Below are 144179 nucleotides of genomic sequence, written 5' to 3'. Positions count from 1 at the left end.
CTGAATACTTTCCGAAGGCACTGTATTTCTCAATATTAGGAAGACGTTCCACATTTTTGGTATACATGGTGTATATTTAATATGTTCTCACCTAGTGATTTTTTGTTTTCATTTCCACATGGAATTTTCCGTTGAAATAAATCTATCAGGCCCTAAATTATGGATTTCACAGGACTGGGCAGGGGTGCAGCCATGGGTGGGCTTTGGAAGGCATAGGCCCAGCCACTTGGCAGCCAACCCACTAGGGAGCCAGGCCCAGCCAATCAGAATGATTTTCTTCCCCACAAAAAGGGCTTTATTACATATATAAATACTCCTCAGCATGCCAATTGCACGCACCCTCAAAACTTGAGACATCTGTGGTATTGTGTTGTGTGACAAAACTGCACATTTTAAAGTGGACTCTTATTGTCCCCAACACAAGGTACACCTGTGTAATGATCATACTGTTGTGTCCCCAACACAAGGTACACCTGTGTAATGATCATACTGTTGAATCAGCTTCTTGATATGCCCTATCTTGGCAAAGGAGAAATGCTCAATTACAGAGATGTAAACAAATTTGTGCACACAATTTGAGAGAAATAATATTTTTGTGCATATGGAACATTTCTGGGATTTTATATTTTAGCTCATGAATCATGGGACCAACACTTGCCATGTTGTGTTTATATTTTTGTTCAGTGTAGATTGATGTAACAACCTGTTGGTCAGGTTAAGTCAATGTATTTAAGTTGAAGTTTTACCCTACTTTCAATGTTTACAACGCTGGTTGAAATTAGATGAAAACACTACTTGTTGATTACTTTTCTCAAATCAAATGTATTTTCCATGTTGATTCCATGTCACAATTAAGACAAATTAAGCTGAAACAATGTTGATTCAACCAGTGTGTGCCCAGTGGGTTGCTTGTCCTTCCTAGCCACTGTATGACTGATCAAAATGTGACTTGCAGAATCAATCTAAGGTTGAACTATCCTCCAACAGACACCCTTGCAGAATCAATCTAAGGTTGAACTATCCTCCAACAGACACCCTTGCAGAAAGAGGGAGAGTGACAAAGAGTTGCAGACAGACATGGAATTCTGTGTTATTAAAAAAAAAATTGAACTAAGCAAGTCAGTTAAGAACAAATTCTTATTTGCAATGACGGCCTACACTGGCCAAACCTGGACGACGCTGGGCCAATTGTGCGCCGCCCTATGGGACTCCCAATCACAGCCGGTTGTGATACAGCTTGGATTTGCACCAGGGTGTCTGCAGTGACGCCTCAAGCACTGAGATGCAGTGCCTTAGACCGCTGCGCCACTCGGGAGCTATGCTAATATGTTCTCACCTAGTGACAAAACAAACTGCACGCACCAGAGCTCAGACAACTCAGTACATGGCTTAGGGGTAACTTCTAGTTATCTTCCCTATCTTTACATGATGTCAGAAAATCTTAATTAATTTATTAAATACCTTCAGGGGTTCCGTTTCAACTCTCACCATTGCACCTCACTCACAGATCTGGTGTCACAAAACAAAGAGGTTTTCTGGACATACTGGAAATTCAGGCATGCAAAATAAACTATGGCTCGGAGCCAGAAAATGATCTTAAAAGGAATACATTCTCTGCAAACATAGTTACTCTTGTCACTTGATATCTCACATGGAAGGAATCTGTACATTTTCTAATCCTAATGTCTGGAAATTTTGCCAACGTGTTGATATCCATTTCTATGCATGACTCATCAGTTAACCTCATCAGAAGTTAAGTACTTCAGAGATCACTGTTTACTGAATTCTATGTTTCTGTGACTATGCAAGCAGCACTGGTGAAACTTGCCATTGGAGGTGAAGCAACATCTTCACGCAAGCCCATGGTAACATGTCTCCACCTTGAGGTAGATGGTGCTAATTGCTTATGGGAGTCAATGGTTCATTTCCATTTACCCAGTGGTGATCCAGTAAAACAACCGGACTGAGCGTTTCCGTTGCTGTGCCATCCCAGCCAAGGTTTACCTGCTTAACAGTTAATTGTCTACATCTGCTGTTTATTGAGTTTTAATATTCAAATGTAGGTTGTAATTCAGCATGTTGTTGCCCCTCGTACAATGTTCTGTTGAAAAACTGTTTTAAAAAACTCTTTCCACAAGACACATATTCTGTTCAAATATTTATTTATACATTTTCAATGTACAAAATAACCTAAATATAATCCTCTTTCAGAATAACAGCAATAGTAAAGCATTCAACAAATGTATACTCTTAAAAACAATATTGAACAAAATAAATGTTTAACCAATTGAAAAAATGTATTCAACTACCATTCTGTACAATGTACACTGAGTGTACAAAACATTAAGGACACCTTCCAAATATTGAGTTGCTTAAAAATCGTTCTTTAACCTGTCTCCTCCCCTTCATCTACACCGATTGAAGTGGATTTAACAAGTGACATCAATAAGGGATCATAGCTTTCACTTGGATTCATCTGGTCAGTTTATGTCATGGAAAGAGCAGGTGTCCTTAATGTTTTGTCCACTCAGTGTATGTATAAATAATATTGCATTTTCTAAATATATATACATATTTTTTTTGTTTTTAATCCAGTTCTATTTAAGTGGTACAATAAGAAAGCACCCCTTTCAATGAAACCCATCTTCACAGTAAAAGAGTATCTGTTTTAAGGCTGAAACAGTGAAACAAAAGCAGCTTCCATAGTGCATATTTTATGATAAATCTTGAATGAGTTTGAACTTTTTTTAAACTTTTTTTTGTAATGCATAAAATGAAACAGATTGGTGTTGCTACAGTAACAGAGGACCACAAAGACGCTTTTTCATCAGTGTACCAGGTCCTGGGCTGAAGACAATGAAGAAATTGAACAAAACCAACAGCAGAGGAAACCGTTAGACCTGGTTGTATCAAGGCCACATTTGGGTGGAGTTAGATAATGGAGGAACTGCATTCTCTGTGGTAACACAGACACACACACACATGCACACACACGAGCGGTGGTTAGTGCCCTTTCACATTTGAGAGGACAGTCTTTTTCTTATGAGCATGGCCTTATTTCTATTTCAGCGTATTGGATGACTGTCATTTCATATTCCATTCATCCAGCTCAATGTAACATCGATAGGTTTAGGCTTCTACAAGATACTAGAATTTGCCCTATACCCACCTTGAGCCACTGGGCACAAACTGGTTGAATTAACATTGTCTCAGTGTAATTAGTCAATGTATATGTTACGTGGAAAATACATTGGATTTGAAAAAAGTAATCAACTTTTGTTTTGAGGGTGAAATTTCAACCACAGGATTATGTCATCATGGTAACCAATTTTCAACATAGACAACCCTTCTTTAAAATACAGTAAATTGAATTTGTACCTTTTTGAAACAACGTCAGATCTTCAACGTAATGTCCAATATCAGGGAAAAAACATGTCTGGGCAGCACCTCCTATTGGAGAGTTGATCTACAACTATTCATTTGGTCTCCAATACATGGTTTTAACCAAACCCAGCTTAGTTTTTATATTACCTACTACCAATGCGCTATTGTGAGTGATTATTCAGAGACCTCTCAATAACTAAATATATTCACTGTTGCTATCAAAGTAGTTCCAAAGGGTAGGTTTAACAGAGCAAATTAAATGTAACCACACATTATAAGTCCCATATCATCAATTATACTATTTAGGCCTATATAGCATTTGCAAAGTCAGCAACAGCTATTGTTTTAATTCAACCCAGGGTTCAAACCAAAAATGTACAATATACAGTATATGGGCCTAGGGTTTCAAGCTTTGGTTGATTTCAAATGTAATCTTCACGTTAGTCATTAATATGTTGGATTCACGTCTCCGTCTCAACCCAAAATCTAAGTTAAAGAATAGAACTAAATCAAATCAAACTTTATTTAAATTGCATTTAACGAATAGAACTAAACCAAATCAAACTTGATTTAAATTGCATTTAAAGTTTGATTAGATTTAGTCATATTCTTTAACTTCGATTTTTGTTGTTGTTATACTTAAAAAATAAAACTTTCCCACCCCTTTTCGTGGTATCCAATTGGTAGTAGTTACTGTCTTGTCTCATTGCTGCAACTCCCGTATGGACTCGGTGGAGGCAAAGGTCGAGAGCCATGCGTCCTCCGAAACACAACACAACCCAACCAAGCCACACTGCTTCTTGACACAATGCACATCCGACCTGGTCAGCGTGCACTGTGCCTGGCCCGCCACAGGAGTCGCTAGTGCGCGATGAGACAAGGATATCCCTACCAACCAAACCCTCCCTAACCTGGACGACGCTAGGCCAATTGTGCGTCGCCCCATGAGCCTCCTGGTCGCGGCAGAGCCTGTGCTCAAACCCAGAATCTCTGGTGGCACAGATGCAATGCAGTGCTAGACCACTGCGCCACCCGGGAGGCCTAACTTCGATTTTTGATGGAGATCTTCTGCTTGGATAGTTCCATCTGTGCCATTGACTTAGTCTGGCTTTAATTGCAGTTTGCTACAAATTAATAATTGATATTTGTATTTTTTTATATTTTTACTTTTATGAAACTACCTGAGTAGGAAGGTCCTCCCCTTCCTGCTCTGAGGAGCCTCCACTGACACTCTTTGTCTCCGTCTCTCTGTGTCTCTCTCTCAAACACACACACAGCTACGCCTGCCCCAGGCAGCCCGTTGTGGTCTAACCGCTCGACACAGACAGGCAGGTGGTGGTGGAGCTCAGGCGGCGGCTCTTCTTGGGGGCATTGGGTGCAGGCGGGGGGCTGACAGTGAGACTCCTGATCTTATTGAAACTGTTCCTCAGGCTGCTGTGCCTGATGCTCCCAGTGCTGCTGGTCTCCTTGGACACAAAGGTGTCAGGGTGACAGAGGCCTGCCCTGAGGCAGCAGCAGCACAACAGGCCTGCGATGGCCTTCCTCAGCTCTGTGCTGCCCAGGGTGTAGATGACCGGGTTCAGGGCCGAGTTGATCACGGCCAGGGCGATGACCCAGTCGGCGCTGAAGAGCGGTGCGCACTGCCTCGACACACAGAAGAAGTCCACCAGCAGCAGGATGAACAGAGGCCCCCAGCAAATGATGAACACACCCACGATGGAGATGACTGTCTTTAGCAGCCCCAGGGAGCGCTTGCGGCTGCGCTGGGAGCCCACCTTGGAGCTGCTGCGCACGTGGCAGTAGATGGCGCCATAGAGCACACCGATGGCCAGCAGGATGAGGGAGAAGATGAGCAGGGAGAAGAGGATGTAGCTCTTGGAGTAGAGCGGCAGCAGGGTGGAGCAGCTCTCCAGGCTGCACACGCAGTTCCAGCCCAGCAGGGGGAGGAAGCCGATGGCGAAGGCCACGATCCAGCACAGCGCCACTAGGCCGTAGATACGATACGTCTTCCTGGCCGACTTCTGGTGCAGCGGCTTCATCATGGTGGTGTAGCGCTCCACAGCAATCAGCAGCAGGCTGAAGATGGAGGCGGCGAGGGCCACGAACAGTACCCCTTCCCTGAACAGCCACAGAGCCGGGCTCAGCCTGAATGTCCGGCTGCCCGACATCCCGATGTTGACCACGTAGGCCGCCCCGGCCAGCAGGTCGCTCAGGGTGATGTTGGCGATGCACACGTAGACCCAGCGGCGGCTGTGGAGGATCCGGGAGAGCACGGCCACTAGGACCAGCAGGTTCTCCAGGATGATGAGGACACTGATGAAGAGGGAGAGGGCCGCTGCCAAGCTCAGGCCACCCTGGCGGGGCACGCGATGCTGCAGGCGCCCTGTGTGGTTGTAGTGCTCCAGGATCACATCAATGTTAATAGCGCTGCTGTTGGTGGTGTTGCTGGCCCAGAGGTACAGATGAGAGCAGGAGGTTGAGGAGCTCAGGGAGGACAGGGCATCCATGGCTGGGTTGTGAAGGGCTTGGCAAGTCAGAAAATGGCTGGGTCGGGCTGGACAAGGCAGGACTTGGGTGAGTGTAGAACTCCTGATGTGGGCTTAGACTCAGGCTAAAACAGTCTCTCCACTGGAGCTCTGCGGTCTCACAACCCACCTAGCAAACACAGGAAGATGTTTGATATGAAAAGATGTCTGATATGCGATAATAAGTTCTAAGATGTTTGTAGTGCATGAACTGCAGGTAATGAAAATAATGTGTTTTTTGGTCAAATTGCATTGCTTATAAATGTATTGTGAAAAGCTGAAAGAAATCCCCCAAAATACAACAAATGTTTAGACAGTGAGATAAGACATTTTGTCAGTTGACTGACATGGATTCTCATCATAAAACTGCATTCCTCCACTAGCAGGCATTAGGGACATTTGTGGTGCTATTTAAACCACCATGTGGTTAGTTGAGAGGAGCAGCCAGCTGTTACCAGGAAGGGGATTTAAATCTGCACGTGAAGTCAACATCTTTGAAAGTTTGAAAACAACTATTTCCAAATCCCTGTTAGTAGTAACGACTGAAAAACATCATCCCATTCTCCCAAAATTGCAAAGTATGAACTGTTTTCCCCTCTGGAGTGAAATAAAAAGTACCTTATTACATTTATAACTTCTGTTCATTTTTAGATTTTATAATACAATTTCCCTTTACATTTCTAAATGTTCTTTTAGGAATAATTAGTGTTACAATTTGTTGCATGGGAGCAAAAGCTTGTACATGACCGCAAATGCTTTGCATATTTACTGCTACAGTTAAATGTGACTATACACCTGGCTCTCCATCCCAATCATTATCTAATTGTATAATTTCATATGAATAGGCTAACACATCACGACAAATGTTGTATCCTTTTGATTTTAACACAATAAACACTTGAAGAACAAATGTTACTTACTGGCGCAGAGATGCTGTTGGTGGTGATGCGGTGTGTGGACAGCCATCCCCTGTGTGGGCTGGTAGTGCAGATGTGTTCTACTCTATAGAAGCAATGAGGAAGGAAGCCCTACACTCAGAAGGTTACTCACATGGCACCACACCCAAAGCGACCAACACACACATGAGAAGCAAGAGGTTATTGACACTGATGGGGTGTTTCATCACTGGCCAAAAGAAAACACACCAATTGTGAAATGCTTCAGAACGTGATTATTCATAGATGGATGCCACCCAATCAACGTGTTAATTGCTAAATAGATATAGCCTAATCCACACTTGCATAAGGTTACCACAATTTTGTTTTTTAAATATATACATTCTATATATTTCCCCCCCTGTAATTTTCCACATGTCAAGGTCAGACTTAATCTCACTGATGTAAACACTTTTCCCATCCACTACTTGCGCCCTACTTTTGACCGCTGCAATATTTTAATCCTATTGCTCAAGTTGCCCCATGATGATTACGGGAAGAGACTTTCATAATGTTTTCATGGTACATGTATGTCGAAGTGGTTGAACCATGATGTTTTCTAGGATGTGTTGCAAGATACTTTTTCTACTAGGAGGGCATCAGGCCAGTATTTACAGTTGAAGTCGTAAATTTACATACACTTAGGTTGGAGTCATTAAAACTTGTTTTTCAACCACTCCACAAATGTCTTGTTAACACACTATAGTTTTGGCAAGTCGGTTAGAACATCTACTTTGTGCATAACACAAGTAATTTTTCCAACAATTGTTTACAGACAGATTATTTCACTTATAACTCACTGTATCACAATTCCAGTGGGTCAGAAGTTTACAGAAAATTATGTCATGGCTTTAGAAGCTTCTGATAGGCTAATTGACATCATTTGAGTCACTTGGAGGTGTACCTGTGGATGTATTTCAAGGCCTACCTTCAAACTCAGTGCCTCTTTGCTTAACATCATGGGGAAATCAAAAGAAATCAGCCAAGACCTCAGAAAAAAAATTGTAGACCTCCACAAGTCTGGTTCATCCTTGGGAGCAATTTCCAAACACCTGAAGGTACTATGTTCATCTGTACAAACAATAGTAGGCAAGTATAAACACCACTGGACCACGCAGCCGTCATACCGCTCAGGAAGGAAACGCATTCTGTCTCAGAGATGAACGTACTTTGGTGCAAAAAGTGCAAATCAATCCCAGAACAACAGCAAAGGACCTTGTGAAGATGCTGGAGGAAATGGGTTCAAAAGTATCTATATCCACAGTAAAACGAGTCCTATATCGACATAACCTGAAAGGCCGCTCAGCAAGGAAGAAGCCACTACTCCAAAACCGCCATAAAAAAGCCAGACTATGGTTTGCAACTGCACATGGGGACAAAGATCGTACTTTTTGGAGAAATGTCCTCTGGTCTGATGAAACAAAAATAGAACTGTTTGGCCATAATGACCATCGTTATGTTTGGAGGAAAAAGGGGGAAGCTTGCAAGCCGAAGAACACCATCCCAACCGTGAAGCACGGGGGTGGCAGCATCATGTTGTGGGGGTGCTTTGCTGCAGGAGGGACTGGTGTACTTCACAAAATAGATGGCATCATGAGGATGGAAAATGATGTGGATATATTGAAGCAACATCTCAAGACATCAGACAGGAAGTTAAAGCTTGGTCGCAAATGGGTCTTCCAAATGGACAATGACCCCAAGCATAAGTTGTGACATAATGGCTTAAGGACAACAAAGTCAAGGTATTGGAGTATTGGAGTGGCCATCACAAAACCCTGACCTCAATCCTATAGAAAATTTGTGGGCAGAACTGAAAAAGCGTGTGCGAGCAAGGAGGCCTACAAACCTGACTCAGTTACACCAGCTCTGTCAGGAGGAATGGGCCAAAATTCACCCAACTTATTGTGGGAAGCTTGTGGAAGGCTACCCGAAACGTTTGACCCAAGTTGAACAATTTAAAGGCAATGCTACCAAATACTAACTGAGTGTATGTAAACTTCTGACCCACTGGGAATGTGATGAAAGAAATAAAAGCTGAAGTAAATCATTCTCTCTACTATTATTCTGACATTTCACATTCTTAAAATAAAGTGGTGATCCTAACTGACCTAAGACAGGAGATTTTTACTTGGATTAAATGTCAGGAATTGTGAAACTGAGTTTAAATGCATTGGCTAAGGTGTATGTAAACTTCCGACTTCAACTGTATTTTTGGATTCCCATAAGCCGACTCCAATGGCAATATCTAGTCTTACTGGGGTCCGACACATAACGAAAAAGACAACACAGACAAAAGAATTGACAATTTACATTAATTTAAAAACATGAACATGTAGTGTGTGTGTGTGTATCTATCAGTTACACATACATGTCAGTACATAAACACAACAAATAGGTCACATGGGGTAGAGGTGTTGCTTTATTTGTTTTTTTAAACCAGGTTTGCTGTTCACTTGCACTATGTAAGATGGAAGGGAGTTCCATGCACTCATGGCTCTGTATAATACTGTACGTTTCCTTTTTGTTCTGAACCTGGGGACTGTGAAAATACCCCTGGTGGCATTTCTGGTGGGGTAAGTGTGTGTCAGTGCTGTGTGTATGTTAACTATTAAAAAACATGAGCTGGCGCACACCCAGAGAAAATTATTTTATGTAGAGGTGCTGACTAATGGCGAATAAACTATAAGCTATAAAAATAGTCACGCACTCTATATATAAACTCCCAGTAATTTATTGGGTAAATTACCAATGTTTCGGCATCACTGTGCCTTCTTCTGGGTCTGAATGTTGACTATGCAAACAATTTGGAATTTCCAACACATTGTTTCTTATAAAAACAAGAAGTGATGCAGTCAGTCTTTCCTCAACTCTTAGCCAAGAGAGACTGGCATGCATAGTACTGATATCAGCCCTCTGATTACAATGAAGAGCAAAACGTGCCGCTCTGTTTTGGGCCGGCTGCAGCTTAACTAGGTCCTTCTTTGCAACACTTGACCATATGACTGGACAGTAATCAATTTAAGATAAAACTAGAGCCTGCAGGACTAGAGCCTGCAGACCTCTCAGCAAAAAAGAATAATGACATGAAGAAAACAGGAACCTTCTGATCAGATCTGTAAAGGGACCCTCCCTTTGGTTTCTCTACTACAGAGGTACAGCTATGGTTTCACACATCACTTCACCCAGCCGTGCCAGACCATACTCCTGCCATAAAGACCTACTTGGTCTACCCAGTGGGCCCCAACCACTTACCATAAGTGGCTAAAGACATCACACACTCAGTAGTCAAAAATATCACTACTGATAAAAAAGAAACACCATCCCATTTGCTGGCTCTACATTCCAGCATTTTGGATTTGAGATCAGATGTTTTGTATGAGGCGACAGTACAGAATGTCACCTTTTATTTGAGGATATTTTCATACATATCTGTTTTACCATTTAGAAATGAAAGAACTTTATATATCTAGTCCCCCCCCCCCCCATTTGAAGGTGTCATAAGTATTTAGTGTATTAAAGTAGTAAAAAGTTTAGTATTTGGTCCCATATTCCTAGCACTCTCCAAACTTGTTGGATGCATTTTCTGTTTCTTTTGGTTGTTTTTCAGATTATTTTGTGTCCAATAGGAACTAAATGGTGAATAATGTAGTGTAATATTGAGGTCACTATTATTGTAAATAAGAATAGGTTTCTGAACACTTCTACATTATTGTGGATGCTACCATGATTACAGATAGTCCTGAATTAATTAATGTTGGGGTGAGAGCTTTGTGAAACCCAGCACACAAAGATGATCAATCTGAAAATCTGCTCAATCTAGTGATGCTACAAAAAATTAAATAGAAAATAACCGCATCCTTAGGTGTCAACAACACACCCAGAACTGTTGAAAAGACAGTCTCTGAAAATACCACTAAAACCACAATGTGGTTAGCTTACAAGGAAACTGTAACTATGAAATTGTTTACCTTCTTTCCCCAACATTCTATTTTACCTTTAAAGCTAGAGTCCTTAATTGAAACAAGTGGTCTCACTGCCTCTGTTTTGGTACAAAGCTGAGGGATGGGCCTGGAGAAATATGGCCATTCTTAAGGTCATAGACCATCCATGATATCAGAATTATAGTTTTAAAAATGTTTTGAGGCTATACAGTGTTTGTTTACATTGTTTACAAACATTGGAGCTTATATTTTGGGTTCTGATGGGGTATGACAGTTGAACTAAGCTCATGAGGCATTTATAAGTTATATTCTTCAAAAATCAATGGGTACATAGTATTAATTTAAAATAAAATGGATGTAGCAACTCTAATAATTATATTTTTAGGTTGTGAAACATATACAGTATGGGCAGTATGCCAAATAGAGTCGACAAGTTGCCCTTAAACCACAGATACAGCAGGATATGGTTATATTTTTGGAGGTAGGGTAATCTGATGCTGGATATTTTGTTAAGACCAAATTCTACCTCAATTGAGCATTTATGTGACAGATGCATTTCGGTTGATGACCTACTAAGGACATTCAAGGTCAATGCTTCATTCAGTTACCAATGATATAGTTTTAGTTGCACTGAAGCTACTGGTCTTCCTCAATAAATAAATCACATAACAGTTTACACCTACTGTAGGTCAATTACTGTTGATATATGGGGCAAGTAGTATTATCCCACAGACTTCTATAAAGATCTAACCCGATACTAATTGTTGTCTGGGAAGAGCTGCATCAACACCTGTTGGTCATTTAATAAAATTGCATCTACTACTCCAGACACAAAGTTGTAAGTGTGCGATCTTCTTTCTTCTTCTCTAGTATAATGGTGTTCACACAAATGTAATGTCCATTTCGCCACCTACTGTACGGGTAGTAAACTGTTGGGGGGATGATGTCATAGAAAGAAAAAATATACATTTTAAAATAACATCCCACTCCTTCAGTCACAGTCCATTCCAAATCAAATCTCTACAAAGGCACAGGGGCCTGGGAAGCGGGAACTTCTTAATTCACTATTACCTGCAATGCTTCGGCTGTTAATTCCTGCAGGACCCAAAAACCTTTCAGCCGCACCTACAATTATGTCCAGTTTCTTAGACTTCTTGTTTGGGCAGTACAATGAATCACCTGCAAAATAATTGCCACAAAAACCACCTTCTTCACAATCACTAGCTATGCTTGCATTAAGTTGTCCAGTGATTTTTTTTTGTCGACATTTAGAATTTTGCATAGAAAATAGATGCAACAATTGCCTGCTAGGGTGCGTTTCCATTTAACTATCTTGTGTTGGTAAAAACAGCTGGGTGTAATGACATCAGACCCAGGGCTGTATCCCAGCCATTATAACCTTGGCTGCTGTAGGGTCATTCACCTCAATCGATCTACAAACACATAGCCTATTAGCTATACAATTGTAATGTTGTACCCCTGAAAAGGGGAAATATGATAAATAATTCACACTGACATGTAGCATCAGTGATGAAACAAAAATGTATGACATTTTTTAACTGTATTGTTTCCATGTTAATGTAGACCTATAGGGAAGATAGGCCATGTGGAGATGTTCATATTGAAACATTTCCAACTTGTTTGTTAAGATTAGCAAAGATTTTCTCAGAGGACCCCACCTGGGGTCCGACCCCAAGTTTGGGAACCACTGTACTAACCTCTGCTTGCTTCCTCTCGCTCTGTCTCTGCTTCCTCCTGCATGCATTGAAGCCTGCCTCAGCCTCACCACTGAGCGTCACATCACGTCTGTGTCAGTAGCTTACTCTCTGTAAAGCAAAGTTATGAAAATTTAGTAGCATATTTTTGCTTCTGCTGAGGTAGGCTCCGTTTAACGTTAGCTTCCTACTTCATCCTTCAAATGAGGAAAAAATACCAATGTCCGGACCTTGGTGTCCTCATATGTAGTTACCGCTTCTTCTTCGTCTTATTAATCAGCTCGCCTCGCACTCGCTGTCAACGCGTGCAGGCAGCCTCCATTCCGCACACACAGCATGATGGCACCAGCTGTTCCGGACGACTGTGTGATCACGCTCTCCGTAGCCGATGTGAGCAAGACCTTTAAACAGGTAAATATTCACAAGGCCGCGGGGCCAGAAGGATTACTATGATGTGTCCTCAGTGCAGGCGCGGACCAACTGGCAAGTGTCTTCACTGACATTTTCAATCTCTCACTGACCAAGACAGTAAATACCTACATGTTTCAAGCAGACCACCATAGTCCCTGTGCCCAAGGAAGCAAAGGTAACCTGCCTAAATGACTACCGTCAGTCGCGATGAAGTGCTTTGAAAGGCTGGTCATGGCTCACATCAACACCATCATCCTGGAAACCCTAGACCCACTCCAATTCGCATACCGCCCCAACAGATCCATAGATGATGCAATCTCAATTTCACTCCAAACTGCCCTTTCCCACGTGCTGTTCATTGACTACAGCTTAGCGTTCAACATCATAGTGCCCACAAAGCTCATCACTATGCTAAGGACCCTGGAACTAAGCACCTCCCTCTTCAACTGGATCCTGGTCTTCCTGATGGGCTGCCCCCAGGTGGTGAGGGTAGGCAACAACACATCTGCCACCCTGATCCTCAACATGGGAGCCCTCAGGGGTGCGTGCTTAGTCCCCTCCTGTACTCCCTGTTCACCCACGACTGCGTGGCCAAGCACGACTCCAAATCAAATCAAATTTTATTTTTCCTGTGATCCGAATACAACAGTTGCAGACCTTACAGTAAAATGCTTACTTACAAGCCCTTAACCAATAATGCAGTTTTAAGAAAAAAAGTGTTGAGAAAGTATTTACTAAAATAAACTGAAGTTAAAAAAATAAAATAAAAAAATCTATATTAAAAATAAGAAAAATAACAAAAAATTAAGGAGCAACAATAAAATAACAGAAGCAATGCCATATACAGGGGGTACCAGTACAGTGTCAATTACCCCCTGTATATCGCCTCATTATCGTTATTTTATTGTGTTTTTAAACTTTAGTATATTTAGTAAATATTTTCTTAACTCTATTTCTTAAAACTGCATTGTTGGTTTAAGGGCATGTCATTTCACAGTAAGGTCTACTACACCTGTTTTATTCGGCGCATGTGACAAATAACATTGTTTTGAACACACACATGGCCCAAACTGGGGAGAGGATGAATGAACAAGGAAGTTGAGCAATTTAAGATGTATGTGTAAATATTGTGACAAATGTGATTTTATAGCCTAGAATATAATGACCAAAAAATCGAAAGACACCCATTTTCAAATAAATAATCATCCCGAAGCGAAGGTGTATGTCTGGGGGGTAATTTATGTATTGTTTTGGTTCGGGTTAATATAAATATTGCTCCCGTTGATCAAAGATCAGAACTCTTATATTTTTTTGATGTGTTTGTGTTCTAATCGCGCTGCCTCTGCGAACGAGTAGAATCATGAACAGTGCTTTGTTCGCCAGCGTCCCCAGATTTACCTCCCGGTTTGTATTTTTTGCGTCACATTCATTATTTCAAAGTCTGACTCTCGTTGCACAGGCGGAGAGCCTGGCGTGAAAGGAACTTCCCTAGGTTCCAGTCGAGATGTCGGACAAAAGGCCATTTTAAAACCGTCCCGTGACTCCTGCGGTGTCTACCGACATCCCCCAAACAAAAACCGACCCTCGGAGAATGAATGCACAACTGGTAAATAAATAGTCACTTCTCAACACGTCAGTTCGTTGGCTAGCTGCCAGCAGTGATTTCTATTGCAGTGATGTTGAAGGGCTCTGGCTAGAATTGCTGTTAGCCAGCTCGAAGGATGAAGTAAAAAGCAAACGTTAAACGAAGCCTACTTCAGCAGGAGCAAAACTACCCTACTAAGTTCTCATAACTGCTTTACATAGAGTAGTGTACTGAGACAGATGAGATGTGGTGAGGCTGGCTGCAATGCATGCAGAGGAGACTGAGAGAGGTTAGTAGGATACAGTGGTTCCCAAACTAGTGGTCTGGCCCGTTGTGGGATCCTCTGAGAAAATCTTTACTAATTTTATCAAAAAATGTTTCAAAATGAACATCTCCACATGGCCTATCTTCCCTATAGGCATACATTAACATGCAACCAATACAATACATTAACATGCAACCTATATAAAATTGTGCAAACATTGCTTTATTTGAGGCTATATGTGTATGTAGCCTACCCTACTGTGTGAGAAGCTGCATGGAAGAATTCCAATGTCTATAGAAATGGCAGACATTTTTTTTTTCTCCTTTCATTGTCAGCAAAAATGTTGGCCTTATGCCTATATGACTGGAGACATTAGCAGAATATTTTTAATACGACAAAAAATACAGAGTAGCCTGGCACTGACGGGTAGAAGCCTCTCCGCAATAGGCCATTCCTCTTCTCGTGAAATCCTAGGAAAAGCTATAGGCTACAAAAGTTACAGTACATTTTGATATATTTTTTATACAATGCCTATTGGGGAAAGGATCAGGCTTGCTCTGCCTAATTGCAAAATGTAAAACAGGCCTACAGCATAGGGGCATGTAGGGGAAAGTTGAGGAGAGAAAGCGCATTGGTGTGATCACTTGGCAGGTTATGATAACATTGTTGCACTGATGCGTTGCAAATAGTTGCACAGGACAGACAGAGATGAGCTCAATGGAAAAAGACCCAAAGTAATTGACAACCATTCGAAAAATGGAAATCACTTGCAAACCACTTGAGCAATGAGGCAATGACATGCTGTAAAAGATATGCAGGCTAAACAGCGTTTGTTGTTGAATTACTACATTTAAATACAAGTTACTATTCTTTTTCATTAGGCCTACATATCTTGTACATTGAAGTAGTACTTGCAGTTGTCACTGACAGTGAACACACCCTGAAAGCACTGAATGGTCTGAACCAGTGTGCGTTAGAGATCTTATGAATGGTTTTGTTACCACATTAATAGGCAGCGTGCAGTAGGATGCGTTGATCAGTTGAGTGACAGGTGTAGGACTAGAATGATAAACGATCAACTTTCCTCTGTGGATGCTTTTTATAGTTATGTAGCCTATAGTTGATCATTATAGTTATTGGCTTGGTGGATGGCCCTTAACTCTGACACAACTAACGTTATTATCACAACATAACTAGCCTACTAGTAGGTCTAGCTCACATTAATGAATTCAAATCCATCACTTCCATTGTTTGGCTGTGGCCATAGCAACGTTTGAAAATTAGGTGGATACTAAACAAGTTAAATGTATTTCACACACATTGCTACATGTAGCTTTCTTGGACACTGGGAGTTTGCGAAGCGTAGGTTGGGAGTTTTGACCTGGTTACATGTACATTAAACACAGTTTTTTGGCATGTTTTGTTATTCTGTATAACAAAAAATGTATGACGAAGTTGGCTCTTTTACACTGGGGTTCAATGGGAATGAATGTTTGTTTTCCACAATTTCTGAGCGGGGTCGAGGGGAATTCCTTATTATTATGTGAATTGCGACTCAGTATATAGAGTACAACAGTATGAGTCATAATACCCATAAAACCTAAAGGTCAAACAAGGAAATGTTTCCAACTGTTTTTCCACCATTCAATTTTCCCATAAGGGATTTTAGAGATGCTTAAAAAAAGGGCTGTGTTTTGTAAATCTATCTAGGACAAGGGGATTTTTATCAATATACTGAACAAAAATATAAACGCAACATGCAACAATTCAAAAGATTTTGCTGAGTAAAGAAATCAGTCAGTTGAAATAAATAAATTAGGCCCTAATCTATGCATTCCACATGACTGGGCAGGGGCGCAGCCATGGGTGGGAGGTTATAGGCCCACACACTTGGGAGCCAGGCCCACACACTGGGGACAGAAATACTCTTCAGTTTCCACAGCTGTCTGGGTGAATGGTCTTAGACGATCCCGCATGTGAAGAAGCCGGAAGTGGAGGTCCTGGGCTGGCGTGTTTACACGTGGTCTACGGTTGTAAGGCCAGTTGGACATACTGCCAAATTCTCTAAAATGACATTGGAGGTGGATAATGGTAGAGAAATTAACATTTAATTCTCTGGCAACAGCTCTGGTGGACATTCCTGCAGTCAGCATGCCAATGGCACGCTCCCTCAAAACTTGAGACATCTGTATCATTGTGTTGTGTGACAAAATTTTAGAGTGGCCTTTTATTGTCAGTATATATTCGCCTGTGCCAAAAAAATGAAATGCTAATTAACTGCTAATGTGGCTATCATAAAGAACTACAAATGCCATAATGATCTGGACAAGACTGACAAATCAGGGCAATGGTAAGAATGAACTATCTAATGTTTGCTAAATGTAGTAATGAATAAATTGGCAACATTTAAATGGACAATTCTGTGAGCTTTAAATTGACACAACACCAGTTAGCAAAGGTGAGAGAGATTTACATGGTTATCAAAACGTCACGCCAGGGTAAGCCTTATTAAGTAGGGAGGCACCGATATGACATTTTTGGCCAATACCGATATCTGATATTTTCCTTGCCAAAAGAAATTATACCGATATTTAAATTTTTTGCAGCATTTTAAGCATTCTAGTATAGTTAAATAGTTGAAACACACTGACCAAAAGTTATTTTGTTGGCATTTACATATGTCACTATTACTAGTAAAACATAATCAAAACCAATTTCTTTCACTTACTTGCTGTGCTGTTTCGTTGTTCATTTGTTCAGTCTCAACCAGGATTTCATCATATATGTCAAGCAGTGAAGTTTCAGCTGTCTTTTCGTGGCTTCTCTTCCTCTGTGCGCACTGTCAGTGTGTCCGTTTCCATCTTGTCCAGCTGTGTTTGTAACATTTCACTTAAACCCTGTTTCTTGTCTGCATCGAAGTAGCAGTCCTTGTACCTAGCATCGAGCATGGTGGTGACACAGTAAAAGAGGCTCAGAGAGAATGCTCCCGAATCACTTGTTCACAGCCTCTAGTAGAGTACTTTTCCAAGTTAAGCCGACGGTCTGTGTTGGTATTTTTGTTGAGCAGGCGTTTCAATGCCATGACAGAAGGTATCACGTCTGCTGCAGACACAGTTGAGCTTATTTCTCGAGTCAGTTGTTCGAATGGAGCTAGGAAGGAGTGTTCATGTTTCAAACATCTCAAATGCCATTGAAATGGCAGCAGCGGTATGAGAACCAGCACATTCTTGAGCATGCAATACAGCTTTCCTCAGTACGAAATCCTCATGGACCCACTGTGCTGTCAGACTCATAATGTTCATGTGGCTGACATCGCTGGTCCAAATGTCAGTCGTGAAGCTAATAGCAGTGACGCCCATAGCAAGTAGCTCATGGATGTGAGTTTCAACAATACTGTATAACAACACTTGAAAAATAGCACCTACTTGGTGTAATATTCATATGTGTAAACATACTGAATTGTAATTGGATGCATTTTACCGCCATATCATACTGTGCTATGATTGGTTAAGACCACCCAAATGGTTAGGTGATGGTCAGTTTGATCCTGGTTGGCGATACGTGAACATGCCAGTTATAGCTAGCTAATAAAGAGCTACGTTGAGAAATATCCTGTAGTACTGCATTTTATTATTTTGTACAAAGTGTGCAAAACAAGACATGGTGTCAGAGTAAAAGGTCTTAAAAGATGGATTTTTCTGGAGTTCCTTCACCTCGAATGGACTGGGAGTCTACAAACTTACCTGATGCATGGCGTAAGTTCAAACAGCATGTGGAGCTGATGTTCACGGGTCCTCTGAAGGACAAAGGAGAAGAGGAAAAGTGCAGCTACCTGCTCCTCTGGATCGGTGAAAAAGGGAGAGATATTTACAACACATGGACACTTACCGAGGCTGAATCAAAGGTACTGAAAACATACTACGATCGTTTTGAAGCATATGTTGTGCCGAAGACCAATACGATATTCGCTAGGTACAAATTCCATGAGAAAGTACAGGGAGCTAGCGAGTCTTTTGAACAGTTTGTGACAGAACTGCGTCTGCTTGTGAAAGACTTTGATTATGCAAACAAGGATGAGATGGTCAGGGACCGTATTGTATTTGGAATACACTCACCGCGAGTGAGAGAGAAACTTTTGAATGTTGGGTAGCACAGGCTCAGATGAAAACCATTTTGCGCGGCAGCACGAGCCCATCACGTGAACAAGCAGTGCTAACTGAACTGACTGGTTATGGTGGTGAACAGCTCCCAGTAAAAGGCACTTTCAAATGCAAATACAAGGAAAGTGACATGATGTTGGACTTTTATGTTGTTGACACTAGAGCACCTGTAGTGCTAGGTCTTAAAGCATGTTTAGACATGGACCTCATCAAGCTAGTTTTATCAGTGACAGCACCAGTAGAGACAGACAATGTACTGGAGGAGTTTGCTGGTGTTTTTACAGGAATAGGATTATTCCCAGGAGAATGTACCATTCACCTTGACCCAGACGCAACCCCTGTGGTCTACCCACCGAGAAAGATTCCGCTTGCTCTCCGTGCCCGTCTGCTCCATGCTCTCCAACTCTTTCTTCAATCTGACATAGTCACCAAGGTTACAGAACCGACTGACTGGGTAAACGCCTTAGTGGTGGTGGAGAAACCACGCACAGGCAAGCTCAGAGTATGTCTCGACCCAAGAGACTTGAACAAGGCTATCAAACGCCCCCATTATCCTTTACCGACGCTAGATGGCATCACACACAAGCTAGCGGGAGCACACTACTTCAGTGTCATGGACGCTAGATCAGGCTACTGGGCTATCAAGCGCACAGAAGAGTCATCTAAGCTCACAACATTCAACACACCGTTTGGACGCTACAGGTTCCGTCGCCTGCCTTTTGGGATTATCTCAGCCCAAGACAAGTTTCAGCGAAAGATCGACGAAGTATACGAAGGCCTCGACGGAGTTGTGGCAATTGTGGACGACATCCTTGTCTATGATCGAACCAAAGAGGAGCATGACCGAAACCTCCGCGCGATGCTGCAAAGGTCCCGCGAGAGAGGAGTCCGGCTCAACCCCGAGAAGAGCACAGTCGGCGCTACAGAGGTCAGCTACTTCAGACATCTTCTTACAGCGACTGGAATCAAGCCAGATCCACAGAAGATCTTAGCCATAAAAGAAATGGAGCCACCAAAGAACCGTGCAGAGCTGGAAACAGTGCTTGGCAAGGTCAACTACTTAGCCAAGTTCGCACCCAGCCTCTCCAATGCTAATGCACCCCTGCGTCAACTGCTAAAGCAGTCCAGTGAGTTTCTCTGGGACAAGCAACACGACATTGCTTTCCAGAATGTGAAAGACTTGATCACGAGAGAACCAGGACCAATCCTTGCCTACTACGACCCCGACAAAGAGCTCAGACTCCAAGTGGACGCGTCGAAGTATGGACTAGGTGCAGTGCTACTGCAAGAAGGAAAGCCCATCGGCTATGCTTCCAAATCTCTCACAGACTGTGAAATCAACTACGCTCAAATTGAAAAGGAGCTCTACGCCATTCTGTTCGGATGTAAACGTTTCCATCAGTACATATATGGACGACAAGTCATTGTGGAATCCGACCACAAGCCCCTGGAGTCAATTATGAGGAAACCACTAGCCGCAGCCCCGCCAAGGCTACAGAGAATGATCCTTCAACTACAAAAATACGACTTCACAATCACTCACCGTCCAGGCAAAGACATCCCTGTCGCAGACACACTCTCCAGGAAGTTTCTTACCTATAAGGACAGCAGCCTCAGTGAAGGCATGGACATGCAAGTGCACACTGTGTACAGCAACTTACCAGTTAGTGACACAAAACTGAAGGAGATCCAAGCAGAAACAGAAAAGGACTCACAACTCGCACAGCTGAGGAAAGTCATACAGGATGGATGGCCTGAGGAGAGGAGAAAATGCCCTCAGAGCGTCTCAGAATTATGGAACCATCGTGATGAACTATCACAGATCAACAGAATAATTTTCAAAGGAGAGAAAATCATTATTCCTACCCGTCTCAGAGAAGAGATTTTGACAAAGATCCATGCTGGACACATGGGCATGGAAAAGTGCAAACAGAGAGCACGGGACATTTTGTTTTGGCCCAGAATGTGCAAACAAATAGAGGACATTGTTGGTAAATGCGCCATATGTTTTGAACGACGCCCCTCAAACACCAAAGAGCCAATGTTACCTCACTGTATCCCAGACCGACCCTAGCAGGTCGTGGCAACCGATCTGTTTACCTGGAACAACGAGGACTACATCGTAACAGTGGACTACTACAGCAGATACTTCGAACTCGACAAGCTTCACAGCACCACATCTGCAGCTGTGATACACAAGCTGAAAGCAGCCTTTGCCAGGCATGGCATTGTAGAGACTTTAATATCTGACAATGGGCCCTGTTACAAATCAAATGAGTTTGAATCCTTCACAAAAGCATGGGAGTTCACACATGTCACCACAAGCCCGCATTACCCTCAAAGTAATGGCCTTGCTGAAAAATCTGTGCAGATTGCTAAATCACTCATGGATAAAGCAAAAGCAGACAAGAGAGACCCCTACCTCAGTCTCCTTGAATACCGCAACACTCCAGTTGACAACTTCAAATCATCAGCCCAGCTGTTGATGAGCCGCAGACTTCGCTCAATCCTTCCCAGCACCAACCAGCAGCTGCAACCTGAGGTCGTCAGCTACAAGGAAATGCATGAAAAACGTGCACAGAGACAACAACAACAAAAGCGATACTACGACAGGTCAGCTAGACCACTGCCACCACTGATCGACGGAGAGTCAGTTAGAATCCAAGAGCATGGCCTCTGGAAGCCAGCAGTCGTCATCCAGCCAGCTGACACTGAACGTTCATATCACATCCGCACCGCAGAAGGAGCGGTGTACCGCCGCAATCGTCGTCACCTACTGAACACAAAAGAGCAACACACTGATGAGATGAACTGTTCCCCTGAAAGAGAACGTGATGGACTAAACACACACACAGCACAACATACACCATACTTACCTGCAACACCACAAGAACTGTTGGCTGACACAGAAGCATGCTCAGCATCATATCGCACAAGGTCAGGAAGAGAGGTCAAGCCCAGAGCTGTCCTAGACCTGTGAAATGTCAAAGGGTGTAGGCGGATCGCTGCCCTAAAAGAGTTCCAGACTGTAAACTTGTTATTGAAAGTTCACTTGAAATGCTTTGGTATTGTATTTGTTTGAAATGTTAAGATGTTATTTCTACAGTGAAAGCTGAGTTGCTGAGAATCCCTTGTTTGAAAAGTAACAGTATGTTGGATTATTGTTTCAGAGTCTATGTTGATTCAGTTGGTATAGTATGCAATATAAATGGTTACTTACCTTGAGTTCAAACTACAGAGCATGTATTCAAATGAAACGCTTAGAATATGTAAACATTTTTATTTTGTTTTAAAAGGGGGATGTAATATTCATATGTGTAAACATACTCAATTGTAATAGGATGCATTTTACCGCCATATCATACTGTGCTATGATTGGTTAAGACCACCCAAATGGTTAGGTGATGGTCAGTTTGATCCTGGTTGGCGATACGTTAACATGCCAGTTATAGCTAGCTAATAAAGAGCTACGTTGAGAAATATCCTGTAGTACTGCATTTTATTATTTTGTACAAAGCGTGCAAAACAAGACACTTGGTAGTGTGTACCGGTGCCTGACCAGTCGGCGAAAGCCGCCAACATCCACGACAGAGAACGATAGATTGTCAAGGGCAATGAATTCCATTATCTTGGCGTTAATGGATTTCGCCTTTGAGTTGTCTCGCTGAAATTTTCTTACTCTTTCAAATGACTGCTCGACTTGTTGACTGCTCGATCCACACAGCAGACATTGTGGGCTAGGTTAGGAATGCTGTTGAATGTGTAGCGCTATATTTTTTGTGGCGTCACCACGTCATCTACCTACGTTATATATGTATGCACGTCAGCTTTGACATCGGTTTTGCACATCGGCGTTGAACTATACATCGGGCCGATGCTGATGTTGGCATTTTTAGCCAATATCGGAGAATTCTTACTAATATATTGTGCATTCCTAATTTTCAGTGTTTCTAAAATTCCCAATGGGAAAAATTAATGATGGAAAAACGATTGGAACCATTTCCCTGTTTGACCGCTATGTTTTCTGGGTATTGAGGTTACAGGGTTAAGGGTTAGGTTTAAAATCACATTTTAAGAGAAATTGTAGAAATCGGCGGGGTACGACCAACACCACCGAAGTGAAACACCAGCGTAATAGTTGCATCCATTTGATTTTATCTCTACCAGACAAATAAAAGACAAATCAAACTAAGCCGGTTTCCACTTTCGTCTGTGATGTTACAACTGTACTCAAAGTGCATCACTCATCTAATATCTGTAGAGGGCGCTGAGCAATTTCATTTTTGGTGAAACAGTGCTTTGTATGGAATATCGCTTGCAGCTTTTTCTCAACTTTTCCCACCGCGCGTTGCCCGCTAGAGAGAACCGTTCTCCTAGCAGCAGGATATTATGATGAAAGCACAATCGGGAATGATCTTTTCTAAATAAGAGTCCCCATGCAAAGACATGCTAAACTGAGAATATCTAGAATATCTTTTTTTTTGCACTTTAGTGCAACACTACTGTTTTTCACAGCATTGCAACCAGTGGTGTAAACACACTCCAAAAAACTACTTAAGTAGTACTTTAAAGTATCTGTACTTTACTATTTATATTTTTGACAACTTATACTTTGACTTCATTACATTTCTTAAGAAAGCCATGTAATTTTTACTCAATATATTTTCCCTGACACCCAAAAAATCTTGTTACATTTTGAAGGACAGGAAAAGAGTCCAATTCACGCGCTTATCAAGAGAACATCCCTGGTGTTCCCTACTCACTCTGATCTATCGGACTCTAAACAGTCATGCTTCTTTTGTAAATGATGTCTAAGTGTTGGAGTGTGCCCCTGGCTATCCGGAAAAAATAAAATAAAACATGGTGCCGTCTAGTTTGCTTAATATAAGGAATTTTAAATTATTTAGACTCTTACTTTTGATACTTGAGAATATTTTTGCAATTATATTTAATTCTGATACTTAAGTATATTTAAAAATATATATTTTAGACTTTTACGCAAGTAGTGTTTTACTGGGTGACCACTTACTTGACTCATTTTCTATTGAGTTATCTTTACTTTTTTCTCAAGTATGATAATTAGGTACTTCTTCCACCTCTGATTGCAACTACTTTTGAAAAAATAAATTAAGAACTTGATGTATTTTATCCCAGCATTTCTTGTCGAAGTTTATATGAATGCTGAAATTGAAAGAAATAGACTTTGAATAAAATAAAAATATATGTTATTGGAATGACTTTATGGAAGGAAGGGGTGGAGAACGAAGTGCTGCTGAATATGTACAAAACAGGTCTCCCTCAAAACGACACATATTTGGTTAGTATGGACCCTACTGAGAATTTCCCACCCCACTTTAGCTGAGACGAGTAGATTTTGTTTTCTCTCTATAAGCCAAGTATCCCATGTAAAGTCTATTACAGTGTATTCCATTGGAGGCAATGGATGGGGTGGAGTGAAAAGCCAGCAGCAGGCCGTGTGACACAGTCCCCCTAAAAAACAAACCATATTTTGTTAGTAGAGACCCTAATGAGTATTTTTCCACTCCCCTTTAGCTAAGACAAATAGAAAAGTTCTCTCTACAGCCCATTTTTCTCAAAATACCAGCGTCAACATTGTATTTTTTCATTATTGGTCTTTAAAAAAAATGTCAACCTTATTTTGGATTTGTTTTCATAAATTACTTATTGCCATTTCTTGATGGCACAATAAAAGTGGCTGTTGATTCAAAAAATATATATATATTTGTAATCAACTAATGATATGGCAATGTGTTGAAATGCGGGCTTTTATCCAGATTTTTTTTTTTATTGCCATAACTAAAGTGACGTTATCATTTGTGCTGCTGGCAGAATAGTACTTTGCTAGAAAAAGGAAGTAGAGTAGCTGGCTAGCAGTTATTAGTCAGCTCGTGAAGCCAGCCAGTAGGTTTGAAAAGGATGTACAATTTAACGTATTTTACTACAAGACAGGTTTTAATATTCGGGTAAGATAGCAAACAGGTACACCACCTTGTAGATACATAACTTTGCGGGTTGCTTATGTTTTTTTCTGTTAGCTAATTTAATTGCGTAATTTTACTGCTTGATTCTGAACGACAACGTCCTTAGCTAACAGGCTAACGTTAGCTGAAGGTATTTGGTTAGCCAGTCTTGATTTAATCAAAAAGGGAACTACAAAAGTAGCTTTTTAAATTATCCGTCAGTTGTATGCGGGAAATACAATAAGGAAAGGAGTCATCTTAGACAATGAGAAAAACAACTGAACAAGGTAAGATAATGTATGTTTATCTAGCTTGTTCTGAACGTAAGTTTGTCAATGAACAAATCAATTAAACAAGGGAAGCAGACCCTAGAAAGAATTGTTGTGCCGTATCCAAATCATTTGGTGTAGGAGTTTTAGTGAACAAAGTGTCGCTATAGTAATCATTAGTGATAAGACATTTCACTGCAGCTCATTGATGTCTATAATTCAAGTTACCTTATTGTCTACTTCCTCTTTTTGATTCTCATTCCAATGTCCAAAAAAAGCAGCCAGACAAGTTGGTAGTGAACTTAACAAAACCCATTTGCCTCTATGAATTGTGACGAGTGCTCTTGCTCATTGTATGTATGTATGTATGTGTGTGTAAGCTCAGACAAGTGTAGCTGACATACGTTTTATGGCACAGATGACACATCTTGGAGCAAAAAAGAGTGGGGTAGCCAAGCTTCAAAGTTAGAGGACTCTCCTCTGTAATTCAGTCCCACGTCCTTTCACCTCCACCCAACCACATGCTGCCAAAATCCTCCACAGCACTGTAGCTACATTACTAATGTATGACCTGTGGAAAAACTTAATCACAAACAGAAAAAGACCAAATAGGAACAAGGTCGTTCCATGTCATTTCAGCAAGCCACGACACCCATCATCTCCGGTTACAGAAACAAATTCAGAACAGTTAGAAGCAGATAAGATAAGCATTCCGGTAACATTATTTTGTTGAAATGTAATTATATCTTTGAGAAATTAAGGTAATTGATTGCAACCATATTGGCCATTTAAAATTTTTATGATTCATATAATTTCGAATGAATATAGTACCTAACACATGATTTGGACCAAACTTTTTTTCTAATGAGTAAGACTTGAGGAATCCAAAGAAATGGTCAAAAGCCAACCACGGTGCCACAAATTTCTTTGCATTGTGGCCCAAATCCAATGAATGGGAGTAAAAAAAAAAAAAAACCACCTGGAACAGCACCATTTAGTGGTCAGAACCTGGTAATATAAGGATGTAAGCGGTGACATAAACCCAACAACTTCAATGACTAATTTCTCTGGACAGGGGGAGAAAAAACCCCTCACCAAATTCACTGAAAATACATTATGTAGGATGAAGAAACAATGCTCAGAGCCCCAGCTCCATACTACTTGTCAAACATAGAGAACTGATACTATATACTTGTTGGGGTGGGATGTGGGTGTCTTGACCATTTCTTTGGATTCCTCATGTCTAACTCATTGTTAGAAAACGTTTACTCCAATTTGGATTTTAGGTTATATTTTTAATATAATAATCCTATACATTTTAAATGGCCAGCTTGTGTGCAATCAATTAGCTGAATTTTGCAGTGATCAAATTCAATTCAACAAAATAATGTTCCTGGAATACTAATCTCATCTGTTTCTAACAGAAGCGATTTCAGAACAATCTGAGATGGGGAGTGCCAATCGTCTTTCTTGTCCTTTTTAAGGTGCAAGGTCCCAACAGTGAAATTAGGTGTAAGTTTAGCTGCAGTCTGTCATTATTGAACTTGCTATTTGGTGTTATTCCAGTGGCGGTGTGTAATGAGCAAGTCATTTCCTCCTGATGAAATAATGTGTTTACACTTCCCTCTCTAAGCTGCTCTGTTTGCCATGTGTCTGCATTTAGTGGCCCTTACAGCTTCAACTTCTTTGAAAGATTTCTGTGCTGAACAAGATACAGCGACCATTTCGGCCCCTAACTCCGATTGGTTTCCTGTTCCCCAATCAGGTTTACTAATCTAATAAATAGAGACTTTGTTTCATAGCTAACTCAAATGCCTTGGAATGTTAAAGATATGAAAGACAGGGTTTCATTTGAATCATTTTCTTCTGGATGCACTGCAGAAAGCACAAAGGCTTTTTGTTGTCTTAAGGGCCATATGGCCCCTGGCTCATACCCCATTGCCCTACTGTTGTCAGGCTACTGGTGTTGGAAAAGTGGGAGGGTTAAAGCTCAGGGTGATGTTCCATTTTTAGGAGTCGGGAGTTCTAATTGGCCTAAACAGCCTGGCAGATGCAATTGAGTGGAACTGTGGGTGGAAAGATGATCAACGTAATTTCTCTATCAGCCAGATACGTCTTGATATTCACTCCACATTTACAACATTTTGATAAAGGAATGCTTTGATACCATAATTTTACAAGCAGAAGTCTATTCTCTCTGGTAGTAGGCTAATGTGATAGAAAATATTTGCTCCGTATCTCAGTACATAGGCTAACTTAACAGAAATCCACACTTGTGTTGATTTCATCCACAATCCTATTTCCTATTTGCACAGGCAACATTGCTTTTGTATAAGCAACTAAGCAGATGGAAAGCTCTTTTCAGAGAAGTCTCATCAGTTTGATAAATTCACCAAAACTAAGCCATTGAGGTCTAGCACTCTTATACAGGAACTGTTGTTGTTCCCTGTTCTATGTCTTATCAAGCACACAGCATGTTATACAACTGCATTTTTAATTATAGGTTATTTCCTAGGCCCTACATTTCTTAGTCTCATACTATAGCCTTAATGAATGATGCTACTGTACAATGAGTGTACAAAACATTAAGAACACCTGCTCTTGTCATGAGCCTGACCAGGTGAAAGCTATGATCCCTTATTGATGTCACTTGTTAAATCCACTTCAATTAAGGGAAGGCGACAGGTTAAAGAATAATTTAATCCTTGAGACAATTGAGACATGGATTGTGTATGTGTGCCATTCAGAGGGTGAATGGACAAGACAAAAGATTTAAGTGCCTTTGAACAGGGTATGGTAGTGGGTGCTAGGGACAGCGGTTTGTGTCAAGAACTGCAACACTGCAGTGTTTTTCATGCTCAACAGTTTCCTGTGTGTATCAAGAATGGTCCACCACCCAAAGAACATCCAGTCAACTTGGCACAACTGTGGGAAGCATTGAAGTCAACATGGGCCAGCATCCATGTGGAACTTTTTTGACACACTGTAGTCCATGGCCCGACGAATTGAGGCTGTTCCGAGGGGGAGGGGCACGCAACTCAATATTAGAATGGCGTTCCTAATGTTTGGTGTACTCGGTGTATGTCGGAGGCTTGAGTGTAAGCCATTGACTGTATGGTGTAGCCCTATTGTGTTTTTAATTGTGCGGAAATGTGTTTCTTATTTTTAGATGATGACTCTCAGAAGTGGTTAAGCAAAGGGATGTATATGGGTGGGTGTGTTTAGTGAAGAGATGAAAGCTGTCTGTGAACCATATCTAGCGATCTTATCCCCCAAGCCCATTCCTGACTGTGTCGTTCTGAGTTTCTCGAATAACTTGGAAAGTCACCCTCATTTTCCCACGTAGGCCCCAAGCAATGATGACTCATGGATACTTTGCGAAATTAGGTCAGAGAAAGTATACTGAACAAAAATATAAACACAACATGGAAAGTGTTGGTTTCATGAGCTGAAATAAAAGATCCCAGAAATTTTCCATGCGCACAGAAAGCTTATTTCTCTCAGATTTTGTGAACAAATTTGTTTAAATCCCTGTTAGTGAATATTTCTCCTTTGCCAAGATAATCCAGCCACCTGACAGGTGTGGCATATCAAGAAGCTGATTAAACAGCATGATCATTACACAGGTGCACATTGTGCTGGGTACAGTAAAAGGCCACTCTAAAATGTGCAGTTTTGTCACACAACACAATGCCACAGATGTCCCAAGTTGAGGGAGTGTGCAATTGGCATGCTGGCTGCAGGAATGTCCATCAGAGCTGTTACCAGCGTATTCAATCGTAATTTCTTTACCATAAGCCGCCTCCAACGGCATTTTAGAGAATTTGGCAGTACGTCCAACAGGCCTCGATCATTAGGCCCTAATCTATGGATTTCACATGACTAGGCAGGGGCACAGCCATGGGTGGGCCTGGGAGGGCACAGGCCCACCCACAAGGGAGACGGGGCCCACCCATGGCTGCACCCCTGCCCAGTCATGTGAAATCCATAGACTAGGGCATAATGAATTTATTTCAATATACCGATTTCCTTTTGAACTGTAACACAGTAAAATTGCTGCCTGTTGCATTTTATATTTTTGCTTAGTATATAATTAAGTAGGCCTATGCATGATACATTCACTTTTTGTATGTGACTTTATAGATAGGAAACCATTCTGGTTTAATAGGTATCCATGTTTGGACTTGGAGTGTGGAGCAGGATGTGTAGCCCAGTGCTTCCAGGGTCAGATTTTTCTTTTTTATCCTCCAAATGGTAAAGAATAGGGTTTGGGAATCTGATCCTAGATCTGTCGTTCTCTTGTTAGAAACACTAATGAGTCCCCCAGCTCCCCCGGTCTGTTTATATGCTGCCTGGTCTACCTGTGGAAGTAGTCAAAGGGTGGCAGTGAATTGTTTTCATTGGTCACATTTGTTTTTTCGTTTACAATTTGCTTTTTATTATCAAGATTTATTTAAACAGCAATGGGTATGCAAACCAGGTATCAAAAAGTTTGTTCCGAAGTCATATTTAAATCTTTGCGATGGACAATTCAGTCATGAACTGTTTGAATTAAAATTTTCGAAAGGCTTTCCCAAAAAACCTTCCATTACATTGTGCAGTACAAAACACTGCTAGTCAAACACAGGTCTCTTGTAGGGTGCACAATTTAATTAATGGGAAACTCCACCCTCCACATTGGGGGGAGTGTTCCCAGACCGCAAAAGTGTTTTCTGATGTTGTGGACTTAGAATATATATATATATTTTTTTACATCAGCAAAAAAAGAAACAGCCCTTTTTCAGGACCCTGTCTTTCAAAGATCATTCGTAAAAATCCAAATAACTTCACAGATCTTCATTGTAAAGGGTTTAAATACTGTTTCCCATGCTTGTTCAATGAACCATGAACAATTAATGAACATGCACCTGTGGAATGGTCGTTAAGACAAACAGCTTACAGATGGTATGCAATTAAGGTCACAGTTATGAAAACTTAGGACACTAAAGAGGCCTTTCTACTGACTCTGGAAAACACCAAAAGAAAGATGCCCAGGGTCCCTGCTCATCTGCGTGAACTTGCCTTAGGCATGCTGCAAGGAGGCATGAGGACTGCAGATGTGGCCAGGGCAATAAATTGCAATGTCCGTACTGTGAGACGCCTAAGACAGCGCTACATGATGGACAGCTGATTGTCCTCGCAGTGGCAGACCACGTGTAACAACACTTGCACAGGATTGGTACATCCGAACATCACACCTGCGGGACAGGTACAGGATGGCAACAACTGCCCGAGTTACACCAGGAACGCACAATCCCTCCATCAGTGCTCAGCCTGCCCGCAATAGGCTGAGAGAGGCTGGACTGAGGGTTTGTAGGCTTGTTGTAAGGCAGGTCCTCACCAGACATCACCGGCAACAACGTCGCCTATGGGCACAAACCCACCGTCGCTGGACCAGACAAGACTGGCAAAAAGTGCTCTTCACTGACGAGTCGCGGTTTTGTCTCACCAGGGGTGATGGTCGGATTCGTGTTTATCGTCGAAGGAATGAGTGTTACACCGAGGCCTGTACTCTGGAGCGGGATCGATTTGGAGGTGGAGGGTCCGTCATGGTCTGTGGTGGTGTCACAGCATCATCGGACTGTGCTTGTTGTCATTGCAGGCAGGCAATCTCAACACTGTGTGTTACAGGGAAGACATCCTCCTCCCTCGTGGTACCCTTCCTGCAGGCTCATCCTGACATGACCCTCCAGCATGACAATGCCATACTGCTTGTTCTGTGTGTGATTTCCTGCGAGACAGGAATGTCAGTGTTCTGCCATGCCCAGCGACGAGCCCATTGAGCACGTCTGGGACCTGTTGGATTGGAGAGGGAGGTCTCGGGCCATTTCCCCCCCCCCCCATTTGACATTTGTTTTTGCTGAGTTACATATTGCTATACAAATTTTTTTTTTTTTGAGTGAACCTGAATAAACTCGGAAACCTGGAACAATAACTGGCATGGGCCTTCAGATCCTCCGTTCTACAGCTGCACCATTGAGAACATCTTGACTGGCTGCATTACCGCTTGGCATCCGACCGCAAGGCGCTACAGAGGGTGGTGTGTACGGCCCAGTACATCACTGGGGCCGAGCTCCCTGCCATCCTTTGCCTGGCTAGCTCAACCGGTAGAGCAGGAGACTCTTAATCTCAGGGTCGTGGGTTCGTGCTCCACGTTGGGCGCTCTGTTTGGGGCTCCCGAGTGGCGGAGTCATCTAAGGCACTGCATCTGTGCTGTAGCCGTCACTACAGACCCTGGTTCGATTCCAGGCTGTATCAGAACCGGACGGGATTAGGAGTCCCATAGGGCGACACACATTTGGCCCAGGGTCATCCGGGTTAGGGTTTGGCTGGGGTAGGCCGTCAATGTTAATAAGAATTTGTTCTTAACTCACTTGGCTAGTTAAAAAATAAAAAAAAGTGTATGTATATATTTCACACACACAGGCGGTGTCAGAGGAAGGACCTAAAAATTGTCCTACTCCAGCCACCGAAGTCATAGACTGTTCTCTCTGCTACCGCACCGCAAGCATAACTGATGCTCCAAGTCTGGAACCAACAGGACCCTGAACAGCTTCTACACCCAAGCCATAATACTGCTAAATAGTTAACCAAATAGCTAGCTGGACGATCTGCATTGCCCCCCCCCCCCCCCCCCTTTGGACTAACTCTTCTGATTCGGCACATACGCTGATGCTACTGCTTATTATCTATCCTGTAGCTTAGTCACTTTACCCCTACCCATATGTACAGTGCCTTCAGAAAGTATTCATACCTGTGGACTTATTCCACATTTTGTTGTTAGTCTGAATTCAAAATGGATTTTGTCACCCATCTACACACAATAACCCACAATGAAAAAGTGAACACATGTTTTTATGTTTGCAAATTTATTAACAATGAAATAGAGAAATATCTCATTCACTATACTTTGTAGAAGCGTTTAAATGATGCTTTCCCGGGCCAGTATTCTTTTCATTCGGGCCAGTAGCTTTCAGTTGGCACTGGCAAATTTACCTGGATGTCAAGCCCTGCATGCTAATTTAAAAGATGGCTAGTCATTATTAGCCTGGTTCTGTATAGAATGCAGGTACATTTATGGGACACAGGTCATTATCGTTGCACAGTGTCAAAAGATCGGTACGACCAGATCAAGAGCTGGTGCAATCAACTGGAAAAAGTTTGTTTGGATCCCTGACTTGGAGAGGAGCTGCTGCCTTGAAATGACAGTTCTGTAATAAATAGGCTAGGCCAAGTTGTGACTTTACTTTGAAATGACATCTAATGGAACTGTTAAGTCACTAGACAAATGAGAATGAATTAGCCTTAAGTTACTATGTGATAACATTGCTGAGGACATTTCTTGGCATGAAGGTCGTGGACACGTAGAGGCCTGTCTTTGTGTTTTTCAGGGAGGCTGTTTTCTTCCTGTCTCCTGTTGAAGAATACTGGGATGGGCATGGAGGAGTGATCCTTTGTTAGTGTAGTTTACCTTTAGGCTTTCATAGTTAAGAACAAATTATTATTTACAAACTTGCCTAGTTTAAATAAAGGTTAAATAAAAACCTTTTATCAGTTCCCTCACCAAGTAACTCATTCACTGTCCATAGGCTAGTGTTCAAAAAATGTGACAACAAGTTGTCATTATGTAGGCATATTACAGTAATGCACTCCTTTAAGAACATCTGTCCCAATTTTCATTAATTCCAAGTACAGTATAGGAGTTTGTACCAGCATATTTAAACACTAAGCCATTGGTTCTTATAAGCTCAGCAGGGTGCCCTGAACTGGTAATTTCTGAAAAGCTTGTCCAATGTAGGCTAGAATATGGAGTGGTCCTTGCAGGTGTTGGGGCCCAGGTCCTCTGTGTGTCTGTCCGTGAGTGGCTGAGGTTTTGGTCAAAGCAGGCCTCTAATCCAGAGGAGCCCTGCCTGCAGTATATTGACAGGAATGCTCCTGGGTGTGTCGTTTTGTGGGGAGAAGGAAGAAAAGGAGCTTTGAATTCTGCAGTGAGCAGCAAACCAAGCTATGTGGTGCGGATTTGGCGACGACGTGTGTTTTTGGTACTTTTTAAACGTATGGAAAACGCTTAAGCTGGAGACAGAACTTGGACGGCACTCCACAATCCTGCTGGCAACTCTGATCTCTCAATGTGGGCAATCTGAATTTATTGCGAGTTTATAAATAGCGGCAATTGCAGTGTATAAGTGAAAAAGCCAGACTGTCAATTTGAAGGCATATATTTGTTTGGGGCTGTTGTGCTGAGCCTTTATTCAGGCCACCACAGCCATCATAAAATAACATACACATAATGAAGTTAAACATAATGACGTCATGATGATGAATGATCAAAGACTAAACTATGTGTTTAGCTGGAGTTTTAGTGTAGCTTAATGTTCATCCACAAAATGCAACAATTTTCTAGCACAGTGACGTGTGAAGTGTGTGAGTCATGGACAGATGACTGCATTTAAAAGCCACTTGTCGCATCATGCACGTCAAACGAGCTATCCCAGAAGATGGCGTAGGCTTAGACAACGTCTTAATATGCATTTTAAAGACCACATCACAGGTTTAGGGGCATCCCCTGTAGACATTTTCCTTGGTTGTCTTGCCCAGACAGGGAGGGAGGTACCCAAACAGGTACTGGTAGTGTTTTTAAATATTTTATTCCTGTAGACTAGGCCATTCCACATTATAAATAATATGCTGTAAAATTAGTATCCCAGGTCAAGTAGAGACTATTGGACCATGGCTCTACACCCACCCGCTACCGGTTCGGTCCCTGAGCTTAGCTCTCTCAGGAAGAGCGTTGTCTGGCCGTGTGTGTGGTGTGGACAGGATGACTAGTTGTTTGCCCTGGTGAGAAGTAATGCATTCCCCCTCCATCCTTTGTGGTCAGGGAGCCAGGCCCAGAGACATGACAGGCATTCCCCTGCACCAGACCCAGTCCTAGCATCCACCTTAAACCTGGCTTCTCCAGAATCCCAATGATCAGTCAAGGCCACCCTGTTTTCTCCCTTTCCTCTGACTAGCAGTACAGGTCCTGGGTGCGCTTTGGTTTCCTATTTTAGAACATTAGCCTGATACTGACGTTTCATAAACTTTAGAATTGCTGTAATATGTCCATGGCTGACTTAATTGAATTGGTTGCGATGTGAAAAGTTACGTCTATATGAAGTGACGTGAATTCCCCCGCTGCTCCTCATGTTGATGATGATGATGATGAATATCAGTGGCCCGTTCCAGTGCCACAGTTCCAAGGTTCCTCTGTAGACCAAGGCCCAGTAAATAAACCCTTATAAATAAACACTGCGTACTTGAGAGAACACTGTGAGAGAAAATAACACGAGACTGAAGAGACCCGTTCATAATGGAGCTCCCACCCACCATTTTGACTTGACGATTAACGACAGAGGATGGGCGCAAAGGAGGGAAATCTTTGAAAAAATAAATAAATCAGCCAGGCGAGGCAATAATAGTGACGAACGATTCCCATTGAATGTGCCAGCTAGTCCAGCAACGGACTGAACTGAACTCGGTATATGTTCCAGGCTGCAGCTCGAGCTGGCTGCGGAGTGAGGGATGCCTTAACGATTATGGTGAGTGATGGGTGGGAAAGAACAGAAGACCTTGATTCAGTGTTTAGTATTGCCCGGGTTCACCTGGTTGCGTTTGCTTGTGGTCTATTTTTACTTTTTTCCAGGTCTGTCTGTTCACGGCTGAATGTCTCCAAATTTACGTTTGAGTGGAAGGATTCTATATCTTGCTGAATGTTAATATAACAGACATTCTAGGGTCATTTGGGGTGGCCGGTAGCCTAGTGTTTAGGTTGCAAGATCGAATCCTCGAGCTGACAAGGTAAAAATCTGTTCTGCCCATGAGCAAGGCAGTTAACCCACTGTTCTTAGGCCGTCATTAAAACTAAGAATTTCTTCTTAACTGACTTGCCGAGTTAAATAAAGGGTCCATATGGAAGTGGCACTGTCAGCAGGCCTAGACCACATTTTATGGTTCGGGGCAACATTGTGGTTTTGAGATTCTAGTTCAGCAAAATGTGATCAAGTTCGTCCTTTGAACTGACTTACCAAAACAATGTGCCTGAAGCGTTTAGATCATAGTTTGTCACTTTACTGACCATCTGTGGATTTTCAAGGTGAGAAAGGAGTTATCCTTCCTAAAATGGTTGTAGTCACACCTTTTTAGTGCAGGAACCCGACAGGGCACCCAAACATCACCAGGGGTACGCCACAGTGAAGACTGCTCCACTGCCTTATAGGAGGAGATTACACAAGCCCTCCTTGGTAACAGACAAGCTCCTTAAATCAACATGCGGTTTTATGGCAATCCCGGTTGAACACATGTTTTAGTCTGACGGGGTGTGGTCAGGGTTTAGTACTTGACCTTAAGCTCCTGTCTCCAGAGCATTGTCTACTAGGAGTAGGAGGGAGGTAGCATGGGAGGGCTTAGCTAGGGGGGAGGGAAAAGTTAGTGGCTATTCTGGTGCCACAATGGAGTCATGTGTTTTTTAGAGCAGTGGCCCACATGAGTGCTCCCGTACAATATCCCCTCTGTCTGCCTCCTTGCCACAACTTCCCATTCACCTCTTGATTTCTGCCACTTGACGCTCACAGCTGCTCCCTCCACGCCTCCCCTTCCTTCTTGCCCACGTCTTGAGACCCGACCCCCGTCTCTGTGCTCAGGCTTATTCAGGAGGGATGCAACATTACAGAATGTACAGACATGTTTCGATGGGATGTAGATTAACAGTTGTCAGCTCTAGAGGCCTCTAAACTGTAAATAGTCCACTCTATGGTTTATTTATCCAAAATCCTGCTCCCCACTGACCTAACCCCCACCAGGTCTGAGCAGTTTAAGGGCAAAAGCAGGATATCCTGAGCCATGGAATGCTCTGGATTTCCTTATTGTAAAGGTAACGTTTCATGTGACCGCATTGAGTTGAGTTTCGGCTCATCCGCCTGACTGAAGGCACATTTCCCCTTTAACGCCGCCATCCCCATCCATTCAAGCTGCCTTCTGGTTAAAAGAATCTTCTGCTGGGAACTCCTCTATTCTCATGCATGCAGGTCCTCTGGATTGAACGTTTGCATGTGATTAAACCTCATGTTGGTCTGCTGCAGGCCATGGCTTGTGGTTTATAGACTTGTTAGCTGACAACGTCCCAAACGATGGGGCAGAAGTCTGGTGTGTTATGATTCTGGACGGTCAGGTAACTGGCAACAATGACAAGAAGTTTCCATGTTGTGAATCATAGGTGGCTTGTTTCAGCTCATTGCATCTTGTTATTGATACCTTGTTTTGACTCCTGACACATCTATACTAATATGGCAAAAATCCACTGCTAACCAACTAAATGTAATGTCTCAAATATATCACTACAGTTACTTGTCACATGCATTATAAACAACAGGTGTAGACTAACAGTGAAATGCTTAATTATGGGTAGGGCTGTTACGGTGACCACAAACGAGTCATGACGGCAGTCAAATTCCACTTGACCGTTTTGTCTTCGTAATTGGGCTTCTCCAAGAGCTGATGCTGCTGATGGTCATTAGTAGCCTACCAAACTTGCTAACTGCCTGGTACTCAGCACTCTATACATTTTTTTTTTTTTTTACTTAACCTTTATTTAACTAGGCAAGTCAGTTAACTTCTTACTGGCAGGTAGGACGGTAGCGTCCTATCTCGACAACTTCCGGTGTAATTGCAGAGTGCGAAATTCAAATTATAGAAATATTTAACATTCATGAAAATACAAGTGTCATACATCAAAATAAAGCTTAACTTCTTGTTAATCCAGCCGCTGTGTCAGATTTCAAAAAGGCTTTACGGCGAAAGCACACCATGCGGTTATCTGAGGACAGCGCCCCGCATTCAAAAGCATGAAAAACATTTTTCAACCAGGCAGGTGTGCCCTGAAAGTCAGAAATGGCGATATAATAAATGCCTTACCTTTGAAGATCTTCTGTTGGCACTCCAAAAAATCACAAATGGTCCTTTTGTTCGATAATGTCCTTCTTTATATCCCCAAAAACTCAGTTTAGCTGGCGTGCTTCATTCAATAATCCACCGGTTTCCCTCCTTCAAAATGCATACAAAATGAATCCCAAACGTTACCAATGACAAGTCAAACAATGTTTATAATCAAACCTCAGGTACCCTAATACGTAAATAAACAATAACATTTAAGGCAGAGTATCGTTATTGTCTTTACCGGAGATTAACAACAAAGGTCTGTATCATACCTTGTCAGCTCGGGGATTCGATCTAGGAACCTTTCGGTTACTGGCCAAACACGCTAACCACTAGCATACATGCCGCTACCTGCCGCTTTATTGTCCCGCTAATCAAAACAAATTGTATTTGTCAACTGCGCCGAATACAAGGTGTAAGGTGTAGACCTTACAGTGAAATGCTTACTTACAAGCCCTTAACCAACAATGCAGTTAAGAAGAAAAAAAGAAAGAAAAGAAAAGTGAGGTAAGAATAACAAATAATTAAAGAGCAGCAGTAAATAACAATAGCGGGGCTATATACAGCGGTTAACGGTACAGAGTCAATGTGCGGGGGCACCGGTGTCGAGGTAATATGTACATGTAGGTAGACATGTACAATCACTCTGACATTAATGCAAATGTTATCGAATATCTAATCAAACACTTCGCGAGCTCATGTTGCACAACATTTCTATAGGCTAACAACAAAGCAGAGCTCATTACTTGCATGTGACTTTTTCCAACATTTGTATCATAACTAAAGTTACATAAATAACTCTAAGCATATAGGAGGACCTGTGTCTTTGTTAACCACTCAACACAGAATACCCGCATGTGCGCACTCCCTCATTGTTGGAGAAAATATACTTTATTTAATTCAGCTATGTTCAATTGTATTCATCATATTATAAAATAATGCCAAGCAAATGTTGTCTATGAACTTGTGTAGCCCACAGCTAATTGGCATACTCAGAGTATGCTATTCTGTTCTTCTGAAATGGACTACATTTTCTTCATACCATGCTTCTTTAGACTTGTCTAAAATAAATAATGGGTTTATTGTGATGGTGTAGGCTATATTACATGGGTTTGAGATGTTTTAAAATGTAGATGTTCCAAAGGTCTACATCAGTGGCTTGTAGGCTATGCGTGGAAGCCAGGAAATGCTGAATGTCTATAATTCCCAACAATGCAGATAATTTAAAACGCAAGGAATAAATGCACAATGAGTAACAATAACTTGACTATATACACAGGGTACCAGTACCGAGTTGATGTGCAAGGGTACGAGGTAATTGAGCTAGATATGTACATGTATAATAAACAGTAACGGCGGCTTATGCGATGAGTCAAAAGAGTTTGTGCAAAAAGGATCCATGCAGATAGTCCGGGTAGCTTTTGGTTAACTATTTAACCAACAATTTAGCGGTCTTATGGCTTGGGGGTTAGAAGCTGTTCAGGGTCCTGTTGGTTCCAGATTTGGTGCATCGGTACCACTTGTTGTGCTGTAGCAGAGAGAAGTCTGACTTGGGTGGCTGTATTCTTTTTAGACCATTTTTAGGGCCTTCCTCTGACACCTCCTGGTATAGAAGTCCTGGATGGCATGGAACTTGGCCATACGCTCTACAGTGCCTTGCGGTCGGATGCCAAGCAGTTGCCATCCCAAGTAGTGGTGCAGCTGTCAAACTTTTTTGGAAGATCTGAGGGCCAATGCCAAATCTTTCCAGCTTCCTGAGGGGGAAGCGGTATGGTCGTGCCCTCTTCACGACTGTGTTGGTGTTTGGACCATTTTAAGTCTTTAGTTATTTGGACACAGGAAGTTGAAGCTCTTGATCTGCTCCACTACAGCCCTGTGGATGGGGGTGTGGTCGGCCCTTCATTTCCTGTAGTGCACGATCAGCTCCTTTTTGTCTTGCTGACGTTGAGGGAATTGTCCTGGCATCACAGTACCAGGTCTCTGATCTCCTTGTAGGCTGTCTCGTCGTTGAGGATTAGGAGTACCACCGTCGTGTCGTCGGCAAACTTGGTGTTGGAGTCGTGTGTGGCTACGTAGTCGTGGGTGAACAATGAGTACAGGAGGTGACTAAGCACCCACCCCTGGGGGGGGGGCCCCCGTGTTCAGGGTCAGCGTGGCGGATATGTTGCCTAACCTCAGCACCTGGGGGCGGCCAGTCAGGAAGTCCAGGATTCAGTTGCCGAGGGAGGTGTTTAATCACAGGGTCCTTGGTTTCAGTGATGAGTTTGGAGGGCACTATGGTGTTGAACGCTGAGCTGTAGTCAATGAACAGCGTTCCCGCATAGGTGTTCCTTTTTGTCCAGGTGGGAAAGGGTAGTGTGAGTGCAATAGAGGTTGCGTCATCTGTTGGGGCGGTATGCGAATTGGAGTGGGTCCAGGGTGTAGGGCTGGGTGGTATACCGTATTTGACTATATACCAGTATTGATGCGCGGACCAGTTAGGGTTTTTACTTTACCTTCTATAATGGTATTTGAATTTTTGGTTTGTTAAATGTGATATGACGTTCATTTTTATAGTTTGCACCTCTACTTGTCATCCCTCTCTGCTCTTTCTCTCTCCATGCCGCTTTCCACACAGACCTAGCCCCGTCCACTGTCACTCAAGAAGCACATTTGTTGCTTGACCACGAGACACTTCTGTTCAGTCTGCATGGTCAATGCAGCACATGCAACAATGTTGATGATGACAATGTTTCCACTTTGCCGCTTAATATAAATCCACAAGCGTTCTATATAGGGATGTTAACCGTTCAGCTGCTGAAAATCATGACCGGTCAAAATGCATTTATCGGTCTATTGCTTAATTGAGTGGAATTCAATTGGCACAGCATACAGAGCCTAGTTTGAGGAGCGGAATATCGTATCTCCTCTGACAGCAAGAGTAGCTCCTCACTTGAGTGAAATGTGCTTTTGTAAGCCCAGTCTTTGCGCAACAAATAACATGTGATTGCATTTAGAATTGTTTACTTTGATGGCCATGATTTTAAAAGGAGCTATTTTCATTTCTCAACTCGTAATTAAAGCACGCCTCCCATTTGCCGTTAGATTGCATAGGCTATAGTCAGCCTGCCTACTATTATCAGCGCGTCACCCCCCACTGCAATGTGAGCTTGAGGCAGGAATTGTCTGAACGCTTTACTTCAAATGAGGCATGTCTTACCTTGTTTCGAAGTAGCCTTGCGAAAATCCATCCATAGAAACGTTGAGGCAATTATTTGATAGACTTCCTGATGCCATTAACCAGCATTACTCTCCTGTTCTATTGGGTTTCATATCAACTTTCTTTCATTTTCCAGCAGCCGAAGGCACAATACTAGTCATATTAGCAACCTCTTCTAGTTATAGATTCCCCTCTAAATTTCTAAAGGAGATGTTCATCATTGTCACAACTGCTCGCATTTTGAAAATTATGTTTTATTAGCTGCTTCATTACATGAGTTGCATGTTCCATAATAGGCTATATCCTTTTGACTGTAAGAAGATAGGCTTATTGTTGCATACTTTCATTAAGCTATTCATGAAAAATGTTTGGTCCTTGTATGCATGCGTAGTATCAGAGAGGAAGAGGCGACGCGTGAGCTTTCACTCTTGCCAAAACAAGCCCATTGTGTTTCTATGTTGCCTGCCTTGGGATGACTACCATTGTTAGGGCAGAGAAATTAGCATCTCGTCATTATATACAGATCTCTGATAGGAATTTCTGTTGGTCACGCCATTTTACTGTTCGGAATTTTTGAACCGTTTGTTAACCGGTTAATGATGGTCAGTTAGTCGGCAGCAAAATTTACAAATTTTCATCTCCTAGTTCTATCATTTTATCTTTGTGCTTCTTGCATCTGCATCTTACATTAGCAAGTTTTAGTTAAATCATACTAATCCTAGTAGCTGGCTAGCTAGCTAATAAATGTACTGAATCAGAGCAAACATAGCTAGCTACATAGCCCGATACCAGTGATGGTGTAGGCCAAAATCAGCATGTTTGTGCAACAGTATCTTCTAAATCAAAGAGGAACAGGTGAAGCATGAATATTTTGGCTACATGAAAAAAAAACATTTAATGTAGCCAAAGATTATAGGGTCCCCTAGGAAACACTGACCAACATCTTTGTTCCTACCCTGTCACAACTCCTCCCTGGCATTTTCATTTGTTGTCATGTCAAACAACACTGTATTCAAAGTGCCCACTATTTATATTCTCACTATAGAATGAGAATAGACATTCTGTTTCCATGATTCCAAGTGTTTTGATCTAAATCGCAATTGCAACATTTGGTTAAAAATAAGGGTCACACACTACTCATAAAGCAAATGTAGAACTTTTATTATAAGAAAATATAAAATACCGTGAAATGATATTTTGGCCATATCGTCTGCCTTATCAGGGTGTCTGGGATGAGTGCTATGGGGGCGGTAGTCATTTAGACAGGTTACCTTGGTGTTGTCGGGCACAGGGACAATGGTGGTTTGCTTGAAAATGTAGGCATTACAGACTGGGTGAAGTGGCTGTGAGCATAAAAGTGATAATTTGAACACGGGTAGATTTAGTTGTGAATGATACAGACCTTAATTGCTTAGAAATCCAAATATATATATATATATATATTAGGCTGCATGATGCTAAGATTTGAGAAATTTGCATATCAACATCAACTGTTCAAAGGAGACTACGTGAATCAGGCCTTCATGGTCAAATTGCTACTAATGGTCACCAATAATCTGTCCAAATTTTTGGTTCCAACCGACGTGTCTTTGTGAGATACAGAGTAGGTGAACAGATCTCCACATGTGTGGTTCCCACCATGAAGCATGGAGGTGGGGGTGCTTTGCTGGTGACTCTGTCAGTAATTTATTTAGAATTTAAGGCACACTTAACCAGCATGGCTACCACTGTATTCTGCAGCGATACACCATCCCATTTGGTTTGCGCTTAGTCCCACTATCATTTGTTTTTCAAAAACAGGCTGTGCAGGACTATTTGACCTCAACCCAATTGAGATGGTTTGGGATGAGTTGGAACACAGAGTGAAGGAAAAGCAGCCAAAAGTGCTCAGCACATGTAGGAACTCCTTCAAGGCTGTTAAAAAGCATCCCAGGTGAAGCTGGTTGAGAGAATGCCAAGAGTATGCAAAGCTGTCAAGGCAAAGGGTGGCCACTTTGAAGAATATAAAATATGTTTTGATTTGTGTATCACTTTTTGTGGTTACTACAAGATATATCATATTTCATATTTTTGCTGTCTTCACTATTATTCTACAATGTAGAAAATAGTAAAAAATAAAGAAAAACCCTTGAATGAGTAGGTGTGTTCAAACTTTTGACTGGTACTGTATGTCAAATCTGTTTCACTTTAGAAAGGCCCAATATCAAATGGGCATGCGAAAAAAGACACCATCTCTCGAATAGCGAATGGTCACTGCGCACTTTCCCTTCTGTCTGTTTTTCAATGATGCCTGGTAGGCTACTTCGGTTTAATTGTGGATATGTGCTTAATATGAGCAGCTGAGGAAATAAATATAAGAACACTTATTTCACTAAACGTATCAACCACTGAGTGCTCGACAGGTGATATTCCGCCCAAACTCTGTATTTGATGAGCTCTCCAACCCTGTTCCTGCAATTGCCCAGTGTTTTTAATGTAGGAAACTAAGTGAAATCTGTTCGGGAACATCGATAGTAACATGTACCAAAGCATGTCCAGAGTGCATAAAAGAAGGTTGCCAAATTTTACTGCAGTCATGACTTGTGACTGCCGGTATGGCGGTAATACGGTCACCGCAACAGCCCTGTGCCTGGAACTACTACCGTACCCTGTTCAAAAGCACTTCAATCTTTTGTCTTGCCTATTCACCCTCTGAATGGCACACATACACAATCCATGTCTCAAGGCTTAAATCATTTTTTAACCTTTCTCCTCCCCTTCATCTACACAGATTTTAAAGTGGATTTGACATCAATAAGAGATCATAGCTTTCAAATGGTCAGTATGTCATAGAATAAGCAATGTTCTTAATGTTTTGTATACTCATTGTGTAGTTCTGACTTCAATAGGTTTCATTTGGAGGCTTGACAGATCATTTATAACCGATATTCCCACTCAAGTGAACTTTCTCTGTGGTACCATTTTGAAAGTTGAAATTTATATTTTATTCTCGTTTGGCTGATAGAAGTAGTAAAAACATGACACCCACTCTGTTCAAGAGTGTGTTGTCTCAACTGAAGGCGGGCACCACACACCCTTAGATTATGTAAAATAGGGTCTAAACTAGAGGTCGACCGATTATGATTTTTCAACGCCGATACCGATTATTGGAGGACCAAAAAAAGCCGATACCGATTAATCGGGCTGATTTTTATTTATTTGTAATAATAACAACTACAACAATACTGAATGAACACTTATTTTAATATAATACATCAAAATTAATTTAACCTTAAATAAATAATGAAACATGTTCAATTTGGTTTAAATAATGCAAAAACAAAGTGTTGGAGAAGAAAGTAAAAGTGCAATATGTGCCATGTAAGAAAGCTAACGTTTAAGTTCCTTGCTCAGAACATGAGAACATATGAAAGCTGGTGATTCCTTTTAACATGAGTCTTCAATATTCCCAGATAAGAAGTTTTAGGTTGTAGTTATTATAGGACTATTTCTCTCTCTACGATTTGTATTTCATATACCTTTGACTATTGGATGTTCTTATAGGCACTTTAGTATTGCCAGTATAACAGTATAGCTTCCATCCCTCTCCTCGCCGCTACCTGGGCTCGAACCAGGAACACATCGACAACAGCCACCCTCGAAGCAGCGTTACCCATGCAGAGCAAGGGGAACAACTACAAGTCTGAGCGAGTGACGTTTGAAACGCTATTAGCGCGCACCCCGCCAACTAGCTAGCCATTTCACATCGGTTACACCAGCCTAATCTCGGGAGTAGATAGGCTTGAAGCACAGCGAAGAGCTTCTGGCAAAACGCAGGAAAGTGCTGTTTGAATGAATGCTTACGAGCCTGCTGCTGCCTACCACCACTCAGTCAGACTGCTCTATCAAATCATAGACTTAATTATAACATAATAACAGACAGAAATACGAGCCGTAGGTCATTAATATGGTCGAATCCGGAAACTATCATCTCGAAAACAAGACGTTTATTCTTTCGGTGAAATGCGGAACCGTTCCGTATTTTATCTAACGGGTGGCATCCATCAGTCTAAATATTCCTGTTACATTGCACAACCTTCAATGTTATGTCATAATTACGTAAAATTCTGGCAAATTAGTTCGCAATGAGCCAGGCGGCCCAAACTGTTGCATATACCCTGACTCTGCGTGCAATGAACGTAAGAGAAGTGACACAATTTCACCTGGTTAATATTGCCTGCTAACCTGGAATTCTTTTAGCTAAATATGCATGTTTAAAAATATATACTTCTGTGTATTGATTTTAAGAAAGGCATTGATGTTTATGGTTAGGTACACGTTGGAGCAACGACAGTCCTTTTTCGCGAATGCGCACTGCATCGATTATATGCAACGCAGGACACGCTAGATAAACTAGTAATATCATAAACCATGTGTAGTTATAACTAGTGATTATGATTGATTGATTGTTTTTTATAAGATAAGTTTAATGCTAGCTAGCAACTTACCTTGGCTTTTTACTGCATTTGCGTAACAGGCGGGCTCCTCGTGAGGCAGGTGGTTAGAGCGTTGGACTAGTTAACCGTAAGGTTGCAAGATTGAATCCCTGAGCTGACAAGGTAAAAATCTGTAGTTCTGCCCCTGAACAAGGCAGTTAACCCAGGCCATCATTTGAAAATAAGAATGTGTTCTTAACTGACTTGCCAAGTTAAATAAAAGTGTAAAAAAAAAAAAAAAAAAAATCAGCGTCCAAAATAACCGATTTCCGATTTGTTATGAAAACTTAATCTGCCCTAATTAATCGGCCGACCTCTAGTCTAAACGTCAACATATGCGAATATGAAAACAATCGGGGTTTACGAGTTTGTAGATAATTGACGTTAAAGGTAAATAAAATATAAATGGTTTTAAAGTACACTGAACAAAAATATAAATGCAACATGTAAAGTGTTGGTTTCATGTGCTGAATTTTTTTATATGTACAAAAAGCTGACTTCTCTCACATTGTGCACAAATTTGTTAACATCCCTTATAGTGAGCATTTCGCCTTTACCAAGGTAATTAATCCACCTGACAGGTGTGACATATCAAGAAGCTGATTAAACAGCATGATCATTACACAGGTGCATCTTGTGCTGGGGACAATAAAAGGCTATTCTAAAATGTGCAGTTTTGTCACACCACAATGCCACAGATGTCCCATCTGACAAGGTAAAAATCTGTCGTTCTGCCACTGAACAAGGCAGTTAACCCAATGTTCCTAGGCCGTCATTGTAAATAAGAATTTGCTCTCAACTGACTTGCCTAGTTAAATAAAGCTTCAATAAAAACATACACTGGGTAGGTGCAGTGAAATGTTGTGTTTTACAGGGTCCGCCATAGTAGTACGGCGCCCCTGGAGGGAATTATGGTGAAGTGCCCTTGAGCATCACCAGATTTTTAATTTTGTCGGCTCGGGTATTCAAACCAGCGACCTTTCGGTTACTGGCCCAACACTCTAACTGGCTACCTACCGCCCCTAGCCTATTTCAAACGGAGAAAAGGTTGGTTTAACCTTTCTAGGATGAGTGTGCCGCTAGCGGCACTCCCCCCCCCCCCCCCCCCCCACTGAAAAACCAGTGCCGCGAAATTCAAAAAAAATATTTTTTTAAAATATTTAACTTTCACACATTAAAGTCCAATACAGCTAATGAAAGACACAGATCTTGTGAATCCAGTCAACATGTCCGATTTTTAAAATGTTTTACAGGGAAGACACAATATGTAAAGATGTACATCTATTACCTAAAAACACATTAGCATAATCCACCATCTTTTATTTGTCCACCAACACCAGTAGCCATCACCAATTCGGCTAAACTAAGATATTTATAGCCCCTAACCAACAAAAAAACTCATTAGATGACAGTCTGATAACATATTTATGGTATGGGATAGGTTTTGTTAGAAAAAAGTGCATATTTCAGGTAGATGGCATAGGTTACAATTGCACCCACCGTCACAAATGGAATAGAAAAACTACTTAGAGCAACGTGTTTACCTACTTACTAATCATCAAACATTTCGTAAAAATACACAGCATACACGAATCGAAAGACACAGATCCTGTGAATACAGACAATATTTCAGATTTTCTAAGTGTCTTACAGCGAAAACACAATAAATCGTTATATTAGCATAGCACATACCACATAGCAGCCCAGCATTGATTCTAGCCAAAGTGAGCGATAAAAGTCAACATCGCCAAAAGATATTAATTTTTTCACTAACCTTCTCAGAATTCTTCCGATGACACTCCTGTAACATCACATTACAACATGCATATACAGTTTGATCGCAAATGTTTATATTTAGCCACCAAAATCATGGTTATACAATGTGAAATTTAGCTCAGCTGGTCAGAAAATTTCCTTGCGCCACTTAGACAGTGATCTACTCTTATACATAAATACTCATAAACGTGACTAAAAAATATAGGGTGGACAGGGATTGATAGACAATTTAATTCTTAATACAATTGCGTTATTACATTTTTTAATTTATCCTTACTTTTCAATACAGTTTGCGCCAAGCGAAGCTACGTCAAAAAACATGGCGTCCTAAGCCACTAAAATGTTTCGACAGAAACACGATTTATCATAATAAAAATGTCCTACCTTGAGCTGTTCTTCCATCAGTATCTTGGGCAAAGGATCCTTTCTTGGGAGAAATCGTCTTTTGGTGGAAAGCTGTCCTCTTGCCATGTGGAAATGCCAACGGCGTTCGGGATGAACTGAAAAGCGTGCCCAACTATTCACATCGTTGCAAAAATAAATGTCCCAAAATCGCACTAAACGGATATAAATTGCTATAAAACGCTTTAAATTAACTACCTTATGATGTTTTTAACTCCCATAACGAGTAGAAACATGACCCGAGTAATATTACCCCCTTCACTAATGCTTGGAAAAGGTGCGGGCCGGTGTCCTCTAGGCGCATGACGCAGCTCCAAAAGAATGACTAGCTTCAGGGTTTTTTCATTTGTAGGGCCTGTGAACGCGCAATCGACCCCATTGGAATCGTCATCACGTAAAGGCATCCAGGGGAAGACGTAAGAAGTGTCCGTATAGTCATAGCAAAATCAGTGCCCTTTTAACTGACTTCAGAACAGTGGCCAACATTTCTGAAATCTGAATCCATGTCAGGGAAATTGCTGTAGAATGGGCTCTGTTCCACTTAGAGACAAAATTTCAACTCCTATAGAAACTATAGACTGTTTTCTATCCAATAATAATAATAATATGCATATTGTACGATCAAGGATTTTGTGGGAAGCCGTTTAAAAAAAGTACCCAATTAGCATAAATAGCCTAAACAGCGCCCTCATCCCCAACAGGTTAAAGCCAAGAAAAGGAGACCGACCATGTTGTATTCCTTCCTGGTGTGTGGACACGCTGTGGCCTGGCCTAGCACTCACAGCTCTTCTCCTGGCACTGACACCCTTTGCAGGGGAAACTAAGTAACTTGGAATCTGGACTGTGTTACTGGAGCAGTGCCACATGTGAGGCTGTGGGTGGGTGGGGGGGCAGAGCTCGGGAGCTCTTGCCAGGCCTGTCAGATTACCGACCCGCTGTGTAAATTACACAAAGGGGTTTTATTGAGCCCAGCTAAAATTGGTGTTGAAATCCCTTAGTAACAGAGGGAGAGGTTCGATGTACAGTCTCATCCCGGGGTCATGATCCAGTTATATATTTTGCAAACATACTCCCTGCTGCTGCATGCATGCCAAACAGCCCTCTGCGTGTCCCATGAAGACCTTGTATGAACACAGTGTTAGGTCTATGCCTGCCTTCAAGGGATGTGAGATGGTGACGGCAGCCGGCTATTTGTTTATCTATTGATCACTTGTGCATGTTTCTGCAGTACCTAATCAATACAGTGCAGTCTGCGGACCATACCCACTGTCATCCCGTCGTTAGTACTCTTCCATTTGGTTCTGATGGGCTATTCCAGAGGAGAATAGCCCATCAGATGTCTGGCTGGCTCATGGTTAGTCTTTCCCTTGCCTGTCAGCTTACTTTTATATGAAAAATTTTACCAAATGTTTATTTTACATTTGAGTAATTTAGCAGACGCTCTTATCCAGAGCGACTTACAATTAGTGCATTTATCTTAAGATTGATGTGGTTGTCTCACCCAGCTGTCTTGGCGAGTACATTTTCCTTCGATAAAATGGCAATGTCAGTGCTAGTGGAGGTGGCAGAATGGGGTGTAGGGTTTGAGAATTTACAAATCAAATGCAGTTGGGGATCCCTGTATTCGCCTATTTACTTTTCCCTGAAGAAAGAAGCAAATTATTTTTGAACTCGTGTTTTGTTCATGGCTGGCCAGGTTTAGGGAACCAAGTGGTGTTGGTGGGGAGGAGGGGGCTGCCTGCATCGCTCTCTTCTGCTGGCCCTTGAGTTTCTCTCTGCCCTGGCCGTCTGCTAGCAGAGTTAAATCTCTGAGGTGTTCCTTAAACAAAGGCAGTGTTTCTGTTTCAGCCACATGCTTCAGCGGGAGGCTCTCTTTCATTCAGACGGACTCTGGTTGCATCTGCACTCTATAAAAGGGACTCTGGCTGATTTTTCCACTGCAGGTCCTTCTTTTTCTGCCTGGGGGACAATCTCTTGTCCCCGGGCCAACTCTACTGCTCATCCCAATCAGGCTAGCTGCTGATTGCCTCAATGGCCCTTGTCTCCTCTTCCCCCAAAAGAGAATTAGGTGGTCTGCAGGAAGATATACTTTTCCTCTGAGACTTATAGTTGCCTCTTAGCTAATCCTGCGTCACACTAATGGGAAGCCTAGCATAACCCTTACATTCATCATAGCATGGGAAGCCTTTACAGCATTTATCCAGCCCCTCCCGCTTGCCTCGTTCAAAGGGATTGTCTCCTAGCTCATGTCCTAGGAGACCAGGCCACTCAGAATCCACTTCCTGTGGGTTGACCCCCATAGAGCTATAATGTTGTGTGGGGGTTAATGGCCAAACGCCTTCATTGGTCTGTCTCAGTAATGGCTCATTTACTTCCTGCCAGTCACCCAGTGGTTGCTCAGCTCTGACTGGCTGCTCTGTGTTTGCAGAAGCCTGACAGCCGTCCACAGTTCACTGACTAATGCAGCGAAATACTCGTAATCTTAAGGCTGTCAGCTCGGTCATACACCCTGAAAACAACTGTTCATAAAAGCTATAGCTAGACCCATTCATTGTGGAATGGGGTGGGATCCTCAACTGTATGGCATTTCAGGCTTCGCTCCCCCACTTTGGGTGGGGTTTATAGCTTTAAATGGCGTGGAGGAGTGAGTAACATGGCACAGTTGGCATTCCAGGCTAGGCAGTCAGGGAAACGCTGCGACTTGAGCGATTTGCCTATCTCTAAGTGCCAAGTGGGATCAGTTATGTTGATAAAATCTGTGTATGCGACGTGTAGTGTTTACAGATTTCTGTGCCTTGCCCCATATTGAAGCTGGCACTGCTAATTTGTTTCACCAGTGTTTCCAGAAACACACTCCTAATTTCCATCACAAAAGGTTTGTTTGGCTCTCATACGTTATGTGCTTCCAGTAAAACAGTTATAATTTGTGTGCATGCATTTTATGTCTGTCTTGGTGACGTCATTAAGGTTCAGTAAAACTGAACTCGAGGGCTATTCGCCTACTCTAAGTTTTGAGAATGGAGCTCATTGAAATATTGGTCACATCACAAGTGATATTTGTTACGGTCCTTGGAGGCATAGGATTGAAAAGCCACAGCAAAATGCCCAGTGATGGAAATATGTGGTCTTACACAAACTGGCCTAGTTTACATTGCTCTGAGGTTGCTTTAACAAGAACTTTCATTGAAATCTTGAGACAGTCATGATCATTGTTTAAATGGTTAGGAAATGCTGTCTTTACTCATTACCTTTCGTAAGGGTAATCTGATTTAGGCTAGACCTAGGTTAAGCGTACCTATGGAGACACTTAATTTTTAGATTCATTCTTTAAAACCATCTTTTCCCTTTAATGTAGTTCTATCCATATGTTTTTATTCTAAGCCAATCAAATATTTTTATTAAGTTATTGACAGTTGTGTAAATTCCAACTAGTGGACAATTTCAAAGCTGCAAAGAAACTTTGGGTGTGGAGGCGACCCTTATAAACACATTTCCCAAATATTTTTTTGTACCTACTCCGTATAGCTTTTTGAGGTAGTTTCGGTTAGATTATTAACAAATACTCAGGGATTTCGGTTTCTGTTTTTATTACATTTTTTACATTAAATGTGCTGCATTATGCAGGTTGAATGCTGTGCCATGATGGTGACTGCACATTACTGCTTATTACTTATTAACCATTTATTCACTTGAATAAAATAATTACGTTTTGTGTTGCTTTTGTTTTCGGCCTATTTGATGACTTTATTATTTCAATCCAAGTCATATCTCTTTAGAGCTGCTGCCTATGCTGTCTGACATAAGTATTTTAGTAGTTCTTCAAAGTAAAAAAGGCATACTTTTATGACTGCTGATTTACCAACTATCAATCTTATTTTCAGGTAGATACCTCATGAAGCAACAGCTCTCTATACCTCTTGATCTTCTCTCCATTTCAGACCTGACAAATAGAGATGATGACTTGGAATGAAATAATTGTCATCAAATAAGCCTAAAACAAATGTAAACTGTGTGTACTACCGTTCAAAAGTTTGGGTCACTTAAAAATGTCCTTGTTTATGAAAGAAAATCACCTTTTTTTTTGTCCATTAAAGTAACATAAAATTGATCAGAAATACATTGTAAACATTTGATGTTGTAAATTACTTTTGTAGCTGAAAACGCCTCATTAAAAAAAAAAAGACACCAAGTCCTCAACTGGCAGGTTCATTAAATAGTACCTGCAAAACACCGGTCTCAACGTCAACAGTGAAGAGGCGACTCCGGGATGCTGGCCTTCTAGGCATAGTTCCTCTGTCCAGTGTCTGTTCTTTTGCCCATCTTAATCTTTTCTTTTTGTGAATCAGCTTTCAGATAAGTCATTGAAAGTTATGGTCTTTGTGCATGCTCCCCCCCCTGTTTTTTAAATACATTTGATTGGATGAGTGCTACTTTCATGATGAATAGTAATGATCAGTTTATTTAATAACTTTAGGTGAGATTAATATGTAATTTTACATAACTATCCTTTTGTACATTTTTAACATTTGAAAAATAATTTAAATGGATCATTTTAAGAGGTGGGCTAATTTGGAACACCCAAGGGCTTAAAAGGTACATTCGGTAGCCTACCCATTAAGCACAGTCTGGACTTTTCACATATTTTATTAAATATTTCTACGTCTTATTAAAACATTTAAGTACATTCATAACTTCACATTAGAGAGAATGCAATATTAATCAAATTTTCTTACAGAAATTAGGGCAGTATATGATCGAAATGTCTAAACTTAGATATTGGGCTCAATAGGTACTTACCACAGGAGGTTGGTAGCACCTTAATTGGGCAGGACAGGCTCGTGGTAGTGGCTGGAGCGGAGTAGGTGGAATGGTATCAAATACATGGTTTCCATGTGTTTGCCATTTGCTCCGTTCCAGCCATTATGCGCCGTCCTCCCCTCTGCAGCCTCCACTGACACTTACCCTATTCCCATTGTGATAATTCAGAGGTGATAGGGGTACCCTCCTCACCAATTAGCTACTTCTAAGGAGCTTGTTTGTTTTAATCCCTCTTCTGCTCACAGTAAGCAGTTTAGCCTCCACCACACAGACAATCCATCGAACCATTATCTTTATCTCTGGCATTCTGGGCATCCTCCAAGCTTCCAGGAGGTTCTGCGTTTGGCTAACATTCGCAGTAACCCTTTTCAATTATGTTCTGAGACCCCTCGCACGGCTTTGCTTCTCTGCTTTGAAGCCGGTGTGGGTATCAGTGGAAAGAGTTAAATTGACAGATTTAAACCAGACCAGCTCATAATGGAGGATAATGATAATGCTGTTTTTTGTGGTCCCAGTATTTTTGCATGCCTTGGCATTTTACAGGCTGGATTTCTGGGGTTGTGGTCAACAATTGAGTCACTGGCTGCTGTTTTGTAGCTATTTCCCTTTTGAATGATTCCAGAGTGTCTTACTATTGATGCCCATCTCTGGCTATGGTCTCTTTACAGCTTTGTTGCTGTTCTGTTTGGGAGAGGGACACGTTTTTTGGGCATGTAGGTCAACATTTTGTATTTTTCACATTGAAAAAAACTAACTGACCTGATGACAGCAGTGATAAATGATGGTGTTGCGCCTATAGTAATTTACGTCTTGTCTCGCTCTCTCTTTCTCAGGGTTCACTCAGTAGAGCCACCAGTGCCAAGTTAGGTTACATGATATGTTACACTGGGCTATAATCAGCTGTTTTTTAGTTTTAGCTCATTGTTTTACATCAATATTAGTTATAGATGGATATATTATATTCCTTTGCTTTCTTCCTTTTGGATGTACTTGGATATGGGCAGATCCACAGTAACAGAATTACGCTGAGACTAGAGCTGTGGCGGTCATGAAAAATTGTCAATTGTCAAAATTGTTAATTAGTATAAACACGTTTAGCATCTCCTGGCTTCCACGCATAGCCTACAAGCCACTGATGCAGACCTTTGGAACATCTACTTTTTAAAAACTCTAATAAATACATTTAATATAGCCTACACCATCACAATAAATCCATTATTTATTTTAGACGGGTCTAAAGAAACATGAAGAAAATGTAGTCTATTTCAGAAAAACCGACTAGCATACGGGTCAATGACCTGCCGTGAATATTTTGGCGTCTGACTGAAATATTTTCCAAAATCAACAACCCATTTATACCAATGTTATGTAACTATGCCCCTTTTGAGTCCTAAAAGAGTTTATGGTTGAATGTGTGGGAAAACAACTGTCCCTTTCGGTGCTCTAAAGGTTCAAAAAAGTAATACGGAGCAACTGTCAGACTAATGCAATCTATATAAATGTTAATAAAACATCTCAAATCATAAAACTGTCAAGCGATTATTCTTGCATGATTTAAGGGTCTATTGCACTATATGGGTAAGACAGTTTAGGCAGAAAGTTTTTAAATTTTGGAAAAATAGCATTTGGTGCGACCGACAGTCCCCATTTTTGATCAAATCACATGATGGTACTCATGACAGGATGTGACGTCATTAAGATACACTTTGGTTAAGAATAAAGGTTAGCAAGTCTCTTGTAAATCTTTAAGTTCACATTTCCACTCCCTTTCAGGTTTTACCCCAAAAATCTGATCATTCAGTGTGACCGTTAACTAATTAGAATGTAGAAATATCAGAACCTTATTTTATTTCGATACTCAAGATACATACTTGATGTCAAAGTCAAGTGTTCACATGGGTGCATAAGCAGTTGCCTCTAAAACGTGTTTATGTGAGAAAAGTCATATGGTGCAACCAAAATGATAATTTGGAATCTGTGCCAAAACCTAGCTGAAGTCAAAGGAACCATGAAATTGCACCAGGTCACCCCCACAGTGGCAAGCGAGTGTCTTGCAACACCTGTTTCAGTGCTGTGGCAGTGAACTTCAATGTAAAAGACCATCACTGAGGAACAGCAAGATGAAGCTGTGGCCAAGTCGACACTTGCTGAAAGTCTAGGCAGTTTTGTTATTGTCAGCTACGAAGACCGCCCCTTTTGTAGGCCAGGTGAGGAATGTTTGTCTGGCCTTCTGTACAAGACATTACCTTCCACTGAAGGAGATGTGAAGTCAATGATCAGTGAGTCCGAGCCCTTCAGCTCAAGAGCGTCTCGGCTGTCCGACACAGACTGGGCTGGTTTCTTGTCACTCTAGTGCAACAACATCAAAAGCATTGTTTTAAGAAGGTAAGTTTGATTTATTGGGAACTTCAAAGAGTTTAACTTTTGCTACAAAGTGATCACTTTGTTTTAATGTTTGAATCTCATGAATAGTTTGCACAATTTAACTTTTATTTCAAAATTGTAATCTTGCAATGTTCTGCTCAAACTTAATCACAAATTGTTTTAATATTAGAAAAACTTTGTCTATGCAATGGAGATTTTAATGTTAAGACATTGCACAAACATTTGACTTTATTACAATTATAATGTAGAATGTTGAATTACTGTATTTCAATAACTTTACTATTAATTTATTACAATGTTTCTTAACACTGTTTTTAACATTGTTAAAAAAATTCATGAGTGGGTTTGAGGTCGTCCAGTGAAAAGTGGAAAAAAAAGGATATATTAATTTTACTGTTAACTTTAATGTTGAATATTTGAGACCGTGCATATATTCATATTTTACTCTTCTTTGCTTGAAATAATGGTCCAAAAACATTTAAACATGTTTATTCACGATTGTTAAGTCATTTGGTGCAATCACAAACTCAATTTTAATAGTTTTTAGCGACAAACCTTGAAAGTGCGTGGGTAACACTCAAGGGAACATAGTGTTTGAAGTTAAATTGTTTTCCCTTTTCAAATGTTTTCACTTTTAAAACCTTGCCATTAACCCATACTGAGTCCATATGTCCATATGTTAGGCCCTGATCTGTCTATGCCATGTAGCTTTGGGCTACACTAGTTCATTTAGCAGACAAGATGTGCTTAAAATTCCGTTGCTTTATTTATTTTATAGTATGAAGAATACAGTTGAACATAGCTTAATAAAATAGGATATTTTCTCCAAACAATTTCAAAGGAAGTGCACATATGCGGCTATTCTGAGCGGTTAGCAAAGAAACTGGTCCTCCTATATGCTTAATTTAGTTATTTATGCAACTTCAGTTGTTTATGCAACTTCATATGTTTAATACATTCTAAGGCTGCATGATGGGACTCTAATGATGAAAGTTGCAAGCTGCACACACGTCATCAGTCTCTCATTCCCAATTTGACAAGCGGTTGATAATATTCTCACCAGGCCGCAAATTTCCTTGCGGCATCCACCTTGTGTGGCTGTAATGCCCCCTAAAAAATCCATGCCTTTTGTGGCCAAAGTAGCCATTGTGCCCTTGGGCTGAATGTAATGGGCTAATTATAATTCCCTTCTCCCGGCTGCCGTGCTCCGAAGAACCTCACTCACATGGCTCTCTGATGTGGCCAAGGCTACAAGTGAATGAAGACCGACATATCGGGGACGCAACTGCGCGCGCCCCTCTTATTGAATTCCGAGGCGCATATTGAAGATGTTACAACTGTCCACATTTGGCCTACTTTTCATCAGCCAACAAGAAGGCTTAACGAACCGCAAAAGCTCTAGCCTATGCCAATCTACTATCCCCCATAGTACAAAAGTTGACCTATTCTGTTGGTTTACTTGTCCTTCTCTGCAAGAATGAAATATTCCAAACATACATAATTAATACAACCACTTGCATCAAAAAAACATTTAAAAGCAATGAGGCTGATTGTGATCACACTGTTTATCAACATTTTAGGCTAAACAATCTCCGTAGCTGACGTAAAACCTTTTTTTAAACAGGTCAACATTCACAAGGCCGCAGGGCCAGGCGGATTACTTGGACGTGTACTCATAGCCTGCGCTGACCAACTGGCAAGTGTCTTCACTGACATTTTCAACCTGTCCCTGCCCAAGTCTGTAATACCAAAATGTTTTAGGCAGAGCACAATAGTCCCTGTGCCCAAGAACGCCAAGGTAACCTGCCTAAATGACTACCGACCTGTAGCATTCACGTCTGTAGCCATGAAGTGCTTTGAAAGGCTGGTCATGGTTCACATCTACACCACCATCCCAGAAACCTCAGACCCACTCCAATTCGCATACCGCCCCAACAGATCCACAGATGATGCAATCTCTATTGCACTCCACACTGCTCTTTCCCACCTGGACAAAAGGAACACCTATGTGAGAATGCTCTTCATTGACTACAGCTCAGCATTCAACACCATAGTGCCTTCAAAGCTCATCACTACGCTCAGAACCCTGGGACTAAGCAACTCCCTCTGCAACTGGATCCTGAATTCCTGACTGGCTGCCCCCAGGTGGTAAGGGTAAGCAACAACACATCTGCCATGCTGATCCTAAACACGCGCCCATCAGGGGTGTGTGCTTAGTCTCCTCCTGTACTCCCTGTTCACCCATGACTACGTGGCCAAGCACGACTCCAACATCATTAAGTTTGTCGACAACACAACGGTGGTAGGCCTGATCACCAACAATGAGAGAGCCTATAGGGAGGTCAGTCGCCAGGACAACAACCTCTCCCTTAACGTGATTAAGACGGGCGCTGATCGTGGACTACAGGAAAAGGAGGGCCGAACACGCCCCCATTCTCATCAAAGGGGCTCTAGTGGAGCAGGTTGTGCAGTTCAAGCTCTTTGGTGTCCACATCACCAACAAACTATCACCAAGACAGTCATGACGCGTGCACGACAACGCCTATTCCCCCTCAGAAGACTGAGATTTGGCATGGGTCCTCAGATCATCAAAAAGTTCTACAGCTGCACCATCGAGAGCATCCTGACTGGTTGCATCACCGCCTGGTATGGCAACTGCTGGGCCTTGGACCGCAAGGCGCTACAGAGGGTAGTGCGTACGGCCCAGTACATCACTGGGGCCAAGCTTCCTGCCTTCCAGGACGTCTATACCAGGCGGTGTCAGAGGAAGGCCCTAAAGATTTGCCAAAGACTCCAGCCACCCTAGTCAGACTGTTCTCTCTTCTACCGCACGGGAAGCGGTACCGGAGCGCAAAGTCTAGGCTACCCCGACTATTTACATTTTTACGCTGCTGCTCCTCGCTGTTTATGCATAGTCAAGTCAATATTTGGGCCAAATCAAGTCCGGACCGGACCAAAGAATGAAGTCTGTGGACATCGAAATCAATGCCAGGGCCGAGTGAACAACTAAACTGCTTTTCGACATCCGGTGTAGGTCAGTGCTCAGTGGGTGAGGATGCTGATTACAGTAAATGGAAAGAGGGTAGGTGGTTGGCTTGTGACGATATCAGGATATTTTTTCCCATGCCAGAAAACACAACACGAAGCAGACTACTCATTGGGCCTATTAAAAACCTGCTGTATGTAAAATGTGTGCTATAGCTTGGAAAATTTTTGTTTTCCTAAAGAAGTTAAATCCACTTAGTGTTTTTTTATTTCCTCACAATGATGCTAACCAGTATCGCAATACTGGTGTCGTCCCGGCCCTAGAAGGTGTTAGGGTTGGGTGACGTCAACCTTTGTCCTATCGTGATGATGTACTCCTAAAACATTGTGCTATACGATGGTATCCCCCCCCCCCCCCCCCCATTGGTCAATCCAAAAATACATAAAAATAAAAACTCAGCTAAAACCACCGTTCGGCTAAATCACATGCTACAACTGGACGAATCATGATGAAAGACAAGGTAGTTGAAAGCCTGGAAAGAGGCAGGCAAATATTTTCTAATATTCCTTTCTGGTAGAGCTTCAGCATGGAACAGTTGTCTGTCTCATGCACATGATGGAGCAAAGTGACAGTCAACTGATGTGGAACGAGCTGTCTTAACACATTAGTGAATTATGGTATTAATCATGGGCTGGATAGAAGCAAATGTCTACAGTCTTCAGAACTAGAGAATTGCCTTATTTGCCTCATCCTCTCTTAATAGGCCATTGTTTGTTCGATCTCTCATAAAGCTGTGATTGAGAATAGCCAATTCCTAGGCCTATAGACTCCCAATTTCATTCTTGTCAGTTCGGTTCATTCATTGTTTGATCGGGAGAAAGCCATGCATGCATATAAGGATGTAGGCCTAAGCTTAGCCTAGCCCAAAGTCATATTCATATCGAATGGAGACCGACGGGAGTATAGCCTACGTTTTTTTCAACAGCTAGGCACAATATGGTTAAGGAGCGTCTGTTTTTATTTAAAAAAATCCTAGCTTTAGGCTGAAGGCCCATGCTATGATCTGACGCCAGTGTTATTATTTTCTAGACATTTTGCGCTGTTTTTGTGGAATTCTCCATTTAGCAAACCAAATGCAAAGCTGGAGCTCTGAGCTGGATATACTGTAAGTGTTGATATGACACCAGTCAAAAAGTGAATTATCAGTTAGAGCATGTCCGTGTCTCACAGCCTAAATATCGAAAGCTGTTTCAGATTTTTATTTCTTGCTGGAGATTTAGGGCCTGCCCCATCAGCGATAAACTGCATTGTTGGTTAAGGGCTTGAAAGTAAGTATTTCACGGTAAGGTGAAATACCTGTTGTATTTGGCGCATGTGACAAATACAATTTTGATCTGATGACATTTTGTGTTGATAATAGACGGTAGAATTCTCATCGGATTGTTCTATTCCAAATGGTTCTGTCCTCTCACCGTTTCATTTGGTGGTGGCGTGGGCACCTGCTCAGTGCGCACATTTCTGGGTTTTCTGCGCTTAGCTCTCGGAGGTGTAGGTTCAGGTTGAGGCTCAGAATTATAAGTATACTCATCAGAGATGAGTCGTTTTCAGTCAGATGTTGTAGCAACGCTAACGAGTGCATCGGTTAGTCTTGGTCTTCTTGCCATTTGTAAATTACGCACACTCTTACTGTGTACTCCAAGTAGGCCAGAGAAGACAGAGTACATAACATTTAAAGTATTAGAATAGATGAATACATTCACAATTATGCATTGTTCGCTTTCCTTCTGATCAACTCATCCATTATTCCGCCTACTTCATTTATTTATTGTTTATAAATGAATTTCGGTATAGATTAGGCTAACTTTCGAAGCAATTATTGGGGGGATTTTCAAAAGGCACAGCAAGCCCTATTGTCGAGAGGAGGGTGGGACAACGAGAACCATATACACTGCTCAAAAAAATAAAGGGAACACTTAAACAACACAATGTAACTCCAAGTCAATCCCACTTCTGTGAAATCAAACTGTCCACTTAGGAAGCAACACTGATTGACAATACATTTCACATGCTGTTGTGCAAATGGAATAGACAACAGGTGGAAATTATAGGCAATTAGCAAGACACCCCCAATAAAGGAGTGGTTCTGCAGGTGGTGACCACAGACCACTTCTCAGTTCCTATGCTTCCTGGCTGATGTTTTGGTCACTTTTGAATGCTGGCGGTGCTTTCACTCTAGTGGTAGCATGAGACGGAGTCTACAACCCACACAAGTGGCTCAGGTAGTGCACATCAATGCGAGTTGTGGCAAGAAGGTTTGCTGTGTCTGTCAGCGTAGTGTCCAGAGCATGGAGGCGCTACCAGGAGACAGGCCAGTACATCAGGAGACGTGGAGGAGGCCGTAGGAGGGCAACAACCCAGCAGCAAGACCACTACCTCCGCCTTTGAGCAGAAGGAGCACTGCCAGAGCCCTGCAAAATGACCTCCAGCAGGCCACAAATGTGCATGTGTCTGCTCAAACGGTCAGAAACAGACTCCTTGAGGGTGGTATGAGGGCCCGACGTCCACAGGTGGGGGTTGTGCTTTCAGCCCAACACCGTGCAGGACGTTTGGCATTTGCCAGAGAACACCAAGATTGGCAAATTCGCCACTGGCGCCCTGTGCTCGTCACAGATGAAAGCAGGTTCACACTGAGCACATGTGACAGACGTGACAGAGTCTGGAGACGCCGTGGAGAACGTTCTGCTGCCTGCAACATCCTCCAGCATGACCGGTTTGGCGGTGGGTCAGTCATGGTGTGGGGTGGCATTTCTTTGGGGGGCCGCACAGCCCTCCATGTGCTCGCCAGAGGTAGCCTGACTGCCATTAGGTACCGAGATGAGATCCTCAGACCCCTTGTGAGACCATATGCTGGTGCGGTTGGCCCTGGGTTCCTCCTAATGCAAGACAATGCTAGACCTCATGTGGCTGGAGTGTCAGCAGTTCCTGCAAGAGGAAGGCATTGATGCTATGGACTGGCCCGCCTGTAATTGAGCACATCTGGGACATCATGTCTCGCTCCATCCACCAACGCCACATTGCACCACAGACTGTCCAGGAGTTGGCGGATGCTTTAGTCCAGGTCTGGGAGGAGATCCCTCAGGAGACCATCCGCCACCTCATCAGGAGCATGCCCAGGCGTTGTAGGGAGGTCATACAGGCACGTGGAGGCCACACACACTACTGAGCCTCATTTTGACTTGTTTTAAGGACATTACATCAAAGTTGGATCAGCCTGTAGTGTGGTTTTCCACTTTAATTTTGAGTGTGACTCCAAATCCAGACCTCCATGGGTTGATAAATTTGATTTACATTGATAATTTGTGTGATTTTGTTGTCAGCACATTCAACTATGTAACGAAAAAAGTATTTAATAAGAATATTTCATTCATTCAGATCTAGGATGTGTTATTTTAGTGTTCCCTTTATTTTTTTGAGCAGTGTAAAAAATGACTGCCCTCCTAAAGCTGTCTAACACCAGTTCTCTTTGATATTAAGATTCTTATGACATTGTGTATTATTATAGACGTATTTAGGAAAGGTAATAGACGGAGTGGGGCATGACTTTAAAAATGGCTATATATATAGATATATGTTTTTAATTCATGAGCAGTCCAAATGACTGCTTTAGTGGTTCTATTGTGGGTTTTATAGTAACATTTAATATAACTGTAAAAATGTATTAGCCTAACTTTTTTAATGTGGCATAAACACAACCAGTCATGTTTCCATCTGATGGTAAAACAAATCACTTCAAAAAGTAGGTTACCTTCGCACATTAGTCCAAAATAGCATCGGATGTACTGAAACGGCGCTTTTCTTTCTTACGATATGTAGCGCCATGTATCTGATGCGGTCTGGCAAAAAAAGAGAATGTCATGCCATACTCTTTGTCCAGATCGCTTCAGATACACATACTGAGACAGAGGCGCTGTTTCACTTGATCGGAGGCTTTATCTGACAATGATGGGTCTTTGTGTCGGCGCGCATCTCGGTCAAATCCATTTTTTTATATTTAAATATTTTAATTGGGCGGGTAAGGAGGTATGGTAGGGCGAGCCAGGAGCAATGTTCCCTCTATTTTCGGCACTGAGCGAATTTCAGGTCTACTGAGCACAAACTTGAAAATTATATAAATTCTGTTCAACTTCCAGCGTGCATTTTGTGTGAACACTGAGGCTGTATCCGGTTTACGTGGCCAAGTAGGCTAATGTGGCTATTTGATCGTAATGTAGGCCTACCAGATTGGCTGCCATCAAAAACAATGGAGAAAATCCATTCCATAACATTTCAACATGGAAATAGAACAGCTATCATTCAGCCTAAAGTAGCAACTGCAGCCAATGTGTGGTGTTCAATGTAGGCCTACATTCCATGAAACTTTTGAAAAAAAAATAATTGTTGTGGTGTTTGATGCAAGAAACCACTTTACAAAATAAAATGTATTATTATTCCCATACCATTATTACATGGAATAAGACAAATTATTCTACCCTCTGCCATTAGGCATGTTGCCTGACTGTGCCATGCTCTGTTGTACACTCTTTACGGCATGGTGCCAGTCAAGTTCAAATAGGCAAAACTATGGTCTGTCACATCATAATGTCTTCACCGTAGACGATGGCTGTCAACCATCCGTTGATTTTGCGATTCTATCATAATATCGCACAACCCTAGTGTCAGTAAAAGCGGAGAGAGATGACATTAACTGGATAGGTAGTGAGGAGGGGTTGTCCAGACTTTTAGTCTTGCTTTGACCACCAGATAGTGGAAAGAGAAACAGTTATAAGCTAAACATAACAGTATGCTAGTGGAAGGGAGGACAGGACAGTAACAGGTGACCCAACTGTGGTTTGTGACTACTATGAGTTCCCATTCTTGCCAATTCAATTGCACTAATTCCGTTACTGATTTTCTTTGCTAATTCCGTTACCAATTTCCTAACAGAATTACGAGTTTTAGTCACTTAATAATTCATAAACTTGATATCAGTAAAAGCACTAGCTAATTGGTAGGTCTACCTTTTTTTAATTGTTACTTCAGTGAACTTTATCCTCCCTCATGAGGGAGAGCAGTTAGAAAATATCTTTAAGATATGTGGGTTTTTGGTAGGCAATGTTTCTTAAACTTACAGAAGGCACGTCATTTCTCCAAAGCTAAATATTAATATTGATATTAGTTGGCAGGAGTCTTTACTTCACATTGTTTTTCTATTACCTACATACTTTTTCTGGTAGATGTTGTCTATCTGTTTGGCTTGAAATCAAAGGTTTTGCTTGTTCCACATTTTTAGGATGGAAATGGTTGAAAAATGTCTTCCTTTCTCAAATATAGACTGTTAGCTTTAATTTGACATGCTCCTATGTACTTCACATTTTGGTGCTCATGGGTCCTTTTACAACAAATTCCCATATGTAAATCTGTGGTCTCAAGTTGACCTAGAGCCAAAAGCTATTGGCATCAGCTTAACGAAGCATGCCAGTCTCATCTGGTCAAAGAGCGGAGGAACCGTGGCATTTACTAGTATAGCAAAGCTCCATGCCAGTCTCTCCACAGTCTCCTCCTGGAGGAGGCTGTGAAAGGGACTCTCTTCAATTAGATGTACAGCTCCATGAACTAAAAGCTTTAAAAAAAAATGTCTGCCTGTTAACGCTAATTTAATTGATAGGAAGTTGTCTTAAAACCATTCCTGTACATTTTGTTAGGCGACATTGCGTTTTTATGTTGCTTGTCTTACTCATCATATTACTTTTGGAGTTTCTTTAGCTGTCTTGTGGTCGACCATAAAGTGCTGCCAAATGCTTGAGATGGTTAGTGTCACTTCCTTTAGGAAATCACTGACGTCTTTGAGTTTCCAGCCTGAACAGCTTCTCCACTGTTTCTGCTTATTGAATTTTTAGGGTCAATAATGTAGTACTACTGGAGCTCTGCCAATGTGTAAATTTAATCATCCATGAATGGGAAGACAAAGTGTTTGACAGAGTGGGTGTCTGTGTGCGTTTCTTAAAAAAATAAAAAATCTTTGTCGACTAAAAGTTGTCTTATTTCGACCAATCGATTGGTACAAATACCTTGAGCGCCAGAGATCTAGATAACCAGAAGAAAGAAAAACCTGACACAGCTATTCTCCTGCTGGCTTTCGCAGATTCTGCCATTACTCTCCTGAAGTTGCTGGTAAATTGGCATTCCACATGAGAAAGGTAGCCTATTATCTTACCATTTCTCCCGATCTGCGTGCCAGTTATGGTTTTCATATGCAAATTTCAGTCAGTCAAGCACTTACAAGAAGTAATCAGGTAGACCTATTTTATGAATTTTCCATTGGATCAGAGCATGACATTGTCCCCTCTGTCCCCAGTGAAAGTTGCGCACCTGCTTCTTGCACTTTGCGCAGCAGTGCAGAGCGGTTGTCAAGTAAGTGAGTTTGTGTTTATACAGGATGTACCGCCTCCATCCACCTACTATCAACAAATCATGTCAATGCGGAGCTATACAGAGCCCTCCGCATTGTTACAAACTTTGGGAATAGCATGGTGACGCGGTATGGAGCTCGTTTTGCGTCACACCCCCTCTGACCACATTTTCGGATCAAGCATAAATTGGCTTTAGGTCTATGCCGCCGCAATGGATTAGTTCACTGAGATGGGCGCATATCTATTGTGTGTGTTAGTCGAGCAGAAACCTATACAATCTCGGTCGACCAACAGCTTAATGACCAAACAATCGCCCAGTCGACTATTTGGGGTCAGCCCTAATTTGGATGCTGAGGTGACAAGTTCATTCGACCTTTGCTGCTAACAGTAAAGTTTCTGTGGTGGTGCTATTTTTAGAGTAGGCCTTTAACGTGACAGCTACTGTAGTGATGTTGAAACATGAGTCATTATTATTATCATCCCATTAACTTCCCACATTTTGGCCATGCATGGGTGTCTGATCTGTGTACAATGAACCCAAAGCCAACAAAAATTCTCACTAGTGGAAAATCTGGAAATTCCATTGGGGAAATCAAATGTAGGCCAACTTTATGGTCAGGGAGATTTGAGGCTGGGTTCTAGATGCAGAAAACCAGAACATTAGTGTGTCAGATGGACAGTGGCACAAAACCGAAACGTCAGTCAACAGTTTGGTTGTACTGGCCCCTACCCCTTGGTATAGCCTATATTTAGTCAGCATCTAATGACACAACCTTAAAATAAATATAGATTTTTACTTGAACAAAGAACCTTAAATGCATTGCATTTTCATCTATTATCAAAATTTAAAGAAACAAATAAATACATTTTTACGCAAAGTATTTTTCTAATTATCTTTCTCAAACTTTTGAATATTGTCCCATACAATAATCTTAGCTCTGAATTTTGTTATTGTATTGATATTACTCAACCATTAAGTGGAGGGAATGGATTTAGAATTCCCTTGATGGTAGTGTAAATTGCTTGATTCAAATAGTTGAAGGATCTTTCAAATCCACTTATTTAAAAAAATAAAAAAAAAAAAATAAAAAAAAATATGAACCACTTTTTCAATTGCCTGCCTAATGTGCTGTGATGCAAGTCACATGTCCACTCTTCAACTGCTTAGTCCAAGACACACATACGTTTGGAGTTTATACACACTCAAAATGCTCAAATCCAAGCTTTCCCTGTGGGCTGTGAGTCTTTCGTTTAAAACCAACCCATTTGTTAGCATTTTGAAACACCGGCAATATGCCATTGTGGCAAACTGTTTAGACCTTTTGCGAGGCTGCAATGGGAAACTTCCACAATCTGGAATAGCTCAATGTCTTTCATTTAGCCTAAATTAAACTATTTTCTTAATTGAAGACTTTATCCCACACAGGGTCGTTTGGCACTTTTAGCGTAGATGTGGCTATCCGTTTGCACCACAGCTCTTGTTGCTTTGTCAACTTCAGTTGTTTTTCACCATATGAGCTTCAATGTAAAACTGTCTCTGAAAACAATTGTCTTCCTGTGCTCCCCAGGTGCTGGGTGGTGAGAGAACAGAAGGCAGTGAGGACGGCATGCTGAGGCGACTACACCTGCTCCAGAATGAGTGTCAATGATGGCGAAGGCGGAGCAGCTAGCAAAGATGGGCGGGCCTACAGCCTGCAGGTTTACCCACGGCTCTCAGCAGACTGCCCACCTTGCTGTTCCCTCAAGGTGCCCAAGGAGGCCACGGCTGCCTCTGTCATCCAGGACGCAGCCTCGGCCCTGGGTGTGGACCCGCAGCGCCTCTACGTGCTGGCCGAGGTGAAGGAGTGCGGCGGGGAGGAGTGGGTGCTGGAGTCGGGGGACCTCCCCGTCCAGAGGGTCCTGCTGTGGCCTCGCAAGGCCCAGGAACAGCACCCCCAGAGCGAGGGCTTCTACTTCGTCCTCCAGGAGAGGAACCGCGACGGCACCATCCACTACGTCCACCTTCCCGCCCTCTGCAAGGAGCAGGAGGCACAGAGGTTGGCGGCCAGAGGATTCCTCCCCCCGCGCCAGGACGACTTTGATGACCTGTGTAACCTCCCGGTGCTCAATGAGAGCAGCATCCTGGATAACCTGCGCAACCGCTTCCACAAGAAAAAGATTTACACCTACGCCGGGTCTATCCTCATTGCCATCAACCCCTTCAAGTTCCTACCCATCTACAACCCCAAGTACGTCAAGATGTATGAGAACCATCAGCTGGGGAAACTGGAGCCGCACATCTTTGCCATCGCGGACGTGGCCTACTACGCCATGCTAAGAAAGAGGGTAAACCAGTGCATCGTTATCTCTGGGGAGAGCGGCTCAGGGAAGACGCAGAGCACCAACTTCCTCATCCACTGTCTGACGGCCCTCAGCCAGAAGGGCTACGCCAGTGGAGTGGAGAGGACCATCCTGGGTGCTGGGCCTGTGCTGGAGGTAAGACTTTTTGTACGCATGTGCAATAGGGCTGGGAATTGCCAGGGACCTCACGATACGATGATATTGTGATACTTAGGTGCCCCATATGTACTGCAATTCTCACCATTCTATATGTATTGCGATTCGATACAGATTGTTTTATTTGATGTTCTAAACATTTTGCTCACTATAGGCTATGTCTGCTGCAGAGTGACAAGATGGCATTAGAACATTTTGTTTTGATACGTCATGGAAATTAAAGGGCTGAAAACATGTTGGCTCACTATTTTAAAAAGATGGCGAAAGGCTATAGGATAAATACTGGAGTTTTGGCGCAGGTACAGCAGACTAGCGCTAGCTAACACTACCTAGCAAGTAAAAAAATATTTTGATATAATATCGTCCCCTGAAAATATTGTGATCGGTAACGGTATCTTTAAAAAAAATGTTATCCAATCACTAATGTGCAATGAAGTTGGAGCCCTAATATCACACCTCGTCTAGCAGGATGTCTGTGTGGTTGCAATGGGGCTAAGGATGTGTGTTGCTGACTCACTTTGTCTGTCCATAGGTGTATGTGAACACTCATTCCCCATTATTTGTCCAATCTCAGTCAAGGTTAGCAGGGACTTAAACCCAATGTGAAATGTTTTTAGCTGAGGTCTCATTCCCAAGGCAGAGGATTCCTCTTCACAGGTGACTAATCTTGTCATGATTCATGGAAGATGCATGAGCCTGCACTCTGTCCACATGCATAATATTGAAGTGCAGGAAGCATGAAGAGCATCAAACCTAGTTCTTCCAGAGAAGAGGACTTTTGAGATGCGCCCCTTGTCAAATGTGTTTTCCTTGAGCCAGGAGTTGGAGATCTGTTAGTCGTCCGTCATGTGACCTGAAAGAGGATCTGAGGCTGATGTAGATGTGTGCAAAAGGAAGAAATGAAAGAAGATGTGGAGATCTTATCCCAGGCATCAGTTTAACCCTTTACAAAATGTTTGTAAATATTCTCAAACAACTCCAAATTTTCTAGGTCCTGAAGAAAGATTTACTTAAATTATATGGTGTTTACGCATTCAACTTTGGCTTTCTGGAAGATGACAAGCTGCTATATCTGAATGTTTTTGCTCAGTGATCCTGCTTTGTGATATACCCCCTCTGTTCCATATCAATGAGTCATGTCATGTGAGAATAGAGCGACAACCAGGAGTCATTGTCAGTTATGTTGAACAGCTGTGCAAACTAAAGGAAAGCTCATGGAAATACTTTATAGACACCAGCTTTAGAATATCTCTGATTTAACTCTAGAGCTCCCATGTGGTTCATTATAATGTTCCATCTTGTGGTCTAGAGCGAAATCAAATTGTACATTCTAATTGGATCACACGCGTTATTGCAGAACAATGGCTACCATTCATTACCTATAATTGGAAAAAATTTAATCAATCAAGTTTAGGCCTACTGTAATACGAGTTGCAACAAGGGAACAACAATCCGCATAGAGCAAATTGTGTGTACCTGTGAATCATCAGTGTTTTGGATCCGGTGACTGAGTTGTTTACACACACAGAGGTGTAGCCTTTTTTTACATCACAAATAGGATTGTAGTTATTTGACCTGTGGGTTGACAGGCTGACTACACCGCTCGTGTCGAATAAATTAATAAATTAAATAAATTTAGAAATCTATATTATTCAATCATTGCACCCACACTGCTCGCACGCGCCAACGAGCGTCTGCGTTGCCAAGGGCTAAAATAGAAGTCAGTTCTATTTGTGACGCAGATCGCGCTGCAAGTCCTGCCTCTCCCATCTCCTCATTGGTTTATAGAAGCAGGTACCCACGTGCCATCTCATTGGTTATACCCACGTGGGTGATTGAAAGATGAACTGTGTTGTCGGTTGTCGTGGTAATACTAGGAAAGTTTAGATGCCAATCACCATATAAGTTCAATGAAGAAAAAGCCTGTAAGGAGGAGAGATGACTAGAAACAATTCGGTTGACCGTTTTATGTGTGGATTAATTGTCCGAGTAGAGGACCTTGTGCATTTCAGGTAAAATAACAACTCAATGTTTTATATCCCAGGACAAATTAGCTAGCAACACCAAGCTAGCTAAATAGGACAAATTAGCTAGCAAGTGCAAGCTAGTTAGCTAAATTGCCATACATGTTTAATACTTTTCGACCTGTCCCCAAATTAATGTAATTGGTTCAGAGTTTGTTTTGATATTTTAACCTGTGTGTCGTGATCGCGTTTGGTGTGGGGGGACAAAATACATTTATGCACGAGCGCAGACGGTTTGGGTTCCGTGTGAGTCATGTGTTGTCAGGGAACTCTGGGCCCCTGGTCATGTGATGTTATGAAGCACTTCCTGTTAGAGATGGTAATCGGGGCTGAGTCAGTCAGTGATCACAGGAGGACAGTCATGCTCTTCTCTGGGCCCCAGGCACCATGTCACATCTGAGTCCGCCTGGACATCCGAACACACATTTTTTATTTAACTATGCAAGTCTTATTTATTTAACTAACAAATTCTTATTTACAATGACGGCCAAACCCTAACCCAGACAACACTGGGCCGATTGTGCGCCGCCCTATGGGACTCCCAATCACGTCCGGTTGTCTGGAATCAAACCAGGGTCTGTAGTGACGCCTCTAGCACTGAGATGCAGTGCTTTAGACTGCTGCGTCCCCGGGAGCCCCACATACCAGCTAGCAGAACTCCAAGCCCTGCGTTTAACACACGCCCAGATCAATGGTCCTGTGTGGCTCAGTTGGTATAGGGTTCTGGATTAGATTAGACACACACACAACTCAGCAGAATTGCCAAATGTCTAACCCAGATATCACACACACTGGTCATTGATTGTAAATGAGTGTGGAGCGAGTGCTGCTTTGGTGTTTAACTAATGGGCCCCAGCTCTATGGTAGCAAATCCCTCTCACATACTTCTGTTTTATTCCTCAGTAATGTGGCTAAAAATAGGTCATAAACTGTCAAAGGCCTTGGGAGGAATGCAGTTTATTGGAAGTAAATGCAGCATTGTAACTTATCGGTATTAAATTCTCAGACCCCCTTGAATTCTACCGGTGTTCATTCTGGTTTCACACTAGAATGGCAGCATTTCTGTGTAAATGTCAACTGGTCTGGTCAATTCACTGCACAGAGTGGGCAGAATAGAATACAGTATCTGGCATACTATCCGTCAAACTTTCAGCTCTCTGCAATGCCTCATCATGACGCTTTTGCAGGAGAGACGAGTCACTCCGCAATGTTCTAAGGCAGCAGCCAGATGAATAGATGGTCCCAAGGCTTTGGTTGGAGAGAACTGAAGATTTTTTCCCCCTCAATCAGCAGACCTTGTCGCTTTGGCAGGCTGGATGAGGCTGGTTCTATCTCTGCTCCAGACTGCCCTGCTGCTTCCCCAGGCCTGTGGTCTGACGGGCAGACTTAGACTGGCCCGTGAAACAATCTAGACCCAATTCCTGCAGGACTCAGCCAGGACCAGATGCTCTATCCTGGCTCCTCCATAACAGCCTTACCAGCCCTTCGGTGAAGCGCACAGACCTGCACAAGCACCTACACGCACACACCGTTTCCTCTTGCTCTTGCAGAAGGCTCTGCAAGGTTTTTTAGAAGGCATAGCAAACGTTCTGCAAGAAGCCCCCATGATGGCTGACATGAAATTGCATTTTACAGAGGAAGTAACATCTTCTTAGAAGTTATGTTCTGTATTCCTGTTCCTGTTTTTCAGACGTCTTACCGTTTCCTCTTCCAACAAGTCCAATTCCAACTAATGACTTAAATATGAGGTTGCTTTCAATCTTTACATTTTGGCATTTGGTTGCATTGGCTCCTTTTTCTTGGAGGCAGTCCAAGTTAGACTGGGTAAAAGGTCAACTGTGTTTCCTCTCTCTGGGCTCTGAAGCTGTGAGGAATCTCTTCAGCTTTGGTCGCATTTTGATGATGCGAGATCATTGGCGTGTAGCGTGACTCTTTAAATTAGTGTGCTCTGTGGACTACCTTAGCGTTCAGACAGCATTCAACATTTACCTCTTGAACACAACTCAATCATTTACCTCTATCCCGTTGCCCAGTCACTTTATCCCTACCTATATGTACATATCTACCTCAACTACCTCGTCCCCCAGCACATGGACTCCGTACTGGTACCCTGTGTAAATAGCCAATTTATCGTTACTCATTGTGTATTTATTCCTTTTGTTCTTAAAAAAAAAAAAAATCCACCGTTTCTCTTTCTTTCTTTCTGCATTGTTGGGAAGGCCCTGTAAGCATTTCATTGTTAGTCTACACCTGTTAGGTATGAAACATGTGACAAATAAAATTGGATTTGCTCGACTACGCAACGGCCTCTGAGTTTATCTGAACTTCAAAAAAAATGTGGATTTGTCACATAAGCCGAATACAACTTTAGACTTTACGTGAAACAATGTTCCCTCTAATTTTCTCCGGCACTGAGCAGATTTCAGGTCTGCTGAGCGCAAACTTGAACGTTGTGAAAATTCTGGGCAACTTCCAGTGTGTGTTTTCTGTGAACACTGAGGCTGTACCCTCTTTGTTAGTTTTAAGTGGTCATGTAGGCTAATGTGGCTATTTGATCGTAATGTAGGCCTACCTGATTGGCTGCCATCAAAAGAAATTGAGAAAATCCATTCCATAACATTTCAACATGGAAATAGTTGTTCTATCATTCAGTCTACAGTAGCAGCCAATGTGTGGTGTTAAATGTAGGCCTACATTCCATGAGACTTTTGAAGAAAAACATGCAGGGCTTGACATTAACCTGTTTATCTACTTGTCCTTCAGACAAGGAGGTGAATGAAAAGGTTGTGTTGTGTGATGCAAGAACACTTTACAATAAAAAAAGTATTATTATTCCCATACCATTATTACAGAGAATCAGACAAATTATGCTACCCTCTGCCTGCTGGCTACTTAGCTTATTCAAAGATGTCTAGAAATGTAGATGTGTTGTGCTCTTGTAGGAAGCAATCCTCCCCTATTGCTGACAAAAAAACGCTCTATAACTGGGCTAATAACTCACTAACTAGCAAAGGATATGAACTATGTGCACACGTGGCTACATGCAGCTCTTGCTTTGATCTCAAAACAAGCACATCTACTCATGACCGCTCATGTTTTAAACACAGTCCAGTTCAAAGTAAATGGCACATCCATATATGGCAATGGTCTATTTGCATGTAATCCTACTGTAGCTCTGACTGTTTTTGCCGCACCGGTCTGTATAGAGTAGTGTGTCAATGCAATAGAATCCTACTCCGATGCGTTCTGCCTACAACAAAATCTCTTGCAGTTTGTTTTGGTATGTTGCATTGAAACTGGCTAATATTGCATTGATTCGATCACAATTGCCACAGTAAAGGGAAACGTGTTTTTATTTTTTAGCAATTAGGTTTGTGCAGTGAGCTATTGGCCAAATACATTATCACCGCAGATTGGCTTTGCTTGAATTTCCCTGCCAATGCATTGTTCGGGACATTTAAAAAAATATATATATATATATTTCAAATTTTGAGGTAGGCTATATGATCACACCGGTAATAGATCTGTTGTATTACTTGTGAAGCACAGCTGAGGGAGCATACATTTGAAATAATTTGCTTTTTATTTTACTGGGCTGATTGACCATCAGATGCTGGAACAGTCTCAGCTGAGGGAGAGGGCAGCAGTGGTCTGCCCTCTCAACATCCCTTCGCTTTCCTCTACTGACTCTGACCAAAAAGGGACACGGCCTTCCAGCTGATGGCCAAACTCAAGTCGCACCGCATTATTTCTGCCTCATGCACAAATTCATGTTACTCCTATGAACAGAGAAAGTGAAATATTCCTTGCTATTAAGAAAGACCCAAGCCGCTAACAACAACGCAAGCCTATAGATGTACTTTCCTATTCATTCGTTACTGCTGCAGTGCATGTTGTAGCACTAAGTGGAAATGGGAAGAACACACATTTTATGGCTTATAAAAGTGTTGAATACAAAGTGAACTCAATCATAAATCAGCATCTCTTTGCTGTATTCGTTGACACTCTCTCTCTAGTCATGGTTTTAACGTTTTGAAATCTCACAGTATCAACTTTGATGTAGCTTTCTTTTATGCCTGCTATGTTACTGCAGACACGGTCATCTGAGCCATCTGATTGGCGAGCGGTAGGCCTATAGTGCACTTGATTTGCTCTCTGTGCCCGCCGGGGAGGCATCGTTTGTACCTTCAGACACATGAAATGGTTCAAAATGGCCACAGTTTGCCTACCTGGCGCAGGGCAGTTGAATCGGGTGCACCTACTGCCAACAGCCCGAGAAGAAAAAAGTTTTTAGCCCATAGATTTAGATTTTTTTTGTCACTCATATCATATGTATACACACTAAACATGGGTGGATGTTCCCTAATGCTGGAAGGGGGGCCTCGAGTGAAAAGGTTTGGGGACCCCTGTAATGGAGTACGAGGTAGTTGGGGTGATTGAGGTAATATCTACATTTTGGTTTGGTTGATGATTGATTTGAAGTACTATGTACATGTAGGTGAAAAGCAAAAAGTCCGGGTAGCTGTTTCATGAACTGTTCAGCAATCTTATTGCGTTGGGGTAGCCGCTGTTCAGGGCCCTTTTGGTCCCAAACTTGGCACTCTGGTACCTCTTTCTGTGCGGCAACAGACTGACATTGGTGCCTGGCGTCTGACAATTTTTAGGGCCTTCCTCTGACAGGTCCTGGATGATAGGTAGTGCGTACTGGGCTGTACGCACTACCCTCTGTAGGGCCTTGCAGTCTCCTGCCTCAGATTGTCCAATGTACACAAACTGAAAGCCTGCTCTAAAACTTGATTTGTTCACACAACTGGTTATACAGGTACCTCTGTGTTTCACCTGTGTTCTCTCATGTGCTTTGAAGAGCTGTTTTAGACTGGTCCCTTTTACAGAGAGAGCCTGATACAGGAAGATGTCACTGTTCCTTTTCTTTTATTCAGGTGTCGTATTCTCACTGCAGGGCTAAGACTTGAACATAAACAATTGCAGTCGAACGTTTAAACTCTGAGGTATTTTTGGCTTGCGTACTTTTGATTGAAGGTTTGTTTTACTGCGAATAACCACTGGGTGATTATCAGTACACACAATCTCTAGATCTGCAAGTCAAGTCTAAACAGTATACTGCGTGCTGACAGTGTTCTCACAGCACTCCAGTATTATTAGCTTGACTTTCAGATCAACTCAGTTAATCTTGTAATATAACATGCAAGAGCACACTTATTGTTGGGTTTTTTGTTGCGTGCAGCAAAGGTTCCTATCCCTCTGCAGGAGAGTTTGTAGTACTGCAGGCTTTGCTCTGGGCTGGTCACACTGTATGACATCATTGTAGCTCAAATAGCACTGTGTGAATTCGACCCTGGGCTCAGGAAGCTAGCTATCTACCCACCACCGCTCCTCCCCTCAGCCTCCAGTCTGAGACCTAGCCTTAGCCAGCCAGACTGTCACCCATTTCTTTATCTTTACTCTGTCTGTGAGAAGGTATTGCATAAAAACATTTCTATGGCTTAGTGTATATGCCGTTCCATGAAATGAGTAACTTTTGATTTCACCTAATTTTAACATTCTGTCATAAGGAGCAGAAGTTCAACTTAATGAACTTAGCAACAAAACTGACTTGTGCGCAACTATGGGGCAAACCAACTGAGTTGGCTTATATTGTTGACAACATGTAAACTATATTTTGTCTCAATGTTTATTAAAAATAAACATTTGCACAATGAGCACTTTTTGTCTTTCAAATACATGATGGTTGTTGATTAGCTAGCTAGCGAATGTTTGGTTTATAGGGTGTCCGACAATGTGCTTTTGTGAGGAAATGTCACTTATGTTATAAAAGGCTTTTTACCAAGACAAATATGATTATTCATGTTCTGAATCGTTCAGTGGGATCTTTCTCTAACATAGCATTAACATTATATCCAAAATGTCAGGTTTCCTAACATAATACATCCCATAATAAGCATCGAGCTCTGTTAAGATCACTGCCACTTTCTCACAGTAACTTTTGAGATTTATACATGTGGAGGTCATCTGTGACAGTTATTAAGCAAACATTGGCATGACACAAGCTAAATTAAATGTGAAAGGCTTTAATAAAATAAAACCTGCGGTACGCTTATTGCTCTGTTGAATTTCAGATATAAGCTTGTTTTTGTGTAATCTTTAATGAAATGAGTCACTAATCACATAAAAAAAATATAAAAGCAACATGCAACAATTTCTAAATTTTTCCTGAATTAGTTAATTTAAGGAAATCAGTCAATCGAAATACATTCATTTGGCCCTAATCTATTGATTTCACATGACTTGGAATACAGATATGCATTTGTTGGCTACAGATACCTTTTTTTGTTAAAGGTAGGGGCATGGATCAGAAAACCAGTCAGTATCTGGTGTAACCACCATTTGTCTCATGCAGCGAGACATCTCCTTCACATAGAGTTGATCAGACTGTTGATTGTGGAATGTTGTCCCACTCTTCAATGGCTGTGCAAAGTTGCAGGATATTGGTGGTAACTGGAACACGTTGTCATACATGTCAATCCAGAGCATCCCAAACATGCTCAATGGGTGACATGTCTAGGGAGTATGGAAGAACTGGGACATTTTCAGCTTCCGGGAATTGTTTACAGATCCTTGCGACATGGGGCAGTGTTTTATCATGCTGAAACATTGTTGATGGCGGTGGATGAATGGCACGACATTGGGCCTCATGATCTCGTCAGAGTATTTCTGTGTATTCAAATTGCCATTTCAAAAATGCAACAGTGTTTGTTGTCCGAAGCTTATACCTGCACATACCATAACCCCACAGCCACAATGGGGTACTCTGTTTACAACATTGACATCAGCAAAACTCTCACCCACACGACACCATATACGTGGTCTGCGGTTGTGAGGCAGGATGGACGTACTGCCAAATTTTCTAAAACAACGTTGGAGAGGCGGCTTATGGTAGAGAAATGAACATTCAATTCTCTGGCAACAGCTGTGGTGGACATTCCTGCAGTCAGCATGCCATGTGCACACTCCCTAATAACTTGAGACATCTATGGCATTGTCTTGTGTGAAACTGCACATTTTAGTAGACTTTTATTTCCCCCAGCACAAGGTACACATGTGTAATGATCATGCTGTTTAATCAGCTTCTTGATATGCCACACCTGTCAGGTGGATGGATTATCTTGATAAAGGAGAAATGCTCACTAACAGGGATGTATTCAAATGTGTGCTAATTTTGTTGAGAAACTACTTATGTGTGCCTGGAATATTTCTGGGGAATTTTATTTCGGCTCATGAAACATGGGACCAACACTTTACGTGTTGCGTTTTATTACACAGAACAACAATATAATCTTCAGAAATGACTGTCAAAGCAACAAAATAACTAGGGCTTTACAATGATGGTGAAAACTTGGAGACATGTTTGGGTTAAGTGGGAGAAAATTTTCCTAGAAGTCAGAGGGTGCACAGAAGGACCAAAGGCTGAATGTTGGTACTTTGGCAAGTCTTTATTCATATACAAAATCTGATGTATTGAATTTTCCATGTCTAATATTAAAGGTTACTTAATTAAATATGACATGCTTTTAAAATGCAATATTGATGTCAGGGTGGGAAATCAACAACAGCCACCAGCCAAATGCTGGTAGATTGGAACAACTCAAATGTGACTTATTTTTGGATAATACAAATTAGTTGGTTCATTGATTTGATTGGCTGATGGGCTGGCCTAGCAGAAAGCCCAGAGTTAAGCCAGGTTTTAACCTCTACCTGACTCTGAGCCAGTCTAACCAACCATACCCACCCCATGCCACACACTGTCTCCAAGCCCAGAGACAGGAACCTCTTATTAGTGGGCTAAAACTGCAGACTCTAACAGGAAGCAGCAGTTTTATGCTACAGGAAGAGCTAGCTGCAGGAGCCTCCCCTCGCCATTGGCCAATCGACCCACTAGGCGTGTCGACAGACGCCGCATTGTTGCTCAGGAAGTATAGAGGAGTCGCGGCCATTCTGTGTGCCTATTGTTTATCTCCCAGCCTGCCTGCGTTTTCACTCTTCCCTGGCTATATTTGGCTAGGCTGGATGCCCGGTGGCACTACAGTGGGTTGGTGGTGTGGGAAACTGGCTCCCTGGCATGACACACAATGGCCTCAGCTCCTGTAAGACCAGTTCTTTTGTTTTGGCCATTCATCAGCAGCTACTTAGCAATTTGTCAGTCATCTACTGTGAGCTAGGCTACGTCAAATTAGCCTAGCTCTCAAGGGATGTGATTGTTTGCTCATATTTTAGGTCATATTTGTATTCTTGCACACCATACTAGTTGACCCTGTTCAACGGTTAGGAACATACATAGCTGTGTCTTATTTTCCAAGTTACCAGCACAGGTTCTCATGTAACAGGCCAGTTGTACAGTATTTATGGCATTGACCACAGACCATCTTGATATGATGCCCTGGGTGTGGCTCCTGGAAATGAGACCTGTCTGGTGAACCATGGCATTGGAGCGAGACTCCCTGCAGCCCTGCCTGGCTCCAGTACACTGGATCCTGTACTAATATGTGGCTAGCCATCCTCTGACTGCAGTAGAGAAGATGCATATTGAAGCAATTTAACCGGAGACCTCTCCAATCAAATCTCTTTCTTATTTCCACTGAGCTGGCATTCAACCCCTTTTTGTTTATTTTCTACTCAAGGCAAATGAGTGCAGCTTGTCTGTAAGATTACTAAGGTCTGTTAACGTGTTTATCTGAGATGGGGCTGTTCTTTCCAGCATTGATTTCTGCACAGTTTTACAGTGCAATGATATCCCACAATGTATAGTGATTCACACAGTTAGAATTGATCATTCTAATTCGATGTGATTCACACAGGGGGACCCTTGTCACATGCCACTTTCAGTACTGAATCCCCATCAATGTTCTCCAAGCACTAACACTGCCTAACACTACACATACAGTCGCATAACAAAATGAATGATTGGATGCTCAGTTGAGCTGTGCCTGGAGACCTTTGTCTGGTTAGCCATAGAGATGACCTGCAGCAAGGCCAAACATACAAGTTAAGTTGCGCAGTTATATTTAATTAGCATCTGAATGTCCCACAGATGAAAATTAATTAATTTGTTTGTCTGCCACAAGTAAAAAAATTCTTATTCACTTTTTTTTAATAAATCGTAAAATGTATTAGTTTCACATACGGTCAAGAGGGTTGGCAACTATGCCACATAAAATTACAAATAGTTGAACAGATTTTCGATGTCCCAAAATCATGGCATCGGCTTTATGAATTGATATACAAAACAACAATTCTCGCTACGAAAGAATGCTCAGTATATGGGGCATTCAACAGTCAGACCGGTGCAGACTGCCATGCGGAAACAGAATCTTTTGGTACTGTCCACCGGTGGCTTGTTTTTGGAGTCATCCAGGAATTGTGGTTATGCCATAATATGCGGTTGGACCTGCAAACTGTATTGCTGGGGCACTTATTAAAGGACCAGTCAGTAGGAAATATCATTGTGGTTTTGGGTAAAATGTTTATTTTTGGGGCAATTTGGGCAGAAATGTTGCAGATGAAGGTTCAAGTCCCTTGTGAGAAGCAATGGGAGAATGGAGGGATGCATTGTGAGAGGAAATTGTAGAATTATGATTTATTGGGAAAGATGGGTTGATCTGTGAATGTCTGAAGGGTGGAATTGATGAGTGTTGGAAATATTATGTACAGTATAAATGTTTGAGGTCCTCCAATCAGGGGTGAGGGTGGGGAAGGGATTATTTAATATTTAGTTTTTCAATTATGTTTTGTGATTTGGTTTCATGCTGTGAGTGCTTGGTTTTTCCTGCCCTTGGAGAATCCCTTTGGGCCTGGGGCGGGACATTGCCTTGCCGGCGGGTGGGGGCGAGCGCACCCTCTGACCAGAGCACCTTCTGTGGGAGCGGACATTTTGTATTGTCTGTGTTTAAAAAAAAAAAAATATATATATATATATATATACACACACACACACTACCAGTCAAAAGTTTGGACACATCTACTCATTCAAGGGTTTTTCTTTATTTTTACTGTTTTCTACATTGTAGAATAATAGTGAAGACATCAGCATTATGATATAACACATGGAATCATTTAGTAACCAAAAGTGTTAAACATATCAAAATATATTTTGAGATTTTTCAAAGTAGCCACCCTTTGCCTTGATGACAGCGTTGCACACTCTTGGCATTGTCTCAACCAGCTTCACCTGGAATGCTTTTCCTTCACTCTGCGGTCCTCCCAAACCATCTCAATTGGGTTGAGGTCGGGTGATTTGTGGAGGCCAGGTCATCTGATGCAGCACTCCATCACTCTCCTTCTTGGTCAAATAGCCCTTACACAGCCTGGAGATGTGTTGAGTCATTGTCCTGTTGAAAAACAAATGATACTCCCACTAAGCACAAACCAGATGGGATGGTGTATCGCTGCAGAATACTGTGGTAGCCATGCTGGTTAAGTGTGCCTTGAATTCTAAATAAATCAGACCATGGCACCATCACACCACCACCTCTATGTTTCATGGTGGGAACTACACATGCGGAGATCATCCGTTCACCTACTCTGTCTCACAAAGACACGGTGGTTGGAACGAAAAAATCTCGAATTTGGACTCATCAGACGAAAGGACCACATCTCCACCAGTCTGATGTCCATAGCTCGTGTTTCTTGGCCCAAGCAAGTCTCTCTTCTTATTGGTGTTGCAGCAATTCAACCATGAAGGCCTGATTCACGCAGTCTCTGAACAGTTGATGTGTCTGTTACTTGAACTCTGAAGCATTTATTTGGGCTGCATTTTCTGAGGCTGGTGAGTCTAATGAATTTATCGTCTGCAGCAGAGGTAACTCTGGGTCTTCCTTTCTTGTGGCGGTCTTCATGAGAGCCAGTTTCATCATAGCGCTTCAAAGTTCTTTTAAATTCTCTCGATTGACTGACCTTCATGTCTTAAAGTAATGATGGATTGTCGTTTCTCTTTGCTTATTTGAGCTGTTCTTGCCATAATGAGGAGTTAGGCGTATTTGGTGAAATATCATCTTCTGTATACCCAACCCTACCTTGTCACAACACAACTGATTGGCTCAAACTCATTAAGAAGGAAAGAAAAGCCAATAACTTTTAACAAGGCACACCTGTTAATTGAAAGGCTTTCCAAGTGACTACCTCATGAAGCTGGTTGAGAGAATGCCAAGAGTGTGCAAAGGTGTCATCAAGGCAAAGAGTGGATACTTTGAAGAATCTTAAACATACAATCTTTTGATTTGTTTAACACTTATTTGGTTACTACATGATTCCATATGTTATTTCATAATGTTGATGTCTTCACTATTATTCTACAATGTAGAACATATTAAAAATAAAGAAAAACCTTTGAATGAGTAGGTGTCAACTTTGGACTGGTTGAGTGTGTGTGGGATGCAGGCATTCTGACCCCTTGACCTTTTCCACATTTTGCTACGTTACAGCCTTTTTCTAAAATGGATGAAATTGATGAGGGGGGCAAAAAACAATCTACACACAGTACCCTATAATGACAAAACAAAAACTTTTAATTCATTTGTAAAAATATTTTTGCAAATTTATTCAAATGTAATACTGAAATATCACATTTACATAAGTATTCAGACCCTTTACGCAGTACTTTGTTGAAGCACCTTTGGCAGCAATTACAGCCTCTCGTATTCTTGGGTATGACGCCACAAGCTTGGCACACCTGTATTTGGGGAGTCTCTCCCGTTCTTCTCTGCAGCTCCTCCCAAGCTCTGTCAGGTTGACTGGGGAGTGAAGCTGCCCAGCTATTTTCAGGTTTTTCCAGGGATGTTCGATCAGGTTGAATTCCGGGCTCTGGCTGGCCCACTCGAGGACTTTCAGAGACTGGTCCCGAAGCTACTCCTGCGTTGTCTTGGCTGTGTGCTCAGGGTCGTTGTCCTGTTGGATGGTGAACCTTCGTCTCAGTCTGAGAACCTGCTCCAGAGTGCTCAGGACTTCATCAAAGATCTCTGTACTTTTCTCCATTCATCTTCCCCGCGATCCTGACTAGTCTCCCAGTCCATGCCGCTGAAAAACATCCCCACAGCATGATGCTGCCACCCATGCTTCACTGTAGGGATGGTGCCAGGTTTCCTCCAGACATGACGCTTGACATTCAGGCCAAAGAGTTCAATCTTGGTTTCATCAGACCAGATAATCTTGTTTCTCATTGTCTGAGAGTCCTTTAGGTGCCTTTTGGCAAACTCCATGCGAGGGTGTGTCATGTGCCTTTTAATGAGTGGCTTCCATCTGGCCACTCTACCATAAAGGCCTGATTGGTGGAGTGCTGATGAGATGGTTGTACTTCTGGAACGTTCTCACATCTCGCTCTGTCAGTGAGCATCGGGTTCTTGGTCACCTCCCTGACCAAGGCCCTTCTCCTCCGATTGCTCGGTTTGGCCGGGCAACCAGCTCTAGGAAGCGTCTTGGTGTTTCCAAACTTCTTTCATTTAAGAATGATGGAGGGCACTGTGTTCTTGGGGACCTTCAATGCTGCATAGATTGTTTTTGCTACCATTCTTCAGATCTGTACCTCGACATAATCCTGTCTCGGAGCTCTACGGCCAATTTGTTTGACCTCATGGCTTGGTTTTTGCTCTGACATGTCATCTGTGGGACCTTATATAGACAGGTGTGTGCCTTTCCAAATCATGTCCAATCAATTGAATTTACCACTGGTGGCAACTTTGTAGAAACATCTCACGGATGATCAATGGAAACAGAATGCACTTGAGCTCAATTTTGAGTCTCATAGCAAAGGGTCTGAATACTTATGTAAAAGTATTTGTTAATTTTTGCAAATCTATTCAAAATAATCAAACCTGTTTTCGCTTTGTCATTATGGGGTGTTGTGTGTAGATTGCTGAGATGTTTTATTTAGTCCATTTTAGAATACGTCTAACAATGTGGAAAAGTCAAGGGGTCTGAATACTTTCCCAAGGCAGTGTGTGTGTATGTATGTATGTATATATATATATATCTCTCTCTGAATGTCCCACAGTGTCTCTGACCTACATGAATGTTACTGTCTCTAGTAATATTGGCCTTGTAATTTAGTGTTTTGTCATTATTCTTGTATGTACCAGTTGGTTGTTGTGGTGTTACATTATTGGTGCTAATCACATATCAGCCTCCAGTTATAGGTTATGCAGATAGAGCCTGATTTGTTACTGTCAATGCATTTCCTATGAATGTGGAAATGTTCGTCGTAATAAGCAGCTTAGGAATCTATTGTGCATGTAGCCAAGTGGTTGTGAGGTCAGAGCCTGGCGGTGATACTGGGAAACAAATATCAGTCATTTAAACCAAGGATCTTTCTTCTGAGATGCCTGTCCGTACAATAACGATTAGCGTGTAAGGCTGTGATTAGTAAGGAGAAGTGTTAAGAGTCTGAGGTGGCCCGCTAAGGGACTGAATGGGGAACTGAGGCTTGGGCTTCTGTAGTGGAAATATACAGGGGGGCCAGCTGCCAGGGAACACTAGAAAAAGGAGCCAGTCAAGACAGTCAGGCGTCCATATATTAAATGTGTGTGTACACTCTCGCTTAACACTGTGGAATCTTAAAATCATCTCCCCTTACTTTCTTCCTCTTTCGATCTTCTACCTTTGCTTTTCCTCGCTCTGTTCCCTCAATCCCCTTGCCCTCTCTCTCTCCATCTGCTTTCTCTTAACCTTCTCTTTCTCCATTTAACAAAAAGGCGAGTCAGCCTTTATTTCGCTCTGCTTGGGTAGCCAAGCCGTTGAGCCACTTCCTCTTAACTGATGTGCCTCTCAACCAATCACAAAGGCTGCATAGAGGGCTGTTTGAATGTGAATGATGCTGTGACACATTTAGCATTCCCTCCATGGCAGAGAGGCTGAGCACAGGGGAACGTTCCCAGGGTCTGCTAGCCTTCACCCTGGGACAACCGTTTGACAACACTAGGCACCATTCAGACGGATTGGCGGTCAATGCCAGCTGACAGTGCCTTAACCTGGCCCTGTGTCAATGTTATCGCCCCCTCAGTAACACACACAACCATACATTCAGACACACACACAACCAGACATTGACACACACCAGCATGAGGATACAGTCTCCTGGGAACGAGGAGGTTCACGTTAAACCACAACACATAATCCTGGCCACGGATGACGACATTTCACAGGCTTTTTGTCTCCCCCTGTCAACTCCTGCTTCTACACTCTATTTGCTTCAAGTTTTAGTTATTTTCATAAAGTTCCAACTCTTTTCTGTGCCCTCAAAAAATGTAGTTTATTATTCTTCCAGCAGCACTCATCCTGGAGCTTAAGTTGATATAGTGAGTGTATTTCTGCTCATAAATTGAGCAATAAGTAAAGACTGCATAATACCCAGGCAGCCAGTCTATTGGAACAGTGGAAATGGGTCAACGGTTCACTGTAAGGAATCTTACCCCCTCTTTGAGGACCCCCTCCGCTCTAAATCTATTCAACCACCACTGTATCAAATTCAGACTGCTCCCTGTACAATGTGGCTCCTATTTAAAATGCACTGACTCAACGTCCCCTGTGGCTGCCTTTTGTTGCCTGTGTGCGCGAACAGGGCTCCCCATTCAGACTGGTGGCAGGGCTGGGTTTGTGTCCCTGGCTGGGGGGAGGCTTCTAGACCTAACAGTCTCCCCATACCCTCAGCGATCTCACTGGCCTAGTGTCATCCCCTGGACTTCTGCAAGAGAGAAGAAAGGAGGGGGCAGGGAGGGAAAGTGAGGAGTCGTCGTCGTCCCCCCCTCTCGTCTCTCAGCTGCTGTTTTCATTTAGTGTTGACTTCTGGACGCTGAGGTCCCTGTGTTGTCATTCTGAGCAGACTGTTGGTTACATTGGCAGCTTCTAATAGCCCCAGTTTTAGCATAAGTGTAGTTATTCCTATTTCTTAACTAGACTCATTTTATGGTCCACACAGTGAAAGTAACCATCTCGACCTCTCTCTCGGTCTCTTTCTACCAGGCGTTTGGGAATGCCAAGACGGCCCACAACAACAACTCCAGCCGCTTTGGGAAGTTCATCCAGGTCAACTACTTGGAGAGCGGGGTGGTGAGAGGGTGAGTACTGACCGTTGGCCCACACTGTGTGTTGTGATGACACAGTCGATCCTCTTGTCTCTGTCTGTCTGAGTAACCCTGTAAACACACACTACATTCCTCCTGTCTGGATGTTCCTGAGTATGTATGTAAAACTTTAAAACACACACACCCACACCATGCTCTGCCCCTTCAACACGAACAACATCCTCATCAGCACACTCACACCGGCTCTCAAAGGCAGCCACAAGGCAGTTACCGTTGAAATTCAGTAGAACTGTAATGTGACTAGCAGAAACCTCCATGACAGCAGACAGCGGCTGTTACTTCCATCATACACGTCTCACTAGCCTTGTATGGTATTAGTTGTGTCTTAGGTTGTTTCTGTTTGAAGCCTGCTGGCCCAAGTTAAAGCAGAGCCTCCTTCCTCTTTCTGCCTGCAGTCTCTCTGGTTACCGCCTGCGTCACACACTGCTCTGCTCTGTCATTTCCTGCTCTGTCATTTGCTCTGTCATTTCTCTAACAGAGGTGCTGCTCCCAAACGTTTCAGTGAAGATATTACAAACGCTACACCATGCCCATAGACGTTAGTTTCTTCTCCGCAATGCGTCTGAATCTCCCTACGGTTTTTAGGACAAAAACACATTCTAACCATTCTGATTGGTCCCTGAGACCAGTGGGTTGAGCCAGAAAGCACGTTGGTAAACCGGTGTTTTGAAAATTCGTCATTGGCTTTGATACAGTGATTGGTTAGAGATGATCCAATCACTGACTTTGTTTTGTACAACGCCACTCATTTGACCTAGTCACCTAGTTTTATTCGTCATATGTACGTGATACGGATGATCCAACGAAATGCTTACTTGCATGTTTCTTCTTGACAATGCAAAACCAATAAGAAATTATAAATGTTAAGAATAGGATCAAAGTAATTAGCTCAGAATAAAGATTTTAGCGTAAGTATAATACAAGGCACCATTTTATAGTCCAATATTTACACTTGTATTGGGGAAGGGGGTGAATGGGGGGGGGGGCAGTGCATAAACTGAGCAGTATTGTAAGAGTCTGGTAACAGCAGGTGTGTGTGTGGCATGAATGTATGTCTATGTAGATGTGTGCTACGGTGTGGAGAATCAGAGCAGGTGGTCAGTTCAAGTGTTCAGCAGTCTGATGGCTTGTAGATACCAACAGGCCCTGAGACGGTTTCAGACCTCCTGCTCCGATACAGTCTGCCTGCCGGTAAGGAAGAGAACAGCACGTGTATGGGGTCCTTGATGCTGCATGCCAGTGATGTACTGGGCCTTGCGTTCGTGGACCAAGCAAATCCCGTACCAGGCAATGATGCAAACGGTCATGGCGCGGCGGTAGTATTTGGAGCGGACCCAGGGGCGGTATGTCAAATTTCGTGCAAAGTCAAGCAGTCGTTGGTGTACATTGTACAGCAGAGGACTGAGGACACACCCCTGAGGGGCCCCTGTGTTAAGAGAGTGTGGAGGAGGTGTTGCGAATCCTCTCAGCCTGTGGTCTACCCGTCAGGAAGTCCAGGATCCAGTTGCAGAGGGTGGTGTCCAGACCCAGGGTTCTGAGCTTGGAGGTAACAACGATGTTGAATGCTGAACTGTAGTCAATGAACAGCATTCTCACACAGAAGTTATTGTGTTATGGCTGTGTGAATAGTGATAGAAATGGTATTTCCCGTGAATCTGTTGGCGCGGTAGGCAAATTAGTGGGTCCAGTGTGCCTGGCATGCTGTTCTTGTGTGCCATGACCAGCCTTTTGAAGCACTCCATAACGACGGGGTGATAGTCATTTGGGCATGTCACCTTTTCTTTCTTGGGCACTGGGACAATAGTGGTGGTCTTGAAGCAGTTGGACTACAGCCTGGGACAGGGACAGGTTCAAGATGTCTGAGAAGATGCCTGCCAGCTGGTCAGCACACACTGAGGGGTGATAGTCATTTGGGCGTGTCACCTTTTTTGGCCAGGGATGCCACCTGGGCCGGCGGCTATGTGAGCATTCAAGTCTTGAGTTTTCCTCACGTCGGCCTCTGAGCGCAAAAGCACCTGGTCGTCCGGAGCAGCGAGAGTCTTCCTGGATGGCTCGGTATTGTCTGCCTTGAAGTGAGCATAGAAAGTGTTGTGCTTCTGAGAGGGAGGCTTCGGTGGGCACCGCACAGCTGGATTTGCCCTTGTAGTCTGTGATAGTCTGTAGTCCTTGCCATATGTGACGCGAGTCTGAGTTCTCAAACATCAATTCAAGAGTCTGTATTGTCTTTTTGCGTCCCTAATGGATTTGCGAAGCTCATACCTGCTTTCCTTGTACGTGTCGCGCGCCATCAAGTCATCAGGGTTCATTCTGCTGACATTGAATGCTGCAGTACGGGCTCTCACCATTGTACGGATATCTCCGTTCATCCAGGGTTTTTGGTTGTGGCATGTCCGGATTGATATTGTGGGTAAAACATCAATACATTTCCTAATGAAGCCTGTGACTGACAATGTCTATTCCTCAATGTAGATGGATGAGTCCTGGGTGGATTAATCTTTTGAACATAAATTATCTGTATTCTCAAAACAATCCTGCAGCACCACAAACGACTTCAACGATGGCAGTCTCAAACTGAAGTATGTAGCGAACATAGAGCAGCGGAATAATTTAGTTTGAGTTGTCAGGCAACCTAAAACAGGGACACATCGCTTTTTATTGAATTGCTTAGCTTGAGAGGGGTCAAAGTAATTGAATATCGATGGCTGAAATGTTGCCATTGAGACTTCAGTGGCTGAGCTGTAGTAGTGCTGGTTGAGCTTGTTATGCTTGTAGTAGAGGGTCTGTCAGTCAGAAGCCATTTGATTACAGCTGGACAGTGCTGACATTCTGCTGAACAAAGGCTTGCTGTGCAGCAGTGTGTGGAGCAGCAAAGGAAAGAAGGTACTGTAGCGTAGTGATTTAAGAGTGTTGGGCCAGTAACCGGTTCAAATCCTGATCCGTCTAGGTGAAAAATCTGTCTTTGCCCTTGAGCATGGCACTTAACCCTAATTGCTCCTGTAAGTCGCTCTTGACAAGGGCCTCTGCTAAATGATTAAAACAGAAACCCTGGTTCTACCGCTCAGCGCCGAATTAGTCTGGGTGGCTCACTGGGTCTCACTAGCTTTCACTGCCTGGGATTTGGAGATTAGACTCTCACTGTGATACCTGGAGTGGCTTCTTAGTTTGAGGATCTATCCAATATCCATAGTCTGGTCTTGAACTGTGTGTCTGTCTGTCTGTATCGGTCATAGTGTGTCTGCATTGCATATGGACCTTAAGGATGAAGATAATATATTATAGGCAGCAGCCCCTTAGCTTGGTTGTGGTAATGCATTAGTGCACATTCTGGCCTGGCATTGCTTTCTATTAGATCAGCTCTATAAAGAGACAGAGGGCCAGTTAGTGAAGTTTCCATGCCCAGCACTGGGCACTCTGCCTGCCTGAGCTACTAGTGTTAACCCTTTCCACTCACAGCACCTGTCATCCTGTAAACAGTTGAAAATGCCAGATTGTCTTTGAGAAGTGCCTACATTGGAACACAGTGGCTGTACAGTAACATGCTATACATGTCAGAGCTCAGGTTTTCCCCTCCACAGCGCTGTATGGGTTTTGACTGCCAGACATTATAAACTTGAGCACCGCGCACGTGACAGGAAGATGCCACAAGTGAGGAAAAGTAGCGCAATGCCCTGCTAATTGCGCTACTTTTCCTCATTTGTTATCCGAGTGTGGGGAAATGCTGTACGTCGAGAGGAGTCTGTGTTCCGAAAGACGAGACGTTGAGGATTATAATAAATACCGTTTTGACGTCGTACAAGCAAAACCACACACCTAGAAGTCCAAATGTGCACTTCTCATTTCCATGTTTTGAAAACTAATGTCATTTACAGTATCAACCTTGATGATCACTATGTTTGCTCCACAGTTGCGAGGATGACATGCGTTATAGCCTGGGTTGTCCTGAACACAATGAGCCTTTGTTTGTTTGTATTGTGAAGAAAAGTAGCCGTGGAACACGCACGTGAATGCACTCACGACTCCATTCTGTGCGGACCAAAATTTACAATCGGTCTGAAGTGCCTTTTTGAAAGCCTAACACTATAAGATCGTATTTTATAACTTAGCTAGCCATGATGCCCACCGGACCCAGATTGAGATTTATAATGAAATGTTTTTTGGATTGCGTAAACAACGACAGTAATTGTGTGCCGGTGGGGATGCAGGGCTGTGTTCCAAACAAAACTATGCTTGCTTCACTTCCTCAACGGCAAAGCCAGAAGAGCTAAAAGCACCTTATAGTTGAAGGCTCTCTCCTTGAATCATAAGTGTATTGAAATGACCTAGGAACTGTTCCCAGTTTGGAGAGGTGTGTGGCCACTTGGTGACACCAGTTAGACCTCACTCAAACCCTTGTAATAGTTTTTTATTATCTTGCACCACCTACCTCAATTTCAATGAATATTCTTATGTTACTGACAAATGCTGTGAAAAGTACAGGAATGTAAAAATGCACAAAATCAAGTGTAATATTTTAGACTGGTATGCTTTTTATAGTTATTCTGTTAGAAACATTTCAATTTGGCCCTATCCATATAGGCCAATTTCCACGAATGTAAGGGGTTAATATACACACACCACTCAGCCATCGCCCTGACACTCTATTTTTAGTGTGTCAACAAACAGGAAGATTAGCTTAATGTTTTCCTCGTGCCTGAAATTCAATTAGAGCAGTTTTAAACTCTTGCTCGTAGTGGCTATGTTGATGCACGTTAACATGACCATGCCACTATGCACCAGGCTAAGGCTGTCCATATCTGGACTCTTTGTTCAAGTCTTTATTGTTCCACTGACCATCTGCCTTTGCTTCCCCTCCTCCTCAGTCACTGCCATCCCGCTTTCACTTTTACGACCCATACACATGGACTCGCTCATGCACGCACGTACACACGAACACGAGACCCTCAATAGACACAGAGCCAAGTGAAAGGACCAGACTAACTCCAGTGTTACTTGATTGATGTTTTCATTCTCTCTCCCCTTTCACCTCTCCCCTCTCCTCTCTCCCTCATTCTCAGGGCAATCGTGGAGAAATATCTCCTGGAGAAGTCTCGTCTGGTCTCCAGAGAAAAGAATGAGAGGTAAAGGGCAACAGCAGGGGTCATGATCTTTGAACCCCATTGACCTGTGGAGGCCCTCTGTACAAACAGAGGGAGGATCCCCTGGTTGCCTTTTTCATATTCAGTTAACATGCCATGTCCAAGGGTGACTTTCGGGCCTAGACACAGAGCTAACTTTTTACCCAGCCAGAATATGTGCCAAAGAGTTGCATCAATATGGGAACTGATACTAAAAATGAAATGTGTAATTTATTTACCCGTGACTAGCACCGTAATGGGGCAGCAGTGTAGCCTAGTGGTTAGAGCGTTGGACTAGTAACCGAAAGTTTGCACGTTCGAATCCCCTACCTAACAAGGTACAAATCTATCGTTCTGCCCCTGAACAAGGCAGTTAACCCACTGTTCCTAGGCCATCATTGAAAATAAGAATTTGATCTTAACTGACTTGCCTAGTTAAATAAAGGTTACATATTTTTTTTTTAAGTGCTACTATTTCTACTACAAATGCCTTGGTTGGGGTTGGCATAGCCTATAAACAGAATGAACCCTTGTCACTAGATGTGTCTGAGTTGTAGTATTACAGGAGTTGTAGTATTATATGCATTATTATGAGCCGTCCTCCCCTCAGCACCCCCCAATGACACATTCATATACCAACACGTCTGTTTAAATGAGCTTCTGTTTTGATCACGTCTGTCTGCCTGTGTGTCTCTGTCTGCCTGTGTCTGTGATGTCAGCGAGACTCAGTAGTAAACATGGAAACTCATTACGCCCGTGTGGTTTTACAACAATGCAAGCTGACCGGCCACATGATGGCAAGACTGGAACAAGTGATAGCAGCATTCCCGCTCATTATTAGGCTGGCACGTTATAGACACAGAGTCAATGTTGGGTGGTGGAAACTAATATTACCACAGTGTTGACTTCTGATTGCTAGGAACACAAGTGTTTCGCTACACCCGCAGTGACATCTGCTAAATATGTGTATGTGACCAATAAAATGTGATTTATTTCACAATAAAAGAAGTACCTTTTTTAAATAAATTATTTATTTATTGCCACCTTAAAATATATCACCTTCACCAAATAACGAAAGCAAACTAATAATATAAGCTGAAAACCCCACTGTATCCACACAATTTTTTTTTTTTACTGAACATACTAAACATGGTTTTGTGTTCCTGTAGGAACTACCATGTGTTTTACTATCTGCTGGTGGGAGCGTCAGAGGAGGAGCGCAAGGAGTTCAAACTGCTGCAGCCTGAAGATTACCTCTACCTCAAGCAGGTAACACACACACACATACCCACAGGAGGTTGGTGGTACATTCATTGGGGAGGACGGGCAAGTGGTATTGGCTGGAGTGGAAAGGTATCAACATCAAACACATGGAAACCATGTGTTTTTTTGACATTCCATTCCCTCCGTTCCATACATTATTATGAGCCGTCCTCCCCTCAGCACCCCCCAATGACACACACACACACTGGATTTACATAGTTAAACTACACTAGTAATGTTTTTCTTAGCACAGTACATGTATTTCTCTACCTCAAGCAGTATATATCCAGTTACTGTATACACCACTACTAAATCTAGAGCCACATCCTCATTAGTTAGTTCCCTAGGTACCCCTATCTGGTTTTCTGCGGTGTTCTCTTCTGTACAGTACCTTTTATTATCGTCCTCTACCAGATGCCCTTAACTACATACAGTTGTCAGAAGTTTACATACAATTAAGTTGGAGTCATTAAAACACGTTTTTCAACCACTCCACAAATTTCTCGTTAACAAACTATAGTTTTGGCAAGTCAGTTAGGACATCTACTTTGTGCATGACACAAGCCATTTTTCCAGCAATTGTTTACAGACAGATTATTTCACTTATAATTCACTGTATCACAATTCCAGTGGGTCAGAAGTTTACATATACTGAGTTGACTGTGCCTTTAAACAGCTTGGAAAATTCCAGAAAATGATGTCATGGCTTTAGAAGCTTCTGAGGCCTACCTTCAAATTCAGTGCCTCTTTGCTTGACATCATGGGAAAATCAAAAGAAATCAGCCAAGACCTCAGAAAGAAATTTGTAGACCTCCACAAGTCTGGTTCATCCTTGGGAGCAATTTCCAGACGCCTGAAGGTACCACGTTCATCTGTACAAACAATAGTACGCCAGTATAAACACCATGGGACCACGCAGCCGTCATACCGCTCAGGAAGGAGAAGCGTTCTGTCTCCTTGAGATGAACGTACTTTGGTGCGAAAGTGCAAATCAATCCCAGAAGAACAGCAAAGGACCTTGTGAAGATGCTGGAAGAAATGGGTACAAAAGTATCTCTATCCACAGTAAACGGTTTGCAACTGCACATGGGGACAAATATCGTACTTTTTGGAGAAATGTCCTCTGGTCTGATGAAACAAAAATAGAACTGTTTGGCCATAATGACCATCGTTATGTTTGGATGAAAAGGGGGGAAGCTTGCAAGCCGAAGAACACCATCCCAACCGTGAAGCACGGGGGTGGCAGCATGTTGTGGGGGTGCTTTGCTGCAGGAGGGACTGGTGCACAAAATAGATGGCATCATGAGGTAGGAAATTGTGGATATGTTGAAGCAACATCTCAAGACATCAGTCAGGAAGTTAAAGCTTGGTTGCAAATGGGTCTTCCAAATGGACAATGACCCCAAGCATACTTCCAAAGTTGTGGCAAAATGGCTTAAGGACAACAACGTCAAGGTATTGGAGTGGCCATCGCAAAGCCCTGACCTCAATCCTATAGAACATGAAAAGCGTGTGCGAGCAAGGAGGCCTACAAACCTGACTCGGTTTTACCAGCTCTGCCAGGAGGAATGTGCCAAAATTCACCCAACTTATTGTGGGAAGCTTGTGGAAGGCTACCTGAAACGTTTGACCCAGGTTAAACAATTTAAAGGCAATGCTACCAAATACTAATTGAGTGTATGTAAACTTCTGACCCACTGGGAATGTGATGAAAGAAATAAAAGCTGAAATAAATCATTCCCTACTATTATTCTGCCATTTCACATTCTTAAAATAAAGTGGTGATCCTAACTGACCTAAGACAGAGAATGTTTACTCAGATTAAATGTCAGGAATTGTGAAACTGATTTGAAATGTATTTAGCCAAGGTGTATGTAAACTTCCGACTTCAACTGTATAATCCTTTGTACCCTGATTCTCATTCTATTCCTGGGTTCCGCATGTCTTAATAGTCTCTTTCCCTGTACTTGAACTGGCTCAAGGTAACATTTCCCATCTGATTCAGTGGTAGTAAACCTGGTATGCGGTGTCATTGTTATGCAGTGAATTGCCTGCATATGCTCTGTTCTCCTAGTTTCCTGCCCATATGTGCGCTGCATGTTAATGAACCGCTTTCGCTTTCCCCATTCTCCTGTCTCTGTGCAGCAAAACTTTAAGATCGAAGATGAGGAAGACCTGCGTCATGATTTTGAGAGGCTGCAGCAGGCCATGGAGATGGTGGGCTTCCTGTCTGCCACTAAGAAACAGTGAGTGAACATGCCATGGGCAGTCAATCTCCACTAATTCAAGGGCACCACACCCCATTTGATCCATTAAATGGCTTTCTAAAAGGCAAATGGGTCATATAGATTTGCATATGCTGTAGTCGGTTGGCGGTACTTGGATCCACTTGAATCTCCTGCCCAAACGTAGCCAGACAACCCTTTCCTCTGATGCAGTTGTTCCAGTAGTTGGCAGTAATGTGCATCCAATATGGCAGAAAAATAGAAATACTGTAGAAGGAAGGCCTGTTCTATGATAATGACACTTGTCTGTCTGCTGCAGGATCTTCTCTGTGCTGTCGGCCATCTTGTACCTGGGCAACGTGACGTACATGAAGACGTCTACAGGCCGAGACGAGGGACTGGACGTGGGACCACCCGAAGTCCTGGCTACCCTCTCAGACCTGCTCAAGGTAACAATGGCTCTGCTGCTCTCGTCTACACATCAATGAGCGAGTAGTCTTTACTCTGAGTCCTGGAGGGATGCAATATGTGTGGGAACACTGATTCAGCTAAAAAAAAATATATATATATATTTTTTTGAATTGGGGCCTGCGCACTAAGCGTCTCAGTGTAGGAGTTCTGATCTAGGATCAGGCCCCATGTTAATTTTATGATCTAAAATGACAAACTGATCCCTGCTCCAAGGAGACAGTTAAAATGGGCCCAGGAGTGTTAGTGTTCCACTGAGACAAATGTAGTTGAGTTTAGAGCATTGTAAAAACCTGAACATGTGGCTGGTTATCCGTTTCATCCTAACTAACATCCCCAAACAGTGAGTGTTCTATTATTTTCCACTGACGATGCCTGGTTATCCCCAATGATTATACAGGAAGCCTCCTCTCCACTAAATGTATGTATTTTTGGTCTGTCCCTAGTAATGTCGCAAGCTTTGAGAATTGTTAGTGTAATGTCATCTCTCTCTGTGTGACCTCCCAGGTGGAAGAGGAGTTGCTGGTCGAGGCACTAACTAAGAGGAAAACGGTGACAGTCAATGACAAGCTGATTCTGCCCTACAGCCACAGTGAGGTAGGCAACCATAGACTGATATTCAGGGCCTATCATTATCTTTCTGGATTTATTCCCCAGGATAATTGTGTGTCATGTGTTGGTCTCCTCCTTTTCCCTGTGCGTCTGTCTACTCCCATTCACCCTTCTCTGTCTCTCTCCCATTTTGTCTCTCAGGCCATCACTGCGAGAGACTCCATGGCCAAGTCTCTGTACAGTGCACTGTTCAACTGGATTGTCCTGCGCATCAATCATGCACTGCTCAACAAGAAAGACATGGAGGAATCTGTCCCTGTGAGAGAGAGAGAGAACACACACACAACAGCACAGACCTAGGAATGCAGCTTAGAGTTCCCCTCTCCATGTTTCGTCATTGTCAAGGCCAGACATGTCGGCAGTTCCCCAGAAATAACTAGAAAAAAAAGCTATTTTTACTACGCAAATAACTAGAAAAAAGAATGAACTACCCAGAGCTCTAGTATGATATTGGTGACATTATTAGGCCATCTTACCTACGTTTCGAACTGACCTACTGTATGTATTTGTTCTGTTCCAGTGTTTGTCAATAGGAGTCCTGGACATATTTGGCTTTGAGGACTTTGAGACCAACAGCTTTGAGCAGTTCTGTATCAACTATGCAAACGAGCAGCTTCAGTATTACTTCAACCAGCATATCTTCAAACTTGAGCAGGTGAGTTGGCCCTGGGTGCGCCTCATTGAAATAGAATAACACAGATTCTATGGTGCCATAAGAACAGCATAACAGCCCTGATCCTCTGTCTTTAGCGCTGACCGTGTTATTGGTCCGTTACAGGAGGAGTACCAGGCGGAGGGCATCACCTGGCACAACATAGACTACACTGACAACGTGGGCTGCATCCACCTCATCAGCAAGAAGCCCACTGGTCTCCTTTACCTACTGGACGAGGAGAGCAAGTAAGGACTTCAAGCCTCCCCCCCCCATATTCCACAAAAGGGATCGTTCACCCAAAAATGTGTTGATCTTCATGTGCCAGAAGTGACTGCAGCCTAAAGATTTGCTTTGCTACATCGTTGCCTGTAAGCGGCAATAAATTACATTTTAGATGAGATGCATGTTCAAACGGTATACGTCTCCCCCTCCTTCTCTCACGCCCTCTATTTTCTCTCCCTCTCTTCAGCTTCCCCCATGCCACTGATAAGACCCTGCTGGCCAAGTTTAAGCAGCAGCACCAGGAGAATAAGTACTTTGTGCCCACGTCTGTGATGGAGCCTGCCTTTGTCATCCACCACTTTGCTGGGAAAGTCAAATACCAGATCAAGGTAGGGATGGATGGACAACCACCCACCAACACAGTCAGACTCCCTGTTTACTATCATGTAATGTCTAGGGGGTTGGGGGAGGCTTCTTGCATTTGTGTAACTGTTCATTGTTAGTGACATCTAATTATTGTTCAGTGTGTTAATAATCTTAGCGGCAACTCTAAAATGGCCTCAACATGCTTAATCGTCTCCTTGTGACTCTCCTGGCAGGACTTCCGGGAGAAGAATACGGACCACATGCGTCCGGACATTGTGGCTCTACTGCGCAGCAGTGACCGGGCCTACGTGCGTCAGCTGATCGGGATGGACCCTGTGGCCATGTTCCGCTGGGGCATCCTGCGAGCCACCATCAGGGGAATGGCTGCCTTCAACGAGGCTGGACGCCGCTGGGCCGTCAAGACCGCAGGTACATGTACAGCTGGAGCAGTAGTAGAATACGTGTACAGCTGGAGCAGTAGTAGAATACGTGTACAGCTGGAGCAGTAGTAGAATACGTGTACAGCTGGAGCAGTAGTAGAATACGTGTACAGCTGGAGCAGTAGTAGAATACGTGTACAGCTGGAGCAGTAGTAGAATACGTGTACAGCTGGAGCAGTAGTAGAATACGTGTACAGCTGGAGCAGTAGTAGAATACGTGTACAGCTGGAGCAGTAGTAGAATACGTGTACAGCTGGAGCAGTAGTAGAATACGTGTACAGCTGGAGCAGTAGTAGAATACGTGTACAGCTGGAGCAGTAGTAGAATACGTGTACAGCTGGAGCAGTAGTAGAATACGTGTACAGCTGGAGCAGTAGTAGAATACGTGTACAGCTGGAGCAGTAGTAGAATACGTGTACAGCTGGAGCAGTAGTAGAATACGTGTACAGCTGGAGCAGTAGTAGAATACGTGTACAGCTGGAGCAGTAGTAGAATACGTGTACAGCTGGAGCAGTAGTAGAATGCAGGTACGTGTACAGCTGGAGCAGGAGTACAATGCAGGTACGTGTACAGCTGGAGCAGTAGTACAATGCAGGTACGTGTACAGCTGGAGCAGTAGTACAATGGGCGGCTGATTGTATAGGTGTACACATGCTTTAGACACTATAGGAGTCTACAGCCATGTCTCAGAGTTAGAACTGTACTACCCATGCACAGTAACCAACAATTGCAGTAGGCTTACTTGTGTTCGCTTAATTAGTTTAGCAGGGCTTGGGGGGGGGGGGGGGGGGGGGGGGGGGGGGGGGGGAACATGAGGCTTTTGAAATGTCAGGTTTTTCCCTGCAAGCTTCAGTCATTATCCGCCAGAGAAGTTTTGTTGACTAGATGAGAAAAGTGGCCCATTGACGTAAGAGGGTATTTAATAGGGATTAATGGTATTAAATTGAATCAAGGAAAAACAAAGCAGGGAAATGGCCCCTGGAAGGACTCAACTGGATTATTCTGTTTTTTTGACAGGCAGGAGTCATGCGGTGCAGTCTTTGTCTTTTTGGAACCGATATGTGTGTCTGATGTCTGTCTGTGTTCAACAGGTGTGCAGCGCCCCACTTCCAGGACTCCTTTGGGGGAGCTGCAGAGGTCCAACACGCCTGTAGAAAGGATGTACCGGTAAGGCACAGACCTCTGACAGAGGGACACACAGGGAAGAAGGGAAACAACATTTGTCCCAATATCCACATTTCCATACCACTTAGAAAGAAGTAATGTATTGCCCATGCATAGGGCCCTCGTGTGTTTTTCCTGTCAGGTCACATGGTCACAAAAAATGGCTGGCCCTCGCCATGCGTACTAGATAGTATGTTAGTGTGGAAATTGAGACATACTCTGGTAGTGTTGGGAAATGGGCCATCTTCCTCTACTGTTGTTTTGGGTGTGATGTTGTGATTGACAGATGGGTCTCTCTCGCGCTCTCTCCCCTGAGGCACAACGGCAGGTGTTCACAGTGATTACAATCTACCAGAGCGCCTGTGGCGTTAAAGCCCACGGGCAATGCCTCAGTCTTCCATCAGAAATCCACTTTAAATGCACAAACCCGACTACCTTGATCCAAGACCAAGTCATATCACTGAATCTATACTATAGAGACAAAAGATTTGTATTTTTGATTAACCAGAATAACTTAAATCAGTTTGTCTTACAATAACAAGCCCCTTACTAGTCCCTGATTGGGGGCCTCTCACAGAGAACACGTTGTGATTTGTGGATTTGGTCATCAATCCCCATTTTATTTGTAAAGGTCTTTTTAAGAAATCCATTTGTCACAAAGATGACAAATGAAAGGGTGAGCATCCGTACTGTGGGATCCGTGTCCCTGCGCCTAGGATGACATGAAAGCAGGATCAGACAGTGTTATCATGATTATGAATCACAAGATTGTTCAGGAAGTGTATCTGTACTGGGAGCCAAATAGAACTCCCACTAGTCCCCCGGTAAATGGAACTGAATGAAACAGTTGGCTCCCATGTGTGCTTCCTGGTCGCTTGTATGAGACAAACTCTGTCAAATCCATAGAAATGCAATAATATCTCTATGGTGGAATGAATCCTCCTTCATCTCATCCTGTCCCCTGCGTTGTTTCCCCTGCCCCTGGGTTGACCCCGTGTGCTGTTCTCTCCCCTCCACAGACGGGCTTCTATGCTCGATTTCTACTTTGATCACTCTGACGAGCGCCCACTAGAGGCCTTCGAAGACATCTTTGCTAGCTATGAGAGTAAGAAGTAAGTGGACTGGAGGAGAGCAGGAAGAAGGATGGAGGGAGGTCAAGCAGGAGGAAGGGACAGTATTGTTTTTACGGGCAGTTAGTCTCTGGCTCATTCCCGCTCTGAGTTTGCTCATATTCATAATGTCAGAGATACACGAGAGATTCTACGTCATGAAGGTTTGCAGCAGGCATAGGTTTCTTTAGTTTGGAAAGGGAAGTCCTAATATGAAACATGCAGAGTCAGACTACAGAAAAATACTTCATATAAACATCAAACACGGCAAACATTTTCCTTTATAATCATCAACAGGCTGCATCTTGTTCGTATTCTTTTCCCCCGTTCTAGCGCTCTATTTTCCACCACATTGCTCTCGTTACTTTCTCACATTTCGTTCGCGCTCTCTCCATCTCTCGGCCATGGTAATCTGTCTCAACACCCTGGTTTAATATTGTTAATGTAGAACACAGGAAGTCCTTAGTGCTGCTCTGCTCTGATAATCTACTGATTTACTGGGAGGAAACAACTGGAAAGGCTGGGCACACTAATATAAGGTTAGTACAGCATTTAAGAACGTGTGCACACTAATAAACAGTAGTAGTAAAGTTTAGTTAATGAAACAGGTCAGGGCAAGTGCTATACATCTCAGGTCCTGGAGTACTAGTGATGAGGTTGGAAATGTAATAAACAATTGCCTACGGAGAAAGTTAAATGCATCATTGTAGTTTTCTAAATGGACCAAAAGCCCCTGTTCTAATATGAGCATTCTCTGAGAGGAACTGAGCAGTTGTTTAAACCACCCCTAGCTCCTTCCTTAGGGCCCTACCCCTTATGTGTTTGCAGAGATGATAGGTGTTAGTAATATGGGTATAGCTCCACCTAGTCTTTCGATTAGCTCGGGGGAGTTTCCGCCATACTGCTTCCCCCTATCTGGTTCCTTCAGACCTGAAAATTCTGAAGATGTCATGCCTAGGGGCTGTTTTTTTTCCTATGGTACCTTTACTTATGGCCCCGTCCCTTCCTGCCTGACCTCCCTTGGTTTATTGATCAGAGTGGTAAGTACAGTAATGCATGGATCCAGAGGAACAGCCATCTTAACAACACCAGTCCACCCCAGTTTACCACCAGTATAAAACCAGTCCAATGACCAATCCCAGTCGCCAGCAGTGTAACACCAGCATGGAGAAAAGATGTCAACCACTGAAGCTTTGATTCAGGAATGCATGCTCACAATACTTACTTACAGGAGTATGGTGTGTGCGAACATCCACACCGTGCACAACCTCTCACTTTCTACTGCAGCAATGGCTGGGTGGTCTGAACTGAAGTGGTATTGTTCCACATGTTAACCAGAAGTTTTACTTGCTCTCGACTTCAGACCTCTAATGGTTCTGTCTGTGTTTCTCTTTGGAAGTGGGTTCTTTGGTGGTGGGGGGTTTTCTTTCGAGGTGTTCTAACAGTGGTGTTCCTACATCCCCTGCCCTCCTCTTATGCCCCGTGCCCAACCCCCCCCCCCCCCCCCCCCCCCTTCCCGTCTCCTACCCACCGTCCTCTTCACCCACTGTGGCCCTTGCTGGGTTGAATCAGGGACATGCATGCCCAGATAATCAGCTCCATTAAGGACTTGCAGCTGGATGGTGAAGACCCTCGCAAGCTGCTGCAGTCCTGGGGTCGCCTGCGGTTCCCTCGACACCTCCTTCAGTGAGTCTGTAGCCCTGGCCCCTTCCAGCTCAGTCCAGCCCAGCCCAGCTTGGCCTAGCAAGTCCAATCCAGCTTGAACAGTGTTCAACCTTAGTCCCCCTGAGGTATCCCCTTAGTTGCACATTTTGTTCCAGCACTAGCACACCTGATTTGACTACAAAAAAATGTCTTCACCTCACATGGTTGTTAAAGCTCTCAACCCGTGACATACAGTTGAATACACAGGCTAGGTAATTAGGTGTTTGAGACCACACCTCATGAAAAATGCACCTACGAACAAAGACCTCCTCACAGGAATCCTAATTATTTGCAGAAGGATACCCAACAACACAAGGCTGCTCGTGATAGTGGAATGCAAGGCCCATAGAGACTGGGTCCCAATGTGATGTTGATTAGCATGAGGCTGATGTTGTAGCACAACAAGGCTTTTGCCCATATGGGCTTTAATGGAGATGCAGAGGCCTTGATTAAAGCTGAGGATGCACTGATGGCTTGAATATCAGCTGCTGCATGAACAAGGACGTTACTCACCTGAATGCATTGGCTTCTAGATGAAACTGTGTAGGAATGTGAAGTCAAAAATAACGTAAAAGTTTGTTACAAATGATTGTTTCTTAACTTTTTTTAAACTATAGTTGTTGGGTATAGTCTATGCAAGTATTTTCAACACAGTCAAGAAATCAAACAAAAGTTGAGTGTTGATCTCACATATAACACACTGTCAAGCAGTATAGTCGGCACATGGCAACAGTTCCACTATAAACCCAAGGCTTATATAATGCTCTGTATGTAGTGATGAGAACAAGATAGCTGGGGGAACATGTCTCGTAATCCTATAGGTCGTATGGGTCTCGGCCGGGCTGATTTTGGTTGGCTAGGTTCCCCCTTCCTCCATCCCGCAACCTCCCTCCATCATCCCCAGCCCTTGTCATCCCACCCATACTCCAGGTGCAAGCCCTCACGCCTCACTGACTGAGCATGACTCACCATACTAACACGGCTCGCCCCCATGCTCACCCGTAGACCTTCTCAGCGACGTCTCTGAGCTGAGCCTCTCACTAACCTATCCCTTCCCCACAGGAAAAACAAGAACGCGAAGCAGAAACAGATCATACCCAAGGTAAACTTCATACATCATACATACATACGCCAGCTATGTGCACGCCAGCTATGTGCACGCCTACATTAATGTCATTTGAAAAATAAATGTAATATATCCAAGAAATATAAATCTTGAGATATGAGATCACAAAATAATCTGATAGAAAATGTTCCATATACTGGGTCGGATCCCGCTTTGCCTCCAGAACAGCCTGAATTATTCAGGGAATGGATTCTACAACCTGGAAGCGTTCCACAGGGATGTTGGTCCATGCTGACACAATGGCGTCACGCAGTTTCTGCAGATTGCACGGCGGTACAGCACCGCCACCAGCCTGTACTGTTAACACCAGGTAGGATGGGTCCATGGACTCTTGCTGCTTACGCCAACTCCTGACTCTGCCAACAGATGATGCAACAGGAACCGGAATTCGTCGGACCATGCACTGTTTTCCATTCATTTGTCCAGTGTTCGTGTGCCCACCGGAGCCACTTCTTGTTTTTAGCTCATAGGAGTGGAACCCGGTGTGGTCGTCTGCTGCAATATCCCATCCGTGACAAGGATTGACGAGTTGTACGTTCCGAGATGCCGTTCTGCACGCCACTGTTGTATTGCACCGTTATTTGACTGTTTGTGGCCCGCCTATTAACGTGCACGATTCTTGCCATTCTCCTTCGACCTCATCAACAAGCTGTTTTCACCCACAGGACTGCCACTGACTGGATGTGTTTTGTTTGTCGCGCTAAGGTTGGGTGCTATCCATATTTGTCCGTCTTTTGCCAGAATGCTAACAAAATTTGCACAAGTAATAGCGAATTTCCATGGAGGCTGCTAGCTAGATATGCTAACAAGCGCAAATGAGAATAAACTAATTGCAAAGACAGGCAATCCAGCTCATAAAATTATACATATATAGGTAGGAGCTACCAAATGTAATTTTTGTTGAGTTTGGACATAATACAAGTGAATGAGCTGCATTGTGCAAATGAACAAAGTTTTGACATGCTTGTCAGAAGGAAAACGGTACTGGCTCTGGAGTCGCATGTGTACACGCTGTGTCTGTATGGAGTCTGGAGTCGCTAGGGCAATGGGCCTGCCTGCTCTGCTCTGAGAAGATGGGGGAGGAGCAGACGGGTCAAGAACGGAGGACAAAAAACGCAAGGATATCAGAAGATGGCAGTGGCAGCTGTACAGAACTCACCCAAAGGGCTTTGACTCAAGCACGGCAGAAAGCTAACACAATATGATGCCCCTTCACCTTATTAATTAAACCACTTACTTAGATAACAAGCAAGGTAACTTAGTGGTCGCGTTAATGCAGAATTCTTAGTAGTTTTGCGCAGGAAAATGGCTTGCTGCGTTTTGTAAACGGATCTAAAATGCTTATTATTGTAATTTCTGCTTGGCATCAGACTGATTTTGTGCTTGTGTGAATTCTCATCCGAGTGGAGAAGTGCAAAACGGGCATTCTATCAACAGACAGTGCTCTGACTCGGTGTAGCCATCCTACTTTTCTCTGGTAAAATGCAAGATTACCTTTAAGCAAAACATTAGGAAATGTGTCTGCTACATTATATAATAAACATAAAATATGATTGCCATGCATTGTTTTTGCAAAAAATATATAGCTTTTTCATTAAGTTCTGCCAGCCAAATTGTGTTGCACTTCTAATGTAATGAAAATTAAGCTATTTTCTGCCGAATGTGTTTCACTAATGTACACTGAACAAAAATATAAATGCAACATGTAGTTTTGGTCCCATGTTTCATGAGCTGAAATAAAATGTCCCAGAAATTTTCCGTACGCACAAAAAGCATATTTCTCTCAAATGTTGTCCACAAATTTGTTTATATCCCTTATAGTGAGTATTTCTCATTTGCCAAGATAATCCATCCACCTGACAGGTGTGGCATATCAAGACATGATCATTACACAGGTGCACCTTGTGCTGGGGACAATAAAAGGCCACTCTAAAATGTGCAGTTTTGTGTCACAACTGTTGACAGAGAATTTAATTTTAATTTCTCTACCATCAGCCCCCTCAACGTTGTTTTAGAGAATTTGGCAGTACAGCCAACCGGCCTCAACTACAGACCATGTGCATGGCGTTGTGTGGATGGTGGATGAGTGGATTGCTGATCTCAACGTTGTGAACAGAGTGCCCCATGGTGGGCTTATGATATGGGCAGGCATAAGCTACGTGACTGGCTCAACTGTTCTGGGAAACTACAGTAAGCTTAATATTGTAAACTAATCCGACCGATTTAATGAAGAACCCAATCTGCTTTATCTCCTAACGTATTGCACAAGTTGACTGCAGGTATTTACTTAAAAAGTAGCTACAAATATTAAAAAGTTATTGAAAAACTTCAAAGAAATATTCAATGATATTGACAGTATTGCAAAACCATCCTGTGGCTATTTCCAAATACCCTGGAATACAGTATATATGGTGTACTTTGCCTACGTTGCATCATTCTCGGGAAACCCTAGATGTGTGAAAGCCCAGGAGGGTGGCCATTTCTGAGATACTGGATCCTGCGTGTCTGGCACCGACTATCATACAACGCTCAAAGTTGCTTAGGTCACTTGTTTTGCCCATTTCTAATGTTCAATTGAACAGTAACTGAATGCTTGTCTGCCTGCTGTATATACCAAGCTATGGCCACTTGACTGTCTGTAGGAGCGATTCATTTTTGTGAACTTGGTGTACCTAATAAACTGGCCAGTGAGAGGGTCTTGTTCCTTCAAAATATTTAATTTAACTCCGAGAGTGTCAATGAGACTGTTGAGCTATCTGCAGACGTTTAGAACTCTGTGGTGTTGATGCTGTTCCTTAGAGCCTGCTGGACTCTCGCTCGCTGAAGTTCATTGTCGGTCGGACCATCCACGACCGCTCCACCAAGTCTCTGCATCACCTCAACAAGAAGAAGAAGACCCCCAGCATCAGCGCTCAGTTCCAGGTCAGCTGATCTCATCAGCAAATACTGCAGCCAGGCAGCCACTAACATACACCTGAAAATACATAGCCACACGTCACACAATGCAAACTTCATACAATGCAGATGCAGAACATGGGAAATTGTTTATTTGTTGAGGTAAGTCTTAATTGACATGAAATCTATTTTACATTGACAGACCTCTCTGACAAAGCTGCTGGAGAATCTGGGCAGAGCAGAGCCCTTCTTCGTCCGCTGTATTCGCTCCAACTCTGAGAAGGTAAAGTCACTTCACTAAAAACATGTTTTACCAGAGTTGGAGTTTATTTTTTTATAAGTGTCCATCCACAATGATACGGTAGTTGACGATACGAAATACAGATTTTAAAAACCACGCTGTGGACAACTCATAGTTTTGTGACACTAAAAGCAGTTATAGTAAAACATGGTACAGTTCCATTAGGAGTCATCTATAACACATAAGCATCTATACATTATTGGTATCAGTTATTATACATTACGTTATCCGTACATAGGTATGCATAAATAAAGAACATTTAGGCTACTACTTACAACCAAGATGATGAAAATGATTGAGTTCGTTCCTCTAACGACGTGCTGTGTGTCTGTGTGTGTACAGAAGGAGATGTGTCTGAATGAGACCCTGGTGCTGCAGCAGCTGCGCTACACAGGCATGCTGGAGACGGTTCGCATCCGAAGGTCTGGCTATGGAGCCAAGTACACCTTCCAGGTACACTGTACCTGTTCACTGACTCAGATAGCCAGCAGACACCGGGAAGGAAGCAATATCTGTTGTTGATTATTTACCAATAGCTAACCGTAACTTTGACATATATACTGAACAAAAGTATAAACGTAACATGTAAAGTGTTGGTCCCATACTCACAAAAGCTTATTTCTCTCACATTTTGGGCATATATTTGTTTACATCTGAGCATTTCTCCTTTGCAAAGATAATCCATCCACCTGACAGGTGTCTTGCATCAAGAAGCTGATTAAACAGCATGATCATTACACAGATGCACCTTGTGTTGGGGATAATAAAAGAAACACTCTAAAAATGTGCAGTTTGTCTCACAACACAATAACACAGATGCCCCAAGTTTTGAGGGAGCGTGCAATTGGCATGCTGACTGCAGGAATGTCAACCAGAGCTGTTGCTACATAATTGAATGTTCATTTCTCTACCATAAGCCGCCTCCAACATTGTTTAGATAATTTGGCAGTAAGTCCAACCGGCCTCACAACTGCAGACCATGTGTAACCATGCCAGCCCAGATCCTCCACATCCGGCTTCTCCACTTCCAGGATCGTCTGAGACCAGCCACCCGGACAGCTGATAAATTGTGGGTTTGCACAACCAAAAATTTCTGCACAAACTGTCAGAAACCGTCTCAGGGAAGCTAATCTGCTTGCTTGTCATACTCACCAGGGTCTTGACCTGACTACAGTTTGGTGTCGTAAGAAACTTCAGTGGGCAAATTCTCACCTTCAATGGCCATTGGCATGCTGGAGAAGTGTGCTCTTCACGGATGAATCTCGGTTTCAACTGTACCGGGCAGATGGCAGACAGTGTATGGCGTTGTGTGAACGGAGTGCCTCATGGTGGCATGGTATGGTCAGGCATAAGCTACGGAAAACAAACTCAATGGCATTTGATCGATGGCAATTTGAATGCACAGATATACCGTGACAAGATCCAGAGGCCTATTGTCATGCCATTCATCTGCTGCCATCACCTCATGTTTCAGCATGATAATGCACAGCCCCATGTCGCAAGGATCTGTACACAATTACTGGAAGCTGAAAATGTCCCAGTTCTTCCATGGCCTGCATACTCACCAGACATGTCACCCCTTAAGCATGTTTGCTATGTTCTGGATCGACGTGTACGACAGTGTTCCAGTTCCCACCAAAATCCAGCGTCTTCGCACAGCCATTGAAGAGTGGGACAACATTCCACAGGCCACAATCAACAGCCTGATCAACTCTGAGAAATGTCATGCTGCATGAGGCAAATAAATGGTCACACCAGATACTGACTGGTTTTCTGATCCACGCCCATATATATATTTTTTTAAGGTGTCTGTGACCAACCGATGCAGATTTCTATTCCCAGTCATGTGAAATCCATAAATTAGGGCTTAATTTATTTCAATTGACTGATTTCCTTATATGAACTGTAACTCAGTAAAATCGTTGAAATTGTTACATGTTGTGTTTCTTTTTGTTCAGTATAAGAAGGAAAATATTTATTGGCCAATGTCTGTCTTAATGCAACCTACTATCATAAATTATTGTGAAATAGAAATTCATGACGGACAACAAAAAAAGTACAAACATAATTGTCCACCACACGATTTTGTATACAGTACACTTCAATCACAGAGGTTACTTTATACAGAAATGATAGGAGGGAGTTTGGTCGGGGAGGATGGGTGGTTAACCTGAAGGTCTAGCAACCCAAACCCATGTGTGCGAATCACATGATAAAAAAAGTTGTCTGATATGCGCTAATCCCACCCCCTCCAATGGTTATGTCTGTGATCGTGTACATTGACGTGGCCAATTACCGTAACCTATAATTCCAAGACCCTAACATCAAATTGGAATTCATTATGAAGAAAATCGTGTACTGGACAAGAATGTGTTATGAAGAAAATTGTGGACACGAAAAATTACCTAAAGTCATGTGGTGGACCCCAATTTTTTTTGTGTCTTATGAATTTCAAATAAGTAGTTTGTCCATTTCATGAAAATCTGTGATTGTGTTGGTCAACGAACTAAATACCTCTCATAAATAGGAATTCATCGAGCAATTCCGAGTGCTTCTGCCCAAAAACGCCACACCCTCCAAGCCAGAGGACATCTCAGCCTTGTTCCAGAGGATGAATCTAGACCACACCACCTACCAGATAGGCAAAACCAAGGTTAGACAAGCGCTCCTTCTTTTTACTCAGAAACCTCACTTTCCTATGATAAGTTAAAGATATAGGCTATAGTGGTGTTACTTTCTAAACGATTAGCATAAGGAAAATGGACAGGTAGCCTATTTTCCCCAAAGAGATATAATAAGATATACAGTTTTCTGCTCATGTATCTCTTGTATCTCTTAAATTGCGATCCTCAGGTTTACCTGAAGGAACTAGAGCGTCAGCAGCTGCAGGACACGCTGCACAAGGACGTGATGCGGAAGATCATTTTCCTGCAGCGCTGGTTCAGGGCGCGCCTGGAGAGGAGGTGGTACTTGGAGATGAGACAGGCGGCCATCTTGATCCAGGTAAGCTGTGTGATATCCCTTCCTTTATGTGTTCCACCATAAAACTGTCTGTACAGAAAAGGCACAGATGTCAGTTCAAAGATATTACTTTTCCCTGTATGGAATGCCTTAAAACTATAATTTTCTGTGTCTATTTCTTGCAAAGAAATACATATAAATTGTCCAATAGCCTTCCTATATGAGACAATCATATTTCTGCAGATAGGCTAATGTGTTCTTGCCCCTGTTTGTCCCTTCCAGCGTGCATGGCGTAGGCAACAAAAGGAGAGACGGTGTCAGGCAGCCACGCTGATTCAGGCCGTTTGGAGGGGCTCTAGACAGAGATCACAGTACCTCCGCAGGCGGACCAGCATCAAGAAGATACAGGCTCTGGCCAGAGGACACTCAGCACGGAGGAGGTACAGCACCAGGCCTCACCACTGAAATACTTAATGTAGTATTTATAACATTTGAAATGCCTTGAGCTACTGGTAAACAGTGACTAAGTTATTATTAGCAACATCTCATGAATTTTGTTACTGGTGTTGCCAGAATCCCCACAGTTATTTGTTATAAATACTTAGAAAATTCTAAGATGCCTAACATTGTGATATGGATGTTGAACCACCTCTGAATCATGTTGGACTTTACAGGTGCCATTCAATACGGGAGGACAGGAGGAAAAAGGAGGATGAGGAAGAGGAGGCCAGGAGGGAGGAAGCTGCAGCTAGGCTAGTGAGAGAGGCAGAGGAGGCAACCCGACTGGAAATGGATGCAGAGGAAGAGGCGTTCAGGAGAAAGAAAGAGGCAGAGTGGGAGGCCGCGGAGAGGAGGACGAGGGAGAATGAAGAGGAAAGGCTGAGGCAGGCAGAAAGCGTCAATGAGGAACCTGAGACAGAGGAGGAACCAGAGGCACTGGTGGCAGCTGAAAGGACTCTAGATGAGAGCCGACATTGGGACAAAGTGCCTGTCCAGGACAAGGAGGAGCAGAAGGAGGAAGTGGAAGATGGAGAAGCTGCAGCTAGTTCACCTTCTGAGAAGGTGGAAAAGGGGAATGCCTCTGCAGTCTCCCAGCCTGATAAGGGCAACAGTACACAGGCTGAGGCTGGGCCCCAGCTGGAGGAGGAGAGCCAGGCTGTGGAGGAACAGGAGCAAGCCCACTCCGAGGATCCCGAGGAGGAGGGGACCACAGAGGCAGCTGCCCCCCACTCACCAGAGAGACACAAGGGGGCTCAGGCGGCTGCGGAGGCTTCCCCCTCCACAGACCCCCAGTCGGGGCAGAAGAAGCTACGAGCTCCCCCCCTCCACAAGGTCACAGCCTCCAGGAGCCAGGAGAAGAGGGAGCTTCGGCGCCAGCGGGGCCTGGAGCACAGCCAGAGAGAGAGTAAGCGGGTCGCCTCGGCAGCCACCAAGGAGGAGCCAGCCCCTAAGGTCATAGATCAGGAGGCAGCCAGCCGAGCCGAGGGAAAGCCAAAAGGCCGGCCGGAGCGGACAGACAGCAAGGAGATGGACCAGTACACCTTTGTAGCCTGGAAGAAGGAAGCCAAAGCCACCACCCCTGCTCCTATACGCCCCAGCACCTTACCCCTGAACCCCCCTGAGCTAATGGCTAACAGGAACGGCCATGAGGTCCTGGGTCCAGGCAACCTGATTCGCTACAGCCAACAGGACGCCATGAAGGAGAAGGCAGAGAAATGGAAGGAGAGGAAGATTGATGTACAACAACCAGAGAGTACCAGTCCTCCTGAGGCCCACAGCAAGGACAGGATAAAAAAATATTCACAGTACGACATTTCATATCCTTCTGATATCTACACTACACTTGCTTCAGGATGTCATTGTTTTTGCAACATGAGGAAGGACTGATGATTCCCCCAGTTATGAGCATGAATTTCCCTCATCTCTGTATCGTACTTACTTTATTTCCAGGAGTGTTGGAAACTCGTCATCTTTTGATGCTATGTCTCCTGGATCGACTGGTGCTACGTCAAACAGAGAGGTAACATGCTTGTTGCTCTAGTATTATACCCACCATGTTGTATGCCTTGCCTTTTCTTATTAACTGTTTTTTTTAAATCAAATATGAAGGCAGCACATCAGATCTGAACAGGCTGAAGCTAGCCAATCACATCCTTCCTGCAAGGCATCTGAATGGAAGCTCAAAGTGTCGTTGTGCTTTTCTGGCTAGGTCAGATCACGTTACCGTAAACGCGCCAAACACAAACGTCGGCTAGCTCGTAGACGCTCGCCTTTTAAGAAAAGTGCAGAAGTGGACTATTGGACCTGCTTCCCTTTGTCCCCTGTGGGCCCAAGCAGGCCCTTGCACTCAAAGTCCATGGATAAGGTATAATCACAAAGCCAGAGCACAGCTTGCCACCTCAGAGAAACTGAGCCCTGCAAGCCAAAGCAAACCTGGTGCATCCTCGCACACCTTTGGCTCTTTATCTCTGGACTCCATTTTCTGACCTTTTCTGCCATAGTGTTTAACCCCATCATCATACACTTTCTTAGATGTAACACAGAACATAATAAAGAGGCTTAGAAGTGTATACACTTCAGGGTTGATCAACTCCACAATGAAAACCTTTCTGGTCGACCGTCATGATTTAGCTGTTTCGGCAGAATTTGGGCAAGCCATGCATGTCATAATGGGCTATTTCACCCAGCAGTTAATCTTCTTTTATCAAATGTCATGTCCAAGGCAGCAAAAAAAAAAGTACTTGTAACGTAGCTACCATTTTGCCAGGCTCTTACTGTAAGTGTGATATTAGGCAATGACTTTCCTGTGGATTACTAAGGCAACTCTCATTTTTCAATTTAATGATTAATTTGTTATTTAAATAACAAGTGGTCCTAGATTATTTGTGGACTCAATAATTTGGCTTTCCCCAAATCCACCACAAAAAAAGGTCAATGTGCTGATGGGAATAAACATGGGTGTATTTTTCAGGTAATAAAATGAGAACGTCATCCATAATTTGTGTGTCAATGAGAAGTGGTGAACTTTTAAGGTAATTGTCGCCAAGATTGGGTGTTTCTGGAAGTTGGGTAGGTTTGTTACTCATGGAAATCTTTTGGAAGTTGTGTAGGTGGGGTTCTCATGGAAGTTTATTGGTTGCTATTTGGTTGGGGCCATTCTTGATTGCTGGAAATGTCATCTCTTTCCTATCACAACTGAAACAAATTATCACCATTGAGTTTCTAACAAGGCCTTATCTTCTCAAACTGTGCTTTTGAACACCTGCTCAATGGGAAGGGATTTGTGTAGTTTGATTCCTCACATTGTTCTTATTTTTTCTCCCTGTATCGCCAGTCTCTTACAGAGGATGGGTCAAAGGGCAGCATGAAGAGGAGGTCCCATGACACATCAGGCCACCAGGACACTGTCCATACTCATCCTTCCACTCCAGAGAAGTACGCTGCTTCAGGGAAACTAATGGGAGATATTATACAGCAGGATGGGGAACAGAATAGTCCTGCCTTGATTCATGGCTGATTCCTTTTGGGTTGTGAAAAGAGACTGTGTTGGACCTAGAAATATTGGTTTTGTTTATTTGATGAGTCATAAGAGCTTTTGGCAGGTCACCGCATAAAATGGTTTGGGAATTAGTGGTGTAGATTAGAACCTTACTTGGCCAATATTATGGTTTGATGCCTTGGGTTTTGGATGTCAAATCGCATACTTATGTCCTAAAGGTCTTCCGGATAACCCCAATGCTTGTGTGATGGTGATGTATAGAGGCTAATATAGTAACCGTGGAGGAAAACACTTCAGCAGACGATTTCGTCCACCTAGGAGGTCTGAGTCAGATGGCCCATGGGAAAACACTCTTTCTTGTGTAATCAAACTGTCCAGCTCCATGTGGCTTGCTGCACAAACTAGACTTTCCCATATATAGCTATAGAGACAGTTTGTTATTGGATGGGATAAATTCCTTAACTTCATTTACTCTTTCATTAATTCACTTTTTTGAATGTGCTGTGCCATGACAAAGTTATCGGATTGGAAGATCGAATATTGCGCTTTGTTTTGATTTTGCTTTGGCTTGTTACCATGGTTCTCAGTGAGCAGAGTTGTAAACCCTGAAAATATGTGGTGCTGGACAGTACCGATGAGAAAATGTAGTACTGTAGTCTTACATACAAAAACCCTCACAGGTCTGCCTCTTGATATTCACACTTCATAAAGATTCAACATTCACATCTTACACATCTGTTCACTAAAACAAAGCATGTTCTATCCAATTCTCATGCATGGTGGCAGATGTGATCTATGTCTGAACAACAGGTACTCTTGTAATTGTCATACATGTTATTAGGATTAGATACATTACTCACCTGTGCCTATTTACTATAGTGCAGTATTGCGCTAAGAATTAGTCAAACCCATTAAAAACCATAATACATGTTAATAACCCATGTTAGACTTCCAGTCCATTTGCGTTGACTGAGTGTGGTGACAGTTTGATTGTGCTGTAGACCCTCAGGGTTCCTGAGGAAGATCCTGAAGAAACGTCCCCATAAGGAGCCTCAGACCCCTGACGATGTAGAACTGACCATGGCCCAGGCCCTGATCGAACGAGGAGAAGGTAAGAGGCACCTGGTCGCAGCCTTGAGGGACACCAAATATGTGGCCTGACCAGGAAAAACTCTGTCCAAGTTTTGCAATAGGTTATACAATAAGGCTCACATTATTTGTGCTGATCTGGTCTGGAATTGGCAGTGGTCTTAATCATGTGAAGGTGCTGGGAAAGTGCAGTGATGTAGGTAGGGGCGATACAGGGTCAGCCACTTCCTGAACATGGGTCCCAGAGAGAAAATCCAGGTGTTTGCTTTCAGGGTAAATAATGAGGCAAGTAGGATTAAGCTCTTATCAAAACAAAATAGTTTGGACCTTTCATGAATTTGGCTCTAGCCTCTTGCTATGGCAGTGCATGAGAGTTTGGCGTTTAAGAGGGGTAAAAAGTGATATTCTATTTACAGTGATATTAAAAACCCTGTAAAAAAACTAATTTGGAATGAAGTTAAAAGCTTTCATTTCATGGACAAAACAATATATATTTCATGAGCTGAAATAAAAGATACCAGAAATGTTCCATATTCACAAAAATATTATTTCTCAAATGTTGTGGACAATTTTTTTTACCTCCTTGTTTGTGGGCATTTCTCCTTTGCCAAGATAATCCATCCACCTGACAGATGTGGCATATCAAGAAACTGATTAAACAGCATGATCATTACACAGGTGCACCTTGTGCTGGGGACAAAAGGTCACTAAAATGTGCAGTTTTGTCACACAACACAATGCCACATATGTCTCAAGTTTTGAGCGAGCGCGCAATTGACATGAAGTCTGTAGGAATGTCCACCAGAGCTGTTGTCAGAGAACTGAATGTTCCTTTATCTACCATAACCCGCCTCCAACATAGTTTTAGAGAATTTGGCTGTACTTCCAACTGGCCTCACAACCGGAGACCACGTATAACCACGCCAGCCCAGGACCTACACATCCGGCTTCTACACCTGCGTAATCGTCTGAGACCAGCCACCCGGATAGCTGAGGAAACTGAGGAGTATTTCTGTCTGTAATAAAGCCCTTTTGTGGGTAAAAAACTTATTCTGATTGGCTGGGCCTGGCTCCCCAGCAGGTGGGCATATGCCCTCCCAGGCCCCCACCCATGGCTGTGCACCTGCCCAGTCATGCGGAATCCATAGATTAGGGCCTAATAAATTTATTGACTGATTTCCTTATATGAACTGTACATTGGCTTGCGAAAGTATTCACCCCCCTTGGCATTTTTCCAATTTTGTTGCCTTACAACCTGGAATTAAAATTGATTTTTGGGGGGTTTGTATCATTTGATTTACACAACATACCTACTACTTTGAAGATGCAAAATACTTTTTTTTGTGAAACAAACAAGAAATAAAACAAAAAAACAAAAGTTGAGCGTGCATAACTATTCACCCACCCAAAGTCAATACTTTGTAGAGCCACCTTTTGCAGCAATTACAGCTGCAAGTCTCTTGGGGTATGTCTCTATAAGCTTGGCACATCTAGCCAATGGGATTTTTGGCTATTCTTCAAAGCAAAAATGCTCCTTCAAGTTGGATAGGTTCCGCTGGTGTACAGCAATCTTTAAGTCATACCACATATTCTCAATTGGATTGAGGTCTGGGCTTTGACTAGGCCATTCCAAGACATTAATATGTTTCCCCTTAAACCACTTGAGTGTTGCTTAAGCAGTATGCTTAACCATATTAAGGTCATATTAAGGTCATTGTCCTACTGGAAGGTGAACCTCCGTCCCAGTCTCAAATCTCTGGAAGACTGAAACAGGTTTCCCTCAAGAATTTCCCTGTATTTAGCGTCCTCCTTAAATTCTGACCAGTTCCCCCGATGAAAAATATCCCCACAGCATGATGCTGCCACCACCATGCTTCATTGTGGGGATGATATTCTCGGGGTGATGAGAGGTGTTGGGTTTGCGGCAGACATAGCGTTTTCCTTGATGACCAAAAAGCAAAATTTTAGTCTCATCTGACCAGAGTACCTTTTTCCATATGTTTGGGGAGTCTCCCACATGCCCCTTTTGGCGAACACCATATGTGTTCGCCAATGGCCTTTTCTGTCCACTCTTCTGTAAAGCCCAGCTCTGTGGAGTGTACGGCTTCGTGGTACTATGGACAGATACTCCAATCTCCGCTGTGGAGCTTTGCAGCAGGGATCTCTTTGTTGCCTCTCTGATTAATGCCCTTCTTGCCTGGTCTGTGCGTTTTGGTGGGCGGCCCTCTCATGGCAGGTTTGTTGTGGTGCTTAATAATAATGGATTTAATGGTGCTCCGTAGGATGTTCAAAGTTTTAGAACTTTTTTTATAACCCAACCCTGATCACTACTTCTCCACAACTTTGTCCCTGACCAGTTTGGAGAGCTCCTTGGTCTTCATGGTGCCACTTAGTGATGTTGCAGACTCTGGGCCTTTCAGAACAGGTGTATGTGTGTGTGTGTGTATATATATATGTGTGTGTGTGTGTGTGTGTGTGTGTGTGTGTATATATATATATATATACACACCTGTTCTGAAAGGCTGAGATCATGTGACAGATCATATGACACTTAGATTGCACACAGGTGGACTGTGTTTAACTAATTATGTGACTTCTGAAGGTAATTGGTTGCACCAGATCTTATTTAGGGGCTTCATAGCAAAGGGGGTGAGTACATATGCTCGCACCACTTTTCCTTTTTTGATTTTTTAAAAATTTCTTTTCACTTCACCAATTTGGACTATTTTGTGTATGTCCATTACATGAAATCCAAATAAAAATCCATTTAAATTGCAGTTTGTAATGCAACAAAATAGGAAAAACACCAAGGGGGATGAATACTTTTGCAAGGCACTGTAACTCATTGAAATTGTTGAAATTCTTACATGTTGCATTTATATTTTTGTTCATTATATATAAAATGCGCCCAGGTCCCAACAATCTACATTTTACAGTTTGTTGAACTTCCTAGTTTTAGAGCTTTGATGGCTGTCAGATTCTACAGCAAAGTTGGATATCTTTATTCCAAGCACTGTTTGTTTTCAAATAATGTATTATGGTATTTGTACATATTGACAACACTGCTCTCTCTTCCACACAACACCGCCTCTCTCACACATCCCGCTCCCACCCAGACCCGGCTAGTGGAGGCCGGGCGGTGAGCCGGAACCCCACCATCAAGATCAGCCGGGCCACGCGGGTCTCAGAGCAGTGGAACGCTTCACTGGACCGGGAGATTACCAACGCCAATGAGCTCCGACACCTGGATGAGTTCCTGGGGAATCAGGTCGGACCGCTTGTCTGCTTCTTCATACAGCTAAAGCCTAACTGTTACGAGGGTTGTTCTGCGTGACACACCTTGTGTAGTTTCCAGGTGCATAGAGGTAAAAATACACTTATTGTATGCTCCGCAATATTTTCAATTGACCACGTGTTTAATCTCTCTGTCTGTAGGTGAATGACTTCCGCTCCAGGGGGAAGCAGTTGTCGGCAACCGAGCACATCTTCGTCACAGCCACCATGCAGTTCAGAGAGACCATCAAGGGAATGTACTCTCTCCCAGTATGTGGACACACACACTATGGATTATGAATGGGTGATGCTTTATGCATTTCTGACTCTCTTTCTCTCCCGTGGTGGACAGAAACCCCACATTGGCTACAACGGTCTGATGCGTGGCTACCAGAACAAGGTGATCAGCCTGGCCGGAGACAAGCAGAAGGGTGAGGTGCAGCTGGTGGTCAACCTCTTTCAGTCTGTCCTGGACGGCTTCATACGGGGAGAGATCAAGAAGGAGGAGGCAGAACCAGCAAAGGTGAACTTGCTTATTTTGTCATAGGGCTATTATCAAGGTTTTTTCTACATCAAAAAAAGGCTTGACTTAGGTGGTGGGTGTGATAGGGGGCGTGGCAATGGGCGCAGTCTGCCCGTCAGCGCGGCTGAACATTTTAAAGGCCACCATCTTGGCGGTGTAGGCAATTTCCTGCAATTCTTCACATTTTGCCATGGAGCGGAGAGAACATTTTGCCATTTTAAAGCTAATTTCCTGCAATTCTATGCGTTTTGCTATGGCTAATGCTGTGTTCTTTTGCTCAAATAGAAAAACAAAATCAAAACCATTAGTCATCAAAACCATTCAAGGCTTTTGTAGAACCAGTGCCCCGCTGTATGATAAACACAGCATTGATTGATATATGGATTAAATAAATTGGGTATTGATGTTTGTCTGTATTTCAGCCTGATAAAACTCGGAAGAAGAGGCGCAAAAAATACAAGAGTGTAAGTACAAAGGATCAGCCCTAAAATCTTTCCACTCTGTTCTCAATATGGCACGAAACAGGTAACTGCCAAAATAAAGGAAACACCAACATAGTGTCTCAATAGGGCGTTGGGCTACCACGAGCCAGAACACCTTCAATGCACCTTGGCATAGATTCTACAAGTGTCTGGAACTATATTGGAGGGATGTGACACCATTCTTCCACATAAAATGTGGTGTTTTGTTGATGGGAAAACCCTGTCTCAGTTACCGCTTCAGAATCTCCCATAAGTGTTAAATTGCGTTGAGATCTGGTGACTGAGACGGCCATGGCATATGGTTTACATTGTTTTCATGCTCATCAAACCATTCAGTGACCATTCGGGCCCCGTGGATGGGGGCATTGCCATTGTAGCCAAAATAATGGCCTGCCCAGCATTTTTATACATGACCCTATGCATGATGTGATGTTAATTGCTTAATTAACTCAGGAACCACACCTGTGTGGAAGCAACTGTTAATTTAAGTGTTTCCATTATTTTGGCAGGTATTCAATGAAATTACTCTAAAGATTTATATCAATGGTCCTGTGGTTATGGTTTAGATGGAGAACCCTTTGGACCATGTGTTCAGCACGTACCAGGTTAACATCATGCAGTCCTGTGACCAGTGCAGCTCCTATATCTGGGGCATGGAGAAAGCCTGCATGTGTAGCTGTGAGTACCACACACACACACAAATATTCAAGTAACAAATACGACACTCCAAATGATTGATGTGAATGTTGAGAATAGTTTTTACATATTTCTGAGCCCCACCGTGAACACAAATACTACGTTAATATTTGTCTTCCTCCAGATTGCAAGATGGTGTGCCACAAGAAGTGCCTCTGCAAAATTGTCACAGACTGCTCCACGTTTTGTGTCAAAAAGGTAAACTTTTCAGCCTCATTCTTGGACCATGATTTAGGTTGGCTGATGTCAAGTCAGGATTGGTCCCTATGTTACTTCTATGTGACTAACCTGCCACTTACGGTTGACGTCTGTATGCAGAGTGATGAGGAGTCTGGAGGCCTGCACTTTGGGGTGCGAGTCTGTCACCTGACCAGCGACAAGAACACTGTTCCCATGGTGCTGGAGATGATGCTGGAGCACGTGGAGATGAACGGCCTGTACACGGAGGGGATCTACCGCAAGTCTGGCTCTGCCAACCGCATGAAGGAGCTCCACCAGCTAATGGAGACTGGTAAGGACCAGCCATAGCATAAACAGTATAGCAGCGCTTTCAGAGGGCTACAAAGATATTGAAGGGTAACACTTGAAGGGTTCTACCTAAGATGTACTTAACATGTAACAAGCACCAGAGTATTTGTTTTATTTCATAATGCCTAAAGATCTTATGTATGACTTAAGTATGGCTCTTCATGTTCCCATTCCATGACTTGTGTAATGGTTGATGTGTGGCAGACCCCCACGCTGTGTGCCTGGAGGACTACCCCATCCACACAGTGACAGGGCTGGTCAAACAGTGGCTGAGGGAGCTGCCTGACCCTCTCATGACCTTCATTCATTACAATGACTTCCTTCGGGCCGTAGGTAAGTCCTGTTATAACACTAGGTTTAGACAAAACTCTGCCCCACTATAGACCGTGGCTCTTCTCCAGGATTGAGAGAGATGGCTACTCTTCTTTTCATTTTGTAATATAATTTACGTCCCCAACAGCCTTTGTATATTCTAATATTGTCGAGTGTCATTGCGTTACATTTGTTTTTGATCCAAAATGTTGGTATTTTTCTCCTCTCCAGAACATCCTGAAAAGCAAGAACAGCTACATGCCATCTACAAAGTGTTGGAACAACTCCCCACCGCATGCTTCAACACCTTGGAAAGGCTCGTCTTCCATCTAGTCAGGTGCGATACTCATGGCCGGGGCTCTCGATTGGTTGAATAAAGGATTAATGACAAAATACACCATGCTCAGTGTATGTTGCTGGACGAATACAATTTGAAAGTGCACATTTTTCCCCTCAAACATGAGTAATGTTTATTTCCTCTCCCAGAGTGTCTAAGGAAGAGTCTCATAACCGCATGTCTCCCAACTCCCTGGCCATCGTGTTTGCCCCCTGCATCCTCCGCTGTCCAGACAGCGCCGACCCACTCATGAGCATGAGGGACGTGGCCAAGACCACCACGTAAGTCTCTCTCTCTGATCACTGCATAGACCAGAACCACTGTTACTTTATATATCTGGAATAAATGTTTAAATCAATTAAAATGACACATTAAGCTTCTCCAATCCAAAATTAAATCTAGAATAGGCTTCCTATTTCGCAACAAAGCATCCTTCACTCATGCTGCCAAACATACCCTCGTGAAACTGACCATCCTACTGATCCTTGACTCTGGCGATGTCATTTACAAAATAGCCTCCAACACTCTACTCAGCAAATTGGATGCAGTCTATCACAGTGCCATCCGTTTTGTCACCAAAGCCCCATATACTACCCACCACTGCGACCTGTACGCTCTCGTTGGCTGGCCCTCGCTTCATATTCGTTGCCAAACCCACTGGCTCCAGGTCATCTATAAGTCTTTGCTAGGTAAATCCCCGCCTTATCTCAGGTCACTGGTCACCATAGCAGCACCCACCCGTAGCACGCGCTCCAGCAGGTATATTTCACTGGTCACCCCCAAAACCACTTCCTCCTTCAACCGCCTTTCCTTCCAATTCTCTGCTGCCAATGACTGGAACAAACTGCAAAAATCACTGAAGCTGGAGACTCATATCTCCCTCACTAGCTTTAAGCACAAGCTGTCAGAGCAGCTCACAGATAACTGCACCTGTACATAGCCCATCTGTAAATAGCCCATCCAACTACCTCATCCCCATACTGTTGTTTATTTTTGCTCCTTTGCACTGCAGTATCTCTACTTGCACACTCATCTTCTGCACATCTATCACTCCAGTGTTTAATTGCTATATTGTAATTATTTCGCCACTATGGCCTATTTATTGCCTTACCTCCCTTATCCTACCTCATTTGCACACACTGTATATATACTTTTCCTATTGTATTATTGACTGTATGTTTGTTTATTCCATGTGTAACTCTGTTGTTGTTTGTGTCGCACTGCTTTGCTTCATCTTGGCCAGGTCGCAGTTGTAAATGAGAACTTGTTCTCAACTAGCCTACCTGGTTAAATAAAGGGGAAAGAAAAAAAGGGGAAAGAAATACAATAAGATAAATGGTCCATTTAGAATGAATTTGATTGATCTCAACCCTAGTCTTTGCTGTTATCAAGTGATTATTTTGTTCAGGCAACTAGGTAGGACACTCACTCTATGGAAAACAATTCAGTGCCTTTAACACAATAGAATTGGATGACTAACATGTAATGTCTGTCCCAGGTGTGTGGAGATGCTGATCAACGAGCAGATCCGAAGCTACAACGAGAAGATGGAAGAGATTGAACAGCTGGAGTATGCTGAGGCTCTGGCCGTCAACCAGCTCAAACTCAAGAGGCAGAACACGGTAAGCACAATGCTACGTGCCTTGGTCTGTCTGAACAATACCCAGGGTTGGGGTCAATCCCATGTCAATTCAGGAAGTCAACTGACATTTCAATTTCCATTTGTTTTTCTCAGTGCCTCTCTGTGAGAAACATCTGGAATTGGAATTTCAGTTTACTTCCTGAGTTGAAATGGATTGACCCTGACACTTACCAGGTCCGTAGACTCACTAGGCAAACCGACCATAGTCACGGACTTGATGTACTGTTGGGCAGTGTTCTACTCTCTATTGTCCCATGTCCACCATGGGTTACTGCTCATTGTTTTGTGGTTCTCCCTTTCTTCAGCTGTACTGGCATTTGCCCCTCAGGTTTTCTGCTCCGTACAAAGGAGTGGTGGTACGTATCCACTTAGCTCCAGTTCTCCTGGTAGCTAGATGCAGTTTGCCATGTCCACCCGTCTGTGCATGACGTGTAGTAGTCGATGACCCCTCTTCCCCTCCTTTTCATACTAACTGGTAGTATACAATATTGCAGTGGTCACCCAACTATGGTTTCGGAGAACTACAGGGCATGCAGGCTTTTGTTCCAGCCCAGCGTTAACACACCTAAGTCAACGAATGGTGGACCCGAGTAAAGACCAGGATCAGTAGAGTTGTTAGTGCTGCGCTGTAACAAAAGCCTGCGTACCTTACCCGCTCTTAGTAGCTCTCCGGGGACTTGTTAAACCCCTGTAATACTGCATATTTCTTTCAGTCCCCAGCGTCTGTGATGGGAAGGTTCTTCAGGGTGATGGTGTTGGGTTGGTGTTGTTGGTCTTTTCTACATAGGATTTTGCATATGGTTTGACTTTTGTATGGTTGACTAGTATTTAGTGACATTTAACTCTTGATCATAACTCACTTGTGCTTTGTGGAACATACATGATTCCACACAGCACAACTTTGGGTTTAGAGGGATGGTTTGTGGATTCTTCCTGTTAACCGGTACCAAGCATTGGAACTCAGGGAAATGTGGAATGCTTGACATGGGAATGACTTGTCTGTCTTGATTTACTTCTTTTTTTTTCTGGTGTAAAATAATCTTGTATCATATGACATGACTTCTGCTTAGATTTGCAGTCTCAAGCTGCGTTCAATAGTGCATCAAACCCTTCCCATCCGATACTGACGTTTTCCTACATGTGTGGTTGAATAACATAGTGCCTGTTTCTCCCTACTGATCGTGACACAACCTCCTGCCTGCCTTAGGGTGTCATGGTTCCCTGGTACCTTATGCAACACTATGCATGATTACTTAACACAGGCACCCCACCACCACCATTCCCCTCCATTCATTCATCCTCTTAACCGGTGTAGTGTAGACTTGCCATTGCGATAGCCCAATCATTGAGGTGTTCTGGGTAACTGTGTGTTCTCTCCCAGGTGCATGAGAAAGAGTGCTCTGACCTGACGGTGGTCCCTGGGAACGATGTGCCGCTGGACTCCGATACGGAGGCTGAGAAGAACCTGATGGCGCGCATCAAGTCCATCAAACAGGAGAAGTAAGAACCGAGCAGAGCCTCTGAGTCACGCCTAGATTCACCACTGGATTCAGCACATTTTAATACTGTGATTTATACACTGGTTATATTTATATCCAATGGTTATATCTGATTGTTATAGTTTTGGGTTGCGGAGATCCACCAACCCTTGGTTACTTTTTTGACCCCTCTGTTCTCTGTCTCTCCCTTCCCCCTATTTTCCAGGGAGGAACTAGCCTACAGACTGCCAGAGCTGGAGCAGCCTGGTTCAGACCAGGAGAACCTGGATTCTGAGGCGTCGGTGAGCTCTGAGAGCCTGCTGGACGAGCGCTGCCTCAACTCTGAGCCCGAAGGTCAGTATTAAAGGTACCGTCTCACCCCCCCTTTCCTACCTATTCACACCTGTGAGTTTCTCATCGGCCTACCCGGCCCCGTCTGTCCATGTTGTCTCTGATGCAGGTCTGGACAAGCTGGTGGTGGTGCATTTAAAGAGGGTGGCAGAGGTCTGCTCTCTAGCAGGTTGGAGGCTCCCAGTTTCACAAGCAACGTTTTGTGTGTTTGCATGAGTGTCTGTGTGGCACGCAGAAATATTGACCGAACTAACATGGTGTTTATTTGTGGTGATATTGAGCCCTTTCAGGATGGCTGTTACTCTCGAACTCTGAGTGGATAATGCTGTTTTTTCCCCTCCTAACACTTACTTTCTCATCCTCGTTCTCTCCTGCTGAATTAGGCCAAGCTGACCTGGCCCAGAGACCTAAGGCCCCAGGGGGCGTTCCTCTCTCTGCAACCTAGTCTCCTCTGGCTACAACGCCATCGCCCCATCATCCCCGGCACGGTAAAGCTGCCGCCGGGCATCCACTCGCAGCCCCCCGTTGCAGGCCCTCAACCCCTCCTGCCAGCCATGGCTTCAGCCTGATCAAGAGGCGGAAGCAGCCCACCCGACGCAAAGACGGCACCCAGTCCCTGTACATCAGTCCAGACAAAGACCTGTTCCCCTCTCCCGTCTCCTCCCTCTCTAGCGCCACCCCACAAAGTCTCCAGACCACCAGCAAGGCCCTCAGACGCTTCTCAGACCCCGACATCCCCTATAGTGACCCGGCCTGACACAGACAGGAGGCAGAATAGAACTCGATACAGAACTGGATATCTATGGTGGGCCCCCCTCAGTCAGGAGCGGCTTGGAGGATACAGTATGGAGTCTGTTATTGTCGCTGTTGCCATGGACACGGATCATGGATGTGTGTTTATATACTTGTGACTTATGCCTGATAATAACAGGATGTGTCACCAAGCACTTTTTCTACACTTAATATATTGTTGTAGTTTTTTTAAGAGACAAATTAAATCAAGTTTGCGCGGCCGCATGGACTCTATGGACAAATGTTTTCTTTTTTAAATACTTAGTTTTCATGAGGAAAAACTGCAGTTTATTGCACATTTTCCATTCCAAGGTCTCCTTATGAGAAGACCCAAACAGTTCGCTCAATGTAAAGTCAATAGTGCCTTGATTTGCACATTGTCAGTGTACAAATTCTTTGGTAATTTCTTCTTTTAATATTCGATGAGGGGGGGGTTGTGTATCTTTGTATGATACTCTTGTGCTGATTCAAAGAAATTGTACCAACTCAAGACATGCTCGAACGAGGACCAAAACACTTGTGATCAAGTTATGGTGCCTTGAACAGCCTTCTCGTTGGAAATGGATTAACGCCACGTTCTTCCCTCTCCCACCATTTCCTCCCTGTATAGGAACTGCTTTCACTTGTCAAAGGGAAAATGGGAGCAGCACTAGCCACTTTCCTCCTGGATGAAAACCGCTAACCCTTGTCAAGGTCTGCATGCTATGTCTTATAAATGGACCTTTTTTAGATTCTACTTTCTGTAATGTTTCTGCAGCTACATACATATGGCTTCAGTCAACTGTACTGTACCTGCCACTATGTCAATCGGCGGGTCAGGATCACTATCGACTACAGAGGACCCTCTCTTCAAAAGTTGTTTGACATGTAATACTAATGAGTGATTCCTCATGGAACCAGACGAAAAAAAATACCATGATTTGGGGGGTTTTCACAATGTAATCTATGGAATAGTCCTTTGGAGGAAGGATTGTCATATTTGACATTTTGTATCTTAAAGCATAATTGAGAAATAATGAATCAAAGTTGGCATATGTATGTCATTTTGGACCTCACCTAGGCCTCCTTTTAAGGCTCCATGATGTTTCATCTGTAGATGCGAAAGCAAAGATTGGTGTCATATGAAAGCTTTACCTCTTGCTCTGTAATATGAGTAGTATTTTAATTTCAATTAAAAAAAAAAAAAAATTTACATTAATTGATGAATATTGACAAATATAAATTGAATATTGAACATTTAGATTTTGATTTGGCCTATTTTTCAATATATTGTTGAACATAATATACTTCAAAGTTCAAGAGTGGGATCTCTGCTAGTTTAAGTTAGGGCCCATTTTTATCCAGAGAAATTGGCGTAGTAGGCATTGTAGCCAATCACAGCCCTCCTTTTACTTATATCATTGCACACCCTGAAAATCACCAGCAGGAATCCATTGTCACATTCACTCTACTCTGTTGGTAATGCTTACAAATTGGATCATCACTCTAAAAGTAGCAGGCACCCCAGTCTGGAACTTTGATATGCCCGCAGAGTATATTATGTTCAACAATATATGTATCGATAGCAATTATTCTAATCTATCATTGCATAATAATCACCGCTCTATCGGACATAGCATCTGAAACATCGCATTTAAAACAAGATTCTTGTTCGTACACAATTCTTTTTTTTCTTTTTACATTTGAGCTATTGCTCTGGGTAGGAAATAGTCAATGTGTTAGCACAGAACGATAGCCTAGCTCCTTCTGCATCGCTAGAGCTATTGCTTGAGCTAATAGACGCTTGAGGGACCTGTAATATGAGTCTAATGCATTATCAAATGGCTCTTTCTAGTGTGTAGAGGAGAATCAACCCAATCGACCAAGCCATTATTAACGTGTCCAAAATGTGAACCTGAACTGATCATTTGGGTACCTGTTTGGGGTTATTAGTAGGACCCCAGAGCAAAGCGTTAAAGCTTCATATGACACTAATTGTTGTTTTGTAGCATCTACAGATTCAACATTATGGAGTGAGGACAAAATGTCAGAAATATGCCAGTAATACTTCCTCCAATGGATTACATTTTGTGAGGGGGGGGGGGGGGGGTGGTGTCTGGGTTTCGTGAGGAATCACTCTGTCCTTCTGACTGCTGTTTGATGTTGTGTGCCTGTGTACTGAGAATGCCAATTGGGAATGTCTGGGATTGAATGGTGTGAATTGAATGATGTGAGCTGTAATGAATATTAACAGGACAATACAGTACATGCTTGTATCCCGTGCTGTGGTCTTTAATTTTTGGGACTTACCATTGATTCACCACTAGGCAGAGACAAAGTAAGAGACCAGTGTAGTGAATCTGGATGTTCAGTATTGAGAGGTCAACCCATGTAGTGAGGCAGCTAATGATATAAACATCCAACACAAGTGACTCAAAAACAAAGCTGCTGTATGGTCTTCCCGATATTTATACCAGTGTATGTAAGGAATCCTACTGGTGATGTTGCCCAGATTAATCTCTCTAAACTAAAAGCAGAATCTTGTATCACAAGACTTTGTGGCACATTTTTGTTTTTGTCTGTCCTTACAGTATGAGGAAGTTATCAAAGTGAACTGAGGTAACAACCAGGCTTAAGATGACAACAGGGACTGTTAATCATTTACTAATCATGTACGCCAACGATAAAGGCTTGCACTCCCTTTTCCCTGTATTGCGCTGTCTATAGTTTCCACAACGCCGGCCACAGCAAAGTTTGATACTAGCGTACGTGAGATTTCATAACTTTTATAAAACCATGACCAGCAAGAGAATGCTGTTTTTATGAGTACGTTTTTATTCAACACTATTACAAAACAACACGCTTCTCCCTACTTTCACTCCCGCTGCAATGAATGAATAGCCAAGTGTATCGATAGCCCTGCATTTTATTATTAGCAGCTTGTTTATTTTAATATCATGGAATATTTCACAATCTCTGGTCATAGGAACAACATTTGTGCATGAGGCAGATGTGGAAGCGGTGCGACTTCAGTTAGAAGAGGTGTCCACTCTGGAGGAAAGGAAGGAGAGAGGCGGACCTTCTGCTGCTCTCCCTCCACTGAGACTAATGCCGTGTTCAAAACAGATCTCAGACTTCCAACTTCCGTGCGTTCTAGACAACTGGGAACTGAAAAAAACGAGATCTGACTGGGAAGAATTAGTTTTGAACGATCATCCAACTCGGAATTCAAAGTTCGTAACTCGGGCATCTTTCTAGAGATCCAACTTTCCGACCTGAAGATCACTGACGTCATTTGACGTAGTTTTTCTTTTAGAGTTCACTTTTGTCTTGAAAGCACCATGACCATCAGATGCCGTTACTATCAGTCCAGTAAAATAAAAAAAACGAATAATTTCAATTTATGCTCAGCTGTGCCTCAAGTGCTACACCAACTGACCTATTTTGTTATCAAAGCTCGTTTTGAAATATACGTCTGAGAAGAACAATATTGGCATGCCAGGCATATAGCCAATATGGTGTAAATGTATTAGGCCTACTGCACAAACATTCCTACAGAACTGTTTTTATTAATGTTACATTTAAGTCATGTTTTTTAAAGAAAGTGGTAGATCTTGGCTTGCTTTTTGACTCAGGTTGGTGATCACTGTTGTAAGAAGTACCAACTGCTATTAGGCTTCGGACATAGAGAAAATGTACTAACACATGGACAAGATCTGACAAGGCCCCAAAAAATATGCATTTAATAAAATTGCACATGTATTCACGCACATGTTGAGGGTGCTTTGATTTTTACCTATAGTCTCATCTGATGCAGCAAAGGAACAGACTTGGGAGTGACAGTGGTGAGGCAGCATTGTGCCACAGGACATTACCACCACCACTAAAACAGTTCACAGTTCAAATTGTGGAAATCAAAACATTTGGGCGGAGCACATCTGAAAAGGAGGGTGTCAAAGCATTGTTTCTTAAAAACAGCTCAACTTCTACACTTAGACCATACAGCAGTGTGACAGTATTGATCTGAAAGGTATCCACCCTGGCAGGCATTTTGAACCTTAACAAACCCATTCATGCGTTTCACCAAATAGTGAGCCAGGGAACCACTGTCCATATGTGACAGAAAGCAGTGTGTATTTGACCCACAAACCTAGAGGGGGGTACATCAAACAGCCCTACTGTAGAAGCGTGAGGATTATGGGTATCAAATCAATGTTTGAATACTTAATTGAGGACAGATTTTACAAGGGTCTTTTAGTTGTAAAATCATATGCAGTAGTATTGAGAAATGTACAAATCAGGTGTCATAGAAGTACACTATGGCTATAAGATTCTCCATGTGTTGAGTCTGCATAAGTTTACAGGTGGCACTAGAGCAGGGCTCTCCAACCCTGGTCCTGGAGTGCTACCTTACTGTGGGGTTTTGTTGTAACCAACCCTGGTCCTGGAGAGCTACCTTACTGTGGGGTTTTGTTGTAACCAACCCTGGTCCTGGAGAGCTACCTTACTGTGGGGTTTTGTTGTAACCAACCCTGGTCCTGGAGAGCTACCTTACTGTGGGTTTTTGTTGTAACCAACCCTGGTCCTGCTGTGGCTAACGCTAGACCCGGATGTTGCGTAACTGCCAAAACATAAGGTTGTTTTACTCCATTGTTTATATTAAAAGACAAAGTTTCCGGCTAGGCCACATTCTACAGTATGTTTCAGGAAGTGAAAGGCAAAGGTTAATGTACTGCAAACTGATTTTATTGAGTTTGGTAATGGTCAAACAAAGCACATTCATTAAGTAGCAGGCAGATATATGTGATAGATTACACCGTCAGATGAGAGAGAGCTCCAACGTGGGGTTGGTTCTCCTCAGATAGAAAACCCTGATGTCACTGTGTTTTGATCGGAGAACAAGCCCGTTACAGTGAACTCTGGGTTGAGTTCAGCAACACCACATAGCTCAAAGAATAATCCTACCACAGCACTAGTTTGTCATTCCATTAAAAATATAAAACTGCTCGGCAAGGACAAGTTGGCACTCCCTCACTGGCCAACTTTAAGACAAACTCTGGGGGGGCAAAGCTTCCCCACTCTCCCTTTACTAGGCATACATTTGATAGAGCCAGACAAAGTTATATTTAATCAAAACTGCTATCCAGACATTTCCAGAGCAAGACCTTATGGTTCATTAGTTCAAGTTTCTTTCTGCTTCATTTAGTTAACATAATTGTTTTGCCTTACACTAGTGTCCCGGATACCAGTTTTGATTGAATAAGAACCTCATTCACAATGCCCTGTCAACACCCTCCAAACAAAATATAACGTAAAAAAATAATGCAAAAGCAGCCAAATGGATTAAAAAGTCCTTGGAAGTGCTCCTGAAAATCAGCATCCAAAGAATCAATTAAATAATTTAAGGCGTAATGTTTAAAGAGCAGGTCGTTCCCTGATGATTTCATCATTGTTTGTGTGCGTTGTGCTAAAGCGTCGCTCTCTTCTTGTACGCGGCTATAAACACCGGGTACTCCTGCCTCCACTCCGTCCCGCTGACGACAGACCACCTCTGGTCATGGGACGTCCTGAAGATATTACTTCTTTGGATGCTGCTCAAAAAAAGAAGAATAAATCAGATGGAAACAACTGTGTGGTCAGGATATTCAGTACATCTGCTACAGATGTGTGGGGCAAAATATTCCAGGGATAATTATCACTTCTTGACCAGGACCCATTTGTCTGGACTTGGCAGAGATACTGTACCGTACTTCGCGCTGGGCAGAAATCTGGTTCTTGGTGTTAGGCTAGCTGAATTTAGAGACCTGTTTTTAGGGAGTGTGCTGTAGTGTACTTACAGCAGCGTTCAGGGCTTGTTCCAGGTCATCGATGATGTCCTGCTCGTCCTCCAGCCCCACGGACAGACGGACCATTGTGTCACTGATCCCCAGGTCGGCCCTATCACTCTCAGGAACAGACGCATGGGTCATTATCGCCCTGAGAGAGAGGGAACGAAGAGGGTAATAAATAGCTCAATATTCAAAGACAACCCATGTCTTAAGTACAAAAAAGCTTATTTCTGATAAAGGACAAGTTATGCAGGGGTGTGTATAACGTTGTGCCTCAATTAGCAGAGTATCTTGAAAATAGACATTTTATCATGACACTATTGAACAGGTATGATCAGAGGGCGTCTGCGCTCTTAAAAAGGTCCTTACTACTGAAAAGTGTCTGTTCCAGGTGCATAGGAGTCAAAATAAGAATACTGGAAGAAAGAGACCCACACACTGTCAAAGGGAATAGATCCAAAACTGAGGCTTGAATGCCAAATTTACGTCATTTAGGAGATGCTCTTATCCGGAGCGACTTAGTGCATTCATCTTAAGATAGCCAGGTGGGACAACCACATAACACAGGCATAGAAAGTACATTATTCATCAATATCGTAGCTATCAGTAGAGAGAGCTAGAAGGGGGATTATTTAAGATACTTTTTGATGAGGTGGGGTTTGATGTTTTCAGAAGATGGGTAAGGACTCTGCTGTCCTAGCTTCGGGGGGAGGGGGCTGGTTCCACCATTGGGGTGTCAGGACAGAAAAGAGCTTGGACTGGGCTGAGCGGGAGGGCCAAAAGACCAGAAGTGGCAGAACAGAGTGCTCTGGTTTGAGGTGTAGGGTTTGAGCATAGCCTGAAGATAGGGAGGTGCAGTTCCGTAGGTAAAGCACCATGGTCTTGTAGTAGATGCGAGGTTTCAACTAGAAGCCAGTGGAGTGTGCAGAGGAGCATGAGAGAACTTGGGAAGGTTTAAAACCAGGTGGACTGCAGCGTTCTGGATAAGATGCAGGGGTGTGATGGCACAAGCGGGAAGCCCAGCCAACAGCGAGTTGCAGTAGTCCAGACTGAATAGGGCAAGTGCCTAAATTAGGACCTGCGGCGCTTCCTGTGTGCGGTAGAGCAGGTATTCCCCCCCCCCAAAAAATCACATTTACCGCTACTCACGGGAAACCTTCAAACATTTAGAAACAAAACATGACATGGGAGTTTGAGCGAGAATAAAGACGACTTTTGAGTAGTAAGACGTATAAACGCAACAGACACCATTAATAAGAAGGGGCTAGAAGAGTCTTAGCTTCCCGAGTGGCTAGGACAGGCAAGCCCCATACTATTGTGGATTACTTAATTATTCCTGCTACCGTGGATAAGGCTGGGACAATGCTGGAGGAAAAGGCCAAAAAAAACTATACAGACAATGCCTCCAAACACTTGTTTCACAACGCATCAGTGACATAGCAGGAGATGTTTGAAACAATTACTGCTTCGCATACAAGCCAGTGAATTAAATGCGTTGAGTCAACAAGAAGTGGCGGGCCTGGCACAACTCCTGGTATATGTCCGTTACGTTTATGGAGGGGGGGTCAATTAAGGAAGAGATCCTCTTCTGGAAACCAGGACAACATGAGAGGATATGTTTAAAAGTACTGGACAGCTTTGTGACATCAAATGGACTTTGGTGGTCAAGATGTGTTGGTATCTCTACTGATGGCGCAAAAGCCATGACAGGGAGACATAGTGACGTGGTAACGCACGTGCAAGCAGTTGCTCCCGACGCCACTTGGGTACACTGCAGCATCCACCGAGAGGCTCTTGCTACCAAGGAAATGCCTGACAGCTTGAAAGATGTTTTGGACACTAGTGAAAATGGTTAACTTTGTTAAAGCAAGGCCCCTGAACTCTCGTGTATTTTCTGCACTTTGCAATGATATGGGCAGCGACCATGTAACGATTTTACAACATACAGAAGAAGTGCGCTGGTTATCAAGGGGCAAAGTATTGACATGTTTTTTTTAAATTGAGATGAGCTTAAAGTTCCTCACTGACCATCATTTTCACTTGTCTGAACGCTTGCATGATGAGTTTCTCACATGACTGGCCTATCTGGGTGATCTGAATCTAGGATTACAGGGACTCTCCGCAACTATATTCATTGTGCGGGACAAAAATTGAGGCTATGATTAAGAAGTTGGAGCTCTTCTGTCTGCATTAACAAGGACAACACACAGGTTTTCCATCATTGTATGATTTTTTTTGTGTGCAAATGAACTCAAGCTTACGGACAATGTCAAATGTGATATAGCGAAGCACCTGAGTGAGTTGGGTGCGCAATTACTTTCCCGAAACGGACGACACAACTGGATTCGTTATCCCTTTCATGCCCTGCCTCCAGTCCATTTACCGATATCTGAACAAGAGAGCAACAATTGTAACAAGCGGTTCTGTGAAAATTTTATATAAATTAGAAACCACTGCCAGATTTCTGGATTGGGCTGCGATCGCGCTGTTAAGACACGGATGCCCTTTGCAACCACGTACCTAATGTGAGTGGATTCTCGGTCCTCGCTAGCATGAACTAAATACAGGCACAGACTGCATGTGAAAAATGACTTAAGACGGACTCTCTCCAACCCAAAATTGCAGAGTTATGTGCATCCTTTCAAGCACACCCTTCTCATTAACCTGTGGTGAGTTACTCACAAAATATCAATTTACAAATACGGTTTAATATGCAAGATGGCTAAATAATGAGCAAAATAATTGATTATATTATTATTTGTGCCCTGGTCCTATAAGAGCTCTGTCACTTCCCACGAGCCAGGTTGTGACAAACTCACACTCATTCTTATGTTTTAATACATGTATAGTGTGTGTGGCTGGCTTACAATGATGGCAAAAAACAACATTTGAGAGTGCGCCGACCCTGGTGCTAGAGGCGGTACGCAGCTGGAGGTTGAATGTTTGAAGGGGTACAGGACTATAAAAAAAAAGTTTGGGAACCACTGTTGATAGAGCAGGTCACTGCTTTGATGTTTGCAGAGAACAACAGGGTGTCGTCCATGGTCACGCCAAGGTTCTTTGCACTCTGGGAGGCCGACACTGGAGTTGTCAACTGTGATGGAGAGGTCTTTGAGCGGGCAGGCCTTCCCCGGGAAAAAGAGCAGTTATGTCTTGTTGAGGTGGTGGGCCTACATCAAAGTTGAGATAACTGCCAGGCATACAGAGATGAGTCTTGTCACCTGGGTGTCAGAAGGGGGGGGGGGGGGAAAGTAGTTGAGTGTCATCCGTATAGCAATGATAGGAGACCATGTGAGGATATGACGGAGCTGAGTGACTTGGTGTATCGAGAAAGGGCCTAGAACCAAGCCCTGGGGGACACCAGTAATGAGTGTACGTGGTGCAGACAGATCTTCTCCACGTCACCTGGTAGGTACGGCCTGCCAGGTAGGATGCAATCCAAGAAGCAGGTGTGTGTGCCAACAATTTATACTGATGATGGCCTGAGGCCACAACGTTTGTTTTCACCTTTTATTTATTCCCTTTCTTGCACTGATATATTCTTTGGGCACCATGATGTTTCCATAAACATCTTTATTTTGCATTCAAGCCTCAGTTTTGGACCCATTTATTTTTGACAGTGTGCAGGTCTCCATTTCTTCCACTATTAAACAGGTTAAATGTATTTTGTCTGATTTCAAGTTGGTTCAAAATAAATACAAGTATCTTAACCACTGCTGCCCCCTTATGGCATTGTTAAAAAAGTTAAGCAATTAAAATACTGTACATTTTCATACCACATCATATTAATTGGTTCAGCTGAAACATTGTAATTAACAAGACAGGTGGAAAAGTGAACGAATTGCAATATTGTAGCAGTTTAATGTTAAGGTTTATTGATGATATTTGGGTATACTTACGGATGCTCTGCCAAGCTTTCATAACCACCGAGGCTCTCGGCAAGTGCAAACAACTTGAAATAAAAGAAACAGCACAAAATGTTATTGCAGTGTCCATCCGTGATTGAATCCTCAACACATACTGTAGTAAAATACAATGATGCCCGATTCATACTATAGAGCCGATCCTTACAGTCACTTCCAGCAACTACGTTGTATGCATAACCATATCAGCCCAGTACAGCTCGTCTTGGCATTGTGTCAATCACACATGAGCATCTCAATTTTGTAATTACCCTTAAGTTGCTGAGGAACATGGTGGCATTCTCCAGTTTTCCCTTTATGTAGAAGGTGATCATCCCTGGGCAGCCTGTGCACTGTTTCTTCATCAGCTCATGCTGGGGGTGGGAGGGCAAGCCTGTAGAGTGGAGACGGATTAAGAGGAAAACTGGAGGGTAACTGGAGATGCATGTGCTCTGTGACTGAACTGTGTTTATACTGGACCAGGGAATTACCAGAGTGACTACATTGAATTTTTTAAAATATCATCCAGAAAGCAGGTCATGTCAAAATATGTTACATGTGTTTTATACAACATACAGAAATACTAGTTTGACATTTTAATATCCAGAGATCCCCCCCCCCACACCCCACCTGGGAAGATGACTCGGTCCACCCTGGGGTCGGCCTCCAGGAACTTGGCCACTGCCAGGGCGTTCTTGAAGTGCTGCCTCATGCGCAGGTGCAGGGTTTTCAGGCCGCGGTTACACAGGTAGCAGTCAAAGGGGGACGGTACCGCTCCGAGGGCTTTAGGGTCAGGATTAGGGCACAATAAGGAAGAACAAAGTGTTACAAAACATACCAATCAGCCCCTCAGACAAACAACCAACAAGGGTGCTATACAAAGCCTTCTTTATCAGCGGTTTATAATTGGAAAGCCCTGGCATCACGAGCATGTGCGGATGTTTGATGAGCGAAAGTAGGTCACAAGAGTTGAGCAACTGCTTCACTGAGAAGTTCAAGTGCTTCAAATCATAGTAGGGTAAAAATGTGTCGGTTTATCACCTAAACATACATGGCTTTTTGCCAGTTGCTATTCATTAATCTCTCACCATTCTGTAGAAACCTCAGTCTGTCATACAGGTCCTCACGGTTCACAGACACCAGGCCCATTACAACGTCACTGTGACCTGTCAATCAAATATTTAAACTTAGATTTGATCAAACCCAATGGGAATTCTCTTCAGTCAACATCAATGTACAAACAGTGTGTACCTACCATTCATGTACTTAGTAGCTGAATACATGCATATGTCTGCGCCGAGGGCCAAGGGGCGCTAAAGTTCAAGAAACAAGCACAGAGTATATTTGGGTTAATCAATGACTCGGTTTGAGCCGGTCTATGAAGAGAGGAAATAACTGGGTGTGTTTAGGAAACTTAAGAGAGCGTGAAATGAAGGAACACATCCATTGCAAATCATTAAGCTTTATTCATCTCCAACGGTCACTGGGCTGAATGTAGCAATGCATAACCAACAACAAACATACAGTACCAGTCAAAAGTTTGGAAAACACCCACTCATTCAAGGGTTTTTCTTTTCTTTATTGTAGAATAATAGTGAAGACATCAAAACTATGAAATCACACACATGGAATCATGTAGTAACCAAAAAAAGGTTAAACAAATCAAAATATTTTATTTTAGATTCTTCAAAGTAGCTACCCTTTGCCTTGACAGCTTTGCACACTCTTGGCATTCTCTCAACCAGCTTCACCTGGAATGCTTTTCCAACAGTCTTGAAGGAGTTTCCACATATGCTGAGCACTTTTTGGCTGCTTTTCCTTCACTCTGCAGTCCAACTCATCCCAAACCATCTCAATTGGGTTGAGATCAGGTGATTGTGGAGGCCTAACTAAATAAATAACTGACAGTGTCACCAGCAAAGCACCATCACACCTCCTCCTCCATGCTTCACGGTGGAAACCAAACATGTGGAGATTATCTGCTCACCTACTCTGAGTCTCACAAAAGACATGGCGGTTGGAACCAAATATCAAATATTTGGACAGAATTCCACCGGTCTAATGTCCATTGCTCGAGTTTCTTGGCTCAAGCAAGTCTCCTTATCGATGTCCTTTAGTAGTGGTTTCTTTGCAGCATTTCGACCATGAAGGCCTGATTCACGCAGTCTCCTCTGAACAGTTGATGTTGAGGTGTGTCTGTTACTTGAACTCTGCAGCATTTATTTGGGCTGCAATTTCTGAGGCTGGTAACTCTAATGAACTTATCCTCTGCAGCAGAGGTAACTCTGGGTCTTCCTTTCCTGTGGCGGTCCTCATGAGAGCCAGTTTCATGATAGCGCTTGATGGTTTTTGTGACTGCACTTGAAACTTTCAAAGTTCTTGAAATTTTCCAGATTGACTGACCTTCAGGTCATGAGTAATGATGGACTATTGTTTCTCTTTGCTTATTTGAGCTGTTCTTGTCATAATGTGGACTTGGTCTTTTACCAAATAGGGTTATCTTCTGTATACCACCCCCACCTTCGCACAACTGATTGGCTCAATCGCATTAAGGAAAGAAATTCCACAAATTAACTTTTAACAAGGCACACCTTTTAATTGAAATGCATTCCAGGAGAATACCTCATGAAGAGTGTGCAAAGCTGTCATCAACGCAAAGGGTGGCTACTTTGAAGAATCTAAAATATATTTTTGTTTAACACCTTTTTGGTTACTACATGATTCCATGTATTTCATAGTGTGTAGAACATTTCATACAATGTTGAAAATAGTAAAAATAAAGAAAACCCCTGGAATGAGTAGGTGTGTCCAAACTTTTGACTGGTCCTGTATATCTATAAACAAACATTTACATACCTGGAAGTAGGCTGACATGAAAGTGTTGTCCACAACCACCACGGTATCAGTGTTGTGTTGGTGGACCACATCTGCACAGGCCTGGATATCCACCACTTTCATGGTGGGGTTGGTGGGGGTCTCGATCCATACCAACTACATAAAGATAGAAAATAAAAGAGCATATTTTTTAAATAGAAGTTCAACAGGTTTTTGGGTTTCGTAGTTTGGCTCCCAACCAAAAACTCGCAGCTATAACATGTCGGTCTTAAACTATAGTCATGTAGGGACAAGTCACAGTGAGAGTGAAGTGCCTCTTACTGAATTCTCAAATGGAGTCCGATGACTAACGGCAAAGCTCAGGTTGGAGCACTAAACATAAACAACAAAAGGGAAATAATAACACTGATGCTGGATAACGTCTATTCTTGTACAAATAAGAAACCTGAAACCTGGGTTGATTTAGGAAAAAATGAATAGTGAAATAAGGTAATTAAGTAGATTTAGCGTTCCACTCACTTTTGTGTTCGGCTTAAGAGCAGCCTGGAGCAACTCGATTTTGGTGCAATCAGCAAAGGACACAACCAAGCCACCCTCTGCAGCAATCTTTCGGAAATAACGATTGGTACCTGTAGAGAAAAATCCTAATGTATTACTGTGTCATATGCATCAAATACAACTTACATGTGTGTGATCTTCCACCCACAACGTTGTCTACCTTTTGGTGGTTCTCTAGACAGTTTTACAGACACTGTGGGCCATGTCTTACCTCCATACACATCGTTCATGCAGACAATGCCATCTCCAGCTTTCAGCATGTGAGAGATGGTCATAGTCGCAGCCAGCCCAGAGGCAAGAGCAAGACCTACACCGGAAATTCAGTTAATGATAGTTCAAAGAATACATTATCTTCACATGAGGCTAGTTAAAGGTCTATTTTCTACCTTTAGGCTACACATTCTCTAACTTGTTAAATTGTATTAGATACAAATTCACGAGGTAATGGTGTCTGACATGAACACGTACAGTGTTTTGCTCCATCCAGAGCAGCAACAGCTTTCTCCAGACAGTTTCTGGTCGGGTTTCCACTCCGACTGTACTCAAAACCCTGATAAGAAGATATTACATTTAGAGAGCACACATTTGCCACAGCTTCTATAAATAAACAGATGCTGGTACTGATGATAACCTGGTCATTAATGATTCGGTAAAATCTAATAAATCGTTGACTTTCAATATTCGTCACAGAAAGCTAATTTCCGATCACTGTCAGAGACAACATTCTGACTAATAAAATGGGTAACGTATGTGCTATGCAGGGAAAGACAAGCATCCATACTTTCATACATATGAATATTAACACCAACGGGACCGGTTCTGTATATCGGATTGGTATAAAGACACCTCATACTGAACTAACAGCCTTCGATACCAGACACCAAGGTTATTGCATCAGGCAACTTACAGCATGATCTCCAGGTCTATACTGCTTGAACGTGGTGGACAGAGAAATAGGTGGCACCACGGCCATAGATTTCCATTGCTCCGGTTCTTGCCCAACGTGGATCGCCTCTGTTGCGAAAGATTTGAACTGAGGGTGGAAACCGGTAGACAAGTCGTTTTGATGGTGTGAAGAAGCCATGTGTTACAAATCCAGTCCGGTTCCCTGAGAGTGATGTGTCGCTATGTTTTACCGTTGAATACTCCTAATGAAAACTAAATTGTGAATTTAACCGCGACGTGTAACGCCCAAATCCTTTCTAACCCAATCACCACTTCTCTACAAGGGGAGGATTGCACCGAATGATATTTAAATAGGGACTTCCCGTAACCCGAGTTAGCTCGTGGCGTGTTTGCTATACTTGCTTGCATGATTTATTTTTCCTCCACAGCAATGATGGTATGATGCAATGCATGGTTTAAGCCAATAGGAGGAAGAGTATGCTACATTATATATTAACATTCGCGCCGGGGCGGACTGGCTATCTAGCATTTTGGTGGGCTGGTCCATTTTTAGCCCAGTGTCATACTTGTTTTTTTAAAGCAAAATATGAATTATCTGGTTAGTAATGGGGGCCTCCCCCCCAAAAAATGGCCCGGTATTGGAGCCCTGAGGGGGGGGGGGGGGAAATGGGCCGGTGTGGGGGCCTCAAGGGAAGGGAAAAATGGTCCGGTGTGTTAGAAATGCCAGTGCCAATTTCTGGTCCCAGTCCGCCCCTGATTACATACAAATCATATTGTTTGTTCTTAGTTTCAAAGTAATCTAAGACACATTTATACCACTAATTTGTTGAAGACAGACTTGTGTATTTTTCCCACATTCATAAACAAACACAGAGTTATTATAACACATTTGTATTTTTCTTCTTAGTACATAATAATGTAAATGTTGTAAAACAACAACAACATTGATGCTACAGAGGAGAGTCAAGGTATTGCTGTGATAAAAAGCAGTACAGTTTTTCTCTATCACACTATTTCCAGTCCTGTGCCACAGGGGGGAGCTGGTGTCCTGTGTTGTTGAGTGTTTCAGGCAGAAGACAGTTTGACTCTAAAGTAAAATGTAAAAGTTTATAGATCGATAGTCCATCTAGGGTCTACTCTATAACCACAGACTATGCACCTGGCAGAATATTTCTTTACCGGAGTTATACAGTGGTGTAAAGTACTTAAGTAGTACTTTAAAATATTTTTACTTAAGTCGTTTTTGGGGGTATCTGTACTTTACTTTACTATTTATATTTTTGGCAACTTTTACTTTTACTTCACTACATTCCTAAATCAAATAATGTACTTTTTACTCCATACATTTTCTCTGACACCCAAAAGTGCCTGTTACATTTTGTCAGGAAAATGGTCCAATTCACACACTTATCAAGAGAACATCCCTGGTCATCCAGGGATGTTCTCTTGATAAGTGTGTGAATTTGTTAAGTGTGTGAATTTTTTAAAATTTTACCTCCTCTCATTTGGCGGACTCACGAAACACAAATGCATTGTTTGTAAATGATGTCTGAGTGTTGGAGCGTGTCCCTGGCTATTCATCAATAAAAAAACTTATCACTTTTACAATTCAGAAGGACTGTTTTGAAATAACAGCACCAACATTTGGTACGGAGGTAGATTCATGTACCCTGAAAATAATTAGATATGGAGCCACCACAGAGTTGGGGGTGATGGCAGACATTTTACAAAATGGCCCCCAACGGTAAAACTGTTTTACAATTCAGAAGGACTATTTTTATATAAAAGTAACACATTTGTCAGAGAGGTACATTTATATACCTTGGAAAGGTTTCGTTATGGAGCCACCACAGATTTGGCCCTTGTGGGCTGTAGCTAGGGCCCCAGGGTTCCAGTCTAGTAGTACACTTTTCAATGTGCTCATAGGACAATTTTGCTATTTTATATTCATCCAATTTCTGTCATGTTTCTTGATGACGTGATGGCGTCGCCGCTGCTCCAGTGCTGCCCCGGTGCTAACACAGTTGTACAATTCAGAAGGACTATTTTGAGATAGTCAAATCTGGCACAGAGGTAGATGTATGCAAAATGGAGAGACGGCGCCACCACAGATTTCGCCCCTGGGGGCCGTAGGCGCCATGTTACAAAATGCCTTTGACCCCAATAACCAGCTTCATGAGGTAGTCACCTGGAATGCATTTCAATTAACAGGTGTGCCTTGTTAAAAGTACATTTGTGTAATTTCTTTTCTTCTTAATGCATTTGAGCCAATCAGTTGTGTTGTGAGAAGGTAGGGTTGGTATATATGAAGATAGCCCTATTTGGTAAAATACCAAGTCCATATTATGGCAAGAACAGCTCAAATAAGCAAAGAGAAATGACAGTCCATCATTACTGACAAGAAGGTCAGTCAATACAGAATATTTCAAGAACTTTGAAAGTTTCTTCAAGTGCAGTCACAAAAACCATTAAGCTCTACAATGAAACTGGCTCTCATGAGGACCGCCACAGGAAAGGAAGACCCAGAGTTACCTCTGCTGCAGAGGATAAGTTCATTAGAGTTACCAGCCTCAGATTGCAGCCCAAATAAATGCTTCACAGAGTTCAAGTAACAGACATATCTCAACATCAACTGTTCAGAGGAGACTGCGTGAATCAGGTCTTCATGGTTGAATTGCTGCAAAGAAACCACTACTAAAGGACACCAATAATAATAAGAGATTGCTTGGGCCAAAAAAACACGAGCAATGGATATGGAAATCTGTCCTTTGGTCTGATGAGTCCAAATTGAGATTTTTGGTTCCAACTGATGTGTCTTCGTGAGACACAGAGTTGGTGAACGCATGTGTGGTTCCCACTGCAGAAAAGCATTACTCATGAAGCTGGTTGAGACAATGCCAAGAGTGTGCAAAGACAAGGCAAAGGGTGGCTACTTTGAAGACTCTAAAATATATTTTGTTTGTTTAACACTTTTTTGGTTACTACATGATTCCATATATGTTATTTCATAGTTTTGATGTCTTCACTATTATTCTACAATGTAGAAAATAGTAAAAATAAAGAAAAACCCTTGAATGAGTAGGTGAGTCCAAACTTTTGACTGGTACACTGAGTGTACAAAACATTAACAACACCCGCTCTTTCCATGACAGACTAACAAGGTCAATACAGGTTGATTATTGATGTCATTTGTTAAATCCATTTCAATCAGTGTAGATAAAAGGAAGGAGACAGGTTAAAATATATATTTTTAAGCCTTAAGACTATTGGACATGGATGTTGTATGTGTACCATTCAGAAGGTGAATCGGCAAGGCAAAATATTTAAGTGTCTTTGAACGGGGTATGGTAGTAGGTGCCAGGTGCACCGCTTTGTGTCAAGAACTGCAAGCTGCTGGGTTTTTCACACTCAACAGATTCCCGTGTGTATCAAGAATGGTCCACCACCCAAACTCAATATTCCCAAGACCTGTGCCTCAACACAATCCTGTCTCGGAGCTCTATGGACAATTCCTTCGACCTCATGGCTTGGTTTTTGCTCTGACATGCACTGTCAACTGTGGGACCTTATGTAGACAGGTGTGTGCTTTTCCAAATCATGTCCAATTATCACGTTTCAGGTATGACCCAGATGCAGACAGTGTCAAAGAAATAAACATTTATTTCGAATACAGGGGCAGGCAAACGACAGGTCAAAGGCAGGCAGAGGTCAGTAATCCAGAGAAGGTGCAAAGGGTCCAGAATGGCAGGCAGTCTCAGGGTCAGGGCAGGCAGAAGGGTCAAACCAGGAAGGACTAGGAAACAGGAGGAAGAAACAGACAGGAGCAAGGGGACAAACGCTGGAAGGTTTCACTAAACGAACTAAACGAACTGGCAACTGACAAACAGAGAACACAGGTATAAATACACAGGGGATAATGGGGAAGATGGGCAACACCTGGAGGGGGTGGAGACAAGCACAAAGACAGGTGAAACAGATCAGGGTGTGACAGTACCACCCCTCTAGGGGCGCCACCTGGCGTCCTACCTGAGCGCATACCTGGTTGGGTGCCGGTGTTGGAAATCTGCAAAGAGGCCTGGGTCCAGGATGTCTCTGGCGGGGACCCAGCACCTCTCCTCCGGGTCATAAACCTCCCAGTCAACAAGGCACTGGAACCCCCTGCCACGAGGTTGAACCAACAGGAGACAAAGGGCTGTGAGACATGGGCTTAACTCTGGATACATGAAAGGTGGGAAGTATATGAAGGGTACAGAAGACAAACAGCAGAGGGGCTAATGATTTTGGAGATGGGAAATGGGCTGATAAACCAGGGGAAGAGTTTGCGGGATTCCACCCGGAAGGGCAGATATTAGGGTGGGCGGAGAACAGGCAGCACAAAGTAGTCTCAAGGTCCTGGTTGGCTCGATCTGACTGGCCGTTGGACTGGGGGTGGAACCCGGAGAACAGGCTAGCCGACGACCCAATGAGGGTGCAGAACGTCTTCCAGAACTGGGACGAGAACTGAGGACCCCGGTCGGAGACCATGTCGGCTGGCAGTCCATGGATCCGGAAGACGTGCTGCACCATGAGCTGGGCCATCACTTTGGCAGAGGGTAACTTGGGAAGAGGAATGAAGTGGAAAACCGATCCACAACGGTCAAGATGGCGATGTTGCCTTCAGATGGGGGGAGACCCGTGACAAAGTCCAGGGATGGTGAAGGACAGGCAGAGGTTGGAAGAATCCAGCCGGAGCTTGACGATGAGTCTTGTTCTGTGCACAGACCGTGCAAGCGGCAACAAATGCGGAGACGTCAGGAACCATGGTAGTCCACCAAAAGCGTTGTCGCACAAAAGCCAGGGTCCAACGGGAGCCCGGGTGGCAAGCAAGCCTAGAGGAGTGGGCCCACTCCAGGACCACGTCAGGCACGAACATCTGGTTATCTGTACCCCCTCCACTCCTCCAACACCATCTTCACCGCAAGAAGCTCACGATTCCCCACATCGTAGTTCCTCTCCGTGGCGTTGAGGCGGTGGGAGAAGGCGCAGGGATGCAACTTGAGGTCCAGTGCAGACCGCTGGGACAGAACAGCCCCCACTCCGACATCCGAAGCATCGGTCTCCACTACAAACTGGCGGGACGGGTCAAGATGAACCAAGATGAGAGCTGTGGTGAAGCGGTGTTTGAGATCCCGGAACGCCCGGTCAGCAGCTGGGGACTACATGAACGGAACCTTTGGAGAAGTGTGTGCAGACAGGGGGAAAGCCAGTGTGCTGTTGCCCCAGATAAAGCAGTGATAAAAGTTGGCGAAACCCAGGAAACGCTGCAGCTGTACTCTGGACGTAGGCTTGGGCCCATCCACCACCACTCTTACCTTCCCGGGATCCATCTGTACGCTCCCTGCAGTGATGATGTAACCCAGAAAAGGGATGGTGGAGCGATGGAATTTGCACTTCTCTGCTTTTACAAAAAGCTGGTTCTTCAGGAGGCGTTGGAGAATCTGTCGGACGTGGAGCACATGTTCTTGGGTGGAGCGGGAGAAGACGAGGGTGTCATCGAGGTAGACGAAGACAAACCGATTCAACATGTCATGGAGAACATCATTAACCAGAGGCTGGAACACAGCAGGGCCGTTGGTAAGGCCAAAGGGCATGACCAGGTACTCGTAGTAGCCGCTGACCGTGTTGAAGGCAGTCTTCCACTCGTCCCCTTCCCGTATCCGCACCAGGTGGTAGGTGTTCCGTAGGTCCTGCTTGGAGAACACGGTGGCCCCCTGGAGCGGCTCGAAGGCCGAGGGGATGAGAGGTAGCAGTTAGCGATTGATGTTGTTGAGACATCGGTAGTTGATGCACGGGAGCAGCGATTTGTCCTTCTCCACAAAGAACACTGCGCCGGCAGAAGGACGGATGAACCCAGCAGCTAGGGAGTCCTCTATGTAGGTTTCCATAGCCTTGGTCTCTGGACCCGACAGAGAGTACAGTCGTCCCCGTAGCGGAGTGATGCCTGGAAGAAGAACAATCCTGCAGTCATATGGTCGGTGTGGCGGCAGCGAAGTGGCCCGGGCCTTACAGAACACCTCCCGGAGGTCCTGGTACTCCGCGGGAATGGTGGAGAGGTCCGGGACAACTTCCGAGGTCCCAGGAAGATGGGCGTGGCAGAACGGGCTCCAGCCCATGATGGCACCGGCAGACCAGTAAATAAGGGGATTGTGTCGCTGGAGCCAGGAGAATCCCAATACCACGTGAACCTGAGGAGACTTGTTACGGCTAGACGTTCCGCTTTTCGACAACATTCTGTGAAATTGCAGAGCGCGAAATTCAAATAAAATTATTAGAAATATTTTACTTTCATAAAATCACAAGTGCAATACACTAAAATAAAGCTTAACTTCTTGTTAATCCAGTCACCGTGTCAGATTTCAAAAAGGCTTTACGGCGAAAGCAAACGATGCGATTATCTGAGGACAGCGCCCCATCATACAAACACATGAAAATCATATTTCAACCAAGCAGGTGCGACACGAAAGTCAGAAATAACGATATAATTCATGCCTTACCTTTGAAGATCTTCTTCTGTTGGCACTCCAATATGTCCCAGAAATATCACAAATGGTCCTTTTGTTCGATAAACTCCTTCTTTATATCCCCAAAATGTCCATTTATTTGGCGCATTTGATTCAGAAATACACCGGTTCCAACTCGCCCAACATGACTACAAATTATCTAATAAGTTACCTGTAAACTTGGTCCAAACATTTCAAACAACTTTCCTAATCTAACTTTAGGTATCCTAAAACGTAAATAATCGATCAAATTTAAGACGGAATATACTGTGTTCAATAGCGGACAAAATCAAAGTGGAGCGAGCTACAGGTCGCGAGCACCAGTAAAAAAGAGTCCACTTGGCTTGACACTCATACTGAATAGCCATACTTCTTAATTTCTCAAAGGAAAAACATCAACCAATTTCTAAAGACTGTTGACATCTAGTGGAAGCCATAGGAACAACAACCAGGTGCCTCATAAATCTAGTTTCCCATAGAAAACTAATTGTAAACACAGTGACCTCAAAAAAAGAAAATCCTGGATGGTTTGTTCTCGGGGTTTCGCCTGCCAAATAAGTTATGTTATACTCACAGACATTATTTTAACAGTTTTAGAAACGTTAGTGTTTTCTATCCTATATGCATATCCTAACTTCTGGCCCTGAGTAGCAGGCAGTTTACTTTGGGCACGCTTTTCATCCGAACGTGAAAATACTGCCCCCTATCCCAAAGAGATTAAAGAGCAGGAGCTGGATCGTCTTGATGTGGTTCCCTGACACACGTAGATTGATGGGTGGTATTGTGGGTGACCTGGCCTATAGAGCGGCCGTCCAGTGCTCTAATGTCCATGGGAATGGAGAGGGGCTGAGTGGGGATATCCAGCTCGGAAGCCAGGGTAGCGTCCATAAAGCTCTCATCGGCCCCAGAGACGATGAGTAGCCGGAGAGATTTCGACTGGTTCCCCCACAGCAACATGGCATGAAAAGGGATGCGAGTAAGGGGAGAGGAAAAGTTCTCCGTATGGCCCACCAGAGTACCTGTTCCTACCAGTGAGCCTGGTCTTTTAGTGGACAGGTGGCGACGAAATGACGAGTAGTCCCGCAATACAGACAGCTCTTAGTGTGAAGCCTGTATAGCTGTTCAGTTGGAGACAGCCTAGCTCTGCCTAGTTGCATGGGCTTGGGAAGAGGTGGATCAGCAGTCTTCGGAGGCTAGGGTAGCCTTGGGTTCTCTCGGCAACGGAGCCGTCGGGGACTTCCAGGATACTTCGGAGGCGAGGTGGAATCCCTGGACGGGCGATTGAAATCGAATCTCCTTCCTTCCTTCGTTCTCGTAGTCGCCCGTCGATCCGAATGGTCAAGGCGATGAGCGAGTCGATATCTGTTGGTAAGTCCTGGGCAGCAAGCTCGTCCCTTACTTCCTCCGAAACTCTGTGCAGGAACATGTCGAACAGTGCTTCCGGGTTCCAGGCACTCTCAGCTGCCAACGTGTAGAAATCCACTGCGTAGTCTGCTACACTGTGGGAGCCTTGCCGAAGCTGGAGTAACTTCCGGGCAGCCTCTCTCCCATACAATGGAGCATCGAAAACCTTCTTTACCTATGCCACAAACTCCTCCAGACTGAAGCATACGGCCGACTGTTGTTCCCATACTGCCGTCTCCCAGGCGAGAGCCCTCCAGGACATCAGCGTGATGAGGTATGCTATCTTAGAGCAGTCTGAGGGAAAGGATGAGGGCTGCAGCTCGATGATGAGTGAACACTGAGCGAGAAACGCTCAACAGGTGCCCATCTAAGTGCTCCGGGGGAGGTAAGTGGGGTTGCCGGGAAACAATGGTGACTGCGCTGCTACCAGCCGGGTAACTGAGGGGCTGGGAGGTTACTGTCGTGGTAGGCTGCATAGTAGACAACCCACAGAATTGCTCTAGCAATGTGTTCAATGCTTGGTCGTGGCGTTCGGCCAAAGTCTGGAACCCTTCCATGAGACCACGAAAAAACTCCTCATGCCTTCCAATTGTGGCTCCTTGAGAGGAGTTGACGTGGCAGAGCTGGTCTGAGTCTGCTGGGTCAGTCATGGCCAGTTCGTACTATCACAATTTCAGGTATGACCCAGATGCAAATGACTGCTGTCTGAACACGCATAAATCTGATTTAGTTACTTGTAACATGCTGTTTGGACCATCATTATTCCAAAACAGATTTGAAAAACAAGCATTAAGGCCTTCAGTGTGAACAAGGCTTAAGTGTCACCTATGAGTTGTAACTGTGGATGCTATATCGGTCTATGGTTGAGATGAGTTGAGCAGTGTGTCATTTTCTTGGGAACAGGAATGATGGTGGTCATCTTAAAACATGTGGGAATTGCAGATTGGGACAAGGAGAGGTTGAAAATTACCGTGAACATACCTGCCAGCTGTTCTGCACATGCTCTGAGAATGCACCCTGGAATACCATCGGCCCCGTGGCCTTGCAGTATTGACCTGATTAAAGACTTTACTGACATTGGCCTTGAAGAGCGAAATCACCCAATCTTCTGGGTCGATGGTGGCCCTCACAACCAACACAATGTTGTTATTGTCAAAGCGTACATAAAATGCATCCAATTCCACTGACTGTGCGTGTCTGTTAGTCAAGTGTTGTATGGGTTGGCGCCCCCCCTTGGGTTGTGCCGTGGCAGAGATCTTTGT

The 144179-nt window shown here is 43.2% G+C and overlaps 3 protein-coding genes and 1 non-coding gene across 4 annotated transcripts; 2 read left to right on the top strand and 2 right to left on the bottom strand.

Moving 5' to 3' along the window:
- Positions 1–4295: 4295 nt before the first annotated feature.
- On the bottom strand, positions 4296–6881 carry LOC120054434 (sphingosine 1-phosphate receptor 4-like). The gene is made up of 2 exons (XM_039001851.1): positions 6830–6881; positions 4296–6039 (listed from the first exon to the last, which is right to left on the bottom strand). The coding sequence occupies exon 2, from the start codon at positions 5889–5891 to the stop codon at positions 4692–4694; it is 1200 nt and encodes a 399-aa protein (XP_038857779.1). The 5' UTR covers positions 5892–6039; positions 6830–6881; the 3' UTR covers positions 4296–4691.
- A 24418-nt stretch (positions 6882–31299) lies between these two features.
- Positions 31300–31372, top strand: trnak-cuu. The gene has a single exon. It is a non-coding gene; the product is annotated as a tRNA-Lys (tRNA).
- Positions 31373–64653: 33281 nt separating this feature from the next.
- Positions 64654–123221, top strand: LOC120054708 (unconventional myosin-IXb-like). The gene is made up of 40 exons (XM_039002254.1): positions 64654–66148; positions 83218–83312; positions 88394–88456; positions 89623–89722; positions 91862–91962; positions 92261–92390; positions 92917–93006; positions 93163–93279; positions 93542–93676; positions 93800–93921; positions 94146–94287; positions 94498–94693; positions 95796–95871; positions 99744–99783; positions 102607–102729; positions 102905–102985; positions 103346–103456; positions 105531–105656; positions 105857–106006; positions 106247–106404; positions 106639–107769; positions 107915–107984; positions 109299–109399; positions 110465–110574; positions 113669–113820; positions 113988–114095; positions 114178–114348; positions 114771–114812; positions 115397–115508; positions 115651–115724; positions 115845–116037; positions 116259–116387; positions 116598–116703; positions 116853–116984; positions 118202–118325; positions 118651–118701; positions 119727–119845; positions 120050–120177; positions 120284–120343; positions 120558–123221. The coding sequence occupies exons 1-40, from the start codon at positions 65309–65311 to the stop codon at positions 120617–120619; spliced, it is 6171 nt and encodes a 2056-aa protein (XP_038858182.1). The 5' UTR covers positions 64654–65308; the 3' UTR covers positions 120620–123221.
- A 2448-nt stretch (positions 123222–125669) lies between these two features.
- On the bottom strand, positions 125670–135198 carry LOC120054707 (cystathionine gamma-lyase-like). The gene is made up of 12 exons (XM_039002253.1): positions 134976–135198; positions 134537–134618; positions 134280–134375; positions 134030–134139; positions 133532–133666; positions 131931–131988; positions 131764–131841; positions 131306–131458; positions 130948–131069; positions 130673–130725; positions 126783–126921; positions 125670–126536 (listed from the first exon to the last, which is right to left on the bottom strand). The coding sequence occupies exons 1-12, from the start codon at positions 135150–135152 to the stop codon at positions 126522–126524; spliced, it is 1218 nt and encodes a 405-aa protein (XP_038858181.1). The 5' UTR covers positions 135153–135198; the 3' UTR covers positions 125670–126521.
- Between the last annotated feature and the right edge of the window lie 8981 nt (positions 135199–144179).

The sequence above is a fragment of the Salvelinus namaycush genome, chromosome 10, assembly GCF_016432855.1.
Source record: "Salvelinus namaycush isolate Seneca chromosome 10, SaNama_1.0, whole genome shotgun sequence".
Taxonomy (NCBI): Eukaryota; Metazoa; Chordata; class Actinopteri; order Salmoniformes; family Salmonidae; genus Salvelinus; species Salvelinus namaycush.
Note: the sequence above shows the minus strand (reverse complement) of the source record. Positions and strands in the feature narration are given on the sequence as shown.

Coding starts and splice junctions, on each gene's coding strand:
- LOC120054434 (XM_039001851.1), bottom strand. CDS start 5,891: ATGGATGCCCTGTCCTCCCTGAGCTCCTCAACCTCCTGCTCTCATCTG.
- LOC120054708 (XM_039002254.1), top strand. CDS start 65,309: ATGAGTGTCAATGATGGCGAAGGCGGAGCAGCTAGCAAAGATGGGCGG. Junction 99,784..102,606: donor AGAAACAGATCATACCCAAG/GTAAACTTCATA, acceptor GCTGTTCCTTAG/AGCCTGCTGGACTCTCGCTC. Junction 115,509..115,650: donor GAAAGCCTGCATGTGTAGCT/GTGAGTACCACA, acceptor GTCTTCCTCCAG/ATTGCAAGATGGTGTGCCAC.
- LOC120054707 (XM_039002253.1), bottom strand. CDS start 135,152: ATGGCTTCTTCACACCATCAAAACGACTTGTCTACCGGTTTCCACCCT. Junction 134,619..134,975: donor ATAGACCTGGAGATCATGCT/GTAAGTTGCCTG, acceptor TCTTCTTATCAG/GGTTTTGAGTACAGTCGGAG. Junction 126,922..130,672: donor GAAAGCTTGGCAGAGCATCC/GTAAGTATACCC, acceptor CCTCTCTCTCAG/GGCGATAATGACCCATGCGT.